We start from the raw sequence: 143638 nt of genomic DNA on the forward strand, positions 1-143638 counted from the left end.
ATTCAGGGAGACCTTAAAGCACCTTCCAGTGTCTAAAGGGGCACCAAGAGAGCTAGAGAAGTACTTATAGGAGAGGCATGGAATCACGGAGTGAGGGGAAACAGCTTCCCACTGCCAGAGGGCAGAGTTAGATGGGATATTGGGAAGAAATTCTTCCCTGTGAGGGTGCTGAGGCCCTGGCACTGGTTGCCCTGAGCAGCTGTGGCTGCCCAGTCTCTGGAAGTGTTCCAGGCCAGGTTGGATGGGGCTTGGAGCTACCTGGGATAATGGAAGGTGTCCCTGCCTGTGGGAGGGGGTGGAACTGTATGAGCTCTAAGGTTCCTTCCAACCCAAACCCTTTAGTGATTCTATGGAAAGAGATGCAGAGTGGATTCAACCCCCCTCAAATCCCTCTGCTCACCTTGAGCAGAATGTAGGGATTTTCCCTCCCCTTAATTCAAAGCTCAAGTCAGAAGAGTGGCCCAATTTTCACAGCTGAATTAAGTCTGTTCGATTTAGCCCCAAAGATGATAAAGCAGCAGCATTTTGGACAGACCCCCTGTCAAGAAATCACAGCCAGGTCTGACTAAGGACTTGGTACCCCAGGGGAGAGGCAGAAACCCTGGCAAGGTTGGGGTGTGGGCCATGATCCCCACAGGTAATTTCAGACTTTAGCCATGCTGGTCCCCAACTTCTATCTCACCCTACTCATAGGCAAGAAAAGTCATGGAGTATTATTCTATCATGTAAAAAAACACACAGGCAAGATAAAAAAAGGTATTTTCTTATTTCTTTAGTAGGGGACCCTAATAAGAACATCCCCCTGGCACCTGGGATGTGTGGCACACCAACACAGAACTCTACATTTGCTGGACTCCTCTCCTCTCCTCTCCTCTCCTCTCCTCTCCTCTCCTCTCCTCTCCTCTCCTCTCCTCTCCTCTCCTCTCCTCTCCTCTCCTCTCCTCTCCTCTCCTCTCCTCTCCTCTCCTCTCCTCTCCTCTCCTCTCCTCTCCTCTCCTCTCCTCTCCTCTCCTCTCCTCTCCTCTCCTCTCCTCTCCTCTCCTCTCCTCTCCTCTCCTCTCCTCTCCTCTCCTCTCCTCTCCTCTCCTCTCCTCTCCTCTCCTCTCCTCTCCCCTCCCTTTTGCCATAACACACAATGTTTTCTTTTCAGCACTGAGGCACAATGACCACAGGTTTCCAAGGAGCTGCCAACAGCAAACCCCCAGGTCTATTTTCCCCCTCTGCATCTTCCCAAATAACACAACACTCATTCATGGGTATGAATAATTCCTTACAATTCCTCTTTGAGTACGAATAATTCCCTATAATTCCTCTTCAGCTCATCTACCGTTACATCATTCAGTCCGTGTGGGCAGTGAGTATTTCTGGCCTCAGTTTTTCTGACTCCAGCTCTTTTCAAGCCGCCTCACCTCTCTCCCTGTAATTAGTAACAGGCTTTTCCATCACAGAAGTTGGAAGTTTCATTGAACTGTTGAAATCCAGCTCATTTCAAACAGTTTTTTGTGCAGCACAAGTTGCCACAGGACATTGAGGCCAAGACTTGGAAAGATTTTTCATCCCCTTGTGCAAGGTATCACCTAGAAGGCTCTAAAACGAGGAAACAGGAGTAACCCAAAGCAAAGGCTGGCAAGGTCTGTGTTGACCAAAACATGTAATACTCCCTGAGTTATCTTTTATTCTGAAGAAGAGCTGAGTTATCTTTCCTAGAAGACAAGAATCACAGTTCACATTCATGTTTACTGACCTACTGACTGTGCATTGTGTTAGAGGGGAAAATATCCAAATTATTTACATTCTTGAGCATAGTTTGTTCACTGTAATCACAGAAGCTGAAATCCCTTCTAGCAGACAGACTTTTTGCAGGATGTGGTTGGTTAGAGCTCCAAGTTTCGCCTTTTAAATTATGGTCTCTTTTGCAGGCCATGGATTAAGTATGTGTACATACACTCAGATAATGTGCACAGCCTGGTGTGGGCTTGTTTTTGTTGCTGAGATTTTTTATGAGAGTGAAAAAAAAATCATAGAATCATAAAATCACCGAATGGTTTAAGTTGGGAAGGACATCAAAGTTCATCTGCTTCCAACTATCTGCCATGGACAGGGACACTTTCCACTAGATCAGGTTGCTCCAAGGTCCATCTCACCCAGCCTTGAACACTTTGAGGGATGGAAGGTGGGAGATTTTGCAGAGATGTTTTAAATTCTTGGCCAGTGCTACAGGATGGGAAGGGCAGAGCCAAATGTCTCTTATCTTTTCTTAATTCCAAGTCTGACCTGCCCATCTAGAGATGCTCTTGCCCCTTTCCCTGACAATTCCAAAGTCATCTGATGAGACAAAACTGCATCAAGAAATATTTGTACAAATGCAGACAGACAAACAAAGTGTAGGAGAAAAGCAGAACCAAGAGAACTTCAGGAAAATATTTCCTGGACCACTCCTAACCAGGGTGCTGAGGAGGCGTTGGGATAAAAGCAATAGCAAATTCTTTGGAACTAATGAGAACCATCTATTGCAAGCAAAATTAAATTTCAATCTGCAGCCCTGCCCTGTCTCAGCAGAGCTGCTCTTTGCCTTGATTTCCATGCAAGAAAAAGTGATTTTTTCTTTAAAATAGGGCTGTGAGGGATGGGACCCTGCATCCCTAATCCACTGTGCAGATTCTCAGCTGATCATGGGCAAATAATGGAGCAACCCTTGGTTTTGGTGGTACTCCCTAACTGCAGAGCAAGAAGCATCTCTGTCTTACAGAAGCAGCTTTTATTTGAGGGGAAAAAGATGACTTTGGGTTGGGCAGATGCCCATGGAGTCCCTGGAGGAAAAGCCACCAGATGGTGCTCAAGGATGGAGCCAAGGCAGGATGCTCCTGGGTGTCACCATGTGCCAGGGACCCGCAGCCACCCTGTGAAATCCACAGAAGTTTCCTAATGCAGGGTAGAAATTTCCCAGTTGAGGCACATCAGAAAAGAATTGTAAAATTTAACCACTCTCTGCCAGTTTCACTGGAATTTTTTTAAGCTGGGACCCTTATTCTGGTGGTGGGAGGATGTCAAAGTCACCTTTGCATCCTGGAAATCATGTAGCACACAGGGCTTTTAACATTTTCTCATGGGTAGAAGGAGAATTCCTCAAAACCCTCTTCCTGACTCATAGCATTAATCACGTCTCGTTATTAATGCACCAGGGAGGAAATATTGCTAAACTTAGTCCCAGCTGCCTCTAGAAATTACCAGCATGATGTGATCCAGTCTTTTAGTAATTATCAGAGGGTTTGTTTGGTGTCTGGGGGTGGAAAGTATTCTGTCCCTGCAGATGTCACCTTCTCCCCATGGGGGTCACCCACCCTCAGAATGACACAGCAGCCACAGCTCGGGTTCCCATGATTGATGGGGATTGCTTTGCTGGGAGACACCAACACAGAGAGGGAACTGCTAAGGGAAGGGTTGTAAAGGGTTGTGAGTGAAAGGGGGGGGGGGGGGGGGGAAATAACCCCCCCAAAATGCCCTGAGCATCCTGTCTGGTTGCTCCCCCACTATGTGTCAGTGATAAAGCCCCTTTTTGGAAAGGAAAATCTTCCAGCTTGGTTATTACAGCCACAAAGGCAGTCAGATGGGAATTGAAGAGCTCTTGCAGCCTCATTTAATTATTTGAGCACTTGGTAGAAGTCACTTCAATATTAAAACCATGTTAAGACAGAAAGAAAAGAAGAAATGCTAACAGCCCAAAAAGAAATCAAACTAACTCCCAAGTTAAACATGTTCTCAATTGAGCTGTGATAGGCACATAACATGGGTCACACACGTTTTACCAGTGTTGTTACATTATTTCTTTGGAATTGTCTGACTTGGCTGTTTTTCACTACTGTTCTGGGGGTGCGTGGAGCTTTCCTGTGGTTTGTTCTTTTGGTTTTTTTGGGGTTTTTCTTTCAGTCAATTAAAAGTGTTTCCCTGCACTCCTTCATTGCCACACAGAAAACTGGTTTTCAAGGCAGACCTGAAGAAAAGGCAACACAGATCCCAGCTACATACTGGTTACCTCTGGTAGTGACAACTTGAAGCACTGGTGGATATAATTCTTCATTACAATAGCAACTACTGTGGCCTCAAATTCTTGCTTTACTGAATCTCAGAATAGCCTGGGTTGGAAGGGACCTTGAAGACCACCTTGCTCTCTCCCCCTGCCATGGGCAGGGACATCTTCCACTAGACCTGGTTGCTCCAAGCCTTGTCCAACCTGGCCTGGAACTCTTCTAGGGATAGGGCATCCCAGCTGAGCTTCTGCCTGACAGCTGAAGTCATCTGGGAAGGCCTTTGATTTGGATGCTTCTTCCCACATAATGCTCCTCCATCATATGTATTTTATCTTTTAGCAGCTGTCCCTCACCCTGGGTGAAAATAAAATGACTTTTTAAAAATATTAAAATAAAGTAAAAAAAGGTCTTTTTCGTGGCTTTGCAGCAGTTTCTGTTTCTGCCATCCTCTGTTCAGTGCTCACTGACACCCAGCAAGGAGCTGCAGCTCCCTTTTGCCAGGCTCATTTATTATTTGGGAACTCCCTGCCTGTAAGCTCCAGCTTGACAGATTTTGGAGGGGTGACATAACACCCTGCTTGCCTTTGGGCACGAGGCTGGGGAGTTTCACTCTGGGTCCCACTGTGTCTTCAGTCTCTGCCAGCACCAAGCCAAGCTCCATTTCTAAAAGGAGTTATTGCCTCAGTCCAAGGCCTCAGCACTTCCCTGAAGCATTCCAGCTATTTCTTTATGTGGCTGGTCTTTCAAAGAGCACAAACCCAAGAACAAACATCATAAATCCCCCTTTGAAAAGAAAAGAACTTGACTGATTCCTGGGACACCATCTCCACTCCAGCCTTATATGGAACCAAGCAAGAGATAAGAGTTGAAGTTTCTGTACCTGTGTTTATTGCAAAACACAACCCAGTGCAGCCTGAAATGTTTAGCTTTGGCCAGTGATCTGCTGTCGCACAAGGCACAGGAATAAAATTAACCCCAAATTTATTAGGCTCTGACTAATGAAAGGTTAGATTATTCTTTCACTTCACATACGTTTAAAACATTTTTAAAATCACCAGTCAGGAACTTGCAGACTGGGTTTGTTGCCTTTTAAACTTTTTCTTTAAACCTATATATCTTTTAAAACATTTATCCTTATGCTAAAGTATTAACTTTTGTTCATAAGTTATGTATAACATAAATCCCCCACTTCTGCTTCCCCACCTGGGTAGGTATAAAAACCTGGTGTTACATTTCGGGAAGGTGCACAGAGGAGAGACTCTCTCCCGCTGTGCTGATGTTGTAAGGAAGCTCAGCCTCGAACATCTCCGAGCGGTGCTGCTGCGGAGCCCTGCGGAACTTGGTATGGTCCTTGGCACATCCCGACTCCTGCAAACACCCAAGACCAAAAGACATAGTTTTGTCATTCCACAGGGCTTAATATTTTCTCTTTCTCTCTCTCTTTTTTAAAATATTATTTATTTTTATTTTTTATTTTTAGTATCTATTTCTCACCAGCAAGGGAGCAGCGCTCTGGACGCGCAGGGCCAGCGCGGAGAGGGGAAGCCACACAGCGCGGAGGCGGAGGGGGGGGGGGGGGGGGGACGGGACTGTGTGTGATGAGCAGCTCTGACCTCAGCCCCGGGAACGCCAGCCCCAACCATCTGGATCCCATTTGCGACGCCGGCTCGCCCGGCCCCCCGGCATTCCCGAGCCCGCTGCCTCCTCCGGGCTCGCTCAGACCCACGGCAGCCGCCGCGCAGGGACCAGCGTCCCTCCAGTCCCCTCATCCCAGCGCTGCCCCGCCATTCCCTCATCCCAGCAGTGCCTGCACCCCACTGAGCACGGCGAGAGGGGACTGGGAAGGCTGAGCAGCACCGCACGCCATGAAGCAAGGGTGAAAGGCGCTCCGTAGAGGAAAATCCTGGAATAAGCAACTCTTCTGGGGGTTCACTCAGGGGTAAGTGTTGCTTTCCGCGTGGGAGACCTCAGCCTAACCTCAGCAGCTGCTAAGCCATGGTTCCCCTACTTGGGGTGGTAGTATTTTCAGGGTTTTTTTTTTTTCAGGGGATTTTGGACAAAACCCATCCCCAGGTTTGCATCAGTCTCAGAGAAGCGGAGCGATGCTGCCGGCTTGCTCAGACCGTGAGCTCCTCCCGGAGCTGATGCACCGCAGATGTGTGGGAACACTCCTGTCCCCACCACTGCAGGGGAACTACATCCATCCAAAAGCACCGACCAGTGTGTTTCATCAGCATTGTTTTTGGGTTTGATGCCTCGGAATTGCTGCAGCAGCAATGTGATGGGATGGGAGCAGGATGCCATGAAAAGCAGTGCCCCAAGGAGGTCGTGTGATGGTTTGGAAGATGTATCCTCACAAGGAGGTGGGGGCGTCAATGGCACCTTGCAAGGAAATGTGCTGAGGGGGTGTCTCAGTGTCCCCTTCCTGCTCCCATGGCTGGGAGGGGGTGTTCAATAGCTGCCCTCACCCCTCCTACCCCAAGGTGAGGTAGGATAAACCCGGCAGAGGTGTTCAGCCGTGCCACTCAGGTCCTGCTGCCAGGCATGTCCCCTCTGCTCCGGGGTGGGCCAGCATGTGGCTCCAGGGATAATTCTCATCCTCTTGTGGTCATCCACAGAGAGGGAAATTAGCCAAACAGCAGCTTTTCCCCTAAGGGAAAGGGCTCTCCGTGGCATGGAGCCGTTCCTCTCCACAGCTCCCATCTGCTCTCCCTCCTGCCTTCCCCAGCCCTTTCCCCACACAGCCCCAGTTGCCCTCAGCCTCCTGGGACTTGCTGAGGGGGTGGCTATGACTAATCTGGAGACACCCTGCCACCATCCCACTGGGCTCAGCAAAGCCTTCCCCTTTCCAAGCAGAGCTGGGGCGAGAAATGGTTGTGGCCAAACTGGTTTCCTGACCAAGCAAAAGGGCCAAAAGTGGCTGCAATGAGGGTAGCCAAAGCCCCTTTGGTTCCAGTGCGTGCAGTGGGAAACTCTCAGCTTGTTTCTGGTCGCTGTGATGATTCATGTGTGCTCTTGGGGGAGGAATCCTGCTTTTTTTCAAAATTCTAGCTTTACCCCATTTCTTGCTGGTTTAAGGAAAAATAAATCAGTAGTTGTGGTTGGATAATTACGGTGGTTATATAGTGATGCTTCTGGGGTACAAATACCCAATTTAGTAGGTTTGTAGAGAGATGGCTCCAGACTAAAGCTGTTGCAGGGAGCTGGAGAATTTTCCTCCAAGGTCATGCAAGAATGCAGAGGAGAGACTCAACTCCACATCTCCCGGGCACCATCTCTTCAGTCATCCCTCTTCAGTCAGGGAAACAGGCTTTTCATCCCCAAACTTACTCTGTCTTTGCAGAGAGGTTGACCATAACCAGGGCTGTGACTGTGTTTAAGAAAGGAGTGCAGGACTGTCACCACACCATCGTTCATTCATTCACTTTCCAGTTTCCAGCACCCTCCCCAGTCTCCTTTCTGGTTTTTCAAACATCTCTATGATTTTCCATTCAAACTCAGCAACTTTCCCCGATTTCATGGTGAGCTAAACCAGCCCCTGCTTTATTCCCAGATGTGAAGGAGGGGGAAAAAAAAATCCTAAAAAATAATGTTCCTCTTCTGCTTTTGCTACGTGCCTGTCCAGGAACAGGAGGGAAGGGAACATCTTATTCCTTCCATCAGTACAAACTGTGGTAACTGCACAGCCTTGCCAGCCTTGGATTGTGTTCTCATTGGATTTCCAGCAAAGGGGTGAGCCTGCCCTGTGCTGGGCGTGCACGGCGCCGGGTGGCATTGCGTGCTCACTCCCCACCGTGAATCACAGCCAGCCTTACCCCCTCCACATGCCCATCACTTTTTCCACCTTTTTAAGTGATCTGTGTTCCACATTAAGGAGTCGATTTGTTTGGGTGGAGAAGCTCCGGGAGGCTCCGGTTACTATACATAAAGAGTCATTGATCTTTGAGGGAGTTTCAGATTTTTTTTCCCCTCTTTTTTAGCAAATACTCCCTTTCCTCTTATTAACAACTCTATTTTGGTCTCAGTCTTTGGATGGAGAAAACAACTAGATTTAAGCCAACAGCATGCTTAGAAGGACAGAAATGAATATATGATTCACAAGAAATTCTATCACCCAGGGAACTTGCCTGGATAGGATATGGAAGCACGATAACTATATTGCTTTGCTGAACACTGGTTTTCAAAAATCAGAGCTCCAGTGGCTTGCAAAAGCAAGCAGAATTTTTTCCCACCCTTTCAGGATTTTTTTAAATTTTTTTTTTTTTTTTATGTAGAGGTCTGCCTTTGTAGGAATAAATGTTTTAAGGGCCAGCCCTCAACCCCACAAACCTCACCTTCCCAGTAGCACTTAGCAGGAACATTTACGCTTCAAAAGAGCTGAGACAAATCTTAATGTCCCCACCTGCAGCCATGAATAAATCCAGGATCTGTCTTACTCAGCTCATCCTGAGTCTCTAGAACTAGTTTTGCTTCTAAAGGCCTGTGGAACCAGGTGGAATTCAGTGTTCTGTGATTAAGAGGTGGCCAGGCATGGGACACTTATGTCCCTTGAAAAGGTGACCAAGCTTTTTTCACATGGAAAAATCATGGCATTCAGCCTCAAAATCACACCGGGAGTAGCTTTTGGCTAACATTTTCCCCAGCTCAGGGAAGTTTAAGGGGGAATTAATCCTGGAGAGAGGGAAACACGCCTCTCCTCCAGAGGGCAATCTGCAGCTCCCTGGCTCCACATTAGGATTTTGGGAGCTAGCTCTCCCAGTTGCTCACTGCACAGCCATGACTGCAATCATATCCCACTGCTGGGGATGCAAATTGCTGTTCTGGGTACCTGGTGTCCACTTCCAAGCCACTGACAGGGCTTACAAATGTTGCCCTTCACGGCTGTGGATACAGCAAAGAACAGCCAGGTCAAGGGAATTTGAGGCTGAGCAGTTTGGTTGGGAAGCAGGGTGATGGTGGACAAGGGAAAATCCCCAGAAAGCAAATGCAGGTGAAGGCAGAAGCCTCTTTGTTTTGACTCTGACATCCCTATAAGACAGACTTCTACAGGGACCTAGAGGATGCTCACAGCATCCTGCACAAGCTATGGGATGATGCTTTGCTCTCCCTCTCCCCCTTTCAGAAAAGCCATTGGGACCCAGCTGCAAATCCACCTCTTTTTCACATGGGAAAAGCAGGATCCACCCCACATGCACAAGGGAATTTAAGGGCTGCAATTGTTTCTCAGGTTTTTAGTCAATATATTTTTTTTTTTTGTGGATGCTGCATGGCTGAGCAGGAAAACTGGATCAGATAACCTGTGGGCAGTGAGGCATCCCAAAGGTCCCTGGGTGTGCCAGCTGGGAAAGCTGCACAAGGCCAAGCCCAAATCCAGACCATTTATCCCCAGAAAATGTGCCAGTCTCTCTGCCTACCGTGGTTGCCGTGTTCTGCTCCTTCCCAGAGGCTGCTCAGCTTTCCAGCAGATTATGGGAACAAATGTCAGAAATGCAATCACAAAATGTTTTGGGTTGGATGGGACATTAAAAACCATTTTGTTCCAGCCCTCTTCAACACTTCCAGAGATCCAGGGGCAGCTAGAGCTTCTCTGGGCACCCTGTGCCAGGGCTTCCCCACCCTCACAGGGAAGAATTACTTCCCATTATCCAATCTATTTTATTTTCACTACACTCTAGTGAAAAAAAAACACCTCAACACACACAAGCAAACAACTGCTTAGAAAGTGAATTTGAAACACTCAAGGAAAAAAATATGTAAAATGTCATATTTTATGTGCAGAGAAGTATGCAATATATGCAAAAAATAGCTGCTGGGGAAAATATTTAAGGAAATCACTTCATTGTGTCAGGGGTAGAAATGATTGCTTTTTGAGAACAGTATTAGGAACAGATGTATTTCTTCTGATGAAATACTGTAATATTAAGAGGTCGGCACACACTGTATAAACTCTAGACAGACATAAAACTTCCAGATTATTGAAGGCTACAGGAGTTAATCTTTTAGCACATGAATCATAGAGAAATTGGCTCCCCAGATTTTGGTGCTAACTTAACAGTTCAGGAAAACTCTTTTTCTTCCTAAAGGCACTCAGCAGTCAGGTTTTTCAGCCTGAAGTGGATATAGCAAAAGCTTCACCAGAGCTTTCACCCCACAGGATTGTAAGGAAATTGTCATTTAAAAAAATGAAATAAATCCACAATTAAATTGCCTTGTTGAAAATACATTATTGAAAACCCAACAATGCCAGAGAATAAAGTTGCAAAACAAATACTTACCATAACCAAGTATTAAAATGATTTCACATCTCTGGTTTTATCATCCATCCCCTGCAAACTGTTGCCACCTCCAGCTTCTGTAACCAGTGGTAATTTGGGACACAAAGCAAGAACACATTGAGCAACGGAAATTACTTGTTGTGCCTCACTGAGGGCAAGCCAAGCAATAAAAATCACATTATTCACTGTCTTAAACCCACTTTTCTCGCTGAGCCACAGACTCTGCTGAGTTAAAACAGAGCTGAGTAGATTTTTGGTTGAACTCCCCCAACCAAGGAAAGAAAAAAAATTACCTCCACCCACCCAACCCCTGCTATGTTACCTTTAATAAAAAGTTGCTGTCCTTGCTGAATCATCTTCTCAAGGGCCATCCCCTATAGGAGAATCATCTCCTTGTCCACCCCTTTCTGCAAGCACCAAACTCTTCCTCATTAGCTAATGAGTACCATGGAGAGGGGGCTATAAAAGAAAATCTTGCTTAGGAACAGCTCTTCTAAAAGAATCTTCTTTTCCTTAAGTTGTCAATCTCTAAGAAACCTCCATCACCTCTTCCTGCAAGATGGTGTTGCCTTTTTCCTTCTGATGACTAATCCTGGCTCCTATGACTTTAGGATGGTTTTGTGTGATGCTAAAACTCATCTCCTGTGCATGGAAAAGTCCCTCTGCTTGCACAGAACTATAAATACCATGATGGAGGTCACAGAGAAAGCTGAAAATAGATCTGGAGGCCTCCTAAAATATGAAATAAAGAATGAGGTGAAATGGACTGCCCAGGGACTGGTGGAGTCTCCATCCCTGGAGGTGTCCACGGAACACCTGGATGTGGCACTCAGTGCTTTGGGCTGGGTGACAAGGTAGGAGTCAGTCCCCATGTTTGACTCGATCTTGGAGGTCTTCTCTAACCTAAGAAATTCTGTAACTCTGGAAAATCTCAACTTCCCACTATTATGGGAGATCATGGGTGATCCTGCGGGCAGGGGAGATCAGAGCCTTGGGGAGTTTCACTTTTCCCTTCAGCTACATTTTGTGGCTGTAAACAGGCTCAGAGCAGCTGCTTGATGTTAAAACCAAAAAAAGCCCCCAAATGTTTGCTCCAGTCCTGTTGCTTTTTAGCCAGCAAGACATCAGTTTTCACTGGTTTATCTTGATGCTCTTGCTCTTCCCCAGTTGTTGTGTCTGAAGAGGGATTGGCTGCCAGCAGCTAATAAACAGGATGATAACATAAATTCCTGCATTTTGGGAAAGAAATATGAGCACTTTTACAGCACACATTATTATAATGGGCTGTTTTCCTCAGCATGTATTTTATTTCATGTTTTTCATTCATTGCTAGCAATGTGACATCCCACCTTTAAGGGGAAGGGGACTCCAAAGGTTTGTAGATGCTTATGGTTGAAAGAAAAAAGGGAAAGGGCCTGCAAAAGCTTACGAAGTTTTATTAACAAATTACACACTTGGCGTGGAATTTGGTGTGTTAGTTGTTGATCTCCCTGATCTCAGTGTAAGCACATGGCAGTGGCTTTTGGATACAGGACAGAATGAAAGGGAAGAGGGAGAGGGTGATAGATTAAAGAGGGAGAGAGAAAGAAAGGGAGAATGAGAGATCAGCATTCCTGACTCCAGCATTGATCCAGCTGATGGGATATCCAGGGGCACAGATGGACCTGGGCTTCATGGCTGTACCTTTTATAGCTACATTTTCCCTGCCCTGGTGAAAAATTTCTCACTTTCTATGGAAATTAGTTAACATGCTTTCCCTAGACCTTTCTTGAAAGGTGTCAGAGACTCCAGAGGTCTTCCTGCTTCTCAATATCATCCCTGTGCTGTGCTTATCTCCCCTTGCCAGAATAAGGATGTTTTTCCCATAAAATGCTGTCCTACCTCCATGTGGCCTCTTCTCCATCCACATCCTGTTCTTTCCCAGAGTGGGTTACTGCCAACAATCCTTGGTTGTTATTACCAGCAATCCTTGGTTGGCTCCACAGCTCTGAGGATTTGAGACACATCTTGAATCAGAGAACATCCTGAGCTGGAAAGAAGACACAAGGATCATCAAAATCCAACTCCTGGCCCTGCACAGGACACCCCAACAATTCCACCCTATGCCTGAGAGTGTTGTCCAGTATTTCAAGCTCTTCTAGGCTTCTATACAATCCCAAGGGACACTGCAAGTGAATCCCACTCAAAAACTTAAAGCTCTTCCATAAATTTCTTCCCAGAGGGAATACTCTCCCATGAGTTTGGGTGGGTGGTTGTCATTAGCTTGGTGCTTTTTGCAGAACTCAGCTCTGGGACCTACAGACCTTTTTGTATTTATGTGCTCAGGGGAAAAGCCCTCTCCATGTGTCCTTTGGGTGAAACTATTTTTTCTGGGACCAAGATGTCCATCAAGGACACGGTCCAACTGGGCAGGTTTGCTCCTGCTGGAGGTACTGAGAGGTCTGGAACAGCCAGGGGGATGGATGGGTGCCAGCTCACAAAGGTGATGATTTAGTCTCTTTAGGAATGACAATGATACCCCTGGGCTGCAGCAGTTGACCCTGTAAACTGAGAGGTTGCCAATAAAAGGGAAGACTTTGCCATATCTTGATTAACATTGCATGCTAGCTTCTGGCTCTGGGGGCCTGTTCAATGTCTCTCCACATGGTATTATTATTATTATTATTATTATTATTACTACTACTACTACAATACGTTGGGGGAAAGGCAGAGGAGAGATTTTGCCAGACTCATGCTATAGGACATTCACAAATTCCATCTGGAGCACAGGAAAAACCAAATGCTGCAAATATCCCAAGAAAGACCAGACCCCAGCCCAGCTTTGATGTGCACGGAGCCAGAGGAATTGTCAGGATCTCAATGGGTTTCAGGGAACCAGGTGGAAGTTGTCCCCTCCTTTCCACAGAAATGCCCTCGGATATCCCTGAAGAGTGTCTCTTCAACAAAAGTGGGATTAGCTCCTTATGTCCAGATTTTCCCATATTCCCAGTTCTTGTTTCTGTTTCCAGCCATGCCAGCCATGACCATCGGTGTAATTACCACAGTTTTCCTCAAAAATAAGAGTTACTCTTCCCCTAAGCCCTCTTAGGCTTTTGTATTGGTCATAACTATCTGGATCGATGGAATTGGCAAGGATGGTAATAAGAAAATGGAATCACATTTTTTTTTCCTTTTATGCTGACCTGGGTAACAGTTTGATGTATTGGAGTCACTTTGGCTGATTTGAGCAATTGAACTCCTCTGAGGGAATAAAAGGTATTAAATCACTGTGTTCCCTTTTGGGAGGATATTTTCCCAGTTAAGACAGCCTTGCTGGTTTCTGCTCTGTAGGCTTGGAAATGAAGATTAAATAATAATTTGGTCATCTCCATGACAACAGGAACACAGCCTTCATGGTGGAGACGTTGTTTCAGAAGGCTTGCCAGGTGGATCACAGATAAGAAACTTGCTTAAATTATATTTTTTGGCTCCAGCAGATAAAATATTATTCTTGGTGCCTTTCCAAAATATGATCAGCCAGCACAGGCTATTCCACAACCAGGGCTCTGAGCCTGGGGTAGTCCAAGGCCTTTTTGCTGTGCAGCCAGATCATGTGGCTTACTTGGGTCTGGAGTGCTTAAATTTCCATCTGTATATTTGGGACAGCTGAAAAGGTGAGCTGAGGCAAAGGGGGATGTTCGGGTCAATTATTGTGGTGTTTGGAAGAAATAAAGTGAGAAAAGGCAACAGCAAGAGGAAGTATGTTGGCAAAAATGTATCAGCTGGTCATCCATGGGTGGGGAAGGCAGGTGGAGACGTCTGTGTATTTTGGTAGTAGAAATCTAAGCATTTTCCTATATATTATGTATTTCCTGGGACAGAAAAGGCAAAAAAAAAAATCATCTAATTCCACAGAGGTGGTTGAAGGTCAATTGTGTGAATTGTCACTCTGTCCAGCAGCAAAGAATTCTTTTTTCCTGCCAAAGTGCCACAAAAGCCCTGTAAACCCACATGATTTGGCTTTTCTACCTCATGCCTCATCTGTGCCTGACCAACACTGCGCTATTTTTCACTCTCCCTGTTTTCCTCCCTTAGGTCTCACGTCAGGTGCTTTGAAACAAAGAGAATAAAAGAAAAACTCATAGAAAAGCAAAATGAGGAAACATCGACATTTTCCCCTCGTGGCAATGTTTTGCCTCCTGCTCTCAGGCTTTGGCTCGGTTGGTGCTCAGCAGCAAGCAGGTAAGCCCGGACTGCTTCACCTGACTTTGGCCCTGTACAACCACTCATTGGCACTGTTTGGTGTTTAATGTGCATGTCCATGGAATGTTGTGGATGGATTCTAGATGTTCTGCTCCTCAGCTCCCACCTTGCTGAGGGTCCTTGGGACCCAGGCCTTGGCCAACACTCACTGTGCCTCCCCAAGCATGACACTGGCTGGTGCCATGCAGTGGAGGATGCTTTGCAGGGCACCAGGGTGTGGGACCTGCACTCAGGGTGGTCCTGAGAGGGTCTTCTCCTGGTCAGAGCTGTTCTACCCTCCCTGCATGTGTAGGAGGGCTTCTAGCAGTGAGAAGAGCACCGCCACTAACCTGCAGAAAGGCTGTTTAAAGAGGTGGTGCTGGTGCCTTTGGGACCAGAGCTGGTGTCACCAAGTGGGTGTTAACAACAGGAAAAATACGGATAACTCATGCCAACACCCAGGCTGCTTAAACCAAGCTGTCCTTCCTTCCTTGAGCACCACCATGGAGCCAGCAAAAACCATGCAAGAGACACGGGCAGCTAGAAACCAAATGAGCCTAAATTCCCAGGTGAAGCTGCCAGTGTCTCTGTCTGGCTCAGGGCTGGTGTCCAAACCCATGGGCGAGGGTGCAGGAGGACAGAGACACCTTGGCTCCCCCTCTCTGGGCCGGGCAGGTCGCATGCTCTCCCTGAGCACCTGCGGTGCCGGGGCTCTGGTGGCTGTGTGGTTGTTCTTCAGTGCTTCTCATTTATCTGCGGGCAATAAGGGGAAGCTGAGCTTCACTTTCACCATGCCAAGGAGGCTGTTGGTTGTTTGGGTGAGGAGGAGGAGGAGGCATGCCTGTGCTGACCAATACAAAATCCTAAACCCCCATCTGTTTTTTTAAAGCTGTCAAAACCGTTGCTGTGGCTGATATAATATTTCTAGTGGATTCCTCCTGGAGCGTTGGGAAGGAACACTTCCAACTCATTCGAGAGTTTCTGTATGATGTTGTAAAAGCTTTAGATGTGGGAGGAAATGATTTTCGCTTTGCCCTGGTCCAGTTCAGCGGAGACCCCCACACAGAGTTCCAGTTAAACACCTACCCCTCCATCCAGGACGTCCTGTCCCATATTGCCAACATGACTTACGTGGGGGGAGGCACCGAGCCTGGAAAAGGATTAGAGTACTTAATGGAGAAGCACCTCACTAAAGCTGCTGGAAGCAGAGCCAGTGAAGGCGTGCCCCAGGTTATTGTAGTGCTGGCAGACGGACAGCCCCGCGATGATGTGGCTCTGCCCTCATCTGTCCTTAACTCGGCCCGTGTAAAGCTGTTTGCGGTCGGCGTTCAGGACACAGTGGAAGGGGAATTGCAGGAAGTAGCAAGCGCACCCCTCGATACGCACCGCTTCAACCTAGAGAATTTTACTGCTCTCCACGGCATAGTTGGAGACTTAGTGGCGAGTGTCCGCTCCTCCATGACTCCAGAAAAGGCTGGAGCCAAAGGACTGGTAAAAGACATCACAGGTAATGGCTGACTGGTGGTATCTGCTGGCGCTGTGCTGTTTGGCGTTGCCACTCCGTAGGGGCAAGACTGAGATGGACGTTCAGAGGCTTAAAAACAAAGGTTTGAAGCGTGTGACCCCTTGTTTGCAGCTGCTGAGATGCTGTTGTTTGCAGACTGCAGGGCTGCCAGGAGTCAGGGCAGGTATTCTTGAACAGGCAGTGGCACCTTGTGGCCATCCTTTGGCACATATGGTGTGGAAATTCAAGCACAGGGAGCTCAGCAGGTTTAGTAAATTGCCCTGTCCTGTTCACTCCCACGGTGGGGAAACAGGGGATGAGCACACCAGACCTGACAGTGACCCTGACTGAAAATCCTCCGGGGATCAAGAAGGTCACTGCTGGTTGTGGGGAACCAGGTGGGGAGACAGGGAGATATGCAGTGCACCATTCCAGAAAGTCACATTCTTAGCTGAAGACAGCAAAAGAAGCTGGGTGGGGAATTTCTCTGCTGAAAGCCCACCCATGAGCTGTCCCTCATCCTCTTGCCTCATGCACCTGGAGAAGGTGTGTGGTTGGAGAGTCTTCTCTGCAAGCCCATGGCTTCCACCTGCTGGAGCACTGGACCTTTCCTGTAACTGAAACCTCCCTGCAAACCTCGTTGGCTTCAATGGACCTGCACTGACTGCAAAGCAGGGCCCAATTTCCCTGGAAAAAAGAAACAAACCAGTCTTCCTCCATCCCTTCTCTGTTTATGAAATTCCAGCATGGCAAGAACCTTCTGAGCAGCTATGTTGTTTTTCAAAACAGAAGTCCTGGGGATCAAACCTTTCTTTTTATTCCTGAGACTCCATCTGAAGGTCGAGAGCTTGTGGGGCGACGTAAGGCCACGGCAGTGTGATGAGGCAGTGTGACATTAATCCCCCTGTGTTGTCTTGCCTGATTAACCCTCATGCCAGACTCCATCACTGCATGACACCGAGCAACACCAAAAGGCTGTGCTCATGTGTGTTTTTTGTCGTGCAAAGCGCTTGACAGGGCAAATATCCAGGTCACAGAAAAGCCACAGGGGAGTAGTTGCCCCACAAATATAACAAAAGTCTCGCCATTGCTGAGGAAATTACACCAATATATGTGGAAAATGAATGTTGTACCCAACTTGATGACAGCTCTCCGATGGCTGTTGGGCATCTTAGCCATGAAAGAGCCCAGTGCTTCCCTGTTGAAATCGATTGGGGAGCTGGTCTTTGGAAGCTGGCTGTCCTCCTCTGGGCCATGCCAGCAGGTAACCCCACTGAATAGAAATATCTGGAATCACAGGCATTCCTTTCAAAGCTTTAAAGCAAAATTTATACTTCATGTATACCATGCATTTCCAAGTTAGTTTCTGCTTAAAGGTATTTTTCACAAGCATTTCCTTCCCATCCTTCTAACACAAATTTAAGTTAATCCTACTGTTGTAGTGTTGCCCCTGTATGACTTGCATGGGTGATATGCAGAGTATTGAACATGGGAAAAGATGTTACAGGTCCTAAACTTTGGACAATAACAGTGTGCAAAACATGGTACAAATATCTGCCTAAGAGTTTAAGAAGTCATTTATTCAGCTGATTACAACATATGGCATTAAAATGTATAAAAGTGCTATGGATGCTATGGTAGAAACGAGCCCTAGTATGAAATAGAAGTGTAAAAAAGCCCCAGCCCTGTAGTGGTTTTAGTAAAGAGAACCAAAACTGTTGGTCTGTGGCAGTCCCTGGAGCTGACTCATGTAAGTACAACAGTCAGCCCCAAGTTTGCCCTGAAGTATTTATTAAATTTGAGCTGCCTGTCTCATCTGACCCTCTTTGCTTAGTTGTGTAACCAGCATGCTTTTATTTGTTCTCCACACCAGCTTGTTCCATAAATGTGCACTGAAGTACAAGGTTATTTTACAGTGATGACAAATTATCCAACACATCTGTTTCTTATCTATTTTCTCTTTGGTGGGAGCAACCCATTAGTGTCTGGAATCTTGCTCCTCCAAAAAGTTATCCAGGATATCTAAAGCATCCCTGGGTAAAACCACTGTGATAGTTCCCTTTCATTTTTAAGATGAAGTGGAACGTGTACATCCCAACTGAAAATGGCTGAGTAAAACCAAGCCTAAGCACCCCTAAATTTTCTTCAATGGAGAAATAAATCCTGGAGCTCCTTGAAATTCTGAACCCTGGTAATTTCCTCTGAGCCAACACTGGTCATTGAGTTGGTCCAGGAGAGTGGTAGTGACTTGGAGACCTTCTCCTTTGTCGCTGGAATTGCAGCATTATTTGGATTTCCTGGTTTATGAAAACATGTACCAGTAACACAGCTAAAACAGCAATAAATAAACAATTTACTGTCAGTGCTGGTTAATAAGACCTTGGATTTATTCCTGGCCTTGCTAAACCACATGCCAGCTTTTCTTCTGGTTTCACCCTTGGCTTTCAAAAGTTGAGAGCTGACTGGGAGAGATTTCCAAATGTCACTTGTCAGTCATCTGCAAATAGTCTGAAATTTGAGTTCTTAATGTTAGTGGAGAGTAATAGCATGGAAACATCCGAGTATCCTTTGGGGTCCTTTCCCCCCTCTTTTTTGCATGCAACACGCTGGTGATGTTGATGGTAAAATTAGTTGAGCAAAAGGAATAAGAGCAGACACCAGGGCATTTTGGGTCTGCTTTGGTAAGTCTCACAGCAAAAATACTCCCCCTCAACACCACGTTCATACTATGTGCAAGCTTTGTTTGGTGTGTGTATATCCTCAGCAAATGCTTGTTACCATCTAGGTATGGTCACAACAACTAGAGTTGGATAATTGTGTCATGACTGATTTCATCACCCTTTTTTAACCTGATTCTGCATTCCTTGATTGAATATCCAGAATCCATATGAAGAATACAGACCAGACCCCTCTGGCAATAACCAACCCATCTTTGTGCAAAATATTTGAAGTGACAATTTCTGTGTGGCCTTGGTTGAGAACTGTGTGGGTCAGCCTGCTAGACACATAAATTTAGGTGGATGCTGGCAGCTGGTCAAAGAAAAATAACTAAAACCTTTTCAATTGTTTCTAACAAATGCATTTTAAATAATAGTTATTCATGGTGGAGAAGCCCATATATTCAGCCTCTGTGTTTAACCAGCAAAAGAGCAGAATCATGTCAGAGAAGCTGAAGCTTTCCCTGCACCCAGTAAATGTTGGATTTTTTCCTCCCAAAAAATAGAAGACAGCAGTGATAAACACCTCCTCACCATCTACCTTCGGCATGAATTGCCACCAAAGTCCACCTTTCTCTTTTGGCTCTGTCTAAATATTGGACAGTACTGGCCACTGATGGAATGTATCTAGATTTCCAAAACCTGTATTTTAACAAGGTTTCTCCTTGCATGCCAGTAATGCCAACCCCCATGTTACTACAGCCACAGGCTTGTGTTGTGTCCACTCAAGCCCTCCCTTGATGGGCTGTGGATGCTACTGGGAAGACCCTTAGAACTCATATTCAATCAGAATGCAGAACTAAGAGGCAAAAGTCACCTCCTCAGTGATCACATTATTTTGTTTTCTCATTTTCGTGTTTCTCACTGGTTTTCCAAGAATCATGTCAGAACACTGTTACAACTGCATGTAATCACCCATTTTAATGCTTTCACCTTTTGCATTTCTTTTTTTTAAAGCTCAAGAGTCCGCTGACCTTATTTTCCTTATTGACGGATCAAACAACATCGGAGGTGTCAATTTTCCAGCCATACGCGATTTCCTTGTAAATTTGATTGAAATCCTCAGAGTTGGAGCTCAGCAGATACACATTGGGGTGGTGCAGTATAGTGATCAACCCAGAACCGAGTTCGCTTTGAACAGCTACTCCACAAAAGCGGATGTCCTGGATGCCGTGAAGGCACTCGGCTTCCGCGGGGGCGAGGAAGCGAACACCGGTGCGGCACTGGAGTTTGTGGTGGAGAACCTCTTCACCCAGGCGGGAGGCAGCAGGATAGAGGAAGCGGTGCCTCAGATTTTAGTGCTGATAAGTGGTGGAGAGTCTAGTGATGATATCCGAGAGGGCTTGTTAGCGGTGAAGCAAGCTGGTATATTTTCATTTAGCATTGGGGTCCTGAATGCTGACAGTGCAGAGCTGCAGCAGATTGCTACTGATGGAAGCTTCGCCTATACTGCCCTGGATATCCGTAACCTTGATGCTCTTCAAGAATTAATACTGCCCAACATTGTTGGAGTGGCCCAAAGACTCATTTTGTTAGCGGCCCCAACCATTGTGACTGAAGGTACGTATGCCTTTCTAGACCCTTGCATTTTGGTGAATCGATGAATGATTGAGCTTTTGCACGCTTTACGAGCATATTTAAAGATTAAAGTATTTTTAATTTTTTTTTTTTTTCAATTAATCTCTCTGGTCTGGTTATGGGGAAACAATGTTTCCATGCAGAAACTCATTGGCCCAGTGGGTTATCTCTCAAAAACCACCAGGCCTTGTTGCAATAACTGGCATGACATGGAGTGTTTTAAAAGACAGGAACAGCATATTAAAAAAAAATGGGTCTAATAAAAAAAAAATCTCATATAATCCTTATTGAGATATCTAAGCACCCTGGGAGTAAACACTGCAGCACTGCCAGTTGCCAAAATATTTATGCCATGTTAGCTTACATTATATGTCATTTGGAAGTGTCATGGCCCTAAAATGTTGCTAAGAAAGGTAACAGGAATGCTAAATGGATCCCTATGTACCACAGTTGAAATTATCTACTTGCTAAAACAGTAAAATTCCACAACTCACTGAAGCTCTGGGCTTCCCTTGGTAAAATTCCTATGTTGTTGAACTTAAAAACTGAACAGCCCTTAGCTCTTTCGTAGTGAAATTGCTACCTTTGATCTATCAGCTGAGAAAGTTTACAGCTTTCCACGAGGCCATGGGGATCAAAAATGCAGGTGTTAATATTCCACTTAGGTCACTTTGTCACCCATAAGTCCCATTGATATTATTTCTGGGCTAGCATCAGCTCATATTCATCAGTGGTAGAATAATGAATATCTGGATTTATGGGGCAAATAGGTGATTTATGAAAGACATAGTATGTCCTGTTGCAGAGGAGCTGCTGCACTTAATTAACAGGATGCTTAATGCAAACAGCACTTTTGGGATCCTGTTGTCAGTCTGGAGTTCTGTACACAGTGTTCCTTATGGTGTATGTTGACATATAAAGCTGCATTCCAGATGTCTTTGCTGATCCATGCCTAAACATGATTACTATCCTGTGGCTCAAATCAAAGGGAGGAATTTGCATTAAAGATCATTTTATGACCTTGCCTTTATTATTCCAGGAAAGAACATTAAGAACTTTTTCTTGTAGCACCCTACAAGAACCAAATTTAGCCAAATAATGTGAAGTCAGCATGTGTAGCTAAAATGTGTATGCTGGGATCTGTGCAACTCAGTGGAAAACCTCTCTTTCCTCCTGTCTGATTTTTAACAGTTTGAATGGCAAGATTAAAAAAAAAAAAAGTGGTACATTTTATTTAATCTGCACTTGTATATTTCTCACTTAAAGTGCCAGCTCATTTGTGGAAGGAGCTTCATCAGCCTGTACAGTCACATACAGATGGATGTGCTAAATGGGGAAGTAGATTATTTTCAAAGGATCTTAGGGAATTCCCTACCCCTGGCACCCATGGAAATAAATTTTGACTGGTTTGCTTGAATTATATTAATAACTTGGAAGGCCACGCTGTAAAGCAGTTTGGGACACTGCAGCCCAAAAGGGATGCCTAACCCTTGGAGGTGCCAAGTGCTCCTATGAAATACTGAAGTCATCTCGCTTCACTTCAGCTTGCCTGCTGCTCATCCTGGGATGAAGGGGTGTTAGAAAGTGGTTTTCTGCTCCTTCACCTGCTGGGAGAACCTGGATCATGAAGTTAGATGAGGTGCTTCACCAGACAGCTGACATGGCAACAAGGATGGAACTACACAGGGCTGGGTTCAGTGCTGACACCCTCCAACACTCCCAACTTTGAGAGTCAAAGATACAATGCTTTGATCCCAAATACTTTGAAATTCTTGGGAGACTTGCCATCAGCTTTACAGAGCTCTAGATTAAACCCTATGAGATGTGCACAGCCCTCCTTAAAGGCTTTTGCATTAATTGTGTCCATGCAAACCATAACCGTGGGTTGTTTCTTCCTGTGTGTTTTGGGTTTGGTTCTTGCATTCCTCTGAGGAAAAATACTGAGAAAAATACTGATTTGAGAGCTGCAACACGTATGAGAAGCGAAGGGAATTTTTCCTTCCCAGCCTCCCTCATCTTTCCAAAGCCCCTTTGATGTTTCCCCCAAAAGATAAAAGTTTCCAGGCTCTCCACTTTCGGGTTTCTAGCTGCTAACAAGCTAAGGATGTGCTTTGGACATTTCTCCTGGGTCATACAAAGTAGCAATGTCAGCCCTTGCTATCCATTTGGAAGCTTTCTTGTTTCCAGCTCTCTCCTCCTTGGAATAACTGAAGAGGGAAAGAAAATCTGGCTGGAGGGATGAATGCTGGAAATAATGGCTTTGGGAAAGGGATCATTTAAACAAATGCTTGTTGCTTTGTCCGGAGCTCTGTTCTCACAGCCTGGGCAGCCAGTTGCAGACCACTGGCAGCTCAGTTGAGGTTGTGGCTTGAGAAGGGCACCACCACTTTTGCTTTGTTCATGTCGTCATTATTTTATGCCTGATAGTATCATGGCAGGCAATTTTAAACTTCCATTTTTTACAACTGGTCCTTAATGACACTATTTCTAGCACGACTTAATGAGAGGCATTTGCAAAGGTTCACACTTGCTGATGCAGGCAAGTCTTTCAGGGTCTGAGGGCAGAGGGACAGCCAAGTCACAGATGTCATTCCCAGCTCCAATTCACCCCTTGGGGCAGCCCAGTTTTGTGGCACTCACTCATAGTGAGAAACCTGACGGCACCCAGTCTTTGGGAGCGTTGCTATCCATGGCCAGCTGGTGTCTGGCCAAGGAGGACTGCGGCCAAAGTTTTGTTCTTTGTTGAAATCCAAAGTAAACAGCCTCCATGCAGAGGAGCTCTGACGGGCTGGGGGCTGCTCTTCTCCATCCAGGCAGGGCAAGGCAATGTTTGCTACTGATTGCCCTGAGGGGTGTGAGACCCCCAGAGGACCGGGGGTCCTCTCCCCCCAGGCTGTTCACTGGGTGTGGCAGTAAGCTTGGGAGGTGATGGACCTGCCTCCTTGAATCCTGAACCCGTCTCAGGAGCTCATAGGTGAGTGGCTGATTTAAGGATACCCCAAGTCAAACACAGCACAATCATCCACAGTGCTCCAGCGTGACTTGGAAGCAACAGAAAGTTTCCTTTCTTACGTCAGTGGCATGAAATCAGGGAGGTGATGATGTGAGAGGATTTGTCTAAAAGATGGTTTCAAGATTAGGCACCATGATAATCATGTATAATGCTGTTAACACAAACATATTTGTCTTGTTAATATCTACCTTAAAATATATATTTGCTGTATTAAATATCATGATACTTTGGTTCCAGTGCCACACAACAAGGTTTTTTTCCTCCCTAACTATCTTTCTTCAGACTTAGCCAAGGCACTGGAAATCTATTTGTGTCCTTTCTGTGTCCTGTGCCATCATCAATAATAAAGTTTCAGAAGTTACAAGCCAGGGAACCTGTTTGTTAAAGACAAGGCCACCAGAACATAATCCAGCTCATCCATGACTGGGCCAGCTGTGCTGAGAAAAACCATAACTTGTTTTTGTTAGATAAGGAATAGGATTTAAGATGTGAAGACTCAAAAGTCAGGTGTGTTGAGTAGGTGGAGACTGTTCTTTCCTTGTTTCATTGCTCTCAGGAGCCTAATACTTTTTATACCAAACCACCACCATTCAAGTGGTTCCTAAGCAGATAGAAGGAGCACCACCTGCTTATTTTACCTCACATGCCCTCTGAATACCAAGATTTCTCCTTACTGCCTTTCAATCTTGCTTTGACATGTACATGTATTTTAATATTCAAGTGTGTAAAAAAAAATCACAGTTTTTGCAACTCTTCAACTCTTCGTTGTTTTAGAGAGGGGAAACAGTCAGATTTAATATTAGCCTCCTGCTAGAGCCTAAAAAAAAAGAGTACTGTTTGGAAAGCAAGACCTTTTTAAAGGTGTTGAGAGTAGCAGTACTCCAAGCAAACAAGAGGTCCTGAACGTGTCTGAGCTGTTGACAGAGAATTGATGCAGTGTGTTTCGAAGGCTAACATGATGTTCATATTTAACTTGCAGTTATTGAAGTGAACAAGAAGGATATAGTCTTCCTGATAGATGGCTCAACTGCTTTGGGGACTGCCCCCTTTAACGCAATTCGTGATTTCGTTGCCAAAATTGTCCAAAGGCTGGAGGTTGGACCCGACCTGATCCAAGTGGCGGTGGCACAGTATGCAGACACCGTGAAGCCAGAGTTTTATTTTAACACCCACCAGACCAGAAAGGATGTGATGGCCAATGTGAGGAAGATGAAGCTCATGGGTGGCACGACACTCAACACTGGCTCGGCACTGGACTTTGTGAGGAACAACTTCTTCACCAATGCTGCCGGGTGCAGGATGGAGGAAGGGGTGCTGCCCATGCTGGTGCTCATCACTGGGGGTAAGTCCAGGGATGCTGTTGACCAAGCCGCGGAGGAGATGAAAAGGAACCGGATAGTGACCCTTGCCGTTGGGTCCAGAAATGCTGACCTGGCAGAGCTCCAACAAATTGCTCACGAGCGAGATTTTGTGTTCAACCCAAATGACTTCCGCCTTCAGTTCATGCAAGCCATCCTTCCTGAAGTGCTGTCACCTATCCGGACACTCTCTGGAGGAGTGATTGTTCCAGAGCCACCGGCAGGTAATTAATGGCCTTTTTCTAATTAAGGAGGTGTGGTATATAAGCTTGCCAATTCTTATTCAATAACATGTAGAGATAATGGGGAAAACCACATCAAACGCATGTTCCAGCCTGGTTAAATGTGAGTGCATGAGCAGGTTAGTGAACTTGGTAGCATGGTTGTTACATCTTTATCCTTTGTTACGGCTTTATTCCTTCCTGGAGATTTTTATCCTGTTCTGATTTTGTCACCAACATTTAAAGGCCTGGATGTGGAAGATGTGCTTTACTAGTTAGGTACCCAAATTGCTCAGTGGAGGCTTTTGCTCTTCTTAGGGTCTGTGTAGCCTATGAATGGGACATCTGTGAATGTTAAAGTCTCTTCCTCAGTTTGGGAATCATCCATAGAGGGTGTTTGCTCAGCAAAGCAGAAGTTTCTTAGGAGTTTAAAGAACATAAGCCAGCTTATTTGTGGAGATGTTCAGAGCTGACATTGTTGGACTGAAACTGACCCTTTAAGAATGTATTTTGTTTTCTTATTATTTACTCAGCTCAAGCCCTAAGAGGCATGCAAGTATATTTCAGTGTTGATTTTCATTTAATCTATTTGGAAGATGATCCAAAGCTCCATAAAACCATTTTTAATTGTCCTTGCCATTGACATCAGTAGACTTTGGAAGAAACCAACTGATAGGCTCGTGTCTTTTGAGGAAGTTCTCCCTGCATTTCAAGAGATGTTCCAGCTGCATAGGGATTTTATGCCAAATTTCTCAGGATTTCTTCACAATCAAGATGCTTAAGATGAAATCCATGTTGTACTAGATCATATTTGAACCTTTCTGTCTCATGGCATATGAACATTAGGAAAACCAGGATTTCCTCCAGCTCCCAGTAAGATCAATAATGAGGCTCCCTTGGCTTAAGTAGCCATTGAGTTGTGTCCTTGTTTTTTCTAGTTTCTCATGTAATTTAAAATTATAAACCACAGTGGAAAAGAAACAGAATGTTTGGAAAGAATCCTGCAAGAATTAAAGCATGTGTCTGATTTACATGAGAAGATGACATTTTGAAATCAGTTTGCCAATATTTGTCCTTAATGAAGATGAATATCACAGTATTTATCATTTAATAAGCTTTGTTTCAGAGTGTGTTTCCAGCTAATACAGTTTTGCATGGCTATACACCAAACCTGACGTGTTTATTTTTCAATGTAAATAAAAATGTTCCTGTGTTTTCTTGTACTTTAAAGGTTATTCATGCAGCTTTTCTCTTTTTCCAGTCTTTTTTGTTTTTGTGCTCACAGCTATTCACATACATAATAAGCAAGGGATCATATCCTACTCCTACAAATTATTATTGATAGAAAACCTGACTTTGACAGTGGGCAGTTGCATTTTAACTGCCTATTGTCTTACCCTGGGCCTTGAACAGCCTTTCTCTGGGAAAAACTAAAAAATACAGAAAGCCAAGACAATCTGTAAAATCGGAGAGCCATCACTGTATTCTAAAGAGCCCTTTATTTCCTTTTTGTTCTGAATAACTCAGTATTTATATATATTGTATAGAGGACAGCAAGCTTACAAGGACAAGGCAAGCTAGAGAATGGATGAATTTAGCCAGAAATGCTTTAAGCACAAATATAATGGGCAGAATTAGCAATGGACATAAATAAATCTTTGAATAACTCATTTGGAGGAAGGCATCTAGGGGGATGCCTTGGACGACATCAGTTCTCTGAGATTTTATTTAAAAGCTTGGCATTATTGTCTGTGATCTGGACATGTTTAGAGCCAAAAAAGAGCACAGGGTGATGACCCTGTGGTGTCTTTGGGGTGTAGACCTGTATCCTGGAGCTCAGATGCTTGGAGATAGCCCAGGAAGGATTTAACCTTAAAAAAAGTAACCAAGAGCTAGTTGCTTACTGCCAAAAGTGGGGAATTTCTCCCCATTCAACAGCCCACAAAATGGATGTCTATAGCAACAGACAGTAAAGTGCAGAGCTCAAGAAGGCAGGTATCCTCAGGTAGCTGTTGGGCCTGATATTTAAAAGTGTTGCTAATCCTTCCCTGCTCAATTCAGTCATTTCCAGCAAGGTCCTTGTTACTTCTATGCTGATCACACCCTTGCTTCTTTCTCTCTCTCCCCTGCCTAACACGGTTCACATGCGTGTACGGCGTATGCTGCATGCACACATGATAAAAAATTCCCCATTTTTGTTTTCTGTGATGTCTCATGTTGTTTTCTGTGCTCTACTGCAGTTCAAGTAACCAAAAGGGATATCATCTTTCTTTTGGATGGATCACTCAACGTTGGAAATGCCAACTTCCCCTATGTGCGGGACTTTGTTGCCACCCTAGTTAACTACCTTGATGTCGGCAGTGACAAAATACGAGTTGGCTTAGTGCAATTTAGCGACACTCCCAAAACCGAGTTCTCCCTGTACTCCTACCAAACCAAATCTGACATAATCCAGCGCTTGGGCCAGCTGAGGCCCAAGGGGGGCTCTGTGCTGAACACTGGCTCTGCGCTGAACTTTGTGCTCTTGAATCACTTCACGGAGGCCGGTGGGAGCAGAATAAATGAACAAGTGCCCCAGGTCCTAGTCCTGGTGACAGCAGGGAGCTCTGCTGACCCCTTCCTCCAAGTTTCCAATGAATTAGCTCGGGCTGGAGTGCTGACTTTTGCTGTTGGCGTTAGGAATGCGGATAAGGCAGAGCTTGAAAAGATTGCCTTTAATCCAAGAATGGTGTATTTTATGGATGATTTCAGTGCTCTGGCAGCTTTACCCCAGGAGTTAAATAAGCCCATAACAACATATGTTAGTGGAGGTGTGGAAGAGGTTCCACTCGCCCCAACAGGTAATACCTACCTTCCTGCATGCCGACTGCATGAAGTTAAACTTGTTTAAGTGAATTTCTTGTTTCCGTTGTACACCTTGACATGTGTCCAAGCCCCGAGTCGTCAAAGTGGTTATGGCTGTGCTTAACTTGATGATCTTTAAGGTCCCTTCCAAACCAAACCAAACCAAACCAAACCAAACCAAACCAAACTGTTGTATGATTCTATGAATACATGGCTTGACACTGGCAGCTTTTAATTCTGTACAAGTCATGGCTACCACACCTCAAAAAGCACAGTTTTAAGTCTTTTTGTAGGTCAGAACCAAAGGAAGACCTGAGTGAGTCTGTGTCCACCAGTCACTGACTCTGGTGTTCCCTTGCTGTTCCCATAATAGGGCCACAACCTGTAAATGTATCATGTGCACTAAATCAGGCAATGGAAGTGTGAGATTTTTGACCACAAGAAGTGGTGTGGAAAGGTTAAATTCATGCTAAAGAACACAGAGGAGCAGAGGTCTAGTGAGGAACAGGTGGATAAATCCATCCCCAGAACCACTTCTGGTCAAAGTGATGTCATCAGGCTGTCACAGAGGCTAGATTTTACTCCAGAAATTCAAAGTTATCCTCCAATATTAAACCCAAAGGCTTTTGGCAAGTATAACCCTCTTAAAACAGGTATTTATTGTGGCTACGTGCCCATGAAGACATAAGAACAACTGATATGTGTTAGTATGGAAAAGAGACCATTAAGATTAATATGGAAGTACAAGAAGCTTGGGTTTGCCTTGGGTATTCAGTGAGATCGAAAGTGCATAAAATTGATACAGGTGAAAGGCTGTTATGGCTTTAGGTGCTCCTTGTGATGCAAGTGGGAGAAGATGCAGAGAATGCCTTGTGAACATGGGCATGTACTGTTTATTTGTTGTCTACTGAGCCTTCAAATAGGAAAAAAAAAAAACAAAAAAGAACAGCCTTCCACTGCTTCTTTACTTTGTGTCTGTATTGTCAACATTTTGCCAAAACATCACCAAAATCAGCCAGTTCATGATGTGATCTGATGTCGTACAATATATGATATTTCTGTCTGCTGCCTGAATTTGTTGAGTCTTAGAATAGACATGTCCTTACTTCCCCTTCTTCCTCAGGTGCTGTGTAGTTCTGCAGACTTTGAAAACTTTGGTAAATGAGAATATTGAAAGACTGAAACCCATCTAACTTGTAGACAATTTTCTAGGATGACATATAAGAAGAAAAATGCTTTCATTTCTTTCCCTCCCCCCTTTTTCATTTGTGAATTTATTCTAGAAAGCAAGAAAGATGTTTTATTCCTGATTGATGGCTCAACCAACCTCTTGGGCAGCTTTCCTCCCGTCCGGGATTTTGTACACAAAGTAATTTCTGACCTGAACGTGGGTTCCGATGCCACGCGAGTCGCTGTAGCTCAGTTCAGTGACACCGTCCAAGTTGAATTTGACTTTGCTGAATACTCATCCAAGCAAGATATGCTTATCAAAGTGAAAAGGATGAAGCTTAAAAGTGGGAAGCAACTGAACATTGGAGCTGCACTTGACGAAGCTATAAGAAGGCTGTTTGTGAGGGAAGCTGGAAGCAGGATCGAAGAAGGGGTTCCTCAGTTTTTGATCCTTCTTGTTGCTGGGAAATCAGCTGATGATGTGGAGGAGCCATCAGATGTTCTGAAGCATGCTGGAGTTGTAACCTTTGGTATCAAAGCCAAAAATGCTGACCCCACAGAGCTGCAAAGGATTGTTTACGCCCCACAATTCCTTCTGAACGTTGAATCCCTCCAACGGATTTCAGAGCTTCAGCCAAACATAGTGAACCTGTTGAGAACAGTCCAGCTTCAGCCAACAGGTACAGGGAGCCTCAGGGTTTCCAAGAGGCTGAAAGACATGACTTATATGCCCCAATTAATTGGTAACTGGAACATTTGGGTCTGGTGATGTTTAAAATGATTGTGTAGAAACTGCTGTTGTACTTGGAGTTTCCTTTGCTCACACTCTGATACAGCAAATCATGAACTGCCAAACCAAATTTTAATGATAAGTGGGGAAAATGCCTTTGTTCAGCTTCAAGAGCTGCAGCTGGTGCTGTTTCCAGTGTGTAGAACATGGGACAAACCTGAAATAACAGGTTGCAGTTGTCCCAGAGGTGTTGCATTAATTGATGTGCAATACTGGGCAAGGGCTAAAAGAAGCAAATACTGGCTTGTCTCAAATTCTCTTGCCATCTTCCCTTTTCTGGAGCAGTGGAATCCAGCACACTGGATTCACTCTTGCTCTGTTATCTCTTCCAGGGTATGATGGCAGTTTCTACATTTTCTACATACACACCAATAAATCAGATGCTCTTGACTCAGTTACCACTCAAGCTCAGTAGATGAGATGGATTAATTGAAGGATAATTTTTAGAAAGTCTTCAAAAGAATCACTTGGCCACAACAATAAATTTACACCGCAGTACTGGAAATTATACATGTCCAGCTGTGTGAGTTCCTGAGTCAACCCTAACTGGAGCATTAGCTCATCTCCCAACAGGAGGTGGAAACAAGGAAAAGTGTAATAGCACCCATATCTTCTCTCTGTAAAGCGGCAGATGGACTTAGAATCATAGAAACATAAAAGACAAATAGGGCTGGAAGGAATCTCAGGGTGCCATCTGCTACACACCCTTGTCCCCAGCAGGATCTTTTTGCCCAGAACTAGATGACATTGATCTAATCTGTTCTGGAAACCCATTGGGGTAGACTTCCCAGATCCCATAATGACTTACTTCAATTGCTTTTATCAGACACCACTTTCCCTTTGTGTCATACTTCTGTCTCCCTAGACACAGTTCAAGACTTCCACATCTCCTTCAACCTGAGGAATCAGATGCCAGCTCACTCCTGAATTTTGTGTGGCAGCCTTTTCATCTACATTAGGCTTGACATGTAGATCTTGTCTTGGTCCTTGTGTTACCAGCTGTGTACCCAGCTCATTCAATCATTCCTTGTAGGTTTTATTCTACATTTTCACCCTTGTCTCCCCAACATCAGCCTGCTCCAAATGACCAGAGTGTGGCAATGGCACCCCCTGGTCATCTCCTACCCCATCCTTTCCATGCGGATTCATGACCCTTCCCATATTTGTGCAGTTTCTGTCTCAATCAAGACTTGTGCAATCAGTGCTCTTGAATTCCATCTTCACTTTTAAAATATTTTTTGTCTTGTCTAGACTATTTGGAATCCCTTTGACCACCAAGGACTATTAATAATTGTGCTATTTGCTCAGGGACAGCTGCATCCACCCAGTTTTCCTATTAATCTTTGCTGAAAGACATCCATTCCATAGGAGAAACCATATATTTTTCTTCTTTATCTGCTACACAGGGAATTTTAATAGGACTTTTCCATTGTTCCTGAAGTTAAAAGGAAGTATATGAAACTGGGATACACCAGGCAATGTCTGCTCCATCTTCCCACCTACATTAATATTCCTGTCCTCTGCATTAACCCACCAGGCTTCCAACGATCCTCCTAAGAAATAAATTTGATCTGAAGTCTGCATTAAAAATTTAACTGCCCTTGTTAACTCTTTATATGGCTAAGCATTCATAACTAGATAATTAATATTTTCTTCAGAGGGGCAGATCATGCTTCTGCTTGTCCCACTGGACCTTGCTCTAAACAAGTCAACAGTTCTTTTTGGGATGTCCTCCAGCAGTTGCTGTGTTTGAGAGGCAGTGATGTTTTCTGCTTGGCCAAGATAAAACTTTGCAATTCTGTTGGTCAGCAGCATAACAGGTCAAAGTTCTCTCATCTTTGAAACTTCATGGTCTTGATTTTGAGATTTTTTATTTGTTTCTTTGTGGTTTTTTGTTTGATTTTTTTTTTAAGAAAAATAGTTTGGTCACAATTAGCATGTTTTTTCATGCCTGAAGATAGGAAAGAAAAAAATCCCCAAAGATCAGTATCTAGCATTTTAGAAGAACATTTCAGCATTTTCAGCTGGATGTCCTCTCCAGCAGTTTCTTAATTTTTTTGGAAGTATTTATTTCTAAGTTCAGTTCATCAGAAAATCTCTTCTCTCTCTCTCCTCACCATCTCCCTGTGAGCACTCTCCGTATACCATTTCATCCAGAAACTCATTGTTTCTTGGGAACAAAAGATCCAAGGCTCCTGGTGCATATTTTAACATATCACCTTCCCATGCCCCCTCTGGGAACTGTTGGCTTCTCCCATGCTCGAGTAGGAGATGGCACCCAGAAGTCCTTTGGCACCCTATTTCCTGTGGGTCTATGATTCTATGACTCGGTGGGTAACACATGGAATGTTGGTTTCCACCGACTTCCACCCATCTGCTTCCTCACCAGGAATTGCATCCGATGGCAAAGGAATCAAATCACCTTTCCTGACACCTCGCCTTCCCCTTCCTGAGCTTTGTACTCCTTCCATTCAATGTATGAGGCGAATATTAACAACTCCAACAGAGAATCTCATTTTCCCTCCCCCTTTCCTTACTTGTCTCAAACAGTAGTTGAGAGAGGTGAGAAGAAGGATGTGGTGTTTCTAATTGATGGCTCGGATGGTGTCAGAAGAGGTTTCCCTCTACTGAAGACGTTTGTCCAAAGAGTTGTCGAGAGCCTGGACGTTGGTCGTGACAAGGTGCGCGTGGCCGTGGCACAGTACAGCAACACCATCCAGCCCGAGTTCTTGCTTGACACCTACGAGGACAAAGCAGATCTTATCAGCGCCATCCAACAGCTGAAGCTCATGGGAGGGTCTCCTCTGAACACTGGGGCAGCCCTCGACTATCTCATCAAGAATGTGTTCACGGTGTCAAGTGGCAGCAGAATAGCGGAGGGCGTCCCGCAGTTCCTGATCCTGCTGACTGCTGACCGGTCCCAGGACGATGTCAGGAGGCCCTCAGTGGTCCTGAAGACAAGTGGCACGGTGCCCTTTGGCATTGGGATTGGAAATGCCGACCTCACAGAGCTGCAGACCATTTCCTTCCTCCCAGATTTTGCTATCTCTGTGCCTGATTTCAGCCAGCTGGATTCAGTGCAGCAGGTCGTCTCCAACAGAGTCATCCGGCTGACCAAGCAAGAAATAGAATCTATTGCCCCTGACCTGGTTTTTACATCACCCAGCCCAGGTGAGAAGATGTTTGTGTCTGCACTGAGAGCCAGTGGCAAAATATGATGCTTAGTAACATCATGGCTGCAACACAAACTGAGAAAAGCAAAGATGGTCACGGCTAAGACTCCAAGTCTGTCGTGGTCTCCCTGTTGGTGCACTCAGGGTTAGTAGGAGCTGTGCAATTAAACTGAGCCATCTTAAAGCCCAGCCCCTCGAGGTGGTCCGTGAGGTATACACATGGAAGACCCACAAAGTAAATGCTATTGCCTTAATTTTATTTTAAGTGGATGGATTTTAAGTCCATGCTGTTCCTTCTGGAATGGAAATTGTGTGATTTAGTGTGGCATTAGGTGTGTGCCACACCTTCACGCCACTATAAATGAAGGTCAGCTTTCTGCTAAAAGTAAGACATGCTGATTTTTCCTACTTTTACCTCCTTCATTCACTGGGGAAAGGGAAATTGGAAGCAGGCATCAGGAGAAAGATCAGATCTTATATTTCTGGTCTCCCTTGGAATGAAATCCAGCCAGCCTACGTCTGTTATGAAGAGTATCCACCCTGGATCAGTCCCTTAGAAATTCACTGTTCTACTCTGTTCGTTCATTCCCCTTTAAACCAGACCACTCTCCTCCACCCCCATTTATCAGTGTGATATTCTGCAATAATTTAGGCTCTGAATTACCTGAACTACCACTGCAGAAAACACTTCATTAGGACTCAAAAAGCCTGAAAAGGGAGAAGTTGAGAGAATAATAGGATAGAATATTTCCTAGAGGGAAAAGCCAAAGAAAGAGGGGTGGTTCTGAATGTAAAGCAACCTGTCATGAATAAGGACTACCACCAGGCTACATTTTCTTGGGTGGAGATCTCACAAGGAATTATTTTTCCAGGTGTCCCATTGCTCCCTCTTGCTTCATTTGCTCTGGAAGTTGCTGTTCTTGCCCCCCCTGTGATGTGCCTAGCAGACTGGTTGTGTCTCTGGGTTGAGCCCAGAGCTTCCTGCTGGGGCTCCCAGGAGTTATCCCAGGCAGGGAGAAAAGGAGTACCATCCCCGTGGCCAGAGGCATGGGTCAGTGGTATAGATGATGAGCTTAGATGCTCTCCATAAGCAATTCCTGGTGCTTCTTCTGACCAATGCTTCTGTTCTGCAGCGGGTGTGAAGAGGGACGTGGTGTTCCTGGTTGACGGCTCCCGCTACGCCGCCCAGGAGTTCTACCTTGTCCGCGACCTCATCGGGAGGATCGTGAGCAACCTGGACGTGGGCATCGACACCACCAGGATTTCGGTGGTCCAGTTCAGCGAGCATCCCCATGTGGAGTTCCTGCTCAACACCCACTCCACCAAGGATGAGGTGCAGAGCGCCGTGAGGCAGCTGCGGTCCAAAGGTGGCCAGCTGGTGAACGTGGGGGAGGCCCTGGAGTTTGTGGCCAAGACCATCTTCACCCGGCCCTCCGGGAGCCGCATAGAGGAAGGCGTCCCACAGTTCTTGGTCATCCTCTCCTCCCGCAAGTCTGATGATGACTTTGAGTATCCATCCCTCCAAGTCAAGCAAGTGGGGGTGGCACCTATGATGATAGCAAAGAACGTGGATACTGAAGAGATGATACAGATTTCCCTTAGTCCTGAATATGTGTTCCAAGTCTCCAGCTTCCAGGAACTGCCCAGCCTCGAGCAGAAGCTGCTGACTCCAATTGAAACCCTGACTGTGGACCAAATCAGGCGGCTGCTGGGAGATGTGCAACCCCCCATAGGTAAGGCACTGTCCCTCTCCGGGTTGCTACTCAAACAAATGTTGCCCAACCTCTTAAAATCAAGATTTTCCTTAAAACCAAAGTTAAAACCAAAGTTGTAGCACATGTACAATTTTGAGAGGAAAGCTTCAGATAGATGGCAATTCTACCCAAGTACTTAAATACATTATAACCTATGATTTTCAACTCAAGTACTTAAACATGACACCAATTTGGGTCAATTTCAATTCAAATACACAATGTGTACAATTTCCTATTCCCACTTAGCAGCTCTCTAGGAAACAGGCATAAATCTGGGGCAAAATATTGCTGGAAACATTGACAAATCCAGAGAAGAGTATTAATGAATGAAACAGGCTCTGAGGAATTAATGCCTGCTTCAAATACTAGGCAGACACACATTCTCACTTGTACACAGGCCCTTTTGGAGAGGCTCCCAGAAACACCATGCCTAAAGTTGGCCAAAATATGCCACGTGGTTTTACCTCACAGGACAGCAGATCGCACAGAAATCCTCCAGCAAAGCTTAAACAAAAGCTTGGCACACCAATAATTTCCTCTCTTCTCGCTTCCCCACAGATGTTTCTGGAGATGAAAAGGACATAGTCTTCCTCATTGACAGCTCTGACAGCGTTCGACCAGATGGGCTTGCTCATATTCGGGATTTCGTCAGCAGAATTGTCCAGCAGCTGGAAGTGGGGCCAAACAAAGTGCGGATTGGGGTGGTGCAGTTCAGCAATGGTGTCTTCCCTGAGTTCTACCTGAAGACCCACAAGTCCAAAAATGCTGTCCTGGAAGCCATCCGCCGCTTGAGGCTTAGAGGTGGGTCTCCCCTGAATGCTGGCAAAGCTCTGGACTTCGTGGTGAAGAACTACTTCATCAAGTCTGCGGGGAGCAGGATAGAAGATGGAGTGCCCCAGCACCTGGTGGTCATCCTTGGAGACCGGTCCCAGGATGACGTGGACAGACCTGCCAGAGTGATCACTTCCACAAACATCAAACCTCTGGGTGTCGGAGCCAGGAATGTGGACAGGGACCAGCTGCAGGTCATTACCAATGATCCTGGGCGTGTGCTTGTTGTACAGGACTTCACGGGGCTCTCAACCTTAGAAAAGAGAGTGCAGAATATTCTTGACGAACTCCCAATACCTACAACAGACTCACCTGGACCATTCCTACCTGGTAAGGCTGCTCTTCATCCTGAAGACTTTTCTGAACAGAGTATGGATAGTATCTGTATAAAGTGAAAATGATTCTGCAATAGCACCGTTTGATTCCCAGACCTTTAGTTGCATTGATTAAAAGAACTCTTTGAAGTTGTTGAGTTAGGAAAGGATATAATTAAATTTGAAAGGAGATGAGGGTGCCTCAAGTAATGTGTTATACAAAAATTTTCTTGTATGGATGTAAAATCCTGCCAAGGATCAATGAAACTGAAATGGTAGAAAGGAGAGAGAAATTTCATTTGCAAGGTGCTCCTTCACAAAGTTCTGAGCAGCTTAAATGTTAAAGATGCTGTAAACAATTACTAACAATCGTGTTTTCTTTGTAATCTTTTCAGGAGGCAAAAAGCAGGCTGATATTGTGTTTTTGCTGGATGGCTCCATCAATCTGGGGAGAGATAACTTCCAAGAAGTTCTCCAGTTTGTCTACTCTGTGGTGGATGCCATTTACAGGGATGGCGACTCTATCCAGGTAGGACTGGCCCAGTACAACTCGGATGTCACTGATGAGTTTTTCCTCAAGGACCACTCCACCAAAGCTCAAATTTTAGATGCTATCAACAAAGTCATCTACAAAGGCGGGCGAGTGGCCAACACCGGCGCGGCCATCAAGCACATCCAGGAGAGACACTTTGTGAAGGAGGCCGGCAGCCGGATTGACCAGAGGGTGCCCCAGATTGCCTTCATCGTCACGGGTGGGAAATCTACAGATGATGGGCCAAGGGCCTCCTTGGAAATCACGCAGAAAGGTGTCAAGGTGTTCGCCGTCGGTGTGAAGAACATTGACCTGAAGGAAGTCAGCCTGTTGGCCAGCGAGAGTGCCATGAGTTTCAGAGCATCCACAGCCCAGGAGCTGTCAGAGCTGAATGAACAGGTCCTGGTCACACTGGAAGCTGCCATGGAGGAGAGATTGTGCCCAGGAGCAACAGATGTGACAAGAGGTAAGCGCAATCCCTTCATAATGTTCTCAGGTCATTCTTGAGGTGACTTTTAATATCCAGTGTGTTTTGATGGACTTGTCTGTCCTAATGCTGTTCTTTGCCTATGGCTTGAGGTGAAGAATGGGCTCATTCCTCTTCCAGGAGTCTGATGTAGGCTGCAAACTTTTGGTATATGAGCTGCCTTTCCATGGTCTTCAGCTTGCAAATGACTGGAGTAACATGAGCACAGAGGTGCCACCGTGGTGGAATTCATTTCAGATGTGACAGCCAGGCACTAAATCGCTGGTCTCCTACCACCACATTCAGCCTTTGGACTAAATCCCACTTTAGACTTTCTCACAGGGACATGTTACCAGTATCATCTCAACAGACCAACTTGTTTCTTGACAAAATGAAAAGTGATGGCCCTTGTTGCCCCTCCCTGTGTCTATTACAATATAATTGGAATTTCTGGCCATTCAGGCATGCATGGTATGTTGGAAATCACAGAATCATAGAATTTTAGTATAGTTTGAATAGGAGGGGACTCCAAATACCATCTCATTCTAACTTCCTTGCCAAGAAACATCTTCTACTATCCCAGGTTGCTCCAAACCCTGTCCAGCCTGGCCTGGAACACTTCTGGGGGTGTGGCAGTCACAGTTGCTCAGGGCAAGCTGTGCCAGGGCCTCACCACCCTCACAAGGAAGAATTTCTCCCCAGTATTCCATCTAACCCTGCCCTCTGGCAGTGGGAAGCCATTTCCCCTGACGTCACTCCAAGATCTTGTCCAAATCCTATGTCCAGCTCTCTTATAACCCCTTTAGACAATGGAGGAGAAAACCAGAATTTCCCTTGCCAGATCATCCAGGATGCCCACTGATTTCATGACAAGTACATGAGGAAATACCAGGGCACCTGTGGTTGCAGCTTAAGGTAAAATTGTCTTAAGAAGGAATCCCATGATTTGGCTACTTCAGAAGTCAAGCAGGGGAATTGTAGTGAGTAAGTGAGCTGGTATTGCTGTCAGATCAGACTCCCAGCAGCTGGTTTTACTTACTACATTGCAGCCAGTCCTACTCCCAGCTTGACTAACCATGGCTCAGACCTCTGACTTTGAGCAGAGGCGTCTCCTAAACCTCTGGAGAAGCAGGAGAGGCACAACAGCCCTGAACTGAGTAGCAGCTCCAGCTGAGGAGAAAAACTGAGTGCTGGGAAAAGCAAACCACTGCTGATGGTATTGACTTATCCCAAGTGTGGTTAAGATATTAACCAGGCAGTGTGGCTAATATCAGAGAGAATTCTAACATCTCTCTGTGATTCTCTGAGCTTCACTTTGAGCACAGGCAGAAGATGAACACTGCACAAATCCTGACAGGTTTCCATGTGCTGGAGAGAGAGAAGCAGTCTTAGCTGCCTGATGAAAATGCAAAATTCTCTCGGACTTGGTTTAGGCAGCTCCTCCTGTTGCTAAAATTAAAAATAGAAAGTTATTAAAATATAAGTTTTCCCAGGTAATCACTGCTATGGTGAAAGGAAACAGAAGGCACTTGTGCAGCAAGTGGTGTCAGTTCTTGATGCAGTGTCTTCATTAACAGCTAAAAGAGTAATTAGAAAATCCATTGCTTAAAAACCGATCATCACACTGCTCTTCTCTTTCTTCATTCCCCTCTCAGATTGTGACTTAGACGTGATAATTGGCTTTGATGTCAGTGATGTTGGGCCCGGTCAAAACATCTTCAGCTCCCAGCGAGGTCTGGAGTCGAGAGTGGAGTCTGTGCTGAACAGGATTACGCAGATGCAGAAGATCAGCTGCACTGGCAACCAGGCACCCAACGTCAGGGTGGCCATCATGGCCCAGGCCCAGGGGGGACCTGTGGAGGGCCTGGACTTCTCTGAGTACCGGCCTGAGCTCTTGGAGAAGTTCCTGGACATGCGGACCCGCGGGGCCTATTACCTCAGGGCAGATACACTGAGGTCCTACCTGAGCAAATTCCGGTCCTCACCTGCTGGCAGCACCAAGGTGAGTCAAGGCCAAACCCTCTGGGATGGTATTGGCCAGCAAAGCTGATTTCTGATGTCCTTAACTGGTAAAGAAACTGTAAATTCATAGTAATTAAAAAAATAAATTAATTGAATTTACTCACCTTAAATTTAGTCACTTAAGCCCTACTAGTTTGCTGCATTCTCTCTGCATTGTCAAAGTTCTGTCCTGACAATTGATGAGCATCACTGCAGTCAGTTCCCACAATCACTGCTTAGCTGCAAATTACTGCTCTTCAGATATTTCCTGTGCTCTGCTCTAGTAACACTTGCATGATGTACAGGAACAGGAATGTACAGGAACCTGGCACAGGAATGCAGAGCTTCACAGCCTGGAAAAAGCGTACAAGTTCCCTCACCTTCTCTCAGATGAAGCATTGGAAATAAGCCCTTCAGGTTACACACTGATTGTGTTCCACACCTGAAATATTTTGGGTCCTGACAGAAATTTGTTTCTCTTTCAGGTCATAATCCATTTTACTGATGGTGCAGATGAGCCGATAGATCAGCTGGAGGCTGCTTCATCTACTTTACACTCAGAAGGTAATTTTTTTTTTTTTTGCTCTTCCAGGCAGTGATTATAGTCCATATTAGCATGTAGCCCATTTTACCACCATTTCTCCTAAATCTATCTGCTTTTGATAGTAAGGGCTGAGGATTCTGTGAGTTCTACATGCACTTGCTGTTTTTTACTGCCTTCCAGTGATGTTTAGCTGCCTGCTGCCACCTAAGTGTGTGAGCAACTTATGCTGGATGTGTCTAAAGATGCTTGTTTTCTATTGAAAAGGCTCTGTTTGCAATCAAAGATGTGGATAATGATGTGTTATCACGGAGAGGCCCTGCAGAGCACCTCTCCCCGTCACAAAGCCCCTTCTGCTTCTCCCTGCCAGGAGTCAATGCTCTCATCTTTGTCGGGCTGGACCGAGTGACCAACTTTGACAGACTGATGCAGCTGGAGTTTGGCCGTGGCTTCACCTACAACAGACCACTCAGAGTTAATCTGCTGGACTTGGATTTTGAGCTGGCAGAGCAGCTTGTAAGTAACTTGGCACAGGCAGTGCTGCCTTGTAATGCTGGAGGAAAGCCCATGGCTGGATCTCCTGCAGGGCTGAGCCATGGCTGGATTACACCCTCTTGGCTCTGCTTCTCTCCCCTCCCTGCCTCATGTCAGCTCTTTTCACAAATGCCACAGAAAATAAAGTTCAGAGCAGATCCCAGTCTCTTCCCACTCTTGAAGAAGCCCTACTCCAGCTGAGGCTTTAGGTCAATGGGATGGGATAAGATGCCATCAAAAGCTGCAGTGCCAAAAACCCGCCTTCTCCCTGTGTTTACACTGTTGGTTTTTTTAACCTTACAGTAATGCCCTGTCATGCCTGGTTAATGCTAAAGCTCTTATAGAAGCATTGCTTTCGAGGTTTCTTTCCTTGATCTCATACACTGCCTGTATTTTAGACGTGCTTGTAACAAATGAAGGAGTTACCCTTTAAAGTCCCTTCCAATCCAACCCAACCCATTCCATGATTCTTTCTTCTTCATAGATTTACTTCTTTCCTAATGTATAGTCCCTCTCGAGTGTTGACATAATTTACTGTAAACCTCAGTATGTCCAGTTCCTCCCAACTTCTCAGCTGCTACCAGCATGACTGAGCACCTTTTCCAGTAGAATTAATAAGATTGGGATTAACCACTGGTCCCTGTGGTAACCTTGCTGGGCCCTTCCCCATAAATCAAAGTACAACTACTTGTGAGTGAGCCTTGGGTTTTGGGATGAGAGTTGGTCCTCAGCCCCTCCCCAGCCTAGGAGAATCCTTCCAAAATGTAACTGTGCAAAGCTGGCAGGAAGCGTTTGCAGCCAGCAATGTACTTGGCAAAGAAAGTGATTTTTCCCCCCTCTTCTTTCTGTTGGATGATGTAAAACCAAGCTGTGGTTTCTCTGAGTCCATATCATCCTTTTTAACATTTTTTTTTTCTCATTTACCATGTGCTTGTGAATCATTCTCAGCCTGTGTGTTGCTGCTGTGCTGAGCTGCTCACTGCAGTGACTTTCTCATGGCCTGCTCCACAGCCTGAATTTTTTTCTTTGGAGATGAGATTTCTCTCTTCAGTGACAGGAATTACTCTGAGGACTGATGTCTTACTAAATGCACTCTACGAATTCTGCCCCATGCAGTTTCTGTTTAAACCCTCCCTCTGATGTCCAAAATCAGGTGTTGGGGCTCTGGCAGGTTTCTAACACTTTCACTTCCCATTTTTCCTGCAGGACAACATCGCAGAGAGGACGTGCTGCAAAGTCCCCTGCAAGTGCTCAGGGCAGAGAGGGGACAGAGGTGTGCCAGGCCCTATAGGACCAAAGGTAAGTTACTTCATCTGGGGATGAAGGGTCCCTGTGCACAGGAACCTGGTGGTGACCTGCAGGGTGTGTAGTTGCAGTGGATGATGTTAATGGGGAGATCAGCTCCACTTACTCCTCCCATTTGAAAACTGACCCTGGGACATGCAGAGCAATTGAGGGCTGCTTTTCTTCCCATTCCCCCACAGCCTCAGTGCTGCAAAACATCCAAGAGGGCAGGGATAAATGTCTGGAAAGACCGGGTGAATTGTCCTGTGAAACAATTTAGGAACATCAAAAGAAGATTATATCTCTCATTAATACATATTACCAAGCAGCTGCTTTGTGCTTATCTAGGGGAACCTTGAGTATCAGTCACAGAACTATGAAGGAATTCACAATTTTCTTTGCTGTCTTCTAGGGTGTCACAGGGGATCTGGGATATGGAGGCTATCCTGGTGATGAAGGAGGACCGGTGAGTGACTGCCCCCGTTCACATGGGGACTTCGCCATAGTCAAGTGTTTGGAGGTGTTTTCACTAAATGAAAAGCCTCCAAATATTTTTCTGCTGGAAATGTGGATGTGGGTTAGAAGAGACAGCAGAACTCTGAGTTTCCCACACCTGACAGGCTGAGTTGCTGGTTCCAACTTCTCCTGAGAGACAGTCAGTAGGGAGCTTCTTTAGAGCTGGAGAAGGATGATGGGGGAGTAACTCCCATTATTTGATGTGACTCATCTCACAGAGATGAGTCTCACTCCTCATCTCATTCCTCAAGGCAAATAAAATCCTCAACTTCATCAAATCTGCAGCCTATGCCAAAGGTATCCATACCACCTGCAGCTGAAAGATTCGAGTTAGTCCAAAAGTGGAACCAAGAGTGATGTTCCTGTCCATCACATGGCAGAGAACGTGAATTCTTATTAACATTCTTCATCCAAACTCTGCATGAATCCCACATCAGCCCTGGAATAAACATCCTTCCATGCATTGCTCCCAAGGGATGAAGCTGAGGCCAAGGGGCTGATGATGCTCATGGCTTTTCCTGCAGTGCAGGCAAGGGCCAAAGGCTGCTGTGAGACATCACATGCCAGGCAATGTTTTCCTGGGGCTTGAAGGTCAGGGTGGGATTAGACATCTGTGCAGAGTTCTGAGGGCTTTGCCTCATAATTTTAATTCTGAAAGAGATGCTTCACAAAGCTCTTTCTCAGCTGAGGGACTGGGAAGGATGTTTCTCTCTCGATGATGAAGACTTGTAGTTGGTCTCTACATGAAGGACAAGAGATGGTGGGGTGGCCAGGCAAAACCTACTGCTCCTGTGCCTCCTAGCCACTACTTGTGGCAGGCAGCCACAGAAATAGGCTTAACAGGCAACTCCTGACTTGTTTTTCCCTCTCTATGCACCAGGGTGAGCGTGGACCACCAGGTGTGAATGGGACACAAGGTTTCCAGGGATGCCCTGGGCACAGAGGAACAAAGGTATGTGTGGAACAAGCCTGCACAGAGCAGACCCACAGTCCAGTGGGTGGGAGTCCCCCATGGGTAACTCCTGCTGCTTTAGGAGGTCACACAGCCTCTGCCATGTGCCCTTGAGTGGCTGTGTCCATCTGGCCAGGCACCAGGGCTTTCAGAGGCTATTGTGACTTTGGTGTTGCTATGAAGAGCCTAAAGGCAGCCCAGAGGCCCAGGCTCAATCCACAGAGAAGGATGATCTATTTGCTGCAGTCTGGCTCTGGGGGAAAGACTTGGGAAGAGATGGATGTGCGTGTCTTGGCACAGGGCTGGGACAGTGAGTGGGTGGAACTGTGCTGTTGGGGAAGAGGGAATCAAGTGAGCCATGGCTGAGGCTTTAAAGAGGAACCTTGAGCTAATGGTCCAGGACAGCAGCTGTACCCCAAGCCAGAAAAGGTGGTGAAACATGTAATATTAATAGGAAATAGTGAAGTTAAGGGGATGTTTCCTACCATTTGTTCTTACCACATGATCCTCTGGCAGGGAGAAGAGGAATGCATGAACCAAGTCCATTAGTTGCAGCTGAGATACTGAGTCTTGTTAAAAATCTGTTCAGCCTTAGACAAAGGCACCAGGACTGGCTCTGGATTAACATAAAAATAGGTGCAGGGAGAAAAATCAGTGAAGGAAGAGTTGTGGCTAAGGAGTGAGATATTTTATTGGATCCACTGGATTAACCCCCATGCCCCACATATTTTATCTTGGCACAAGTGTTGGGGAGGCAGCTGAAGACAAACACTGACGTAAGAGAAATTAGGGAAAGGTCTGTCCTGGTTGTGACTATGGGTCTGCCACCAAGCCCAACCCTCCTTCTCCACTGTCCTATGGCAGTGAGCTGGACAGAAGTGGAGTAACTCCCTTTTCCTTCTCTTTAGGGTTCCCGGGGATTCCCAGGAGAGAAGGTAGGGAACTATTTCCTCATGCCACAGCAGTGAGTGTGAGTATGTGGCACATCAACAACCCCTCCCCATTTCCCCTTCCACTCAGTAAGCATTTGCCTCTTGCCTCCCTTCCACAGGGTGAACTGGGAGAAATGGGTCTGGATGGCATTGATGGAGAAGAGGTCAGTAATTTTAATTGTTTTTCTCTTAATGTTTTGATGCTTCAGTGAAGTATCTAAAAAACACCTTGAAAGTGGCAAATATTCTAAAATATTTTTCTTTTTTTTTTAGGGAGACAAGGGTTTGCCTGGCTCCTCTGGAGAGAAGGGATATTCTGGCAGGAGGGTAGGTTTTAATCACTTTTAGAGCGGGGCTAAATGATGGCATAGAGGTGGATTTGAGCCAGGGGAGGGTGGAAAGCCATCATGCTCCCCTCAGCATTGAGGGCTGGGCAGAGATTATTTCAACAAGCAAGAGCTGCTCTTCCTAACTCTCCACCTCTTCCCACAGGGAGATAAGGGAGTTAAGGGTGAACGAGGAGAACGAGGTGACCGTGGGCTCCGTGGAGATCCGGTAAATACTGCTAAGACATCTTCTTGATTTTCCACTGACATTCCACTGATCCCGGGATCATCAGAGAGGGTGGCTGTGGCTTATTAAATGCTGTTTGACAGTGGCAGGTCCCATGACAGAGCAAGGACTCGGAGGTGACGTGGGCACCACATAATACCAACCCATCAATTGCTGCTTCACCATATTGAAATTCCCCTTCCTTGTCTTCAGTATTATTTCTCAGTTGAAAAACTGTGTCTGTCTGAAAACAGCAGCAATACTTCATCTATTTCAGTCAAAAAAGGAAAAAAAGTAAAGCTGGTTCTCAGCTCTAGCAGAGCAGTTTATGAGATTTGATTTTCATGTCTGACTTACACACATGTTTCTCATTGTTCTGTTGCTTTCAGGGAGATTCAGGAGCTGATAATACTCAACGAGGCCCCAGAGGACAAAAGGGTGAAATTGGACCAATGGTAAAATTTCTTTGTTGTCTTGTGCTGTTTTTTGGTTTTTACAACAGAATGGGCCAGAGAAAGGGAGAAAAGAGGATGATGCCAAAAAGATGCAAGTTTCTTAAAATCATCGTGCCTTGTCAGATGGAATATTTTTTTTCCACTAGAAAATGTTGTTGGTTTGCAAACAAAACTTTCTCTGGGAAGAAGTCAGTTTAGATGTTTTGTGTAAAAAGCACCTTTTAAAAAAAATTATTATTATTTTACAATGCCTTTTTGGGGTATCACCTCTGAAAGTAACTTTGTAGTTGGAACTTGCCTTCGTATAATTCTCATGGGTCATATACAAAAGCAGAGAACTGATTCGATTACACCAAATCTGAACCTCCTGACTCACCTGAAACCTCTGCAATAAAAAATAACAACCCATATGCTCCTTGGAAAATTTCAAAACCCATCTGTTTTCACATCAGCTCACAATAAAAAAATGCATCTTAAATTGTCAGAAGGCATTGCCCAAAGAATAGGAATGTTGACTTCTGCTGGCTCAGAAACTTGATGGAAAGTCTCTGCGAGTTGTTAGAAGAATTCCCACCAAAGCAGGACTATTAACTTGTGTGAAAGGATGAAAGGAGACATTTTTTGAGACTTGAATCTGTTTTCCCCGTGCTTGCTCATCTCAGGGCTCTCACTTGAGTTTTGTTTTTCCCTTAGGGAGATCCTGGACCGGCAGGGCTCGAGGGCCAAGAAGGTGGAGTTGGGAGGAGGGTGAGTTGCCAGACCTCCAGTCAGCAAGGCCCAAGCTTAGATTGACAATAACTGTCCCCCTCCTTCCTTTCCATGTATTTTGCTTCACAAACTTCAGTTATTCAACCTCAAAACCCAACAAGCCACCCCCCCAAAAAAACCAAAAAAATCTCAAAAGGAAAATGCCTCATGGCTTCCTGGCTTGTTGTAGAGACTTTAAAAGTGGAATTTATTCCTGTGCAAATAACTCAGTGCTCAGATCAGTGGAGTTACATGATTTATACATAAGGCCAGACTGGATGGGGCTTGGAACAACCTGGTCAGGTGGAAGGTGTCCTTGCCCATGGCAAGGGGTTGGAATGAGGTGGTCTTGAGGGTCCCTTCCAATCCAAACCAGTCTGTGATACCATGATATGCATATGCATTTGGCTGCTGGTTTTGGAAAGGGAAAAACCAAACTGGGGTTGGGATGTCTGGGATGTCCCTCCCGTCCCCGGAATGGTGACACACTCCTGGCATCATGAGGGAGCAGCTCAAATATGTGGGGGATGTGAGGAGGGAGAAAAAATGCCCTAGTCTGATTTAAGAGAGATGACTGTGTGAATTTCCCTCTCCCTTTCCCCCCATGTAGTTTAAAATATCCAAATGTAATTTTGGGCCGTAAGAAGCATTGATAAGAAGCACTGATCTAAAAGCAATAGGGAAAGGTGTGCTTACATTTTAGATCAACAAGCCTCCTTGTTCCTTCTTTTGCAGGGCATGCCAGGACGAAGGGGACCCATAGGAGTTAAGGTAGGTGGTGATGGGACAGCACATGGGGCTCCTGCCATGCCATGGGCCAGGCAGCCTCAGCACCCAGAGAGACGTGCCAAGAGAAGGGACATGCAGGCTTGGCTTGTTCCTCTCTGCCTCCTCTCTCCTCCAAATTTCCCAACTCCTCCTCCTCCTCAGGCTCATCTCCCTGTGTGCTTCTTGCTGGACTCGGTGCAGAACCAGCTGTCTACATGCCTGCCTGTCTCCTACAGAATTCCTTGGTTGGATGTTTTGTCCCCATGTGCTGCCTGAGCAGTGTAACAGGGCCAAAGCAGGATGGTTGATGCCCATCAATTACAGGAGGCAAATTGCCCCCACCATCGCTGTGCTTATTGTCTGCTATCACCATATCTTGAAAAAAACCAATAAAAACAAAACAACCAACTGAAAAACTGTTCTTCCCTGCTCTTTGTGCAGCTGTGGATACCCTGATGTACCCTTCCCTTCCCATGGTGCTGACCACATCCTCCCATGCTAACCTGCACTGTCCTGTTTTATACTTCCAGGGCACCAAGGGCGCTCCTGGTCAAGCAGGGCCAGCTGGAGAGCAAGGCATGCGAGGGCCACAGGTCAGTGAGTTCCCAGCAGAGGAAAGGCCTTGCCTCATGATGCTGTGGTGTTACCTCATCACAGCCACTTCCCCAGAGAGTCTCATCCACTGACTGTTGGGATTTGGGTATTTTTGGGTGTGCTGTGGCCTGGCTGTCCTGCCTACCACTGCATTTGCACCAGCCAAGGTGTGACGTGTTTGCAAAGCATCCCTCAGACACTGCAGCATCTACTTCCCCTTGGATCTCGGTGTGTTTCTGCCCATGTGTGCTAACAGCCTCTCTCTTCTTCCCACACAGGGTCCCCCTGGCCCGGTTGGCACACCAGGGATCAGAGGAGAGCAAGGTGTCCCTGGACCCAGGGTAATCCTTCTGTTGCTTCCCAGACATTGGCCCAACTCTGCTGTTGTTGAACTAATAAGATTCCAATGTGTCTTCACATTCCCCTCTCCTAGGGCTCCAGCTCTGCTCTGCTCTCTTTTAACACACGCTTCCAGCATGATTCTCCTCTCAACTTACGCTTAAGACTTCTTGATCAAGAGTTACAGAAGAGATAGAGCTAAAAACAACCACAGAAGGCTCAGGACTTCAGTGTTTGGCCCATTATTGCAATGTTGGTTAAAGAGGACCCCTGAGTGACTGGTGGGGCATCTCTGTGATGTTTCATTCTCTAAAGCATGACCATCTCACATGTCTGCAGGGGCCACCCCATGTATTTACTTCTCCCTCCTGCTGCATTCCTCAGCCACACTCAACTACATAAAGCCAGATTGCATTTCCCCACCCCCAGCATGATTTTCCCCCTCCTGTTTTCCCGTGGGTGTTCTCTTAGGCACAATATAAATTGCTGCTGACATTTGCATTGAATTGAGCTGGATCTCCAGCTTTTCCCAAACATGAATCAGACTTCTGAATTTCCTGAGGTGTTTTGAGAGACACCAGCCCTAGTAGTCAATACATGATTTCTGTGGTCATCTAATTCCCTGCTTCCTGGCACTCAAGTTTTCTTGAACGTTGCCAAAATGCCTCTCCCCATTTCCATTCCAGGCTGGGAGTGGGCCACCAGGACCCCCAGGAGAACGTGGCAGGACTGGTCCCCTGGGAAGGAAGGTATGTCTTTAGGAGCACTGGACATCAACAACTAAAGCTGCATTGAAAAGCTGCTGGATTTTCATGGGTTCAAATAAATACATGACATGAACCTTTTGGGCTTGCACAGGGTGGAGAGAAGCAACTCTGTGCTCATTGTCTCGTTAGGCTCCCATTTCAGTGAACAGAAAGACATAAGTCCTTGAGCAACTGAGATTCCCGAGCAACTTTCCTGGGCAGATTCTCAGAAAATGCCCATATAGGAAGGTTTCATCTTTCCTGAAATCACCAAAGGTCCCACTAAAGAGTATGTACTCAGAAGAATTTTGGGCTGTGTAGGTCCAGTCATGCCTTTCTACCACAGCTAGTATTGACGGGGTGGGGAAGGCTCAGAGCTGCCTGGAGTTTCAGCACTGTCTTTAACAAATGCTCCTCTTTTTTAGGGTGAGCCTGGAAACCCTGGACCCAAAGGGCCGGATGGACAGCCAGGCCCAAGAGGAGAGATGGTGAGTGTGGCTGTGCCCTCACACCCCTAAGGATACTTAAGGAACTTTAAAGAACATTTAAGAGTTTCTCAAAGGCCTGTGGCATCAGTGGGTTCTTTCTACTGGTGCTGCTGGACCTGTGGGGTTTAAGTTGTTTGTATATGACGTATCATTTACATATTAATGACTTCGGCTTTCCAATTTTAGGGTGATGATGGACGAGATGGAATTGGTGGCCCGGGTCCTAAAGGCAGGAAGGTAGGTGTATGCTCAGCATTTGTACCTCCTCAACAAGGACAAGGAAGCAGCCAAGACCTCCAGTGCAGATGGATGAGGGCATTTTCTAGAACATATTCAAATGAACCTTTCTGTTGTTTCAGGGAGAACGTGGCTTCGTAGGTTATGCAGGGCCAAAGGTAGGTGCAGACCATGAGCTGTGCATTTATTTTCCAAGCAATTTTCCATAGGCCTGTGCAGGTTTAGAGTTGCTGTTTGTGGTTTTCCCCTCCTAGGGTGGACCTGGTGACCGTGGTGTTGCTGGAGGCCCAGGCCCCAAAGGAAACAGAGGCCGCAGAGTAAGTTGGACCATGGGACAAATTTTCCTTTCTGTGTGAATGCCCTGAAAGATGGGCACATATTTTCCTCCAAGTGCTCCTGGGAGTCCTCCTGTAGATGTTCATGGAGAACACTTCTCTTCTCTGTCTTTATAGGGAAATGCAGGAGTACCTGGGGCACCTGGTCAGAAAGGAGAGATTGGATACCCTGGGCCATCTGTAAGTCTTCATTGCATTGCTGATTGGCTCCTTGTAATTGTCTATGTGGGTGCCTGGGGTTGAAAAATGACTGTCTCCTGTTGATTTCAAGTTGGGGATATCCCTCTTTATTCGTCTTGGATGTGTCTCTATACATTTTTAAGCAGCTGTTCATCACTGACAAATATTTACCCTTCCTCAAAGCAAAGGAAAAAGTCAGGAGACATGCTCTTACCAGGCATTAGGAATTCCCCATGGCAATATGCCCCTTAAAATTCTTTCTAGGAGATTCTCATCTCTCTGCCATTCACCACCCCACACAGGATATGGGCCAGGCCCAAATCTGGCTGGCACAAGGCTCCCTAGAAAGGTCAAGATGTCTGGGCTTGCTTTGGATGTGAACCTGGAGCATCATAACTCATAGAATGGTCTGGGTTGGAAGGGACCTTAAAGATCATCTAGCTCCAACCTCCTTTTTGGGCTTGGCCTCAGCTAGGGTTACTCCTCACACAGAAGAGCCCTGCACTCTGTTGTTGGAAACACAGCTGGAAACAGAGAGATTTTCCCTTGGCTCCTGCATGACTCATGGCTCAGTAGTTATTCTGGCAGGGTTCATGGGGCACCCTGGAGATACACTTTGCACTCAATTTCTTTTCGTTCTTTGAAATAGGGCCTTAAAGGGGAGAAAGGAGAATCCAGAGATGTAAGTGTTGCGTAATTTCTCTCTTGTTTTGAAACACCCTTGGGCTGGCTGTGTGATATATCTTTTCCCCCTTTCTTTATTTCTTAAAGCAATGTGCACTGGTGCGGAACATCAAAGACAAATGCCGTGAGTACCTCGGTGTTGTGCTAAGCCCTTCTCTCTACCTTTATTTGCCCCTCATCTTACCAGAATGGCACTGACTGAACTGTTTTTTTCTCTCCACCTTTTCCACAGCTTGTTGCTATGGTAAGTATCATTCAGCCCTTAAACCCCAGGGTGGCTGCATGTCACGATTGTTTCTCTCCCACATGTGAATGATTTACCCCTGCTGAGGACACTGTCCTTAATCCTGACAGCTTTTTGAGGCATGACTTGTTCTTGATGCACATTCCCGACAGGTCCCAAGGAGTGTCCTGTCTTCCCAACTGAGCTGGCCTTTGCTATTGACACCTCCTCAGGCGTCGTGAGGGACGTTTTCAACAGGATGAAGCAAACTGTGCTCAGAGTGGTCAACAACTTAACCATCGCTGAGAGCAACTGTCCCCGGGGGGCACGGGTGGCTCTGGTTACCTACAATAATGAGGTCACCACCGAGATCCGCTTTGCTGATGCCAGGAAGAAATCCAGCCTCCTCCAGCAGATCCAAAACTTCCAGGCAACCCTGACCACGAAGCCACGCAGTCTGGAGACTGCCATGTCCTTTGTGGCCAGGAATACCTTCAAGCGTGCCCGCAGTGGCTTCCTGATGAGGAAGGTGGCTGTCTTCTTCAGCAATGGGGACACGAGAGCATCCCCCCAGCTCAACGATGCTGTGCTGAAGCTCTACGATGCTGGGGTCGTGCCAGTGTTCCTCACCAGCCGGCAGGATGCAGTTCTTGCCAGAGCTCTGGAGGTTGGGGTCCTTCACCCTTTCTTTGTTTTATTTATTTTCTCCTTGTGCCCTGGTCTGGTTTGATGGTTTTGGATGTGCCAAGGGCAATGCTTGGCTTTCATGGGCCTCTCAAATGTGGAAAAGAGTATTGTTGGCCAAACCCATCCATCCATTAGGAAAGAAACCCTAATTCCATAATCACCACAGCACATGCTGGCAAATGCTAGTGAGGCTCTCAGGAGTCACTCTTTTCCCAGGCTATGGCTCCAGGATGCCAGGTGTGGGATGAAACAGAAGGAAGAGTCTGACAGACAGGAAAAGGGTGGGAAGGTGGGAGTACATTAGCTTTGTTGGCAGAAGGAGAATGGAGAGACAGAGATTGAAAGCCACAAAAAAAGCCCCAGTTAAACTCACTGAGCACTGGTTCAAGTGGTTCCTTTTCTTGGCGTTTATGACTCTAAACTGACATCAGGGACACGAGGTTCCTCCAAAAGGGTTCCCCTGAGAGCATTATGCTGAGCAGAGAATCCCTCAGACTTGTGGATTGCCCTCCCCTCCTCTGAGCTGAGAACAACAGAAGCCATCATTGCTGACTCCGTGTGTTTCTGTTTCCATCCCACCAGATCAACAACACGGCGGTTGGCCACGCCATTGTTCTTCCAACCAGCGGCGGTCAGCTGAATCAAACCATTCAGAGGCTTTTGACTTGTCACATTTGTTTGGGTAAAGCATCCAATTTCTCCTCTAGACAGCTCCAAATCCTTCTGGTCATGCAGCAGTCAACTGTAAGAAGGGAAGCCCAGCTGGGAGTGGGCCCTGTTGTTGATGAATACAAGGGATTCTTGAGTTGAGCAAAAAACATTGGCATTGTGAAAGAGATTTGCTGAGTGTTCTCTATTTTGTTAAGAGAAGCTCCTTTTTTGTCTGGTTGCCACTTTTGCAGCCCAAACACTGATAGCCAAGTGCTCCAAAAGATGGCCTTCTGCCATTTATGACACAGTGCTTCAGGGATCCCCTTGGACAAAGGAGCACATAAAAAAATACCAAACATGTAACTGAATGTGTTGGGGGATGAAATGGTTTTGGTATCAAGCAATGGACCAGTGAATGTCCAGGGCTTGATGGTATTTCATGTGACACAAGAGATGTGTCCAGTCCTGTCCCCTCAGTTTAGGGAGGTCATTGAGACACTTGAGCACATCCAGAGGAGGCAATGAGGCCGGTGAGGGGCTTGGAACACAAACCCTGTGAGGAACAGCTGAGGGAGCTGGGGTTGTTCAGCCTGGAGAAAAGGAGACTCAGGGGTGACCTCATCACTCTCTCCAGCTCCCTGAAAGGTGCCTGTGCTCAGGTGGGGTTGGTCTCTTCTCCAGGCACCACTGACTGAATGACAGGACCTAGTCTTAAGCTGCATCCCGGTAAATATATGTTGGATATCAGGAAAAAGTTTTTCATGGAAAGAGTGAACAAGTACTGGAATTGTCTGCCCAGGGAGGTGGTGGAGTCACCATCCCTGGATGTGTTTAAAAAAATACTGGATGTGGCACTCAGTGCCATGGTTTATTTGAGGTGTTAGGGCATGGGTTGGACTTGATAATCTTGGAGGTGTCTTCAAACCCAGTGATTCTGTGAAAGCTATTAAATGTCTGTGAAAGCTATTCAACATTTACAGTGATGAGGGAGGGCTGTGTTCAGGTCCTGCAGGTGAAATCCACTGTATTTCCTCCCTAGATGTGTGTGACCCTGATCCCAGCTGTGGTGCAAGTGGCCAGAGACCAACGTTCAGAGACAGAAGGGCAGCCCCCACAGACGTGGATACAGACATAGCCTTCATCCTGGACAGCTCCGAGTCCACCACCCCTCTGCAGTTCAGTGAGATGAAGAAGTACATTTCCCATATTGTAACTAACCTGGAAATCAGCTCAGAGCCAAAAATATCCCAGCATCATGCCAGAGTGGCTGTTCTCCAGCAAGCTCCTTATGAACATGAAATCAACTCCAGCTTCCCACCAGTAAAAACTGAGTTCTCACTGACTGATTATGTATCCAAAGAGAAGATCATTAATTACCTCCACAACCAAATGACCCAGCTCCATGGCACGAGTGCCCTAGGAAGTGCAATTGAACACACAATTGCTCATGTTTTTGAAAGTGCGCCGAGCCCTCGGGATCTAAAAGTCATAGTTCTGATGATGACTGGAAAAGTGAACAAAAAAGAACTTGAGCACCTGCAGAGGGTTGTCGTCAATGCAAAATGCAAAGGGTACTTCTTTGTTGTCCTGGGCATTGGCAGGAAGGTGAATGCCAAGAATATCTACAGCCTTGCCAGTGAGCCAAATGATGTGTTCTTCAAGCTGGTTGATAAATCAGGAGAGCTCCATGAAGAGCCCTTGCTGCGTTTTGGGACACTGCTGCCATCTTTTATCAGAAGTAAGTGTAACATCCTGCAGCCCAAGTGTCATGGAAAGGGCAGCACATGGCCTCAGAGGGGTTACTCAGAAAGGTTTGGAGCAGCAGGACCCACTGAAGTTAGTCTCTTTTTTTATGGTTTGTACTGTTTGGTGCAATTTGGGCTGCTCATGCTTTACCTAGTTGAGTATGTCTGGGTTTAGTTCACTTTGGCCTCCCCATGCCCGTCCATGTTGATCCACCAAGCAGAGTTTGCACTTCAGTGTGCTTTCCCTTGGTCTCCATGGGCTCACCTCTGGATTCTGACCTCATCCCATCTGGCTTGCCTCTCACATCTGTCCTGCTGAGGCCCTTTGCAGCACTTCCTTGGAGCTCCATGAACACCCAGCAGACCTTTCTTCCCAGCTTCAGCATAAATGTCACATCCAGCAGTCCCTTGGCTGGCTCAGGCTGAGATCTGGAGTTGCTGTATGCAGATTTAAGGACCAGATGTACAAGAGTTTTTGCTCAGGGATACATAAAGCTGCTGTATTTGGGGTGTGCTGACTGTGCCTCGAAAATTGACATCTCAGCTTAGCTAGAGACCCCAGGCTGGATCTCCAGCTGCCACAGATCCTAAACACACCCATCCAGCAAGGATAAGAAGTAGACCTCTTTTAGGAATTCTATTTTTTTGCAAAAAGTCCCGAAAATCATATTAGTGGCCTGATATATCACAGACTCAGGAATGTCTTGCATTAAACAGGAAGCAAATATCTGGGAACAAATGTTTAGTTTATCTCAGTTTGCTTTTTTCATTTACTGCTTACAGCAGTTCTGGAAACTTCTAACTCTTGAAAAAATAACATTACCTGTGTGGTTGAAAGTGCCTTGTTACAAGAAATGTATTTATAAGTGACAGACTCAGCCAAACAGCTCTCTTGTAGTTAAGGCCCTCATGTTTGTAAACTGGAATAACAAATCTCCCAGCCCAGGATGTTGCAGTAATCAAACATGAAGCAAGAAAAGAAACATTATTTTGCTGAGTTTTTTTTGTGTTTTTTTTTTTTTTAATTAAGAAGAAATAAATGTTATGTGTTGGTGCTGTGTATCTACCATCTTCAAGTCCAGTATTTAATGTTTCTCTCTGTCTCCAGGTGAATTTCCTTTCTACCTGTCTCCAGAGATAAGGACACAATGTGAATGGCTCCAGAATGGTCAGCAAATCCAGAGCCAGCACCCTGTGCTCACTGGGCAGAAAGCAGTGTGAGTAATGCTTTGGTGGAAAGGAAAGAAAAATCAACTTCACTATAAAAAACCAGGATTATCTTTTAATTAATATAATTCTAATAATATTTCAATTAATTTTGCTGGTTCCCCCAGTGCTGTGTCAAAAGAGCAACATAGATATCTCATAAAGAAGGGTCATGTATAATTTTAAATTTGGGGTAAACTTTATATCTATAAATGTATAAAAATATGAAGGAGGTAAATGCTGACTTTGATTGTGTAGGCCAGGACTTCCAGAAATTACTATTAATTTGGGGCTTTCTACTGCAAATATTAGAGGCTGATATTCTGTATATCTGATATACAGAATCCATCAGAGCATCCATGCTAATATTTTCTGAAAAGAAGTGAAAGCTTGTGTCACCCAGACTCACTGGTGGCACAGAGCTGTCCTGGCTTTAGAAGGCCAAGCCCCTTGAAGTCTGGCATGCTACAGATCTATCTACTGAATTCACCTTTACCAAGGAATCACAGAACAATTTGGGTTGGAAGGAGCCTTAAAGAACATTTTCTTCTGACCCCTTGGCTTGGGCAGGGACACCTTCCACTAGACCAAGTTGCCTCAAGCACTTTTCACTGCTTGGATTTAAGCCCTTTTCACTCTTCACTGGGCAAATCTAAAGCTGGCAAAGCTTTAGACCTAAGGTTCTTGACCTCAGGTGGGTCCTTGACAGTGGTTTCTACCTCAACTCTTCTCCACTTCCAAAATTCTGCTCAGGTTCATGGCTCCCAACGCCACCGTCAGCCGGACCTTCACTGCCAGCACCACGGTCAGCGCAACAATCGATCCAGCGGCGAGTGCCCAGGCCAGAAGCACTCCTGCCAGCACCACGGCCCAGGGCACAGCCACAGAGACCACCCCGGCCAGCTCCGTGGTCCAGGGGAATGCCACAGCTGAGGGAGCAGCCAGTGCCACCACCCACACCAAAGCCAGCGGCCGGGCCACCACCAATGCCAACGCCACAACCACCGTGGCCGGTGGCAGGAGGAGACACAGTGGTATGTGAACAGCTCTCCCCATGTGGGCAGTGCCTCCCTATAGGCTGAACCACAGTGGGTTGGGGGTCTTCTTGCCCCCTGAGAGTGTTATTCCTGCAGGAAGTGTCACCCAGAGGACAAATTTCCATTTTAGCTGTAAATCTGGAAATCTGTGCTGGGGCATTTTCATCTTGCATTAAGAATTTTGTGCAAAAATGGGTGGGGGACAGGCTTCCCCAAGGCAAAACACAAGCAGGAACAATCCATCCAGCTACAAAGAACTTCTCTTTCTAGTGTGGCTCATTTGTTTCCATGATTTCCTCGTAGCATTGCACCTTGGCAAAGTTTTGCTATGTATGGTGGTACATATAATGGCATTGCTTGAACTCTCAGCTAATATGAATGGTTAGTTCACCAATGGGTCAGCGTGGAGACCTATTTGGGAATGCCAAACCTTTTCCATGTGAGCACAGTTCATACAAAGGAGGTTTCCCAATTTGCAAGTGAGTGCAGGCATATCTGCACTAGCTGAGCAAGGATCAAAGAATGTGTCCAAGTAAAGGGAAGCTCATCCAGTCACTGAATGCAAGTCCCTGCATAAATAATAAATAAAAGGCAATAAATAAAAGCAATCACCTTTCGCAAGGCCAATGCTTTTATCAGCTTGAAGAGAATAAACTTTTCTGGGTGTTTCTTGCTCCACCAGTGCTTTAAGCAGTGTTTACAAAGGTCCCATCCAGTGATCTGCCAGAGCAGGAATACCTTTCAATAATAACTTCTTTGACCTGTTAAGGTTATCATCCCTGGAAGTGGTCAAGACCAGGCTGGATGAGAAATCTGGTCTAGGGGAAGGTGTCCTGCCCATGGCAGGGCATTGTAATTAGATGGTATTGAAGGTCCCTTCCAACCCAAACCAGTCTGTGAATTCTATGTTAACTCTTAGGCAGGTTTGGCTTGAAGGTTTTAACTCAGTGAATCCATTGCACCCTAGAGAAGGAAGGATCTGACTGGGCACATTTACAGTTGTAGGGAAAGTGCTGGAAAGAAAAGCGGTGAGAATCTTAAAAAAAAAAAAAGGCTTTGCTTTGCTAGATTGCAACAGATTATTAAAGATAACTACACTGCTTGGTGTCCCTTCTGATTCTGCCCTGCAGCAAAGACCCACGACATCCAGATCACAGACGTCACCGAGAGCAGTGCCAGGCTGCGTTGGGCCAGCCCTGAGCCACACAACACCTTTGATGTCACTGTCACCTTGGCCCACGACCACTCCCTCGTGCAGAGGCAAAACCTGACTGGCACTGAGCACGTGATCCGAGGGCTCAGGAGTGGGCAAAAATACGTCGTCGTCATCACTGGCTTCCAAAAATCCCAGCCCAAAGTAACCTACACAGGGTCATTCAGCACGAGTAAGTGACTCTTAAAAACATGTGGACAATTTTTGTTTCATTAACTGGATAAAAAAAGTGGGAGAGAAAAAAAAAAAGGGATTGGGAATCGGTACCAACAATCCCAGCCCTGGCTGTGCTAAGTTGTGTCACCTCATGTCTTCCATCCTCTGCATCATCAGCAGCAAATGAGACAAATGTGCCAAATGTGTTTCTTTGAAAAATGGGAGTTAATACTTCAGTGGGGTTAAATCTGCACAGAATGTGGGATAATTAAAGGCAGTCCCAGAGTGGGTTTGTTACGTGCTGGAGGGTTTGTACATCAGTGCAAAAGGTCTTGGTGGGGGTCCAGCCTGCACTACTGCAGTTAATAATGAGTCTAACTGGTAAACTCAGTCCAGCCCGATTTCAAAATAAGCAAGAAAATCTGCTTCCCTGATAGCCATTTCCATAGCTACTGATCTGCTTCCCACACTATCCAGAAAAGCCCACAAAGAAGAGATGAAATGGAAGGTTTAGTCCCTTGGGGATCCAAACTCCATGTGTGCAGATCCAGTGTGAACCTCACTAAAAATCTCTGGCATGGCCAAAAGTTGCCGTCTGAGACACAGCCAATTTTTTTAAATACAGTTGGCACAGAAGTGACTTGGCTTGGTAGTGTGGTTGGTCCTGCCAGTGCCGTGTCTGGCTTCCTCTGGAACTTCCAAGACAATTCCAGTGCCCATGGAGAGCCTTTCCTCTGGCTTCAGTGGGTTTGGACCAGTCCCTTACCCTTCACAAGCAATAAACATGCCCACAAAAATGTTGAGAAAAAGCATCAGTGGGTAGAAGTAATATTTGTATGTCCTGAATTGAAGCTCCCAATACCCAGGGAAGCTGCCTTTCCCATAGAACAAATCTTGAATGGGAATAAACCGAGTAGGCAGTGGTGGCAAGATGTGACCTGTACACTGAGTAGGACTGTTCCCCTTCCCCACACCCAAACCATACACTAAAGAAAAGCAAATCCACCCCTTCCTGTGTCTGCAGACCCCTCTTTCTCTCCAGCTCCATGGATTTTTTGCACCTGTGAAATTCCTCACCATAGCTCCTAGAGGGATGTGAGGCCTGATGGGAGGAGTGTGGTCCTGGAGAGCCCTTGAGGGAGCAAGAGAGTACAGATCCATCACGGATTTGCACCCCTGGGGGATGCCATTTCTAAGGCCAGGAGAACAAAGCTAAACTGGCTCCAGAGAGGCCACATCCAGCTCCTCAACCCCTGCCCTGTTGATGCTGTGGGGTGAGAGGGGCCATCCAAAGTAGTCACATGGGGCCCTGGGGATGCTCCTGTGTGGTGACCCCCAAGGATGAGCCTAAGCAGAGCCACTGGCTGGGAACAGAAGGTTCCTGGTGCAGTTGGGTGGTTGGGGATTACTCATCCCATCAGCTGTCTCCGATAAACATTTCTCATATGTGTGAGCTGAGCTAAACAGATACAGACCTGCACTGGAGCTGGGGCCAGGGAGTGCTATGACTGCAATGAGGGTGCTGCTGCTGATTCCCTCCCCCTTGACTGACTCTCTGCCTCTCCTCCACAGAGACCCCGGCCCAGCCCCAGGTGTCTCTGGCCAACATGATGCTCAACACTGAGCCACTGGAGGGGCCTGAGAGTGGTGAGTGTGGGCCATGGGAGGATTGCTGGGCTGGGGGCTCTCACAGTCCCACTAACACCAAAGGATCTGCAAGTCCTTGGCTTTGCAGAGCCACTAGTCATGGCCTTGGTGGCATCCTTGGCTGAGTTGGGGTCTCTGCCCCATTTCATTGCTTTGGGTGACATCAAGCTCATCACATTGGTGCTGTCACACTCAGTGGTACCATTGGTGTCACAGCCCCTCCTCCAAGGACTGGAAGGGCTCTCAGCCTTCATTAAGCAGCACAGCCACTGCAGGCACACCAACAATGGATCTGTCATCCAAAACTCATCCCTGAATCATCGCTCCCATGTTTTCCTTTCAACAGTTTGCTTACACTGTGGCTCATTTTCTTCACAAAGTGAGAGCATGGGGAAATGCTGCTGCTCAGTGTGTTCAGCCAGGAGCCGTAGAGCTGCTGTTGAGCTCTGGCTGCTGGTATTGAGTGGGATGAGCATGGATCTCTTTCATGCCTGGCTGGTGGCACCACTGGAGCTTTGTGAAGTGGAAGAGCCAAGGGCTTGTGCTGAACCAGCTCATTTCTCCTTCCTGTATGAACCATCATCATTCCCTTTCTGTGTGCTCCCACTCATTTGGCCTCTCTCCCTGGCACTGACATCCCTCTCAGAAGCCTTGTGACAAGCAGCCATAGCTTTGTTTAACCCCTTGTTTAACCCCTTGGCACCAGCCCTAGGGAAAGCAGGCATGTGGGCTTCTCCTGCTCCAGGGAAAATGGATGTGCTGTGTGCTTGCTCTGCATTTCCACACAGACCTCTCCATCTCAGCTCCTCTCACTGACCCACTTGCAGCAATCATCTCTGCCTGAGGATTTATAACAGCCAGCAATCTGGGGGCAGCATTCCCCAAGGACACTAATCCAAAGGTTTCCAACAGGATAAAGACTCTAAAGAGGGCAGGGAATTTGGGATGGGTTTAGCTGAGCCTCCTCTAGTTCATGGAAGACACCCATATGTAAATCTTCTGAAAGACCTTGGAGGAAAGCCCACACTCTGCCCTCGTTTTATAGGTAAAATAGCATGGATGGCCCAGCATAGTGAATAAAAGCTCTGGAATTTGGACCTAAATTATCATTTTTGGGGCAGGAAAGGAACATATGTTTAAATCTTCATTGAGCCTTCACATACACCTGGTGCAACTTGCTTTTAGAGATAAACACACTTAAGGACTGAAAGTTACTGCCAAGGCAAAGAGCTTTGAAAACAGGGAGGGGGGATTTGTGTAAGAGCTCAGTCCTGAGTGCACCAGTGGGGAGTAAGGGGTTCCCACTATGTTGTTAGACGGATTTGGGGTTTGGATCTGTGACAAAACCAAGAGTAAGAAGAGGTAAGCTGGAGGCCGGGGAAGGTTTGCATCCAGCAACGCAGGACAAAACACATGAGAGGGAAATGCCACCAGTCCTGAACCAGGCTTTATTTTCCCTTTTTTCCTCTTTTCAATCTCTTTGCTTTTTCAGCTTTTAACTCCCCCAGAGTCACTTAACCTTTGCACCTTTTGCCATGCAGATTGGCCAGACCCTTGCTTGCTGGACTTTGACATGGGCATGCAGTGCAAGGACTATCAGATTGTGTGGTTCTTTGACTCCAAACACAAGTTCTGCAGCCAGGGTTGGTATGGTGGCTGTGGAGGTAATGCCAATAGATTTGAGACCGAAGCTGAGTGCTATAACAAATGCTTAAAGCCATGTAAGTACTCAACGAGGAATCATCCTTTTGCATTTTGTCCTATTGTCAAATTATGCTTGGATCAGAGAGAAAACACCGTTTAAAATCCAAACCCATGCACTTTTTCCTCCTCCAGCAGCAGATGAGAAAGCCATGCAGCAGCCACCCCTTGAGAAAAGATTATCATCAGGTAACACGCCCCCCCCAAAAAAACAATCATCACAAACAAAGCAAACCCATTCTTTCACTTTGATAATTTCACAGCATGCATCCAAGCCTGCCCAACCCTAGATCAAAAGTAGCACAGACTTCGTTTTTACTAGCTCTTTCACATGACCATGTCCTTCCATCTGCTTTGCATGAACCAGTCACTTTGCATGTGTGTTGTCCCACTAGGATGTGCTATGTGGACACAACCTGAGTTGTGCAAAGCTCACTGGCTTTCATGTGGGACCTGGGGCTGCTGCACTGGAGCATGGCAGAGTCTCAAACCAGTTTGTGTTATCTCTGTGTGACCAATTCTCTTCTGAAATGCAGAGAATTCCCAACATTTTGCTGCCTGTAACCAAAACATCTAATGGAAAGCGACTCCATGGGGCTTGGGTATTGCATGGAGAGGTTTTCATTCATCACCAAAAGATAAAAGTCAAAGTTGAGAGAGGAGCCCATGGGAAAATGGTGATGCCCTCCTCTCCTCAAGAGTTTCTGAGGTTAAGGGGTTAGGTTTGCAAACCTCTGCAGGACCTGGGAAGGGAGAAGAGGCTTGAAATCACCTGTGTTGGTTCAGCAAGGGGATGGGATGGAGCCCAGAAAATCCTTATCAGAGCAGTCCCCCCCTCCCAGAGGTATTTCAGGGCCCTTTGTGGAGCTGGGGGGGAAACCAAGGAGTGAAGGCAGCTCTGGTACCTAAAGGCAGGGCTTTAGTCCTTGTAGTGGCATGACAGAGTTTGAAAAGGCAAATTACAGACCCTTCCACCACCTCATTTGACTTTCTTAGGTTTATTTTAGGATCCTTAAATCGCACGTGGGAATTTTTGTCACTGGCAGCCCTGCAGAGATGTGGAGGCAAAGAGGAGGAGGAGGCCACCACCAGCCACGGAGATGTGTGGGGTGGCAAAAGGGGATTTCAAGGTGCTTTGGGTATGCTAAAGGGTATCACTGATCCTCTGGATGTAGTGTGAGCATTATTCTGCCAGAGAAAGCAGTGCAAAGCTTGTTCAGGAGCCTGGAGCTTCACTGAAGAGCAGGATTCCACTCTCAGAGAGAAGCAAAGCCTCCCTGATGAGGTTTTCTCTGGAGGGTGTGTGTTTCTGCTAGCCCTGTCCCACAGGCCAGCCCCTTCTGATCATTGTCACATGCCTTGATTATGTTTCCAGCAACAGTTTCTGAGGCTAAAGTGATATTTCATCAACTTGGCACCACTCTGACCCGGGCACAGAGTCAAGAAAAGCAGCCGAGGGGCCCTGGAGGGAAATTCAGGTCTCTGCCTGCCATGCTCTGCTTGCTTTATTCCCTTTCTATTTACTGCAAAGCCAGAGTTTGAATCCACATGGAAAATGGACACAGGAGTTCAGTGCAGCTCAGCTTTTAAGGTGCTGGGTGGTGTCTCAGGCTCTGGGTTCAGCTGATAGCAGGCACAACAGTGAGAAATGAGTTGAGCTCCCAAAAAAATCTCAAGGCACTTCGGGTGCAAAAACATGCACCAAACCCACTTCCCTTTTGAAACCTTTTAAATGCCGAGACCCCCTTTAAAAATGGACTTTTCATACAATTTTTCATGTGTGGATGTGGAACTTGAGACATGGTTTAGTGGTGGGCTTGGCAGTGCTGGGTAATGATTGGACTCAAGGGTCTTAGAGGACTTTTCCAACTTTAATGGTTCTATGGTTTTATTTTTTTATTGTTATTAACTTTTTTTACCATGACAAAAGTAACTCTTATATGTAACTGAGGAGCCCAGGCACATTTTCTCCCGTGGGATGATTTAAAACCCTGTCTCTCCCCATCTTTTCAACCTGCTACAGCTCAAAACACATTTTAATTCCCTAGTTCTTTCTCTGCACCAATTCTTGGAAATTTTTAAGCTAAATTTTTTTTTAAAATTTTTAAAATTTAAGCTTTTGTTTAATTTCAGACTTAAATAGGGGGAAATTAGGTTATATATGCCAAAGAAATTCTTCTGTTTTGATTAGTGTTTGGATTTGATTCCTGCGCAGGGTTTGGGGTAGAGTCATTCCTGTGTTCACATATGCTGGAGTTCAGTGTTTTGGAAGGTGGGGGAGAAGGGAGATGGGCTTTGGAAAAAGAAAATTTCAATTTAAAATGGGAAGAAGCCTTTCCTGAGGCATGAGGAAACTTTTGGCTGTAGGACCGCAAAAGCAAAGCCAAACTGGAAGGTCAATACTGAATTCTGACTCCCCCTTATCTGTGATGTTTATGCTGTGCTGAGCAAAGGTGGCACAAGCTCCTTCTGCATCCCTGTGTGAAGGGAGGTGTGTGACTTGATGGCACATCAGTGGCTGGTATCAGATTTTTTTAAATTTTATTTTCCAAAAATTATTTGGCAGTTTCCTTTAGCCACATCCATGTGCTTTGTCGTTTTGTTCCCTGCTCACCCAGCAAGGGATGCAAGATGCCATGGGCAGTGTGTGGTGGACCCAGAAGCTTCTTCACGTGGAAGATTTCTCTTTTCAGAGGAAGTCAGTCATTTTAGTGGTGCCAGTACTTTTTCTCTTGCAGCCTTACAGTTCTGAGACCTGCCAACTCATTTCCTACAGATCCAAGGGATTTGCAGACAACCACTGCCATGCAACACTCTTCCTTCATCGCTGCTGGATGCATGGCAGCAACACAGGAGACAAACTAACTTGTGCACCAGGGTTGGTGACATCCAGGGAAAGAGATTCTCTGCAAATAAGGAGATGGGAATTAGTCACAGGAGATGTGCACACTCTGTGCTGTGGATGCCCCTCCTCAGCTTGCATTCCAGCCCCGGCCTGCAGACACACTCAGAAAAGGCTGTGCTTCACCCAGGAGTGCTACTGACCAAGGCTCCTTCTGCTTTTTTCCACAGTCATGGATATCTGCCGGCTGCAGAAGGATGAGGGCACCTGCAGGAGCTTTGTGCTGAAGTGGTACTACGACCCCGAGACCAAGAGCTGCGCCCGCTTCTGGTACGGTGGCTGCGGTGGCAACGAGAACAGGTTCAACACACAGAAAGAATGTGAAAAACTCTGCATCCCTGGTAAGAGGGACTCAGCCAAATCCCTGGCATAAATCACCTCATTTATCTTCCCTCAGTATCCTGCATCAAAACCTTATTTGTTGCTTCTTTCTCCACCAGGTGCCATCAACCCCGGCGTGGTGACGACAATAGGGACATAGGGCCAGGGGCTGGCCAACACTTACCTCTGAGACAGCATCACCTTTGCCACCTTGCCCCTATAGAAGCTAAGGGTATAGACAACCTTGCACTGTAATATTTCATGCTTTTAACTCCCAAGCAAACCCTGAGGAGAGGGTTTTGCTGCATGACCTATCAATATGGTGCTAAACTGTTTGTGGACTGAGTGCTACATGTGCCCGGATTATAATGTATAGCTTCAACATTGCCAAATATTTACCTAAGTGCAGATTGTTATTGTCTCTCAACACATCTCTAAATTAGCCTTCCCCCCCAGTTCTGGCCATCTGTCTACCTAAGGCACCATAAAAATGAGTAAAAAAAAAATCATAATAATTTCACTGCAACTTGTTACCTGCTTGCTTTTATCCTTCTCATAACTGAGTGTAACTTTACAGGGGAAGCCTTTGTGTAAGAAAGTGGCTGATTCTGATAAACAAGTGGTTCCATTTTCACTCTTCCTCTTTTATTTCCATTTTTTTTCCTCCTTTTGCTGGATTCAATCTCAGACTAAATCTCTTGTAAGCATTTGTACCACATGTGGCCAACCGAACTAGCAAGGAAAAGGAAGAAAAGTTTCCAAATGCAAATGCACTGCTGGGACCAAGGCCTCAGTTAACAAATCTTTAAATTGTGGTGTAAGATGCCTCTGGCATCCTTCTGATGTTGTATGTTTTATGAAATACAAAGCAAAGCAGTCTGGGGAGGGGGGAGCAGTGGGAGGGAGGGGTGTTTTATTTTTATTGTGGATTCTGTGTCAGGAAGTCTATACAAAGAACTTTTAAATAAAGTCTAATGGAGGTTTTGAGAAACTTGTGGGTTTGTCTTCATTAAATGCCGTGTGGGTATCAATAGAATAATTTTCCACAGTCTGGAAAGCAATTTTTTGGGGAGGAGGGAATCCCACTGTGCCTCAAAGGGAGGATAGATGTAATAAGGGTATTCAGGAGGATAGAGCACTGAGAGGCTGCTGGCAACCTGGAAGTTTCCAGCTTGGAAAAAAGGTGGAAACAGAGACGTCTTGGTTGTGAAATCCCCATCCTGAAGGAATTTAGAATCAGCTGGACATGGCATGGAGCAACTTGGCTTCAGCCAGTCCTGGGTGTCCCTTCCAACCTGTGTGACTCAATGACCCTGTAAGTATTTTCATCTGTCTCCTTCGCTTTCCACAGCCATGGTTTTTACCTTCCTGTCTTTCTCGGAGCTCACCCAAGGAAGATAAAATTCCCAGAAACAATGCACATTTCCCTGCCCCTTCAAAAATGCCCCTTGAAAGCACAAAGCAGATGGAAGTGACCACCCCAGGGCACAGGGCAGCTCTGGGCTGCGGGGCTGACGTCCTCAGTTTCCCTGAGCCACTATTATTATCCACAAGCAGGGCTTGATAACGCTTCCCATGGCCTGCTGGAGGCGCCTGGAAGGAAGAATGGAGCCTTGCAGGCACATGCCATAGAGAGAGCAGCTGGAACACCACAAACAGGGCACTGGTGAGGGAGAACTGGGTGAGGGCAGTGACCCATTCCAGAGAACTGGGTCAGAATGGTTAAATCTTGGAAAGGAGACCCTTGCAATTCAGGGTTTATCCAGGTGTTCTTCCACAGGTCAGGAGGAGAAGGACACCTAGTGCTGTCCTGCAGCTTTCTGGAGAACTTCAGGCAGGTCCCCATGGGCCACGATAGGAGATGCTCCTCATGTGCTGCACACACAACAACCGTGGCAGCACCTCCCAGGAGGAGGATGTGCCCTCCACAATTAATTAATTTGTAAGACTAAATTAAGCCAGTCTGACACCTCAGGCTCCCTGTTCAGTGCTGCACATGATCCACAAGGTTCCAAAAGCCTCACCCTGACTTGTCCAGGGCGCAAGAAGAGCTCGCAGGGCTGCTCTGGGCTTTGTCCTCATGGAGATTTACAGTTCAGGCGTCCCATTCTTGGCACGAGGAGAAGCCCAGATCCCAAAACTTCCCGTCAGCACTGAGCCACTTGCGTGGGGACAGGGGGACAGCTTGTCTGGGGATGAGCCCAGCCACGGCAGCTGAGCTGGGGAAGCTGTGCTGTTTATTTGGCACCTTCCCCGAGCACACCACAAGGGCTTCATTAGAAAAAGGGGGGAATGGGTAAATGTTATTTATTTGTTATTGTAACTGGTTCTTGCAGTGGCTCCAAGCGACTCAGGAACCTGCCCTGCAGCTCACCATGCACCGGGCATGGCCAAGCTCCCCTTTTTCTGCTCTCACGGTGTTTTAAAGCTGCCCTGAGGTTAAAGCGATCCTTCCCTCCATCCTCCTGCAGCACGGGAGAGGATTTCCCAAAGCCTGCGCCGGGGAAGCTGCTTTCCATGGCCCGTGCATCCCTCCAGGATGCCAGGGCACAGCCCGGGGGAAGAAGGAAACTCGGGACGGGGTAGGGAAGGGATCCCTCATCCCTCATCCCTCATCCCTCATCCCTCATCCCTCATCCCTCATCCCCCCCTCATCCCCTCCCACCCCGGGGCGTTCCAGGCACTCCCGAGCCTTTAAAGGAAGCGCGTTACACCCCGGGCCCCCGGCCAGGGGCCACGAGGGGCTGCACATGGAAGTCATCCGCAGCTGGGAGCGCCTCTGCCAGCGTGGCTGCGGGACCAGACCCGGAGAAAAAATAGCCCAGCCTGGCCCGAGCCACGCGGTGCACTCCCGGCTGCCGGTGGGGAGCCCCGAGATGCTTTTGGGGTAGCCTCAGACCCGACCCCCTCCTCTCAGCAGAATTTCTTCTGTAGACATCACCTCCTGCAGCACAAATGCGCCTGGCCTTGCTTCAAATGGTACCAGTGCCCACGCCGTAAAAGCCATACTCCAGCCTAGAATTTCCCTTCAAACTGAGGGCAGGTTGTGAGATTAAAGAGTGTCCCTGGAATTGATCCACATCTCTGGAGTTTTCTGGGATTGGGTCAGGGAAAGCTTCACAGGGCTGGCGCAGGTTGAGGTGACCCTGCCTTGGGGACCTGTGCAGAGTCCAAGTGAGCCCTGAATGTAATGCTCTGTCTTCAAATGTGAGGGCTAATTCTGTCCCACAGAGTGGTCTGGGTTGGAAGGAACCTTAAAGCTCATCTTGTCCCACCCCCTGCCAGGGCAGGGACACCTTCCACTATCCCAGCTTGCTCCTAGCTCCATTCATCCTGGCCTTGGACACTTCCAGGGATCCAGGGGCAGCCACAGCTTCTCTGGGCACCCTGTGCCAGGGCCTCCCCACCTTCCCAGGGAAGAGTTTCTTCCTAATACCCAGTCTAAACCTACTCTTTCTGTTTGAATTCATTCCCCTTTGTCCTGTCACTAAATCTTTCTTGTACTGTCCCTTCAGGTCCTGAAGGGTGATGGGTGAGGTACAGTCAGCAGAAGCAGCAGCCTTTATTTTACCATGGAATTTCCTCATGGACCATTTCACAGTCAGGCTGCTCAGAAGGAGCCACAAAATCCTACACTCCCTCCTACACCTACACTTCCTCCTTAAGGAGTGATAGTGTACAGTCCCTGGGATAAACTATTACAAATAGTCACTGTCAAATCTCACTCTCTCCAGTTAAATCCAGAAGGTTTTGAATGACTCTGCTGCCCTTGGAGACCAGAAAACTATGAGCCTGCTGGTGAGAACTCCAGGGTTTAACCATAGAGCACAGACATGACCACTTATGGTACCACTGGTGTCATAAATATGAAGAGCAGGATGTGTCCTAGAGTTCAACATTGAAGCCAGACCCTTAAATTTAGGACAGCATCAGCATTTAATGCTTGGTTAGGTTCCCTCATTGCTGCAGCTTTGCATTTAATCACAGCCTTCTAGGGAGACCTTTACAAGGAGAGGCAAAGTGGCTCTGACACATTTTATTAGCCAGTATTAAATTTATTACTTCAGTAAAAGAAGCCAGTCTAGAAGTCTATAGATGCTCATTTGTACCTGCCCAGATCCTCCCTGGGTTTTCCAGCAATGCCCTACACAGCCAGTGTTGACATTGTAAGGTCAGGAGTTCAAGGAAAATGACATCTTCCATGCCGGGCATTCCTGGAAATTAGGACTGTATCCAAGTGCTTGAGCAGAGATGCAGATAAACTTGGAGCAGCTGAGCCTGCAGCAAAGGATCTTTGGATAACTGGGACAGAAGTGTGGGCATTTCTCTGGCCAGGGGTCTTCTGCTTGTGGGATGGAAATACTGCAACTCCCAACTCCAAAATCACTGGAGTAAGATGGAGATAATAAGGTAGAAGAAGGGGATTTGGAAAATCCTAGATTTTCTAGGTGCTCTGCTGCTTTCTGACAATGTTTTACAGCCCCATAAGTGTTCTGGGGCCAGAATAGTTGCTCCTGGGGAACAGCACCTGGCAGGAAGCTCACTGCAAGCAAGCACCACTCCTGTGAGCTGAGAGCTGAGATGAGCATCCTGGGTGGTTTTAAACCCCAAAATTTTAATCCATGATTACTTTAAACTTCTCAGACCTTGCCCAGAGGCTGGGGATCACTCAAAATGGAAGCGCAGCCTTCCCAAAAGCAAACCCCACGGCTCAGTGGGACGTGGCGGGATAAACAGCCCCGGCGAGAGCCGGGAGTGCGCTCCAGCTGCGGGATGATTCATGGGACAGCAGGAGCACGGATTTTCTTTTTTTTTTTCTTTTTTTTTTTTGGTTAAACAGAGCAGATCTGAACCAGATGTGTAACCTTTATCTCCATTGCTGCAGAGGAAAGAGACGGGGGAGCAGACAGGGGAGAGGGAAAAGACGTTTGAGTTTCCATGAGTGGCTGCTCTGCTGCCTCCCAAAGCCAGCTCATGAAGAAAAATGAGCCCCAGCAGCCAGGAAACTTTGCTGTGCTGAACTCCATGTTTTGTTTCTCCCTGTGTTGCCGAGACAACTGCGCTGAAATAAATGCATGGCTGGCTGTGATGACCTCAGCGTGCTGCTCCATAAAACCTGAAATTATAAAGATATAACCCAGGGTTGGGGATGAGCCTTGTGCTGTGCTCCCCGGGGTTGGGAAGGGCAGGAGGTTCAGACACCCATCTTCTGGGGATTTTCCCACTCAGGCAGTGAGATGCAAGAGGGAGGGATGAGGGAGAGTGATGGGTGCTGCCTGGTGATCCCAGGGCCACCTGGGATGAAAAGCTCTTGGGAAGGGTCTGCTGAGGGAACACCACAAAATGCAGAGTTCTGTGTCTAGCTCTGGGGTCCCCAGGGCAGGAAGGACATGGAGCTATTGGAGCCAGTCCAGAGAAGGGCCATGGAGATGATCAGAGGGATGGAGCAGCTCTGCTGTGAGGAAAGGCTGAAAGAATTGGGATTGTTCAGCCTGGAGAAGGCTTTGAGGTGACCCAGTTGTGGCTGTCCAGTACCTGAAGGGTGACTTCAGGAAACACAGAGAGAAACTTTTTACAAGGGCCTGGCATGACAGGACCAGGGGGAATGGCTTCAAATTGACAGGAATGAATTCAAACTAAGAGATTAGATTTATGTTAGATTTTAGGAAGAAATTCTTCCCTGTGAATGGGGAGGCTCTGGCACAGGGTGCCCAGAGAAGCTGTGGCTGTCCCTGGATCCCTGGGAGTGTCCAAGGCCAGGTTGGACAGGGTTTGGAGCAAGCTGGAATAGTGGAATTTGTCCCTGCCCATGGCAGGGGGTGGAACCAAGATGGTCTTTAAGGTCCCTCCCAACCTGAACCATTCTTTGATTCCATAATTCTCTGATTTCCAAATTCATAGCTCCATGCCTTGCATCCAGGGAAGCACTCTAAGAATAACATACAGCTCTTTCTCACCAAAAATTAGCTTCCAAACCTGGGATGAAAGCACCCCCATATACTGCTGGAGATCTCTGAGATGGAAGCATCTTACTGGGCAAAGGCCAAATAAGCCATTGCTCCTGAAAAAGGCAGAAATTACTTAAGTATGTAAGAGTTAATAAATATATTTTATATTTATGCCTTACAAATGGTCTCTGCAAGAGCATGGTCAATGAACTAAAGTGGAAATGAAAGGCCTGAAGAAGAAAAAAAAGAGGTTGTTAGGGACAGAATCAGTAGTTTGTTATTTCTAAAATACTCTTCTGGCTTTCCATCAGTGATTAATTCGGCAGATGGGGAGGTTGCGTTGGAGGTTAATGAAAAAAAATGAGCATTAGATTGACTGGAATATTGCAGAGGCCATGACACAGCCTTTGGAAATAAATGGAGCACTGCGGCTGCTCCTCTATGGTTTTTTGATTCCAGGATCCCTTGCTGCTTCCCTGCTCCAGCCCTTAGAACATCCTTCCATTTACTGATGGTAAATCTGGGGTGACAGCATCACCACTCACTGTCCAGCAGCTGAAAGCTTAAACCAGTGTCATTTGGAAAGGCAAGTTCAATAAGCTCCCTCACTGCTCACATATTTATCCCTGGAATTCCAGTGATTTTGGGGGCAAGAATGGTTTTCTAGGTAAAAAATGTTAAAACAAGAGTTTTGCAGCGGGAGGGTTACATGCAGTGAGCCTGACCTTCCCCATAGCTTTAAGGTCTTTAAGGTCTTTTTTTATTTTTTTTTAAGCTGCTAGAAATGAGAAAGGATTTTGGAAAAGCCAAAATCCTGCCCTGGCTGCTGGGGTCCCTGCATGGCCCACTGGGTGAAACATCCAGATCCCCGGATTCCCAGTGTTTGGAGTTATGCAGGGATGGGTTTTGGATTAAACACCTGACAGTTTGACTCACAGCAGAACGCTGGAGTTCCAGAAGCTTTTTCCAAATTAATCACTCAAAATCCCCATCTGCATCGTAATTCTCCTTTTCTCCATGCTTTCTCATCTTCCATCCCTTTTCCTAGGGTTTATAAAGCAGCACACCTCTGCAATGGATGCAGGTGGTCCCAGACTGGCAGGGGCATTACATTTCATGCTATTTCTTCCTCAGGATGGATTATGGAATGCTATTTCTCCCCCATGATGGAAACTGCCATGGAAGAATGGCAGAACAGCACCTCCAGAGCAGCCTGGAAGCTTCACCCCCTCTTCCTACCTTTAAAGCCTGCAGGTCGTAGGTGTCAATCTGGAATCAAAAACAGCAAGTTGGGCAATGGGAAACCTATAAATGGAAATGTTACCCTGAAAAACCACAGTGGAGAACAGTCACGGCTCATCACACAGGTGGATGACAGACTAAGCAAGGAATATTTGAATTCTCTGCCCACTGTGGGACTGTTTCTTGAAGTTGGCCAAGTCAGAGCATCCTCCCAGCACAGCCCAAAGAGTCCCTTTTTGCCCCCTTCCCAGCAGGACAGGGCAGGTGAGCTGGGTTTAACACCCAAGTGCAAAGGCCTTGTTAAGTGCTAGAAAAATACTGGTGGTTTGGAAGAGCTCAATGAGACCTGAAGAGTTTGGGATTAAAACCAGCTCCATCCTGGAAGTGGGGGGTGAAAAGGGAAGCCAGGTGTGATGGCTGTGCAGGGCATGGGGTTGATCTCAGATTAAACAGCCTGATGAGGAGACTGAGGTCAGACATCCCCGGGGGCTGCAGCTCCTCCCCTGGGGCAGCTCCCATCGCTGCTCCCTGTGACAGGGACAGGACCCAGGGAAGGGCTGGAACTGTGTCAGGGGAGGGTTAAGCTGGATATCACGGAAAGATTCTTCCCCCAAAGGTTGCTGGGGCACTGAACAGACTCCCTAGGGAATGGGCACAGCCCCAGGCTGACAGAGCTCCAGGATGGGATGTGGATATAGGGAAAGGGATGGGGACCCTTCCCAACCAGGGCTTGCAGCTCCCTGTCTCTTTGGGAACCAGCAACCATCACCTGCACAGCTCCACTTTACACTCCAGGTCTTTTTCCACTTTCCCATGGCTTTTTTAACTCTTCCATTTGACCCCTCTCCATTCAAAGCCCCCACTTTGAGCCCCCAGTCCCTCTCCAGGAGTTTGGACTGGATTAGGAAGACTGAAAACTGCTCGTCCTTTCCACCCCTCCTCTCCTGCCGCTGCAACAGGCAGCAGCTGGAACACTGCCTCCCTTTTATAATCTTATTTTTGGGAATAAAAAGGCAGTTTTGCTTGCAGTCTGGAGCCAAGCTCCTTGCAAAAGAGCAGGCTGTACTCTGGTCAGCCCCATGCAGTGTCCCTACAGCTGTGTCCCATCCCAGGAACATCTGATGCTGGTGGTCACGTAAGGATGGGAAGGAGAACATCCCTCTTGCACATTTCCTTTGACAGCCTGTGGCAGGGAATGCTTTTCCAAGGGGAGTGTGCTGATCCTTGGATGCCCATGAGGCAGAGTGGGCCCAAACATTTTCCCATATGTGTTTCCTTATGCAGGGATTGCTCGTCCTGACTCACAGGATCACAGCAGGTTTGGGTTGGAATGGAGCTTAAAGATCATCTAATTCCATTCTAATTTCCCTTGCTACATGCCCCACAACTGTGCATTCCACCAAAGTCCTCCAGGCATACCAGAAGCGGATGTGATGAGTTTTCCCAGCCTCAGCAGAAGCATGGGAGGAGCCCACTGCCAAAATCCACCACCTCTCCAGGAGTTTTCATCATGGTTTTGCTCCCTTGGTATTTCCAGTAGGCAGGAAGAGCTCCAAGCCACATTTCCAAGCTCTCAGCCTGCCAGAGGCACAAAGTAGCTACAAAAAGCAGTGAATGTTTGAGCCTTCCCTCGGTTCTGGGGTACCACAGGTTGAAAAAACCCTTTGGCAGGTGCAGAGTACAGAAGGTAAGCAGAAAGGATTTACTGCTGTGGAAAATGCTTCTCCTAAATGGCTGTCTCCTCCTTCCCTACATGTCCATCCACACCAGAAATCTCAGGAATTTCCATGGCAGTGCTCTCAGGAAATCTCTGCATTTCTCCCAGATGTGTCTACAATGGGACATCGATTGCACAAGAAGGTCTGAGAGCTGCGGAAGGTTGAGTCTAGAAAAAAAGAGAGACAAAAATCCTGAACAACAACACTGCTTGGAAAAAGCAGTCAGAAATTTGAAGTACATCCAGACCACTGCTCTGGAAATCAGGCTGAAAAGTCTTGTGACATCAGGCTCTCTCAGGAGGTCTCTGCTATTTCCCAGCTGTAAAGTCCTGGGAATGTTGCTAGCAGCCCATGTTTGACTTTGGAAGGGCTGAAAAAGACAATGCTGCAGTGGCCAACCAGCAAATCATAGAATCACTAAGGTTGGAAAAAGTCATGAAAGTCGGAAAAGAACTCCAAGATCGTTGAGCCCAACCTTGATCCCCACCTTGTCACCCAGCCCAGAGCACTGAGTGCCATGTCCAGGCATTCCTCGGACACCTGCAGGGATGTGAGATCCACCACCTCCCTGGGACTCCCTTTCTAATGCCTGACTACCCTTTCCATGAAGAAATTCTTCCTGATGTCCAACCTGAACCTCCCCTGGTACAGCTTGAGGCCATTTCCTCTTGTCCTGTCCCTTGTTCCCTGGGAGAAGAGGCCAATCCTCCCCTGGTTTCACCCTCCTGACAGGGATTTGCAGGCTGGCAATGAGCTTCCCATTGATTGGGAAGCTCAGAACTGGGAAGCACAAACCACAAATACTCTCCACAGGTTATGGATTTTCCCTGAAGGTCCAAGAGGCCCCTGGCACTGCTGTTTCAGGCCCTCTGACCTCAGCAGAGAGCCCCAGAGTGGGAACTTTTGTTCTCAGACACAACTGGCACCTCCGAATTTCAAGCAGGGCATGTTTGAGGAATTAAATATTTGCATTTTTTAATTGGGCACACGCTTATTCTAAGGAGCATCACTGGAAGTTTATAGAGATGTTGGAAAGCCACTTGTAAATGGATTGGCGTGGTTATCCCAAACAAGACAGCAAAATCCCTTTGCTTTTCCCATGCACTCCTCCAGCCAGAAGCTGGGACTGACCCCAAGCTCAAACTGCAGATGGCTTTTGCCATCTCTTCCCAGAGCCACCAGCACAAACAGCACTCTGGTGTCGGCATCAACCCCCACAGGTCCCAGATGTGGCCAGTACTGGACTGAGCAGCATCTCCCTGCCTCCCACGCAGATCCGGGATCCAGCCGGGAGCTGCATGAGCTCATGGCTGGGGTCTCGCCAGCCCAGCCTGGGAGGGAAGAGACAGAGAGACAGAGAGGGAAGGCAGCACGAGAAAAAGGAGGATTGGAGAGGAAAAAAGGAAGAAAAAAACAAAAAGAGAGAGAAAATGAAAATGTATATGTATTTAAATAAGGCATATAAAAGGGAAAGGGGGAAAGGAAAGAGGAAACAAAAAAAAAAGGGGGAATGGGAAATGCATATGGATATGAAAATAAGTAAAAGGGAAAAGAGGGAGGAAGAAGGAAAAGGAGAAAAGGAGAAAATGAGAAAAGGAAAAAAGGAAAAAAAGAAAAAAAAGAAAAGGAAAAGGAAAAAAAGGAAAAGGAAAAGGAAAAGGAAAAGGAAAAGGAAAAGGAAAAGGAAAAGGAAAAGGAAAAGGAAAAGGAAAAGGAAAAGGAAAAGGAAAAGGAAAAGGAAGGAAGAAAGGGAAAAGGAAAAATGAAAAAGAAGGAAAAAAAGAGAACAAAGAAGAATGAAAGAGTAAAGAAAAAGACAACAGGAAAAAGGAGCAAGATAAAATAGAAAAAAATTAAAAGAAGGAAGTAAAAAGAGAAAAAGGAAGAAATGCCTTGAGGCCAAGTCCACACAGATCAACAGCAAGTCCCAGAGGGGACAAGGAGAAGGATGGGGACCACGGCAGGGTTAAAGGAGCCTGTTCTTGGATGAAAACAGTTTCCTTGCCAACCCTACAAATTGGAGGAAAAATCTTCCTAACTTCATGCCTTTTGAATGCTTTGAACGCTGTGTTTATTGAACACATGGATGAGCAGGGAAATCTCTGGAGCCAAGGGACAGAAAGGGGACTTTCTGGATTTCAGGGACCTCTCTGCCCACTGGTGGGGATGCAACCACATCAGACAATGAGGGATGCAAGAAAATAACCCATCAGTGGGGAGCCAAGTGTTTGTAGAGATCCTGCATGGTTGGGCTTCCCTCTGGGCTGCTTAAGACAAGGGGATCATAAATGGCCATGAATCCCTGAGTGAGAGTTGGAAGAGGTCCCTTGTTGAGGTTACAGCTGCTGTCCATGCTCTGGTGGAAAAAAAAGGAGATTTCCATCAACAGTCCCAACAGGTTTAATCCACCTGAGATCACCACTGTGTGCTCTGGTTCCTTCACACTTGGGATGGCATCATGGTGCAGGATCCCACAGGAAAGTCTATGGGGCAGCTCATCCTCTACCTCTCCACATCACAGCCAGGCCATCCAGGGAAAAAAAACCAAACATTACATTGTCCAAAAATTCTACAGATTCAGCAGAAATGTGATTCTTGTAAGCTCAACTACCAAAATCCCACCTACCTTACGTTGGTACTCCAGCAGTCCTCTCCCAACCTCAGGATAAACCTACCCATCACCTGGGAATTGGGAAAACACCTGCAAGACAGGATTTTGTCTGTATACTCCCTGTGGGATCCAACTCAGAGCACACCCATGGAGGGGGATTGTACACCCAGAGCCATCAAACAAAACTGGTGATGCCAACACAGGGGACTGAGAAAAACCCAACCCTTGTGTAACTACAGCCACAGCTGCACTGTGATTTTTCTGGAATGATTTTATGAGCGAGGCAAAGTGGAAAAGGAGACCTTTCTCCCAAAACCCAGCCCTGCTAATATCTTGAAAAATGTGTGAGGAGTGAGGCTCAAGCATGTTTGGAGCCATCTCCCATGAGAGTGGGAATCAAGAGATGTGCTGTGGGGAGCTTTGGGTGGAGCAGGGGGCTGCTTCTCCCTGCATGTCCTGCAGGTTTGTGATCCCACCCTAAAGTGGGAGACTGGTACTGGGATGGGGCTTTTCCATCCTTCTTCCCTTGACTTTGAAGCTTTCTCCCTGTGCCTTTTTAACTCACAGTGTTTCCACATTATCCCAGTCCTTAACCAGGATGCTAAATGAGTTTTGATTCCCTTGCAGCCCTACCAACGTGGCTGATCCTCAGGAAACAAGCCAGTAACTCCTCCAGCACTCCCAGCCCTTGGCTCTGCTGCTTTCCAGAAATGCAGAGGTTGGTACCAGCTGATCCAAGGCAGAAATTTGAGTAATTTCCTCCAATTAGTATCTTTTTCCTTTACTTCACTGACACAGTTTTCTGCAGAGAGCTTTTCTACAGCATGTGGTGTCTCGTGTTTTACAGGGATGGCCAAGCACCTTATTGAAATAGCCCGAGCTGGGCTGAAAGAAACTCAGCACTTTCTAGTAATGCTTAATCTAATGATACCTTAATATGGGAAGAACTCCAAGTTTTAATTTAACTTTACACCCTCTGATTCTCTGGGGCCTTTACCATAGGAGAAATCTGCTTGTCCAAAATTCCTTCTGGAATTTGAGCGGCACGGGGCTGGCTCAAAGCATGTCCTCAAAAGCTTTGCTCCTTGGCTGCTTTCCCTGTCTTTTTGTCAGATGAACCAATATTTTGCAGCAAATCAAAGCCAGGCATGAGAGCCCGACTTTCCTGGCAGCCACTTGGGGTGTGAAGCTGGCAGGTATCTGCACTCTGCTGGGCTGTGCTGGATGAAACACCCCTGCCCCACTTCTGATCCCACCCAGAGCTGAAAACTGGGATCAGCCTTCCCCTAGCAGACAGGAAAAAAACAAGTTTTTCCATGAAACAGCTTTAAAGCAAGTGAAATCAGTGAAAGTCTGACTGCCACGCTTCTCACAGTGGCAGGAAAATTCCCAAACCATGAGGAGAGAGGAGATGCCGAGCTGGCAGCAAGATTTCCAAGTTCCTCCCCCATCATGGCCACAGATAAGAATCAGGCAATCCCCAGGGATGTGTTACCAAGGCCAGACTGATGGGTGAAGGAGCCAAACGTGCTGCACTGGGGGGTGGCATGGCTTGAAAACTTTCACTTTAGGTCTAAATATCACCCTGATACAGAGCCCTCTTCCCACCCATGCAAAAGAACCTGTTTCACACCATTGCAAAACTGAGTTAACATTCTCTGGTGGCTGGAACAGACTGATTCAGCTCAGCTTTAACATTGCCAGGTGTGTAACAGCACAACAGTCCTGCAAAGGTCTTTAAAATTCGTTAATTTAAATTTAATTCATTTAAAATTAATTAAAATTAATTAAAATCCTTCTCCTGAACGGAGCCATGTGGGTGCTGCTCAGTTCCATGTTCACTGGGCACCAACTAAAGCAGGGTTGACAAGTGTTGCTGAAACACACCAGCTTTGCCCCAAAATCCTGTGTCAAAGGGAGCCAAAGTCTCTCTCCTGACTCCTTATCATCCTGCTTTCACATAAACCCTGCAGCTGCCCCTTCACTTCCACTATCATCAAACAGCAGCAAGGATAAGAAGAAATTTATTTCCATGGGAGTCTGATTCTATTCTGGCAATCACCAGGGTAAAAAAGAAAGACCTCAGCAAGGGGTGGTGGTCACTCAGTGACTGAAGGTAGTTGGCTGGAGCCCTCCACCATCCCAGTGCAGAGCAGCAATGCCACATCCTTGCTTTAGAGCACCACTTCCTTCTGTAAAAGTTGCTTTTATAGCACTTGATGGCTCAACTGCTTTCCTCACTTAATTTTCTGCTGAGATTATGTTATTGAGTGGTTTATTTGCCTGGCACAGAATCCTCACACAAAGAAAAAAAAAAAAAGAACAACAAAAACGAACAAACAAACAAAAAACCCCACAACACAAGCCAAAACTAATTTTTCTATTTCTATATTTACTTTTTGGCCACATGCTTCCAAAATGACAGTTTTGGACACCTTGGCTATGGACTGTTTGCTGTTACAGGTTTGTGCAGCCCCGAGTGCACACAGGGACATCCTTCCCTGTGGCTGGCAGGGCCACAGGACCAACAAATCTCTGCCATGGAGAAGGAAAAGATGGCACAGCTTGATGACGTATCCCTCAAATGAAGGGCAGCTGGGTGGATCCCAAAAGGGAAGCCCAAGGGGTAGGAGATGGATGGTGCTGCTGATGGTGCAGTGACCATCTAAGCATGGCAAGAAACCTTCCCCCAGTTCAGCCTTCTCACCTAAGGGATTGGCAGCAGGCAAAAAGCTGTACAGGGAGTGGGGTGACATGGATTTTCTGGGTCCCTATTTGGGACCACATTACTAAGAGGAGGTGATGCTTGACCTTTGTCTGGCTGGTTTTTGCCTTTTCTTTCAGCACATTCCTGAGCTTTCTGCAGTGCATGCTGTGGCCTGAGCTGAGTGCAGCTGGAGCCAAGCCCACTGGAAGATGCAGAGGTGGGACTAGGTTTAACACAGAAGTGCCAGGGTGGTATTTTTAGAAGCCTTCCACTGGCTTTCAGGAGAGCATGGATAAAAGGCAGGTCCTGGGCCAGTGTCAAGGGATACTGGCAGATTCCTCCAGCCACTCCCAAAGGTCTCTGGAAGAGCTCAGGGGAACTCAGCTCCAGGAAGGCCAGCATGTGGTACTTAAAAGCAAGGTCAGGTTTGTCTCAATGTCTTGGCATCACCAGGGAGAAGGGACAGAGGGATATTTCTAGTAAACACTGACTGCAGGTTTTTAGAGCAGGGACTCTCTAGAGTCATTAAGCAATGCAGAAATGAGGTACCTGCTTTGCAATGTCCATGATTTCACTGTTAATGTCAACCTTTTCTTAATTTTTTGTAATTTTCTTATTTTTCAGGTTGCTGCTGAAGTCTCCCAAGCCTGCACTGAGCCAGATGCTGAGCTGGGAGATCTTGGACCAGGCATTTCCATTGGATCCAGCTTTTTTTCCTTTTTCATTTACCCTTTGCTCTTGCTGTTACTTCTGACCAATACTGGGAAGGGCTGGACGGTTTTTGTCCCCCAGATTTTGCCTGAGGTTGCTCGTTTTCATCCCATGTGCAAAACCCCCTCCTATTTCATATGAGAGGCCTCAGAATTTCCTTCAGCCCCTGAACCTCTCACATGATTTCACTGGCACAGAAACCAGAAAAGTTTAGTCATGGCCTCTGTCCATCCTGTGCCAAGGAGGACAGAAATGAAAACAACCCCATTCAAAGCCAGCTGAAGGACTGAATCCCAGCCCAGGGCTAACGAGCTATGGACACAATTAGCCCAGGAATCCCATTAGCCACACAGCCACCTTTTCAGCTAAATAACAGGTGCTGCCAATTCAAAAAAACCTGAAGTTTCAGGCCACTGATCAAATCAGAAAACCCCACAACTTGAGAACTGTTAAAAGAAGTTTGTGTTATTGAGTTTTTCCCAGTTTTCTCAATTTCTGTGAGCTCTACCTCAAGGAAATGGTAATGATTCTCCCTCCCTGCAGCAGTTGATGCTGGAGATCTCATGTCCCTCTGGGCTCTGGCTACAGCCTTGCCACTGCCCCTTGGGAAGCTGTGCTTCCACCTCTGCCTCAGCTCTTACAAAATAAAATAAGTTAAACTTCAGGAAAATCCTGATATTGCCTTAAAAATAGGAGTTTTAAAGAAAAATTGATGTAATCTTTGTTCCACTTATTCCTGTGGCCGTTAGGGGTTTCATACTGAAACTCACCTGTGAATCCTTTCCCAGGAGGACTGGAAATTCTCCAAAAGCTGGGATTTCAGGGCAGATCCCAGAGCTGTGTGTGAAAAGCGAGCAGCTCCACCATCTATGACCACTGCGGCTTTCACTCTCATTTTTTTCTTATTTCTGAAAGAAGAAACAGAGCAAAAGAAAAAGTGATCAAAATTTTCCCTTGGTTTTGAAGCAGAAGTTCCTACTCTGTTGACACCACCTGAACTAGTCACTACTGGAGGGGGGGTGAAATGAAGTCTTGCCAGTGAGCAAGGGCAGGCAAAATTCAGGTTTCCCAACATCTTCCCCACCCCTTCAGCTCCATGCCCATTGTGCTGGAAGGCAAGGCTACAAATATCCACTGCATGAGCAGCTGTGGACTGGAAGTGAATTTCATCAGTTCTGTAAAAAAACCCCCTGCTTTTTGAATACCTTTGAAGGTCTTGAAAAGCTCCAGTGAGCCATGTGGAGGGTGAGACTGCAGGAGATGTAAGAGATGGGTGAGAGCTGGGGAGACTAACATGGAAAAAATGCCAAGCTGAGCTAGACTGCCATCAAACTCCACATGGTGCATCACAAAAGAGAGTTTTGCTCCAACAAGAGGTTCATAGAGACCGTTGAGGATCTTTTGGGTAGGAAATGGGCGAGGGAGAAAATTTTGGAGTGGTTAGTGGGCAAGTCCTGATCAGAGAGAACAAATGAATGTGGGGAGAAGTCCGCTGCAAAATAAGAGCTTGAATTGGTCAAAATGATGGGGAAACTCACATGGAAAGAGAAGCAATGCAAATCCCTATCCCTTAAATGGATAAAAATGCAGAGATACATTGGAAGCAACATCAGGACAGATGCTGTCCACAAGCTCTGGCAAGGCAGAGACTGCAGGATTGATGAGCTGTGGGCAAGACACTCTGCTCCTTCAAGGACATCTGGGAAGAACTGGTGTCCAGAGCTACTGCTAAACAAACATGCCATCTGGCTAAATAACTCCTCTGGAAAAACCTTCAGGATACAATCCAGCTGGGATCATTTAAAGGGAAAAAAAAAAAAGAAAAAAAAAAGAAAAAGGTAAAAATGGTGGGAGCAGAACACAAGCAGTGCGTCAGGTCTCAGGAAGGTCACACTGCCCAAAGCCCTGGGGCAGGACTAAATGGTGAGTGTAGTTAAAACTAAAATCAAAAGAAACCTGCAACCATAGAATCCCAAGCAGAGAAACGTGGGATGTGCTTGCTCCTCTGGATGGAATGATGGACCATTCCCAGGCTGAGGAGTCCCATGGTGTATTTGGGTTTCCTCCATTGGCACCTATCTGTTGTTTTCTCCATGCTGCATGGATGGACCTTGACTGCTCTCTTTTTGCTGCTTAAGTCTTTACTGCTTAACCATGCAAATAAGCCCCAAATATAGGATTTTACAAGTTCCCATTTTAACTTGTGCTAGCGACATGCCTGAAACATTCAAGCCCCAGGGAATCTAACCAGAAGAGGTTGGATCCCAGAAAACCAAAGCTTCTTTCCAAGGAAGATACATTATTTAGGTTTAGAAGTAACATCAGGGGAGTTTATAGGGTGCAGAGTGCCCTGGTACTTGTCAGATCTGTGGCAAACAGTGCTGTTCTTCTTTTGGGGGTTCAAGGGACACTCTGAAATCACTGCCATCCCCCTGCTGCTCTTATCCCCAGTCCTCAGACAGGAACAGCATATTGGGAATATTTCCATGTTAGGAAGTGAGCTGTTGGTTCACTTCTTCTGGCCAGCACTGATTCGTGCAATTTGACACTGGTGAGGGACAGAGCCCTTGCACAAGACACTCCACTGTCTCCAGCACTTCCAATTCACAGATCTCCCTGTTCTCTAGTGCTCAGTGATGGTTGCTCAGAGCACTTAAAAAGGCAAGATGCAAGGATTGATTCCAGTGGAAAGTATACCTGTTCCGGGCTTGGAACTAGAGGATTTTAAGGTCCCTTCCAACCCAAACGACTCTGTGATTCTATAATCTCAGAACCATCCTCTGAAGAAAAATATTGTGGAGATGTAAAATACTGCTTTGAAGCATTTCCTGGCTGGTAAAGGACGTGGCTTTGATCTGGGCTGCATCACAAACCAGCCCTGTGGGCCAACAGAGCTGGCAGAGCCCTCCTAACTGGATTCTTCCAAGTTCCTAACACTGGATGAGCTGGGCTGTCCCTAGGCCACCCACCAGCACTTGCCTCCAAAGAGGCACCCCTGAAGAGTGGCAGCACGGGACATGTGGTGTGGTGGGACCATCAGAGATGTGCTGCTCTTCTTCCCCTCGACCTGGAAGGAAAATTGCTTCCATCACCCAAAATATTCCAGCAGCGGATGTGGCTACCAGGACCACAAAGTTTGGGAAGAACTGTCCATCACTTAACCACCCATAATGAGCTCCAGAGAGTCCCTGCTCAGCCCCAGGCGTATCAGGTGGGAGAGATAAAGGGCTGGAAGCTCTGGGATCAGGCTGTTTGGAGGTAGGACATCCACACTTGGCCCAGGGCAGGCGCTTTGATCTCTCTGTGAAAGCATTAATGTGCAGAGCGGAAATATCTGGTGGTCAGCTGGGACAACATACAGCACAGCTGGGGACCCTGGAGGAATCTCAGGCTTTCTGAACTCCTCTGAACACTTCCTTCTTCCCCCTCCATGCCCAATTTGCTTTTTTTCCTAAAAAGTATTTCTTTTCCCAGGGAGGGATATCAAGTTCATGATGTAATAGCTTGCGGTAAGGGTTGTTCTTTAAGTCAGAAAAGTCAGTCTCTGCAGACAGATAAATATGAAAACCATGCAAAAAGTATCTTTAATAAAATCAGCCTCCTCTCACTCAGCACAAGGAACTGATCTCCAAGTTCAAACTCTGCCTTCAGATACATCAACTCCAAATGTGCATACATCATTTGTATGTGCCCAGATAATTGTGCCCGGCTTAAAACAAGAAGTTTGGCATGTATTACTCTAATTGCTGCATTACTGAAGAAATCCTTTGTGAGGGTGGGCAGGCCCTGGCATTGATTGCCCAGAGAAGCTTTGGCTGCTCCATCCCTGGAAGTGTCCAAGGCCAGGTTGGATGGGGCTTGGAAGAACCTGGGATAGTGGAAGGTGTCCTTGCCCATGGCAGGGGATGGAATAAGATGATCTTTGGGAGCCCTTCCAACCCAAACCATCTACAATTTTGTGGTTCATTTTATGATTCAAGCGCAAGTGAGCTGCCCAGGAGCTTGACTGACTATTACCAACCAAAAAAAGAGAAACTAAGACATTTCAGAATCCTCCAAAGATCCTGGAATTTAAATGCCCATCTAAGCTATACGTGCAGGACTCTGAGACTGATGGAAAGAAAGAAGCAGCCCCACAGGGTGAGTCAGTCTTTCCAAAGATAGGTGGGAGGAAAGCATACTTGAGCCAGCTTTCCATTTCCTTGGGGAGACAAATCCCACTTTACAGTATTTTATGTTTTATGCCAACAATACAGCGATTTCCAGGAACCTTTTGCCCTTTTTTATTGCAACATCTGCAATGTCTTTGGGAGCCTTCTGGAAGAAAGGGCCTCTTATCCATGAGTCATTTGGAGGAAAGGGAAGCCCCTTGTACATGAGGATGTGGCTGATTTACAGGGCTGCTTGGAAATCTGGAAAAGCCATGGGCATGGAAATCTATGCAGGGACTGGGAACAGTGACCGCTTAGGTCCTGAGCCAAACCAGGGCAAGATTTTTGCCCAGTGAGTCTGATGACCATATCTGTGAGCCAAAGGGGCAATTTGACAGGAATGTCACCAGAATGACAGCCAAAGAAATTGCTGGCAAAAGGCACAGAGCCAAAGGAGTGGAAAGAAGGGAGAAAGTCCCCACAGAGTCTATCCCAAGTACTCCCTTCCCATCAGCAAGTGGATATTTAATAGGCTGGGACCAGCTAGGGTTTTCCAACCTACTCCTTTTCAGCCCTTGAAGAATACCACAGGCTGCCCTTAATTCAAGCTTTCCTGACAGAAATCATAAGTTCAGGTTACATGGGAACATTGGTACTGAGTTTTCAGGGCACCCAGAATCTTGCACACAACAGAGATTTTGCCAGGCTGAAGACTCACAGTGCCTGTACCAAGGCATTTCAGTTACATACAAGATCTGGGAGAGAAAACCAGATTTTTTTTGGCCAAAGTTATTGCATTTCTGGAGGCCTGAAAAACCTGCAAATGGCCTCTACAAGGTGACTTCTGGACATTGGGAGAAGGAAGTGGCAGGGAGCAGTGACTGCCCTGAGTTTGCGGCTACGTGAAAATTATACTTTCCAAGAGATGAACACATCTCTCCATCACTGCTGGTGGTCCCCACCCCGACAAGCAGCTCAAGGCCATTGAATGGCAAAAGGTAGAGAGACAAGCCACAGGGCTGGGTGGGATATCTGAAATGAGATTTTTCAGCCATCCTTACCTCTGGTTCCTCATCCTGGGGAAAACAAGGATGTGACAGCATCAGGAAAGGCTTCCCACACCCAGGGACGTGTGTGTGACTCCCATATAAAATGTCTGGGGTATACATTTTTCTGCAAGATGGGGTATTTTGCATGCTAGCAACATCTAAATGAGGTGAAGAGGAGGGTGTAAAGGCAGCTAAATGCACTGGGACATGTGCAAAAGAAAGCAGTAGCATGGCTTTCCCTCTGGGGAATAAAGAAAACCCCAGCAAAATGCAGCAGATCCCAGAAGTTTCTTGGGTAAAGACAGCCCTGGCCAGCTGACATCCTGTGCAAACCCTTACCTCCTCCTCAGATCAAATACTTCTGGCTCCAGTCAGAAATTATGTCTGAGCCTAAGAAACACCAAAAAAAAAAAAAAATCTAGGATTCAGGTCTGGGGTTTAACTCTTTTGATGGAAAAGTATATTTATAAAAATAAAATAGTTGTCCCTGGGTATATCTGGGAGCACTGGAAAGATGTGGATAAGTGTCTTTATGCAATCCACTAGCATGAATTACTTCTTTGTTGCTCAAAGAGCAATCTCCAAAGTTAAAACTGGTGTTTTTGTCAGGACAAATTCCTCTTGGCTTTGAATGGAAGCTCCAAAGAGACGGAGAGGTCTATTTACTCACGTCACTTGACCTCCTGTTTCTCCAGGCTTTTATTAACAGAGCCCTGCTCCCATGGATTTGCTTTGAACAGCACATAAGAAGTGCTCCTAGTGGAGGAGTTAGAACTATATTTGCTTGCAGAGGAAACTCTTTTTCCTAGAAAGCTCAGGGAATGGTGAAAAAAAACAAAACCAAAACTCACCCCAAGCACAAAGAATAGAATGGCTCGGCCCAAATATTTCGTAGGTGACACTTGAAGGAAGCAAGTCTTCTGGCAAGCTGAGTGTTAACATGTAATCTTAAACCACATTATTCTAAGCCTGGGTAGCTGCAATATGGGCAAAAGCTTGAGGATGAACTGCATTTGTCAATACATGGAAAGGGCAAGCCCTTTTCTAAGATCATTCACTTTAGGATCTATTTTACCTGTAGCATCTAATGATCTTGAAAAAGGCAAGACATCACAAAGCACAAAGGCCAGTCTGAGATGTCCCCAGACTCCTCGATTTCCAAGAGATTGGGGAAGCCCCCCGGGGTCTCCTTGAATAAAGGAGTAGCTCTTTAACAGGCAGTTAGAGCACTCTGAAAGCTGCAAACCCAAACAAACGCTGCTGCAGGGTTGTCTGTCTCCAACCCCCCTCTGTAAATCTGTCCTAAAGCACTGAGTAACTCCCTCGAATTCCTTACAGGGGACTGCGGGACTTCTCCAGGGCAGGCAGGGCTTGCAGACTCCTCTCCAAGCCAGATTCCAATGCAACAGATTCCTGCTTGGGTGGTTCCACAGATATTCCAACCCCATCCCTCCTGTTGCAATCTGGCTGCCCAGTCCTTGCCGTTCCATCCAGTTTTACCCAGATGGAGTCAAAACCCTGCTGGCAGTGACATCAGCCTCTCCTCTGATAAACTGGGGTAGAGGCCATATATGTGCTGCAAAGATGCACTTCTTTACCTGAGCAGGACAAAAAAAAACCTCTTTTAAATCCTTTACTACTCCCAAGCTGTGCTTTAAAGTTTGGGCCAATCTTGGTAAACTGCTAACAGTGAACAAATTAAAAAAATACGCATGTACTATCCATCTCTCTCATCTCCAGAAAGTAAGAATTTTGGATGGGGTGAAGCTGTTGAGAAAACAATTTTATGCAGGATCATGTCAATTACTTTCCTGTGATGCTACAGCTGAAGAGAGCACAAGTTTCAAGAGAGGGAGGAGAAATTCTGTTTCCTCGAGGAAAGAGCAGAGTTTTCAACAGGACAGAGTGGATGCTCCTGAAAGAGATTTACAAGGTCTCTCTCTACAGAAGGTTGGGATCTGGGAAAAACATTGGCAAGACAAAATGGAAAACACAGATAGCACCTGCTGGACCTGCTGGAGGTCCTAATGCTGTGCGGGAGTTCTGGGACCAGTGCTCATGGTTTCACCTCCCTTTGATTCCCTGCACCACTTCTGGAAAATAATTACTGTCTCCATCCCCAAATTCCCCAGGTTATAATAGGAGGATTAACAATATCCCTCTGAATCTGTATGGCATCCAGCCTCCGAGTCAGTGAAACCCCCCTGGGTGAAGTCAGGTACATATAATAACAGATATAAAATCAGCAACATGAAATTACTGCAGGTTCTTATTGCCAGACCACTTGGATCGTGAAACAAGTTTATAAAGGGACTCTCTCACCAGTGAAATAAATGCATCCTTATCTCTGCAAAAAGAATGACACTCATGTGGGCTGGGAAGTACAATTTTTGGTTTCTGGAAAGTCCTAGTGTTTTTCTCTAAGCTCCTAGAAAGTCAAATAAAATGAAAACTATGGAAATTATTCAGTAAGTTGCTTAAAAAACCACTGTGAAATATCAGTATAGCTTGCTTTAGTAAAGCTGATTTTTTTTTTTCTGATAGCACAAAAACTCTTCTTCTCAAAGATGTAGAAACAGTTCGGTGTACTAACAGCTAAGCAATAGAGCAGACCATTAATATGCTATAAAAATCACCCAGTCTATAGCATACTGAAGTTAGAGTTTGATAAAGACATCTCCATCAAAAAAAAAAAAAAAGGGAAATGTTTTGACAGTGTTGAAACAAAAACTGTTCTGTCAAAGCCTAAGAAACCCACGCCAGCCTAGAAAAACTCAGCTCCCTTTCCTGGCTGCAAATGAAACATCCAGACATTTTTATCACAATGCCTCCCACTTGAGCCAAATTCCAGATAACTGATCCATGAACACTGATCCTGAGACAGATGTTGATGTGCAGTTGCAAAACTGCACAAGCACATCCCAGCTGTCCTCCAAGCACCCACAGCTCCCTAGGGACCACAAAGGATTTGTGCACAGGTGACAGCAGCACCAAGTGTCCTTGCCCCATGAAAGAGGTTCCTTAAGGTTTCAGGGGTGTTTAGATCCAGGTGCTTCTGGTAGGATTTGCTTCCTACTTGGAGACTCTTCCTAACCTCTGAAACACCCCTCCAAAGGATAGCGTGAGGATCCCAAAGCAGAGTCATTCCACTGGCCATGGCTCAGCTTTGCAGAGAGCAAATGAAATCCAAAGCAAACCCTTGAGCATTTCATGGAAAGATTCCCACTGGCTCCAGCAAGCTTTCATTTGGATTTTTGGGCTACAGCCCAACACACCCAAGTTCTCCAGGTGGGTTTGAGGGTTAAGGTAACACCTGGGAGATCCTTGGCTGCAGGTGGAAGGAGTCCCAGCAAGGAGCTGGAAGGGATCCCTGCTTGGCACACAGAGGAAAAGGTGACTGAGAACACGACATTGTTTTTGCCTTTGTCATGCAAATAGAGCTCATCTCCCTGAGAGCTCAACAGCACAGCTGTGCATCTTCCTAAAGGCAAAAACCGCTGGAAGCCACTCCATTGGAATCTTCCACAAACCCCTACACCCTGCTCTGTGTTCCTGCATATGTGAACATAATATCTGTTTGCCCTACACGTCGTAGGCTGCACAAGTATTTTTTATTTCCTGGCAATCCTGGAAACCATTAATGACCTCAGAGCATCACAGATGGTCTTGCCCTGATTGAGAAAAAAACCCACAAAAGCAGTAAAATTTGCAACACCTGCTTAGAACCCTCGGGCTGGCCCTGCTCGTGAGAGCCCAGCAGTCCAGAGGGACCCAGCTGCTCTGGGGACAGTGTGGGCTGGGACAAAACCCTCAGGGAGCTCCCTCTCCAAGCAGAGACTGTCCTGTGGCTTTTTGTAAATGTGTCTGGCTAATCCATGCTGGGATCCTGGCAATTCAGAGGCAAATTCCAGCTCCTTGTCCCTGGTGCTGTGAGGAAGACATACTTATTCCCTCATTAAAAGGGATATCATGGCAGAAGTTACAGCTGGGAGATGGGACTGCCTCTGCTTTAGACAGCTGACAACCCAAACAGCTAAAGAGAAAAGCACCACCCCGTTTAATTGCTGGAAAATTGAGGCAGAGTTTAAAAGGTAGGCCTAAGGTTGCACAGAAAAACCTCTGTCAGACCATGATCTGAACTCGCTGTCCTGAAAGAAACCCCCATCCCATCCCATCCCATCCCATCCCATCCCATCCCATCCCATCCCATCCCATCCCATCCCATCCCATCCCATCCCATCCCATCCCATCCCATCCCATCCCTCTGACCCCCAGCATGACTCCTGCACCGGATCTGTCCTCTTCAGGGTGCCAGCAATCCTGGGGAAACAGGATTTCTGGCGAAGAATTAAAGGGTGGGGTGAGATGAGACTATGAGGGAATTGGGAATTATTATTATTATTATTATTATTATTATCATCATCATTATTGTGGTGCTTCAGACTTTTTCTTGGTCTCTCTCCATTTTCAGCTTTACAAATGGAGGAAGAACTGTGGCTATCAGTTCTGAAACTTCTCCCTGGCACTTTGACTGCTGGCCTGGCTCTGACCCCTCTTGGAAGCAGAGCTGGGAAGAGAGGAATCAGCAGCTGTGAGCAGCACAGCCCTGCAGCTTCCTGAGCCTCCCTTCCTCTCTACAATTGATACAGGATTTACAAGGATACAGCCATCCTGGGTCCTGACTTCTGGAGCAGATGAGCTCCTTTACACCTCATTAGAACCCTTCTTAGATGGTCAGCTCATCCAAGGAGGCATCTAAAAGCAGCCAGAGGAGACATCAACCTCCACATCTGACCAGCCCTCCTCCTGTTTCTTGATTCAAATTTGCAACAGCCTTAGTTCTGCTCCTCATTTCTCTTGCAAGCAGTTTCTTGGGGGCAACAACCCATCCCTTTGACCTCACCCACATACTCCTGGGGGCAGTGGGTGTTACCACTGCCCAAATAGCTCCAGGAATTTCACAGCAGAGCTCTCCCAGACCCTGTCTTGCCAGTCAGGATTATTGGTTGTTGGGATTTCTGTAACATTTTAAGGCCTCATCACAGAGCTCTTTTACCTTAGGGATGTCACATGGATTCAATCATCTCCCAGTAGCCACCCCCAGTTCTCCCAACAGCTGCACAGAGAGGAAAATACCCACAGCCATGAGTCAAACCATAACAGCTCAAAACTCCCGAAATTCTAATTCTCTTTGTCATTTGGGGCTCTTTCCCAAGTCTGCTGACTGCCTGGGACTCTTCCCACTGATCTAAAAGGTTAGGGATTGGCTAAATACAATTAGGCAGGGACTGCATCCCCACTAGCTGCTGAAAAGCATCTGTCTGCAAGGTGAACATCTTGCTCACCACATGCCACCGGGATTAATTCCTGCTCTCCCTTCTCCTCCCCACCTTTCACGTCACACTGCACAACACAATTCTCCACCACAGCATTAAACTTCTTTGGGAGCTTGGGTTAAAAAGCCCTCAGGGAAGGTTTTAAACCTAGCTTGGGGTTTTTGCTTGGTTTTGTTTTGGGTTTTGTTTGTTCTTTTCTAATTGGAAAAGCCCTCCAAATCAACTCACTGTGATGCTCATGGCCCACTCAAAAAACAGCCTGAGGAGCCAAGGAGCAAAAAAGATAAAAGTGAGAAGCTGGAGCCAAGTGTCAGGTCCTGTGGAGCCTGGGATCTTGCACAGGGAGCCACGGGAAGGTCAGCTCTGCCTCTGGCAGTGATGGTGAAGAGCATCCTCAGGAGAGGTGATTTCAGCTCCTGGCTCCAACACGAGCCTCCTGCCTGACTTGGCCAACCCCATCTTTTCCCTCCTTTATCCAGCATTTCTTTTGCTGTGCCTTGTCACTGCGTACCACAAGTTTTCTGGAGGAAGGGTGAAGTTAGGCATGTGCTTTCTGGGCATTGTTGGACCACAGCTGTGATCCCCAACAGCTGCTGAGTATGAGCCCAAGCTCTACCTTGCTGGGAAACTGCAAATGCCCCTTCAGCCCAAAGGGGATCTTGGCTCTGCTTAGGTTTTTTAAAACCAAATAATAATTAAAGACATGCCTCAGCTATTAATGTATCATTAACCAACAAATCACAAATAAAGAAGCTTTTTTTGCTATTTCTCTCCAAGAAACTATTCTAATTGCTCATGACTACTTGGCCTATATTCTTGTGATGTGCTTTCTTCTGTGTGTTTTTGAATGCAGTTTTCCCCACTCCCCTCATGAAAAATCTTGTTTCATCAGAAAAATAAAATGTGTTTTTACTATAACGGAATTGATCTACATTGAGGAAGAGGTTTTTTTTCAGGTCTGGAATACATTTTCTAGTTAGGGGAAAGGGAATACATCCCAGCACGTGCAGTGCTATCCTGGGGACCAGGATAAATTTTGTTTTATTCATCCAGTGACACTGAGCAGCATTTTAAAGAAGTCCTTCCAAATCCCAAAAAGAGCTGGGGTTGACTCAGATATTGGCTCCAGAGTGCCATTCTCTGCCCCCATTTTCATCTGGGAGAAAAAACAAGCCCTTTCCAGGAATGTTTCCAAGATGACTCCTATTATCATGGTACAGAAAAATCTGTTCTGAAAGCAAGACCCCCATTTGGTGTTGATTAACCTGAATAATAACACTGCAATCAAGGCATGGTGGCCACTGTGGTGAGCCAAATAGTCCACCCAGAGAGCAGCTATCAGCATTCCTTCAATGGGAAAAATGGCCACTGTGCTGGGGATTAGGACTACAGGAGGTGTGGGGATGATTTCAGCTCTGTCTCCTGGGGAAAGGAGGCTCAGGGGAAACCTTGCTCTAAAACAGCAGCCAGGTAGGGATTGGCAATTTTTCCCAAGCAACAGGATGAGAGGAAATGGCCTCAAGCTGTGCCAGGAGGAATTTCTGCATGGAAAGGATTGTCAGGCATTGGAAGGGGCTGCTCAGGGAGGTGGTGGAGTCTCCATCCCTGGAGGTGTCCAAGGAAGGCCTGGACATGGCACTCAGTGCTCTGGGCTGGGTGACAAGGTGGGCACTGGGCACAGGGTGGACTCAGTGATCTTGGAGGTCTTTTCCAATCATATGATTCTGTGATTCCATGATTCTTTAAACTGACAGAAAGCATGTTAAGGTTATGTATTAGGAAGAAATCCTTCCCTGTGAGGCTGGGCAGGCCCTGGCACAGGGTGACCAGAGAAACTGTGGCTGCCCCTGGATCCCTGGAAGTGTCCAAGGTTGGATGGGGCTTGGAGCAAGCTGGGATAGTGGAAGGTGTCCCTGCCCATGACAGGGGGTGGAATGATATGGGTTTAAAGGTCCCTTTCCACAGAAAACATTCTGGGATTAATTCTGAGATTCTCCGTCAGCTGCTTTGGTTTCACAGAATCAACCTGGCCACAGCAGCCTCAGTGGAAACAGTGGAAGGTGTATTTGGGAGGTCTGCTTCACTCACAGCCACCTGCCTAGTGCATCTTCCTTTAATGTTACATTTCAGGTGGGATACCTGGAGTCCTGACTTTCCTTATCCCAGCTGAGGGAAGGAAGGACAAGGATCTTGTAGGTAGTGTGACCTCACACCAAGCAAATCCTTCATCTTCCTTGTTCAAAAGCAACACTGGGCTCACCAGTTTTCAAGAAGTTCCTCTCCCTACTGTTTCATCCTTCCCTTCCACTCCAGTGTCAAATACCTCATGGTTAATTCCAGCTGTGACCTAAAGAAGAAACAGAACTACATTCACTTTTTATGCATTTCTTCCCCTGCTCCTGAGCCAGCAAGCAAAACTTCATGAGCTGGTGTTTTCCCCTCCCATGTCCCTTGTGCCCTGAGTTTGCAAGAAGTATTTTCCTCAGGATTTCACACACTCAGCCCATGAGAGGTTCTTGGTCTCTTAAACTGTGCACATGATGCTGTCCAGGTCTGCACACAGTGATTCCCTAGAAAAGTGGAGCCAGGAATTGCATCTCAGCTGCTGATAGGAAATCAGTTCCCATCAGTTTTCCAGCGCACATCCCCAGGGAGAGATTCAGGGCTTCAAAAGTGAAGCCAAAAACCAACAGACAGGAAGAAGAGTTTCTGTTTAACAAAGAAAATGCTCCTGAGGCAGGCTGGGGTGAAGAGGAGGAGGGAAGGGCCTTTCCAAGGCTCTACCATGGAAAGGGAAGAGCTCTTGGTGTTAACAAAGCAGCCTTTTGTCTCCTTTCCTTATGATTTCTGCAGGTTCTTTGAATAAAGATGAACATAAGTGACAGACACAGAGCTGAAGACTTCCTGCTGCCTTCATATTTCTGTTTCCATCATCACAATCCAAAGAAAATCCAGATTTGCACCTTCTCAGCCATGTATACATTATTAACAGGGCTCTGGGGATGCACAGCTTCTACCATAAAAGCAAATGTCAGCTAAGAACAGTTAATTCTATTGACCAGGAGGGAGTAACAGCACTTATTTTTGTTAGCTGGCAATATCTAACCCTTTAAATGATATCAGATGGGCATGAGTCAACAACCTTGCCTCCAATAACAGGCCACTCAGACTGCCTAAAAATAGATTTTACTTTCCCTCTTTCACATAAAGCTACACACAGGCAAGGGATCTGCTGGGGACAGGCACACACTCTCTCCTTGAACAAGGGGGTATTGAAGTAGCTGTAATTCCCTCTAATCCCTTCCTGCCAGAGGGGCCACTAAAAATACAGGAGCCACCAAGCTGCTTTAGCTTTCAGTGTGGCTGGGTGGTGTAGGAACAGGGAACAGCAGCCAAAAATCTTCCTACCTCCTCAGTCTCAGCTAGGAAATAAAAAAAAAAAAAAAAAAAAAAAAAAAGCTCCAAAGCAGATGATAATTAAGCCCTTAATATTTCCACTAGATTCCAAACAGGGTTATTTTTACCACACTGACGTGCAGGGCCAGGAGCTGCACAGACTGGGAGAGGCAGCTCTGTGCTGCTGCTGACAACAGCTGGAGCCTTCACATCTGGGACACGGAGAACTTCAACAAAAGTTGGCTTCTCACTCAGATTTCCATGGGTTTTTGCCAGGCCAGGTGATATTGATACCTTATTTTAATCAGCTACAGGGAAAAGCTATATCAACTCCTTTGGAGAGGATGCAACATTTTCTAGTTGGGACTCAAAAAGAGGCCCCTGGAAGAGTGGAATTGAAGTTCAGCCTTTCTCCAAGAAATGGGCTCAGTCACACAGTGGCTTGTGGCCCTCTGGGCTAGCCAGCAGCAAAGAAGTGAAACAGCATTCCTCAAACCATGAGAGAGCACAACTTTAGGCAGATGAATCAACCTAGGCTAAATTCTGGTAGGAATGCTAACGCAGTAACCACGTGGAGCCTTATTGTTCAACCAACCACATAATTTTATGCCCCCCTCCCTCAGCACCATCAAGATCTATTTGAATTACAAATATTCCAGACAGGAGACACTCACTTCCTTTATCTGCAAGTCTCAGTCCCACATCATGTCATTGATCAGAGGTTGAAATTCCCAAACTCTTGATTAAAATAAATAAAAGAAATGTAACTTACTAGTTAATTTTTTTTTCATTCTTATAACTCTAAAGCCTAATGACATGGATTTCAGGGCCAGGAAAAGAAGGAATTCTTCCCTGTGAAGGTGGGGAGGCTCTGGCACAGGGTGCCCAGAGAAGCTGTGGCTGTCCCTGGATCCCTGGAAGTGCCCAAGGCCAGGTTGGACACTGGGGCTTGGAGCAGCCTGGGACAGGGGAAGGTGTCCCTGCCCATAGCAGGGGGTGGAATAAGCTTGGCTTTAAGGTCTCTTTCAGTATGATTGTTATTGTGATAACTTTGGGAGAAGTTTGTTGCCTCCAAGACCATTGTCACTATCTGCAGTCTAGAGCAAAGATAATTCACAAAATGTCCTGGTACTTCAAGGCTCATTTAATTCAAGATCACACAAGAATTAATTAGAAAAAGCTCATATTTTGTTCAGATTCCATCTTTTGCACAATAAGCAGAGGCAGGAGTATTCAGGGAAGTTCACAAGAGGTCTCTGCTCCCACACTGTGTCCAGAGACAACATGGGAAAATTTTATGTTCCTTTTGGGTCTCCTGTTGGGGTTTCCCTTCTTGTCCTTAAAGAGAATTCAGGATGGTGAATGCTTAAAACCTGGCTTGATCTGTGGGATTCTACAAAAATCCTGTTGCTGCTCTGACCTAGGTCCCATGGAAATGGAAATTAGAACACTCACCATTTATTTCCACAGAAGGGTAGTTCACAGGGTGAATGCTTTGGAAAAAATCCCACCCTCTGTCTCACAGCTGTTAAAGGGTTATGAAAATCTTGTTCCCTGTTGTAGGCTGTAAGAGATGAGCTCATAAGAGATGAGATGCTGCAAGAAATGTCCCACAGAACCTCAAAATGATGATAAGGAGGAGAAAGAGATGATGGAATTAGGTCAGAAACTTCTTATTCCTCATCATATGCTGAAGGTAATGAAGGTCCAGCTTGTACCACAATACTGCTGGGGGGTCCAGTCCAGCGTTTTGCAACATGCCACAGAAAAATTCCCAGTAAGTGAGTCAAGAAGAATCAATCCTTATGTACTGGGGCAGGGTGACCAACTCAGCTGGGAGTTGAGTCATCCTAACCTGTTGAATGGGATCCAAAGGTTTCCCCAGTTGGGTTGACAGAAATAGACACATTTTTAACAACTCTGATTGCAAAGCAAATTTCCTTCTGTTGCAGCTCAAGGCAGGGTCATATTGCACCACATAATATAAATCAGCCACAGTTTAGGGCCTGTCAGATAAAGTCATATTTCTTTGCATTTGTGTTTGTCTCCTGCTCACAGGGCGAGTTTGAAAAACAACTAAGATTTTCTGCATTTATCAGAGATTTCAGCAAGTGTCTGAGTGACCTGCACCATGAGGAATGGGAAATCCAGCTCTCAGTTGTGCACGCATTGTGCATCCAGAGTAGACCTTCCATGCAAGCAGCAGATTAGTTTCTGCCTGAATGTGCTGGGAAATCCCAGTAGCCACCCCAAGAAGGGGAAGCCCCGCGTTGCTGGAGGTCTTCTGCTCCAGCACAAAGGAATTACAGAGCCAAGAAATCCCCATGGAGGTGTGGCTGGCATGGACTTTCTCACTGCTGTCCGCCCTTAGAGCTGAAATGAATGAGCAGAATCCACTCATGCTATGCTCTAATACAGCACCATGCATGGAATAACAGTGCTCTGGGACACTGTGCTCCCATCTAGAGCAGATCATCCCACCCTGCTGTAGGATACTGTCTCTCCTGGGATTCAGCACTGTCCCCCACACTCAGCCCTGACACTGGGCACTGTTATAAATTCAGAGACTAAGGCCAGAAAGAAGCATTGCATCACCACAAATACTGGTTTTAATTCAGTTACTCTCTATTATGCCTCTCTTTCCATCTTATTCTATAGTCCACAAGGGGTGAGGAATAACACATGGTGAAACATAAAATGTAATGCACAGTCCAAAGTCAAACACAACACAAAAATCAGTAGAAATGTCACCTTGTTTCACTCCCAAATTAAAATATTTTCCCTCCCAGAATATTATAAACACACAATTACTTTGGAAGCTGTGGACTGACTGAGATCCACAGACCATCATTTCCTACATAAAGGAAAGGAAACAAATACCCGAGGAGAAAAGGAAGGAAGGAGCAGGAGATACCCACAGGAGGAGACAGTCAGACCACTTGGGGCACAGCCTGCTCAAGAGATGGAAGGTTTTTGACAAGGAAGCTGTTTGTTTCTTTTGAGGTCATAGCAACAGAACATCACAGACATGGCGTGTGAGTAAACCACAAGTTTTCCAAGGAATACTTCTCTCCAAATAATATAATCAATTTCTCATCTCAATGGGGGGGAAAAAAAAAAAAAAAAAAAAAAAGGCCCAAACCTATACAAACCTGCCAGGCCAGAGAGACAACACTATTTTCCTCCAGCACATCTTCTGTTCTTCCAAAAGCATTTCCTGGCTGTAATTCCAAGGCAGTGAGTCCTCTCATCCTGAGAGTTGAGCAATACAAATTGCAGATAAGGAGGTGACCCAGACAGTTCTCAGAAACAGTAAAAACCCAATGTTTGTTTGCTTTCTGCTGCTTCCTCGGGGCCATCCCCATGGCTGATGCTGGGAACTGATCCAAAAGTTTCCAGCTCAAAGAAAAGCCAGTATCCCACAGCAGCTTTGCAGGTAGCTCTGGTCACCCTTCCTTGTCACAGTCCAGCAAACCCCCAAGGCTGGACTAAGATAAAGGAATTTCAAGGGAATGGGAATACTCCTGCAGTCCTTGGCTGGCTTCAGTTTCACAGAATCCCAGGATAGGTCAGGTTGGAATGGCTCACAGTAGGTCAATGGTCCAACCTCCCTGAATACCTGTTTGCACTCCTTTCTTTTCCAGTTCCTTTTGGCCTGGAAAACAGGAAGAAATAAATGTTACAGCTCTCTTCATGGAATCATTTCAAGTGACTTCTTGAATCGCTTCCGGGACTTATTTTGGAAAAGTTACAGAGGGGTAAATCCCATTACAGACAAAGCTGCTACGTGGGGAAAGTGAAAGCCACATTCATCAGCAGTTTAATTAAATTTTGGGGAGGTAAATGATAATTAGGACAGGTCATTTATATGCTGAATTATTCTGTCTGCTGTGATTTAGCAGCAATAGGGACACACAGAGAAAGAACTGGGGAGAAGTTTTTCATCCTGTGACAACACATTCCAAGTGGTGCCTCAGGTTTCACTCTTTATTTTTACTTTTTATTCCCACTCGGTAATTATGGAACTGATGCCAAATAAGCCAAGCACTGCAGTGTCAGGCCCATGCACACAGTTTACTTCCTTTTCCCCCTGATACTTCAGAAAACAAAAGGTCATGAAACAATGTGGATTCAGCATTGCACATTGAACAGATATTGCTCGGCATCTGATTTATTTGATGCTCATGATGGTTGTGAATCAATGACACATTGGAAAGTGCATACCATTAACACTCACAATTAGGGATATTTCCCTAAAGCTATGCAATCTTAACTGATATTCCACAGTAGCAGTTTGATTCCTGCCTCCTCTTCCATCCAAATCCAACAAACACGTAGTTTAGTGGAGTAAGCTTGCATGATTACATTGAAATGAGACTTCAAGAAGTTTTTGATTGAGGATTTCCATACCGTATCCAGATGCTTCCATGACCTCATAAATGACAGAACTCATCCAGCCTCATCTCTGAATGCCCTGTTCTTAACAGCATTAAAACTATGGAGAAAGCAGCATCTGAATTAAATTCTGGATTGTTCTTGGGATATGAATGGAACCTTTTTCTTAAGTTTCAAAACTTCACATTCTGAAAAAAAAACCAGAATAGACACTTATTGGTAGATAAAGTATTTTGCTAACTAAACATTCTGATAACAATGTGTTCAGAAAAGCCAAACATATGCAGAGGGACTGTTTAATGGCTACAGTTACTATGGGAAACCAATTCCTTTGAGCCCATCTGTTTATCAACACAACAGTTTGTCAAAAACTCTTCATCTTCACTCTTGTACTCCAAAGATTCAGAAAAAAAACCCCTGTGTGCTATCCCTGATAATGTGTCTATTACTGTTTATGTACAAGAGAAAAAAAAAGATAATTTGACGGTGCAAAAATAATTGCTGTAAGCATAAATATTCCAAGACCAGGTTGAAATAACTGACTACATTGCTATCCAAGAAGAAATATTTTAAAAGGGGTAGCCAGGGTTCATTGGTAAAGAACTTCAGAAGTCCAAGATAAAAACTATCTCTGGGTGGGGAAGAGACTGATTAGGAACTCATTTTTTAAAATCTTACCTCAGGCTGACTCCAGTCAGATGCTCAGATTTATGTATGATCTTACTGCCACTGGGGCCAAAATCTCCTCTCTGCCCTGAAGCATGTGCTTAAATGCCTTGTTAAACTCAAAGGAGCTTCCCAATGGGAAGCTGACTGCTCCAGAGCACCCTCAGTTCACTGTGCTGTGTGAAAGCTCAGCATTAACTTTGGACAACACCTACTGACTGCAGGCACTTTTTTTTTTTTTTGGCTCAGGACCCAACCTTATTATTTATCCCACTCTTACTCAGCATTCCCACTGTTTTTCAAGGCCAGGAGAGAGCCTGTTGGCTCTTTCTATAGTGGTATTCAGAGGGTTTTTGGTGCCTGAGTCAGGGCTGGTTTGGGACAACAGTGATTAACCAGTTTAATCCAGTGATTAACCCACTGGAACTTGGAGGGAGAGTCTAATTACATCCTTTCCTCCAGAGAAACGGAGCCAGAGAATCCTTGAGGAGCACAGATGCATTACAAACTCTTTTCAGAACTGCATGAGTGTAGCCAGCAAGGAGACAGACAAATCAGCCCAAAAAAACCCCAAACCAAAACAAAAACAAACAAACAAACAAAAAAAAAAACCCAAAAAAAAAGAAAAAAAGAAAAAAGAGAGATGGAAGCAGGAGGGCTATAGTGCCCTGAGCACCAAAAAACAGTTTTGCTAAAAAAAAAAAAAAAAAAAAAAAAAAAAAAAAAAAAAAAAGGTCTTGTAGCAAACACAACCAATGCCAGAACACTGCTTTCCTCCAGCACTGTCACCAGCTTCTCCCAGCTAATTCCAAGATAAACAGATGAGGATTATTGTCTGTTCACAATCCAGTTCACCCACATGAAAGAGGAGGATAACTGTCTATTATCTATAACTTTTTGCTCCACAGCAGCCATGGAAGACATAGCTATTAATGCTCAGAGATGCCCAGACTGACTCTCAGCCAACAGTTACCACAGTCAAAGAAGGATTTTCAAAGAAATTTATGCTTTTAGTCTAAAAACACAGAGAAAAAAATTGCCATTCTCAGAGACACATCGACGTAGCTTGATGTCACAGAAGAGACATCTCCCAGCAATGAAACTTGTTCAATATTCCAAACAAATTCAAAATGTGTTTAGTCTGGAAGTGATTATTTTGCTTATTCTGATGCATTTGATGCTTAACCACACACTGCAAATATGGTTAGGTGGCCCAGGTCCAATGCAGGAAAAGAGACCACAGCACCCCAACCAAAAGTGCATTACACAGGACTGAATAATACAGATACACCATCATCATCCCACAATTTAAATTCTGAAGCCTATGTTTTATGGTGGCTGAGACAAGCATGATACAAGTTCTCCGTTTTCAAAATCCTGCAGTGTTTTAGGATACGTGGGAAAGCAGATGTTTTTAATAGCCTGAACCCTAAATAAGCTTATTCCTCCAAACCAACTGCACGCAGCCAGGAGTGAGACACTGCTGCACGAATGGGCAAAGTGTTCCATCTGTGTTGGCTCCAGTGGAAAATTCTGTGTATTCTATATTCTGTATAGTGTATTCTGACCAAAACAGACATCTTCACATTAAGACTGATTCTTCCCCACATGGTTCACAGCCAGGCTGGATAGAGCTTGGAGCAACCTGGTCTAGTGGAAGGTGTCCCTGCCCATGGCAGGGGGTGGAATGAGGTGCAATTGAAGGCCCCTTCCAACTCAGATGATTCTGGGATCCTGTGATATTGCTGGCCTTACACAGAGTAAATCCATGGACACTTCCTGGCCATGCACCCACTGTGGTGTCACCTGAGGTGGCAGAATCAGGCCCAGATGCAAGGGGAACCCAGAGACCTTCTGTGGTGCACTGACTTCAAAATATTTGAAGGACGTCAGTCACACTAATGAGCTCGAGCACACCTCAGGCTACCACAGAGGGTGTTCAGAAAGCAGGGGGAGAGAGCAAATCTAGAAGCAAAATAGCAGAGTACCAGCCTCCAAGGAAAGAAACCAGAGAGGACCATCAGGAAGGCTCTCAGGAAGCACAGTTTTACAGGCAGGACCACAACCCCCCCGACACAGGAAAGCTTTCAAAAGAAACGTGGTGTGGGCTTAGACCAGAAACTGCAAAGCACAGTTGCCCTGATCATCTTGAGACTGTTAAGAAAGAAGGGAGAGATGTTTGTTGGGAATTTCCTCCTTCCCACTGCCCAGAGGACGCAGGCTATGTGGATGATCCTCCCCTCCTACTCAGCCCACAACGCAGCAATCTCTCCAGTTAAGCCAACAGAGCCTTCCCAACAGCAAGCAACCAGAAAACCATTACCAAATGCTACTCACATTATGTCAGCTACTCATAGATCTCTCTGTCCACATCTTGCTCTGTGTCAAACCCCTGGTGTGCTTGTCCCCTGCTCCCTGTGCCAGACAAAAGCCTCAAGAAGTAAAGATCATAATGTCATGAACTGGTTTGGGTTGGGAGGGGTCTTAAAGCTCACCTTGTTCTGCTGCAGTTGCATCCAAATCATTTAACACTGCCTAGAAGCATCCCTCAGGCTGCCTCCCAGCTCCTCCAATTGCAGGAGTTATAACAGCATGCAAAGCTCTGTTGCAATAAATCACAATTTTCTTCAAACAAGAAAAGCCAATTCACAATTATACTAATATAATAACTATAATAAATATAATAATATAATAAATATCATAATGATAATGCATTTTTATAGAGTTTTTACAGACCTCATGTTTGACTCCAATTGACTATTAGTTTTCTTACTACTCCATTTATTGGTCAGAAGGTGATTTTGTGTATAGGTGCTAAGGTTCAAGTGTCTACATTTTTCTTTTGTGGGGTCTCATGGGACAGACTTTAATGTTTGCATAAGTGCACTTGTTTGGCACCCAAGAATAGGTTTTTGTGTTAACAAACCTTTCATACCAAGGTTGTTTTCACATGGGAACTTGCAAACTGCACTTGGAAGAAGTGACAGGCTAGCTTTAACTTAGCAGAGCAGGCCTGATTGTGTGAGGCCTTTCTTCTGTAATTTCTTTACATGTCTATGATAGTTCTCCTTCTGAGGTGAGGCAGCTCCTGAACAAATGGAGATCCCAGTTTTGTATTCAGTCAGTGCTGGCTGCTCCTTGGGGAATGCTGTGATCCTGTGAATGCCAACTCCTCCACACTGAGAGATGTGACAGCAAAGGTACAGCTAACACCAAAGAAAGTTCCAAGCATCAGCCTCTTCGTAGTTTATCAACTCTCAAACTTTTCCTCTGTACCTTTTCCATGGGCAGCTTTACACAACATTGACTCTTTTCTTCCTTCCTTCTGCAGGACTGGTTAACTCCTTCCTGCCCCCACCTATCCCTTGTATAACGTCTTACCCTTCTAAACCCTTCACAGCCACCTGACCCTTCCCCCTCACAGTGGTGTTTTGCACTACTTCATTAGTGGCTTGTCTGAAGTCTCTTCTGTCTTCATTCAGAGTCAGGATTAAAAACACAAAGGAGATTAATTTCTCATGTTTGGGCTTGGTTGTTTGTTAGATCTTATCTAAAGTACAGAGAATTCAGCAACACTTCCAGCTACCAGCTAAAAGCAAGCAAAATGGAGAACCTAGCTAGCTACAAGGTCTCTCACAGCTATACAGTCCAACAGAGAATTAACACCTATATCATTTATACTTTTGACCCAATAACCAAACTCCTGTCACCCACAGTGAAGCACTGACTGTCCAACCAGAAATTACAACCTGAAACCATGGAGAAGAAAGAAGAAGAACACAGAAAGGAAACAACACCCAAACCCCTCCATCTTGTCCCATACCTATTAGTGTATCATAAAAACCTCATATTTAAAACCCTTCATCATGTGAAATCACACACTTCTATTTAAATACACACCTGTGACATGAACTCCATCACTCAAATTTGGAAGCCTTCTCCAAGGCCGCAAGTCAAAAGCAGTGTTCTCCAGGGGATCAGTGCCAGAAAGCACAGAAAGCTCAAAAATCCCAGATTTCTGGGATCCAGCAGGCTAGGAGATTCCACCTAACCCACTCTTTTACAGCACCCATCCTCATTGCACATAGCTGTTCCCTATTAAGGGCAAGGCTGTTCCCAGTCTTTGGTAATTAGTACAGCTGTAATATATCAGGGGTGAGATTGCCTTCAGCCCCATCTCTATTCTCTTACAATCTGTCCTCCCACGGAGGAGTATTTTTCTAGGGATTTGTGGGAGCTGCACCTCTGTCCTAGTTTGAAAGACAGGTGTTTGCTAAGGAAAGCAGAAGCTTCCCTTTGGACTGAAAAATGTGATCTTTCCTTCCTTCTGATTATGATGATTTTGAAATTAAGGGAGCTCTCAGGCAAAGATATGGGGGTAGGAATAACAGTTCTTTACTAGTATATCTAACAAGACAAACAAGAACAACAACAGCTATGAAATTACCCACAAACAGAACAGTAACTCAGTCCCAGTGTTTTTTGGCTGCAGGCACCTTTTCCCTGAGCTGCAGTTCCCGGTGCTGGGGGCGGGCAGGTCCTGCAGAGCCGCAGGAGGGCTGGGGGTGATGGCAGAGCTGTCCCAGGGGAGAGAGAGATGGAGAGAGAGCTCTCCGCTCACGGTGTGGGTCCTGGTGCTCAGCAGAGTGCTGGATGGTGGCAGGTTACAGCGAGAAGGCAGCAGGACAGGGTCCCACAGCAGTGAGGATGGCTCCCGATGCTGGATGGTAGCTGATGGAACTGAGGCAGCGATCGTTGTCCTCGTCCGAACTCCGCGGGGGAAATGGGCCGAGACCCAGCCTTCCGCTTCCTCTTCTGGCTGTTTGAATCTCGTGGGGTTCCCTCTTCCCTCCCCTCCCCCTTGTCACCAGGGCCCAGTCAACAGGTATCTTAGCATGACAATGGGGAAAATTCCACAGAGGGAAAAGGGAAAGAATCAACCCCCAACAACCTCTCAGGTGTCACAGCACACTCAGGAGTGCTGAGAGGACTGTGCATTGTTACAGGCTGTAGGGATGGCAGGAAGAGAGTGGTGAGCACTAACAGAAAAAATCCCATTAATTCCCTTTCCCAGGCTCCCACTGAGCTGTCCAGTGCCATGCATGAGATAACTGCTTCATTCATCAGAGCAGCAGCTCAGCTCCTTGATTTCCTTAGGCCAGAGGATTTTAATTGTAGCTGGATTGCAAAGGCTGAGAGCAAGGGGCATGTGGCCCTCCCAGACAATCTACATCAGGTGGAAGCAAGACAGACACCAGCAAGACCTCTGCCTCCCAAACCTCAGGAAAGATACACTTGCATCATGCAATATTCCTTTAAAGACATTCCCAGTTTTTCTTCACAGTGACAGTAAGGAGGGAAGAACTGGCAGAGTCCCCTCTCCCAGCTGCACGCAACTAATCCAGCTGAAATTTTTTTCTGTCCTGATTCATGGAAACATTTGCTGTGGAAGAAGCCAAGCCTTTTACTGCTTCCAACTCCAAAGATGCTTCTTCTGCATCATCCATTTTGTACCAGCTGTCTGAGCTCATGACCCAAGTCAGACCAGAACTGCAGGAGCAAGCCTGGTCCCTTCCAGAGATGGAGTACAAGCTGCCTGCTCCATTCCAGGCACTGTGGCCTTGACCTCCCTCTTCTCCACACTGATCAATCCCTTCCTTTCTCTTGTGGGTACCTCCATCACAAACATCTGCCAAACTGCTTTGAGCTTCCCAGAAAAGCCCAGGTTTCCCTGAAAGGCCTGTACCCAGCTCAGAAATTCACTTTTCTTGCATGAGGGAGCATTAACTCATACCAGCTCTATCATTCTACCCCCTGCCACAGGCAAGGGCAGCTTCCACCAGACCTGGTTGCTCCAAGTCCTGTCCAACCTGAGCACTTGAGCACTTCCAGGGATGGGGCAGCCACAGCTTCTCTGGGCAACCCATGCCAGGCCCTCACAGGGAAGAACTTCTTCCATATATCAATCTTCTCCAGACCAAACAGTCCCAACTTCCTCAGCCTGTCTCTGCAGGGAAGGTGCTCCAGTTCCCTTAGCAACTCCATGGACTCCACTGGACTTGCTGCAACAGTTCCATGTCCTTTGTACACTGAAAGCACCAGAACTGGACGCTGTATTCCAGGTGGGTCTCAGGAGTGCAGAGCAGGAGAATCCCCTCCCTGTGCCTGCTGGGGATGCAGACATCAAGTGAGTTAGAAGAGCTGTGCTCCCACCTCTTTCCAAGGAAAGGCAGCACAGGAGAGAGAACATCTGTTCTTCAGGCACTGATATATCCAGCCTAGCCTATGGATAGCCTGCTCTGGCACAGCCCAGGTGTTCCCAACCTGCTGATGTTACACTCACCAGGAAACAGCACTACTTACTTTGGAGTAGGAGCTGGAGCTGGGACTGCTGGGGAGGGACTCAATGCCAGGAATCAGTGACCTCCCAGCAGCAAAGAAAAGCAAGTAACCTCTGCTGTCACCATGTCAGGTCAGTGCCCAGTACAGCAACACCTTAACACCTAGCATAACATGACAGAAAAACTCTTACCTACCTATGATCCAGAACCCAGGAAAACATGCCAGGTCTCTTGATTCCTAGCTCTTCACCCCGTTTGCCACAGAAATCTTAAGTGCCAAGTCATACTTTCCAACCCTACAACAATTTTCCCTTAACTAAAATCAAGTAATAACAGTATGAATTATTTTTCTTTTCCCTCCTCCTCCCCCTCCCAAATTCCCACTCACAGCTCCTCATTAGACCTGGTGTTACTTAGAACAGGCTGTGAAGTTCACTACATCTGTGCAAAAGAGCAGGGGTGGACAGACATATGACATGAGCTCTTGCAAAACCAGGTCCCAAAAAAATGACCCATAGGATGGTGATAGCTTCTTCAATCATTTCTTTTGGTATTTAGCTTCCCAAGAAGCTTAGTAACAAAAAAATAAAAATAAAGAGGAGGCTACAAAAAAATAACCTCAGGCATTTGGAGGGAGAGGAAGTTATTTTGCTCGAAAGCCTTTCATTAATAATCCCCTTAATAACAACTTTTATTAGTTTGTAAATGTTCCCTTTCACTCAGCCATCTGATGGCATCCTTGGCAGTGACAGCCTGTAATTCTTCATTGCATGTGTGTCTGTCTGCTGTTTAAAATTTAAATTAAAGCAAGGCTTGTGGTTGAGGCTATAGAGCACAAAAAGGAGAGGAAGGCATCAGCCTTTAAAGTAACAGTGTTGCTATAAGCATGCCAGCCTAAGACACAGAAAAATCCTGTCAAATTTTATCACCCTCCTGAGAACTGGATTCAGACTCTGGCCCAGTCCAACCTGGCCGTGGACACTACCACGATGGGGCAGTCACACTTCTCTGGGCAACCTGTGCCAGGGCCTCACCTCCCTCACAGGGAAGGATTTTCCCTCCAATATCTGATCTAAGCCCAGTCTTTTTCAGTTTGATGCACTGAAACTCATTAACTACATCTTACACACTGCTCAGTTTGGCGGTGTGACTCTCCCTGGTCTTCCAAAGCCACTGAGCAAACTTCACGGTGCAGACAAGGATGGAAGCTGTAGGACTTTGAACCATCTCCCATTGTCCCTCCTGCTCTCTCTTGGCTTGGTTTTACGGAGGTTTCTGGAGAAGAACCCTGAATTAATATTCTCAGGATCAAAATGAGTAGGAGGCCTGGCAAGCAAGTTTTCCTTCTCCCCATGATTCATGAGGAAGTCAGACAAGGAATGTCTCCACCAGGAGACAAATGGGCTAGGTTTAATGGCATCTTTCATGGTGACATATTTCTTTAGGAACTGCCAGTTAGTTACTGGAACAGCCTCAGTACAGAACAACAGTGACTTCTAGTGCAGTCCAGGGATATGGCAAGAGTTAGTGCTTGGCATTATCCCTGCATGTGTTTGAGCTCATCAGTCTGTGCTGCCTGATGCAAATTAGACTTGGTCTAAGCTGCAAAGTGCCTGTAAAAGTGACAGGGATGTGTCTGCCCTGGTGGAAGCAAGAGCCTTGTCACGCTCTATCTTATGGACATGGAAAGCCAGGGCATCCAAGGTGAATTCATAAGGTTTCCCCAACTCAAGGGATCACTCAGCTTCTGCAGAATTTTCAGTTCCAGTGATAGACACAGTTACTTCACTGACCAGTGTAAGAGCTGGAGAAGTCAGACAGCTGTCAGCAGCCTGGTTGATCTAAAACATCAAGAACCACAGTCCCACTATTCCCATCACTCACTTTCAGAGTTTCTTTCTCTCTGCCTTCATTTTCATAGCTTTACACACCATCCTCAACCTATGACAAGTAAAAACAAGCCCCCTTCCCAATTCTACTCCAAGTGTTTTAGATAAAATAGTAGACAGGACAGAAAAGGATAAAACAGGAGTACCAGAGGAGGGTAAAAAACTAAATGGTTAATACAGTTCATTCTTGGTGCAACCTTCATGCAAACATGTCAGCTGGAAAGTGCTGGCAAGCAAAACCAAGAGGGATGCATGTCAGCTGAGCAGCATACATTCCCTGGGAAAGGGAACATGGAACTGTCTATAACTGCACGTGGCTGTGCTGTTTGTACAGGATCAAATTCTTCCCTGTGCACGTAGCAGCCATCCAGTAATCACAGCCCACAGGAGGCACAGTGTCAAACATCCCCCCCTGCGCCTGTGCTTCCAACAGACAGAGACACTAAACAACTACATGGATGCAAAATGTCATGTGCAGCCACTGCAGGTGAAGCCCTGGGTGCACAGGTGTCACAGAATCCCAGAATGGTTTGGGTTGGAAGTGACCTCAAAGCCCATCATATTCCACTCCCTGCCATGGGCAGGGACACCTTCCACTGTCCCAGGCTGCCACAGGTCTGGTCCAACCTGGACTTGGACACTTCCAGGGATGGGGCATCCATCCCAGCTTCTCTGGGCAACCTGTGCCAGGGTCTTCCCACCCTCACAGGGAAGAATTTCTTTCCAATATCTGATCAAAACTTTCTCTCTTTGAGTTTTAAACCATTGCCTCTTTTCCTATCATCCTATGCCTTTCAAAAATTCTCTCTCCATCTTCCAGCACCAGACAGATGATCAGAATGTCTGAATGTATCTTTGAACTTCAGGTTCTCCCTATTGCAAATACACCTTGACACATCTTCTCCCTTCATAGAAAAAGTTCTTTGAACAACAGTTGGTTTGAATGTAGGGAAGAGACACTTTTCTAGGGGCATACATTATTTAGGAGTATTTCACTAGAGCACTGGACAAATAGAGACCTCGTTGAAAATGAAAATACTCATAGGAAAGAGTGACTCCATATGAGTTTTAAGTTTCAAATTTTACAAAATGTTTTGCTGTAACATTTTTCAAGGGAAAAGTTCCAAGTTTAGAACTTGAAGTGGTTTTATTTAAAACAATGTTTCTTTCTTCTACAAATTTTCTTTTCCAAGCTCAGCTGTTGAAGCTGAACTGAAATATAAGACATTTTTTGTGTCCTCAACATGTCCAATAAAATGATTCTTTTTTTTTTTTTTGAGGTGTGATTTTTACCCCCTCAGATTCCAAACAGAAAAAGTTACAGCTCATCTTTTCTTTCATTCTTGTTAAAAAAACTCTTCCCCACCCTAACATAGTGAAGAGGAAAAAAAAGTAAAATTTGTGGCTTTCTCCCAGATATAAAATACCAAAGAACAACAGAGTGCTTCAAGCTTTCTAATTCAAGTGCATGACTTTTCCTGGAGCAGTGGAGCAGGTTCAGCTTGGGGAGCAGAGTTTGAAGGCTAAAAGGCAGCTGGTTTGGTTTACAGAAATGCTGCAGCATTCCCCCATGGCACCTATTCCCCATTTCCTGGGAAAACTCCAACAATCACTGAAGACAGTCTCAAAGATTTCCCTGCAATGGCCATAAGAAGAGGCTTTAATCCCACACCCAACCTAAGAACTTGGTGTATGTTCCAGCCTGCTGCCAAAGCACTGACTCTTTCTCCTGCATATTTAGTTCCTGGGCAAAGCTACATTGCTAATCTGTACATAATGTTCAGCTTCATCTCTTGCAGTTTATGGACTTGAACACAAAGGCAATTCTCACTGACACTGGAAGGAGTGAATCCCTTCCCCTCATTCCCTGGAAAAGGAAAAACAGTGTCTGCCAAGGCAGACACTCGAGCCTAATCTTCTTTTCATATAACACAAAGAAAAAGCACCTCTAACTCCCTTGAAGTGACGAGATCAAGTCTTTGGAGACATGGGGTTTGTTTCTTGCTCTGACACAGATACCTGGTGTGAACCTGCAGATGCTTGAAGACCTACCTCTAGCTGAAACAACTCTTTGAAATCTTATCACATAGACAAAGCTGTGAGGAAAGCAAACTGCTTAAGAAAAAGTCAGAACCACATCCTGAAATATTCTGCAGCTCAGTTGTGAAAAAGATAAGTATCTTGACTCTTTGTTGGCTAATGCTAAATTTCTTTCCAAAACAAATATTCCCAGTCCTTAGTGCCAGCCTAACTGGAGAGTGGTTTATCACTGAGCTGATGCCTCCCACCATGGTCAAGATTCAGTCCAGCTGATGGCAAGCCCTGAGCTCCACTCCCAGTCTGCCCAAGGTCCTTAGGTGGTTAATGAAGACAGACAATGTTGTAAGGCAGCTCAGACGTTGATAGAGCTGAGTCACCCCTCTCTGTAACCTGAAAACCCCAGACATGACTATAAAGACAGTAATCATCACCATTTTGGGGGACAAGGCCAACTTTTCATCCATTAGTCGCTACCCAGACTGTGACCTCACTGGGGGTTTAGTCCCTGCTGTGTTTTTTTAAAGACCTGAGCAGTAAAAATTAAAGCTGCCTCAATGCCTGGAGCCTCAACCAGAGCCAATGGCTGCTAAATTTTCCATGGAAAGCTTTAGCAGGAGGATGGGTAGCAGGGTGGAGCTAAGAATATCACTTACACAGTGACAAACTCCTGCCTGGCATTTCCTCCTCAAACCCTGAGCCAGCTGCAGCCACTCCTGCCAACCTTCAGCATCCTCAGCTGGCTCAAGGGGCTTTGCTCATATTGAAATACTTATTTTGTGGAGCAGATCCAGCCCCTGGGAATCTCTTTGAAGACAAGATGAGCCTAGTGGGATTTGGCCTCTTAATGACTATCCATTTCACTGGGTATCCAAACACCAACTCAAAGAGTATGGGATAAATGTATTACATCTAGAAAGATAAACAGACAATAGATAAACAGGAAACCCATACCTTATGGATATGGGAAAAGAAAGAGGAAGAGAAGAACACTACTCTTACCACCCCAAGATATGGTAGAAATGGCAGTCAATGCCTGTACCTTCATGATTAATGCTCCTTTCATTTCCAGGCACTGCTACTATCCCAAGAGCACAAAAGCTTTGGGTGTTTCCTGATACTCCCTCCCAAACCAAGGTGGGAGTCCTTGGTCCCCCAAACCAAGCCATTTTAGAGCATCCTACACCAGTCAGCACATGCTTTTAGGCACTTAAAACAATCCACACTGCAGGAAACCCCTGCCACTAGCTAAAGACCCAGACGAAATATCCTCCCTAGCCTACTATCAAATGTACATCCCATGAAAAATGACCAGAGTCCCTCTGGAAGCTCTCAGAGCTGAGAAAGCTTCCCAAGGCACCCACTTAGAAATTGAGGCTGCTTCTTGTCCAGCTGCAAGATATTCCTACCGTAGATGGACTGGTAAATCCATCCTCTTCCTGCTGTCACCTGTGCTGATGATGGCAGTGGCAGCAGGAACAGGGGAGAACAGGGGCCTGTGGATGCAGGCACACACATTTGTTGCTTCAAGTCAGCTCTTTGTCTTTTCAGAGAAGCCCTGGATTCTCTCATCTCCCTTTTGCACAGCAGCCTGCAGGACAGATGGAAAATATTCTGGAGTAAAGGTGGGATGTGGTGTGAATAAGGGTGGAAGTATTTTGGCTGGGAATTCGTGGGTATGCATAGGCATGGGAGTTGTGATTCATGACATGCTTCCCTCCCCCAACAGTTCCTCACCTTGCAAGGAGCCAGTTGTTGGTGCTGGGAAGCAGGGACTCAATGGCCAAGCATTTGGCAGGAATGTTTCTGGATCAGGCTCCAAGGCTGGAGCTGCGTGTCAGCCAGAGCATCTCCTCAGAGCAGCTCTGATGGAGCATCACCAAGAACAAAACATTTCTTGAAACTACTGCAGGAGAAGATAGAAAATTCATCCAGCCTTTGATCCAAGAGGGCATAAAATGCACTAGGATTCTGTTTTCTCTCTAGTTCCAAATAAAATCCCCAATATGGATATGCTGAATGGTCCCAAGGAGCAAATTCAGCAGTAGCTGTGTCTGACAGATCACAACCAAAAAAACTGGAGTGCAAACTGAGCTGCAGCAGCACAGGATTTCTCCCTACGTGACATCAGGGGCTCTTGTGTCTGTATATGCCCTCAGTCCAGCACTGGGAATGATCTTTTCCAACCACACTAGTGCTTCTCCTGACCTCAGTTCCTCTGCTAGGGAATGCAAGGAAGATGCTCCATGTGCTCCACACAGAGCCTAGATTTTAATCCATCTGCCTCAAATCCAGCCCAGGTACTTCTTCTTGCACAGACAACCTGAGGATGAGCACATCAAAACTTTAATCAGACTCTCAGCAATATCAAACACCACTGAAATGTTTAAAATCAGCACAGGGAACAAGCCAATAATGCTCTGCAAAATCAGTGCTGTCAAATCTCAGATTACCCAATAACTTGTTCAAAATGCTGGTCTGGGAGTAATTTTGTGAGAAAAAGCACTTCAGCAACTACAGTTCAGGAAGTCCTGGGGAACAGGAACTAACAAGCCTTAAAAGATTTAGAAACAGAAGATGTGGAAAAAAGCAATTTTGATTTTATTTTTCAGTCTTTGAGGTTATTACTTACTGTTTCTAAACCACTAAGGATCAGCAATAGTTACTTAAGACCTTGTTAGAAAAGTATCAAAGGCACTGTCAAAAGTATGATGGAGTTAGCTTGAATTGTTCCTAAGGGGAAACTTCAAGACTAGGAAGAAAAAAAATCAGTTTCCTTATTAATGAAGGGAGTTAACCCATTAAGCATCAATAACTTTGCAGAGCAGAACATGAAGCAGTGAAACCAGTTTGGATTGTGACTATGATTTACTGAGCATGACCTGGGATGTAATCAGATCTCTAAGTCTATGAAAACATAGGCAAATACTGAGTGAAAAGGTCTTGCATGCCTTTGGAAGGAAATATGTATCTGCTGCTATATAAAGAAACAAGATCCCTGCAAAACCAGAGTTCACATCCATGCACAAACACCAGTTCTGCATTCTCCTGAGCCACTGGCAAAGGGATGAACCTTCCATGCTGAAATTAATATTTCCACTCTCCCAGCCCAGCACGCAAGCAGGAAGGCTGTGGACTCATGGTCAAAACCAGAACCAACTACTGTGGAAATTACAGCTCCTGCCACCATGAAGTTATCTGGGAACCAACTGATCTTTGGCATTCCATTCCCCACTCTCTCCTGAGCTATGCAGAGCTGCTGTGGAGGCAATCTTCCTTCCTAGTACTCTGGGAAAGCAAGTGCAAGAGCAACCCCAGCTGTCCTGAGCACAGAGAACTGCTCTCAGCCAAATTATTATTAATGCAAATGTGCTGATCAACCACAGGGCTTCGTGGGGATGGATTCATGGGTGGGCAGATGCCGAAGGAAACATTCATCTCTGTGGGGTGGGAAGAGCAACAAAAATGTCCTAAGGAGTAAAAGTACTCATTCACTGCTTCTCTGGGTTTTTTTTGCCTCCATTTCTAGTTGAGCTGCTAAATTAAAGGGATGTCAGAAAAAGAACCTTTTCTTTCCTCCCAACCACTAATGAAAGGATTTGCTGAATAATGAAGTATTAAATGGAGTTAAAATACCATTATGACAATTGGTGGCACAAATGCAGGAGATGGAAATTAAGGCCAGCTGAGAGATGAGAGAGAGAGTTGAGGTGGAGCCCTCCCAGCTCTTCCCCTAGTGATGAGGAAGTCTGTGTGACATGGGAGATCTCCAAAAAGAAAACTTCTCCTCAACCTGACAGAAAATGAAACCTCAGGTTGTATCTTGTGTGCCCTAGAAGGGCTGCTCACACTTCTGAGATGCTGCTCTGGCCTCTTTCTACAGCTTTTGGTTGCAGACAATAGAAAAAGCTAAAAATAGCCACCAAAACAAGATTTTGAAGCTCCCTGAATTATATTTTAAAAACAGGATAAAGAAAACAGTGTTTTACTGAACCATGGGCTTTGTTTTTAGCTGAATATGCTCCCAAAATCGCTAAGTGATCCATTTTAGCTGTGATGGGAAGAATTTAGTTCAGTTCAGTCAACACACCAAACCTCACCAGTCACCACTACCTGCTCCTCATGACTGTGAGCAAACCTCCTGGTCAAAAGCCAGTCTACAGTTTGTTGGTCCAGAACAGGAACAGAAATAGAAACATTAAATAAATGTCTTTGCCCTGCCCTGTTCCCTCTGCTGTTGTTGCAGCCCAGAAAGGCTCCAAGAAGCTTGGCAGTGAATTCATCACAGTATCCATGACATTGCTAGGACCTGGCAGCACTCCTTGGCAATCAGCCAGGAGGGGATAGAAGTTATCTCTCCTCTCTCCTCCGAAGCCACTGGGTAGATGACTGGCAGTAGTTGTGAAGGGTTGCAAGGTTCCCAGTTTCTCTTCAAATGGAGGGGTGGAGCTTCTCACTGCTCCAGAATCAAAGCAGCCCGAGCCAAACACCACACACTAATGGCTTTTTCCATATGCTGAGACCCAAGAGCCTGAAGGAGCTCCTAGAAATAGAAAGATCCCTTACCTGCCTTGGAAAACTTTGCTTGGTACTCTACAGCACAATCCTGCCCATGTTTGTGAGGCCACCTGAGGTCGTGAGTAAAAAACATCGCTGCCTGTTTCAGCTCAATTCTGTGAGGAAGGAAACAGTGTTTAAAGCAGATTTGTAACCAGAGTATCCCATGATTCCTGTGACAATCCACGGGAGAGACCCTTCCCAAGGAGTAAAGGTGGGCAGAGCACATTCAGAATATGAAGAACCTCACCAAAGGATTGCCACACTCAGGGGCTGCAGAAATCTCTCTCTTCAAATTAGTGCCTCATGTTGTACTTTTAAGTGGTAGCAGATGTTGGCAGTGAGCTCCAGACCTTTGTTTCCCAGATTCCCAGATAACTGCTGCTTTTGTGCTTTCTCTAGCAATAACAATAATTAAGTGCTATTTATATAAGGTCTTTAATTCAGCAGTCCCAAAGCGCTCAATAAATTTAACAAGCCATTAATACTCAACAGATGAATTGTTTGCAATCTTAGAAAGGCTGCATTGTTGTCCAGGATCCTCCACATTTCCACAAATGGCAGGTACCCTAATTACCATAATAACCATAATCATCTATCAGTTTTCAGAGAAGAAGAATTAGGGGATGCCAAAGGCCACAGTACTTTCTGTTAATAACAAAAGGATTTAAGCAGAGCTCCTGGCCTTTGTTCCCACTGTGAGTAGGAAACCACCCTGCCTCCAGAAATTTACACGCACTGATAACTTCATCTAGCCAAAGCACTGAACTGAAAGGCAGGGATGTATTTCCAGAGCACACAAAAAAGAAAGCCAAGTTCAATCCAAGCAACAAGAATTTTTTCACTAGGACGCCTTAAGCTCACGAAAATTTAATTTAGTGGCCCAAACAGGACATTGAGAGAGATGCAGTAGTCACCAAGTAACTGTAATCTTGCTTATACATCCCTCTGGATTCCCCCTAATAAATAAATCATAGAAGGTATTGCTTGAGAGGACAAGTCTTGCCACAACAACAGTGCCATCTCTTTACACCACCTGGATCAGACACTCAATTAGACACACAATTGTGGCCTTACAGTACCTGAAGAAACCTGCAGGAAAGATGGAGAGAGACTATTTCCAAGAGCCTGGGGTGACAGAAAGAAGAGGAATGGATTCAGCCTGGCAGAAGTCAGGTTGCATTCTCCCAACAACTGACCTTCCTCCCCAACCCACCCCCAGCAAAGCCACAGGAGCTGAGCATCCAAGCCTGGGGTGCACAAAAAATGAGGAACAGGTTTTGGCTGAGGCACAACTCACACAGTTATCAACTCTGAGGGTGTGGACAAGCAGCAGTGATTCCTTGAGCTCCAGTGCAAAGCAAAGTACTTCTTTTTCTTTCTTAATCATAGAATATCTTGAGTTGGAAGGGACCCACAAGGATCCAACTCCAGACTTGACAGAGTCTGTTTAACTTCTAATTTATTATGCTGCTGCTATCAAAGGCAGTTCAAGATCTGTCACTCAATTTGAATTATATTGCATTTGTTCCTATTTTAGGCAATAAAAAGAAGCATTTGCAGAAATCCCAGATAGTTTGAGACCATGGCTCAATAGTCACAGTAATACAAACTGCAACTTAGCTGTGTGTCTCATTGCATACTTGCAATAATTAGAGGCTCAAGGGCGTTTTTGCCTAAACTTTATCTGCTTAAAAAGAAGAATGCACAAAGTCTAACACCACATAACAATCACTTTGTAATACACCAAGCAATAAAATTCAGTGTTTAACTGTTGCACCTCATGCTGGAGACTGCGAGAATATTCCCACCCTCTCCAAAGCTTCCTTGCCTCTGATTATCTGATGTACTTCTCCTGCTGGTCTCTCACACTGCGCTTGAAACAGGAATTAGAAGTGGGAACCACGGCTATGGGAAGGGCTTCTTTCCCTATTTTCTACCAAGCATACCTTGGATAGCTGATCAGCAGCCAGCTGACAGCAGAACCCAAGGGAGACATGGACAAAGTCTTCTCAGCTGAATTAAAATAACAGCAAATAAATAATCTGGATTGTATTTAGAAAGTCACAAGATCAGTGCTTGGCACTGGCTAGGAGTGAGGAGAAGGCCTATCCAAGGTGACACCCAATTCTTTTCAGCTGAAATAAATTTAATTCCTACCAAGGGAGGGCAGGTTTCAAAAGCTCTAACAGGGAAAGCGTTCACTGGACAGGGACTGTGTGAATGCAGAAGAGGGACTAGACTGGGGCCCGTTTTTTCATCATGCAGAAATGTAATGGCTTTTTATTCTGTTTTATGAGTCAGTGTTCCCAATGGTAAGAGCACACACACCGTGGCTTTGGCACTGCACACTTCTGCATTTCCTACCAGCGCCATCCCGCAATGAATCCAAATGCATTTGGTTAACCTCTTCAAGGAGGGGTTTGTGCCAGCTGTGCTCTCCAGGAGCAGGAGGGGGGCAAGGCAGGGATGTGTCACAGGAAGGATGAATGCACTCTCCTTGCAGTCTCTGCAGCACAAACCACCCTGTAAGGAAAACAAATGAGCCCAGAAGGCAGTCTGGGAAACTGCTGAGAGAAAGGTCCCCTCCTGGCATGAGTCAAGCGCCAAAACAGTTCAAGGAGCTGTTCTGGCATGCCATGGGGACAAATTGTCCAGCAGAACCTCTGACAATTTTTCTCCCTGCTGATTCACTCCTCAGTATGCCACTGGGCTGACAGACACAAGGATGCCACAGGTGACCCTGCAAGACACAGGGGTTTCAACAGGACGTTGCCTGTCTTGGTCCTTCAGCATCACAAACATGGCAAAGTGTTTGAGAGGGCCCCTGAAAGTGTTTGAGAGATCCCTGGGCTGCCAGACTCTGAGGGTTTCTGTTTTGGCCACAGAAACCCTCTGGATTTCTCTGGGAGGGCTGCAACACTGCCAAGGTGCTCAAGACCTAATTAAAAATTAAAAAAAAAAAAAAACCCAAACAAACAAAAAAACAAAACCAAAAAACCAAAAACAACGCCAGAATCAAAGGATACAGCTTTAAACCCTGTCTCAAACTTAAGACAAGCCTTTGGTGAGTTAATGAACTTGCCAAGAGATCTCTGAGTCCACAGTGTCTTATCTTACTTCTAATTCTAAGCTACTTTCCCAGGATCTTTGGGCTAAATCCATCTCCCCAGTCATCTCAGAGGGTCCAGAGTGCTTAGGCACACAAAAATATCACATATTACATGTGGGGGAACTGCTCCAAATTATGGGAATTGTTATAATTTCCTTTTCTGACTCTGTCCCCCATATTCACGTTGTGAATACATTACTAAATATCATAGTTCATCCTCAAAGTCCCAATCTCTTTGCCTTTGTCTGCAACTATTATTACATCTTATGAGTTTTAGTTAATTTGGACTGCCTGAATAAGCAATTTGCTAGGTCAAAACATTAAAATTAAAATGCTTTCAATGCAATAACTTGGATTTCCCCAGATTATTTCTCCTGCTGACTGGTTTTGCTGCTGTAGAGCTGACCACTCACATGTGCCAAAACACACACCATGTAGGCAAGGGCTGATACCAGATCCACCAACAAACACAAACAGCTATGGAATACCAAATTCTGTAATAAATTCTACAGGGACAAGAAGCTAAGAGTAATTTTGAGTTTTCCAGATGAGCTGCGTCTGTGATATACAAGAAAAGTCCTCCAGTCATTCTGAATAAGACATCTTCTGGAGTCAAAACTTTAGGTTTTGCATCTATCCTCCCACTGCATGACTTCTTTGTGTGGGATACAACACAACCAGAAGAAAGAGCTCCTGTGGTGTGCTGTTAAGTTGATCAGACCAAATATGCTGGTATTTCTGGAATTCAGCCTCCCCCATAATAATTAATTGTAATTTTTATTCTTTAGTAATTTTGGTGCCCTCAGTGGTAAATTTACTAATTTTATAGAATCTAAGTTCTGTATTACATGCCTAGAGACAACATGAAGCTTAGAGGTAGAGGCAAAAGCAGCACTGTCTTCTCCCTCATGTAAAAGACACCAAAAAGCAGTGTCTTAAATTCAAATAAGATTGAATTTAAGGTTAAACAGGTCCATTTTTGTTTATCTTTCCTTCACCTTCTGCTATTTCCTATGCTTTAGGTAGTCTTTTTCTTATTGGCTTCCTAACAGAGCCTGCACAATTCCTTATCACAGTTGTCCTCTTCCCACTGGCCAGATGAGTTTTCTAGAGCTTGTGTGAGATCTAAGATGGGATCCTTGTCCTCTTTGAAGTCGCTGGAAGGTCTTCCATGGGCTTCTGTGGGAGCAGCACTGCAACAATATGACTTAAATCCTGCCTACAAGGAATAGGATTTGGTTTATATCCATACTTAAATCAGGACATGGTCTCTTATATTTACCTTGACTGATGTATTTATTTATTTAATGAATTAATTAATTTAATTTTAAAAGGCTTTTAGCTAAGGTTTCCTGACTTCTATTTATGATAGCTTAGATCCCTGTTAAAAAGTCTGGAATAAATCCATGCTTCCAACAGGACACATCCTACAAAAGTTTGGGAACTCTTAACCACAGGAAAAATGACCAGGCTTCAGCATGATTCATTGTTGTTATTTTGCAAAGATGTTGGAAGAAACTGGGAGGCAAGGACTAATTAATGTACTTCCCACCCCTTTGCAGATTCCCATCTGCTCTGCCTCACTTTCTGAAGGCCTCAGCACACACAGAAGCATTGCTCTGCCTGCAGATATATGGCAAGGACTGGGGCCACCCTCAGGCCTCTTCTTGAGGCTGTTTACAAAACCATGGAGTGACAGAACACAGGGAATGGCTTCCCACTGACAGAGAGCAGGGTTAGATGGGATATTGGGAAGAAATCCTTCCCTGTGAGGGTGGTGAAGCCTGGCTGCTGCCCAGAGAAGCTGGGATGGATGCTCCATCCCTGGAAGTGTTCCAGGTCAGGTTGGATATTGGGGCTTGGAGCAACGTTAGATAGTGGAAGGGGTCCCTGCCCATGGCAGGAAGTGGAATGGGATGAGCTTTGGGGTCCCTTCCAACCCAAAGCATTCCGAGATTCCTGTGAAATTCTTTCTAAATGGCTTTTTCTTGAGAGTCTAAGAACATTTTTGCAAATGCCGGAAAGATTCATGTTCTAGTGAAGAATACTTCATTAAAAGTTCTTCAGATACCAAGAAAGACCTGAAAATTGGATAAGTGCAAATTACAGTAAGAATTTTCTAAAAGGAGAGAACTCTCTCAACTTGACCAGAGCCCCACATCCTTCCCAGCAGAGTCTCATGGGGAGAACATCCCACATCTATGAAAAAAAACCAACCCTCATCTGTCATGTCTCATGACAAAAACAATGCCAACATTTAAACTTACAGCTTCAGAGTCAATATTCCTGCTCATATTTGGAGGTGATGGAGGAAAAAAAAAAATCTATGTTATTTGCCACTGGGCCTTGTTTGGAGGTGTTAGCCATTTCTCCTAACCTCCTCCACACTGTTAAAATCATGGATCTTGACCCAAATCAACTTGCTGTGAAGTCAAAAACTTGTGACTGACATGAGTGGGAAGTGGATGGGACTCAGAAGAGATAAACTGAATGGGAAATGGGTTTTGAAGAGAGACTTCTTGCCCCCCAAGGCAAGACAATCCTAAGAAACTACACAAACACATTATTCTTGTTCAGCTTTTTGCTAAGGCCAAAAGATTTAAAACAAACATGGTTCTAAAACAGCAAAGAAAAAGACTTCCATTCCCCCCCCCAGAGAGTTACAATATCCTACTGACATTTTGCTATCACTACAGAGTATTTCCAGTTTCAGCTGACAGCCCAGAAGAAATGAAAACTTGCATTTTGCAGCTTGTCTGGAAATTAAATCACTGATGTTCTATGTGAATCAGTTATTCACAAGAAAAAAAAAAGTTCAGACCTCTCAAACATCCTCTTGGCTCTTCAGAAAAATGGAAAGACTTATAAGTTCATGAGAACAAAAAACGGAGGGTTTCCACTATCACAGGGACAGTAAAATCTCCAAGTAAATATTAAGGGCTCTCTGAAAACAGAAGTGAAAGCTATGCAGATTTGACAGCACAAATATTTCCCACGTCTCAAGAAAAACAAATGTTCAACACACTAACTTCTGGACTAGACAAGCTGTGAAGCTGCTCTCCAAAGAAGTCCAGAAATAGTGAATATTCATTCTGCTAACATGAATCTCACAGAACATAATAAAAAATTTACAAAGGACCCTGCCTTCCTATCTGCATAGGAACAGGGTGAATCTGAGCAAATGACATTTTCCTATGCTGGGAAACCAAACCCAGGTCTTGTTTCTGAAAATTAATTGCATTCCCAGAGCCACACTATAATCTCCTATTTTTCCTGTTTGGTCTTTTTGTACTCCACAGCGTATTTTCATTTCTCATTCGAGCCCAGTTGTCCCTCTGCTTCCCCAAGCTGGGCATGGTTTTCTTTTAAATCCACATCTCTTCTTGTGGTGGGAATGCCCAGGCTGAAGGACAAATGAGGACTCAAAGACCTGCCTGCCCTTAAGATTTTTCACAAGAAAAAAAGGAGGAAGTCAGGTCCTTGTTGCAAACTCATCTCCAGACGAATACCCTGTTCTCCACTGAGCTAAACCTAAGTGCTCCAAAAAAGGGCTACTTGAGGGAGCAGGCAGGATTTTGAACAGGACAGATGAAATTCTCTCCTTCCCTAGGAGCACACAGGCTCTCATGTTTTTCCTTTTCAGGTTCACAAGCTGCACTGTGACTTTTGTCCTTCAGCAGCATCCAGATGGAAACTATTAACTCTCTACCACCATTAAATTTCTTCTTCTGATTCTAATCTTGCTATCTTGGCTTTTTTAAATGATCACTCAGCATGTTCACAGGAAAGGAGTCCAAGAAAGAAGAGCAGTAATCCCTGACAACTTGTCTACAGAGATATTTAGCAAGAGAGACTGCTAAGAAGCCTCTCAGTCCATACAAAAATCACTGCTTGTGGGACAAAGAGCCACCACAAAACCTTTTCCTACTTGTATATTAAACAGACCAAAACCAGAGTCTTACTATAAAACTACTGACTACAACAATCAAAAAACTTTTAATCATTACCAGGAAGGGGAAATTGAGTAGGGAATGTACATTCTCACTTCCACAAGCATATGGGTAAACATCTGCTGAAACTACACTTGGAAGCGTCCAGTACAAGTGAGTACTTGAGGAAATCAAAATTTTAGAGTGGATCTTATGAACAGTAATTTTAGAGATACAGGGATGTGTTCACATTATCACCCAAAGATACTTCTCTTGATGCTGGAACAACATTCAGTTTCATTAGATCTCTGGCCTGCTTCCACTGATTAAATCTGGTTGTCCACTTGGCTACTTGGCAAAGTCAAACAAGAATTCACTGATCTCCTCTTCAGATAAATACTTGAACCCCATAGTCTGGGGTTTTGTTTTAAAAATCAACTTGGTCATTAATCACTGAACTACACCAAACTTAGGGAGGCTGCAAATCTCACATCTTCAGGTTACCAGAAGCCTTCCAACAGAAATAGTGCTGTTCTCTAAGCTTCTCTTCCTTTTTTCTGTTGCTTGCCAGAAAGAACATATAACAGCAATCTCTGTGATGCTCAGATCTCTGCCCTATCACGAGGATCTGCAGTTCATAAACTCCAGAGAAACAAAACTTACTCCACTTCTCCTCTCCACCCTTCACCTCTTATTGTTTTGTCAAGGAAAGAGGTGGTAATAAATAAACTTTACAAGAGCAGTTTTTCCTTTCCTCACATTTTGTGGTCACAGGCATCATCTCTCCAACAAGACAATTTGAAGGACACCTTTTATTTATACTTGTCAGTCAAGAAAAACTTCAGCATCTTCAGTCGTTTGCAAAAAGTTCTGAAGATCATCCATCTTTCAGATTCATAAATTCAGACTCGTTTGAATTTTTATACTGACCATATATTGACAGGACAAGGGAGAATGACGTTAAAGAGTAGGTTTATATTGGATATTAGGAAGAAAATCTTCCCTGTGAGGTTGATGGGGCCCTAATACACATGGGCCAGAAAATCTGTGGCTGCCCCATCCCTGGAAGTTCAACACCAGATTGGAAGTAAAGTTATCTAGTGGAAGGCATTGCTGCCCATGGTAGGTAGTGGAAGCAGATGGTACTTAAGGTCCCATTGAAAACAACCAATTCCTTGATTCTAGGATGATTCAATCTCCACAGCTATAGGAGGATGCCAAACCTGCTCCTCACAGCCTTCTCCCTTCCCTTGCCCCTCTGCCAAGGGCAGTGAGCCTCAAGAACTGAAAGGATCACAGACAGCCAAAGGGGGACACTTGAACCTACCTCACTGGGATCTCCCTGCAAAGCACTTTCCTTGAGAAGCAAGCCCCTTTCCTCCAAAGGCATTTCCCCAAATGTGTAGCTTTCCTTGGGAACACCAACACACTCTTAAGAAGCCCTGGCAAGTCTGAATTATTTCTCAGCCTTTCAGAACAGGCACTTCAGCTCTAGCTCGTGTTCCCTCAAGTGTGTTTCCAGGTGCAGGTTCAGATGTGCAGCCCCAGGACCTCTACAAACACAGGTTGCCCACTGCCTTTTCACCTGCCTCAACTCCTGCCTGCAGTCACGGCAGCAAATCCAGGTTGTTCCCAGACAGAGACCTGAGCCCTGCTCCTGTGGGATGCTCTTGCCAGCACCTGCCAGGACTCCGTGCTGTGCACGCAGCACTTCTCATGCCCGCTCTCAACAGACTTTGGCACACAGAGCACAGTCTGGCTGGCTCTGCCATCAGCACACCTCAAGCACAGGCAGAGGAAGAAGAAGCAGGGGCTGTTTTGCAGCCATGCCCAAGAGACACGGGAAGAGTGCCCTCCCTCTGGTCCCACTTGCTTGGCTTTCAGACTGGCTCTGAGGCAGGGGCTGCGATCCCTCACTTGTGGGGACCAGAAGCGCACCCAGGATCCTGGCACTGCCTTACAGCGCTCCGGACACTGGTGTGGTCACACGTCCGGGTCTCAGGCACTGCGCTGCTGCTTCATCTGCTCTATGGCACACCCAAAGCTCCCTGTTAAGCCCTGACTCTCTCTGGTTCTTCCCTCTTGCTGAGCCTTTGCAAGGATGGAGCACTCTGTGCTTTCAGGAAGGTATCCTTGAAACCTTGCAGCATTCCAGGCTCCTTTGCCCTCTGTGGATGCTTGCCATGGAATCCCTCCCAGCTGGGTTCAGAGCATACTCAGGTGCAGTGGCTCTTCTAAAACCCAGGGGCTTCAGGGTGCTCAGCAAGACCTTTAACTCCACAGTGTTGTGGAACTTGTCCTTCAGCAGAGAGACCTTTCCAGCCCGATCTGCCCTCATTCCTCTGCACCTCTGCACAAAACACGGCACGGAAGAGAAACGGCTGGAGGGGCCTGTGTGTCCTAGGGCTCCAAATTGGTGCTGCTTCAGCTCCACAGAGATAAAGGTAAGGGGGAGAAACCAAACTTTTATTGATGGAAGGGGAAGGGAAGTGATGAGATCGGGACAAAAAAAGTGGGGATGGGCAGGTTCTGAGGGTAGGAGGAAGGGAGCTGTCAACAGGGAGGGAGAAGGCAGGAACTAGTGGAACTTCCCACAGGCTCCGCTATGCCCAGCATCAGCTGTATCTGGAGCTCCATTGACATTGAGTGGTGGTCTCTTCACTGTGTCCTGGTACTGTTCTTGGGACAGTAGTTCACTGAATCCAGCAGATGACCTTAGTTCTGCAGATCTTGTTCCAAAAATTGCTTGAATTTCCAGGTTAGTGGATGATGGGCTGTCATCTTTGCTCATGGCTTGAAGGGCTGGAAGTCAAAACTACCATAGTCAGAGCCCAGACCAGCGACTACACCAGGCAGTTGTACTGCTAAGGCCATCCCTCCCAGCTCTTGCCATGGGCACAAGAGAGGAAGGGCCAAGGGGATCAGATAGAAGGTGCTGACTATGAATCCCCCCACCCACATCCCTGAAATCTATGTGCTCTGCCCATGCCACCCCTGTCTGCACAGGGAGCAGAGCCCTCCGCAGCCAGGGCAGGGATTGCAGCTCCTCCTGCCAGCCCCCGCTGACAGCGCGCTGCCCTCACTCACCCTCATTGAGAACGAGAAGCTCTCCTGGCTGCCCCCTCAGGTACCGCCCAGCCATCCCTGGGAACACAGAGCCTGTCAAGGGCTGCCCCCTGCAGCACAGCTCCCTGCCAGCGGCACTGCCAGCCCTGTGGCCACTCGCCCTCCTGGCCCGGCAGGGCTCAGCACGGGCCCTCGCAGCATCCTGATGCCCAAGGGCACGGCTGCGAGAGGGCGGCAGAAGCACCGAAGGCAACCGGGACTCTGCGGCGCCGGGCCCGGATGGCGCTGCCGGGGCAGCAGCCGGGGCTGGGGCCAAGCTGGGCTGGGCGGGGAGGGACCGTGGGCTGGTGGCTCACCGATGAACCTGATGGCCGCCTCTCGCAGGGGTTCCTGGGGGCTCTGCAGATAGGGCAGCGCCTGGCGCAGGTGCTCGGTCACTCGGCTGCTGTCGTCTGCCAGCTGGAGAGAGCGGTGGGAGGGAAGGGAAGGAAGGGCTGGGACCCCGGGCTCTGCCCCTTTGGCAGGCACTGCCCTGAGGTGCCGGCAGCAGCCGCTGGCACTGGGCTCTGCAGGTGGCTGCAGGCCGGGTGCTGCCCGGGGAGCCACGGGGCCACCCTTCCCCACAGCCCCGCTGGGCCGGGGCTGCGTTGGCACCCGGCTCGGGGCCGCAGGAGCCTGGAGAAGAGCCCGTGCGGCCCCTGGCTGCAGCACTGGGCACGGCCACAGCTGCCAGCCCCACACAGTGAGCACTGCGCTCAGGGGGCTTCTCCAGCCTGAGCCTCGTGCTTCCAGACCATCCTTACCAGGCGTTTGCTGAACTTTAACAGCTTATCCTTCTTAACCACCTGCTTCAGACTCCTCTTCTTCAGGAACCTGGCTGCATGAAGCAGTGTTTCCATAGAGGCCTGGAGAGCAGCAGAGATGTGGAGATGGCACTGCAGTTCAGGGCACAGGACCCATGTCCTCCAGGGGTACACCAGCAGCCTATGAATCCTCACCTCTTCCAAGCGCTGGTTCTCCTCATGGCAGTGCAAGAAGAGTGGAAGCAGGCTCTGGCTCACAATTCTCTTCAGGGGCTTTTTTCCTGCATCCACTACCAAGTCCATCACCTTTTGAAAAAGTTGAATGGAGAGCACTCGCACATGGCTGTTGTCCTGGAGGAAAGGAAGTGGAAAAGACCTAATTACCAACTTTTCCATGCCCTCCTGAGCTAAAGCCTAAAAATCCACAGGGCATGAACTTCTTGGGCAGCAGCCAGTGCCCGTGGCTGAGGACACAGAGCCTTACATGATCAAAGAGTGGTAGGAGCGCCTCAGCCAGCCTTGGGGCAGTTATACTGGATACCATGACAAACTTGTACTGGAGAACATTCATGAAGACAGAGAGGGACATCCTGATCACCTCTCCATCTCCATCACCCAGCACATCCACAAGCCGTTGAGATAGGATGCCTATTCTTCTGGCCTGTATGGAAGACAAGGCTGTGCTGGGAAGCTGTGAACAGCTGCAGCATCAACGCTGCCCTGGCATGGTAACAACACCCTGCTGCTGCAGGGTTTAGAGGCCAAAGGCCTGTCCCAAAGAACTCAGGGAGGTGAGGCAGGAGAGCTGGGAGCATCTGCCTCAGCTCCTGAAGCCCAGCCAGCCCCTGCTTTCCAGAATGCAGCTCCAGCCACTGCCCCCTTCTCACCATCAAGGGATCCTTGATGAGCACCAGAAGGCCTCTGAGTGCCAGGCGAAGCCTCTCCCTGCACTTGCTCTGCAGGTACCTTGACATCATCTCCAGAACACTGTCACTACATTCACTCAAGTCCAGGCAATCCAGGACCTGAAAGGAACAGGGCATTGACAGGGGACCGGGCCGGCAGGAGCCCGGAACCACACAGGGCCGGGCCCTGGCAGCAGCACAGGACACGGGCACCGTCCCAGGCAGCTGTGGCTGCAAGAGGGCAGAGAGCTGGGAGGCAGCTCAGGGAGGAAGCGCTGGCCATCAGGCTCACCTCCACAAGGAATGCCAGCGCAGGCAGATCCCAGCGATGCTGCGCTGTGCTAAGCAGCCCAAGCAGGTGGCATGCAATGCGGGAGCACAAGGGGATCAAGTCACGGCGCATCTCCCTGGCAGGAAGAAAAGGGCACCATGACACTGAGGCAGGGGTGCCAAACCACTCCCAAGACTGACTCCCATATATCCAGTGTTTCCCCAGCATCCCTGGAGGCAATGTGGGCACTTTGGGAGGCTTCCCTTTCTGGGCATCTCCTCTCCCAGCCTTTTCCAGTGTGCTTGGCCATCCCTCGGTGACAAGGCCCTGTGGCCCACGAGCACAGGGACAGTGTGGGGCACCCCAGGCACAGAGCACAAATGCCGGGGGCAGTGGGGAGCAGGGGATCTCACCTGGCCAGCAGACCCACGGCATAGTGGTGGGTGTCAGCACACAGCAGTGTGTGCCAGCCACGCTTGCGTTCCATTTCTATCACCACATTCTCACACCGCAGTCGGCAGAGAAGGGACTTCATGGCCTGCACTGCAAACCTGCATGCAGAGCAAACCCAGGTCATGCTGTGAGCCCTGGCTTCTGCCATGGGGGCATAAGAGAGACAGGAAGACTGGGATGGAGAACCTGCTGGGGTTTGTTTGAAGGTGGTGTTCTTCCTGGCATTGTGTCCAAAAGGCATCAACCTTCTCAGTTCCATGCACTGTACTGTCGAAAATTTGAACTAACAGAGCTACGAGGAGGTGGGGGGCATAAATGTGCATTGCCTCGTGGCACTTGGGCACCTTGATCATCACCCAGAGCACCACAGTTGCCTGCAAAAGAAGCAGCCCAAGACAGTGCTCAGTGCGGAGGTGTCCATGGGGCAGGGCCCAAGGGGAGACACTGGAGGAGCACCAGGTCTGGTGCCCTCTGAGCCTGTCCCTAGCCCAGGTTTCAGCACAGCGCCTGAGGCACAGAGAGGATGGAAAGGTGCTGGAGACACGACGGGAGTGAGCAGAGGCCAGTTCCAGAAACTCACAGCCAGGGCAAAAACATTTGTGTCATCCCCATCAGAGGTGAACATGCTGTGCAGGGGCCAATCCTCCATCACACACAGCAGTGTTGGCAGCACCTTCTCCACTGTTGATTTTGATGAGCCTATGGTTCTCCACATCATTACAGCAGCTCTGTGGGATTGAAACTCTGTGTCAGGGGGGGGGTCTCAGTCACAGTACCATGCCCTGTGCAGCTGTGGGGCCCAGGTGACAGAGCCACGGTGCCCTGAGGGGCAGGGAGAGAGCATGGCAATGGCAGCAAGCTCAGGAAACAGAGGGGCCTGAGGGTCCTGGAGCTCTGTGCCTGTCTGGCAGACCCCATTGGACAGGCTGTACAGGGCAATGGGCCCTAAAGGCTGGGGAGCCCTGAGGTCTCAAGGCACGTGGGCCCCGTACCTGTCACACGTTGGAGCACAGCGCAGGAGGGTCAGCACCACACCAGCAGGGTGTTCTTCAGCCATCCTCAGAATGTTCATGAATAGCCTGACATCGGCAGTCACAGGGGACGCAAGTCTCTGGTGCATGATCCTCACCATGGCTGGCACCTGCAACAGGAGTGGGGAAAACTCGGAGTGCTCCTGGAGGAAGGAGATTGCCCAGCTTCCCTGAAGAAGTGCTTCCCTTCCTGCCACATTGTGCTGGCCTTAAAGGTTGAGGTGGGCAAGCAGATGTGGCTTGATGGGCTGCATAATCCTGGGAAGTCTCCAGCCACAGGGACTGGCTGCTTATTACTTCTGACGAGAAACATGATTACCCATGAATAATTGTGAGCAATGACAGGTAAAGTGGGAGTAAAAAGTTAAACTGCCGGTGTTTCTTATGACCGCAGTCATTCAGGTGTCTGAATTGGCCTCATTTGTTACCTGGTCAGCCTTCACTACGTAATTAGTCATCTCTGTGCATTCAATTGATGCTGTGCTAGCATCAGTTGTCCTGGAGACAAATTTGTCTTGACCCTCCATATCTGTGGTGGTCTTTCCATGCCAAAAACTCTTGAACTTTGGAAATATCTGCAAAAGAGCAGAGAAGAGAGGTATGTTCCAAGGAGTGCTCCAAGCATGGTGCACAGCTGAGTAGTGACAGCAGACCCAGCACAGGTGGGCATAGCTGCAAGTACCTGCGCTGTTCCGCGGAAGCGGCCTTGGCCTGGGTCCTGCTCTTGTGTCTGCTTCTCCCCTGAATCTGGCAGAGTGAGCACAGGCAGAGCTGAGGGGCTGCAGGTGAGGCTGGAGAACACAGCCCAGCCCAGCACTGTCCTGCCAGCCCAGGGATGCCCCAAGGGATGGAGCACGGCCGCTGCGGGGTGTCTGCCTGGCCCGTCTTTTGTCTGGTCCCTGAGCATGTCGCCAGGGGATGGGATGGGATGGGATGGGATGGGATGGGATGGGATGGGATGGGATGGGATGGGATGGGATGGGATGGGATGGGGCCAAGCTGGAAGCAGGCATCAGCCCTGTTGCCCAGCTCTGCCACTCACCATTCTGCACTAGCTGGAATGGCTGGGGCTCTTCAGGCTCTTGAGCTGGGACAGCTTCAGAGTCTTTCTTTTTTTTTTTTCTGAAGACTTTGAAGAGGTTGAAGAATCTGCTTGCCATGGCACAGTCTGGCCTGAAGGGAACCTTCAGAGAGATGCTTCAGCAAAGCTCCGAGTCAACAAATCCTCAAGCGGACCTGCAACAGAGAAGCCTCAGGTAGACCACCGGTCACCAAACCTGTGGTCTGGTCTCAAGTTCACCTGCGGGAATAGCACTTAGGAAAAGCTCTGGGTCAGAGACGAACGAGCGGGCTGTGCGGGGTCTCCTCACAGCACCGCTCTGGCGCGTCCTGTCCCGTCGCGTGCTCCGAGCACTGTGGCGTGGCCTTGTCACTGCCGGCTCCTATGTCACCACATGTCACAAAGGGTCCTTTGACACCCTGTCCTGTTCCATGCCATGGTGACCATGCTGCACCGTGTCACAAAGGGCCCTTGCACTCACTGCCACTTGCCCTGGGGCTGCCCCCAGCCCTCCTAAAGTGGTCCACTTGGAAGGAATCCCTCACCACAAGTGTCTAAGTCACCCGACAGAAATGTTTAGGAGTGTGTGGAATCTTAAGCAAACGCTGCCCTGCTCTGGGGACTCAGGCCATTTAAGAGTCCTCAATTCAGGAAAGCTTTCCTTCCCAGTTGCTCAACTCAAGTACTTGCAAAAAGCTACAAACTTCCCAAATTCACTGGCATGGCTTGAGAATGGCATTTGACATTTGGAACTTTGCTTGCCATCTCAAAGCAGCAACTCACTTGCCTTAACGTCATCCCTTGAGAGTCGTTTTAAAAAACAACACTACACAGAAGCAAAAAAAAAAAAAAATAAAAGGCCACTGATTGGTTTGCAAATGGTTTTCAATAACGAGATGATAACATTATAGTTCTATGAAGGAATAAAAACTCACAAGGCATGAAAAACCACTCAGTGGTCCAAGGTTAGCCTAAACGAAGGACTAGATTGCAAATCGGCTAATCCTTCTCCTGGTACAGATAGCAAAGGGGCCCATAAAGTACAGCTGTCCCCTCTTCTTCCCTGCGGGACAACCAGGTCCACAAAGAGGAAAAATCACAGCTCTTCCTTCTGCCCTCCATAGCCAAAGCTGTGCCAAACCACAGATGCTGCCTTCAAACACACTCAAATTGCAGCCTAGACCTCTCACCTTCCAGACAACTCCTTCCCCAAGATGACCACCAACACCAGCCCCCCTAAAGAGCCACACAGAAGCTCTCAACAGCCCGCCAGGACCCCCAGCTGTCCCCATCCCTCCGCAGAGCTTTCCCACCCTCCACGAGACCCCCTGGTTCCCTGCACGGGCCGTGGGTTAGAGTGCCAGAGCCTGGGAGCGGCACGCTAACTGGAATTTGCACTGGGAGCTGCTTTAAACCTTTTATTAAGGCTGGTATCATAGTGTGGGTGTGAGCCTGTGTTAAGTCTTTCTCTGCAACATTGTTTATTCCTTGCCTATGTTCAAGTAAGGAAGGGAGTGTGCTCAAGCCTGTGTTCCCTTTTCCTCTGCCAGCACTTGCTGCTCTTGTTTCAAACGTTTCAGGAGCCTAGACATTCACTCTAGGTCAACAAATCACCGCGTTTATCTCACATTCAGTGGCAGCAATTCTTGAGCAAAAGGGTGGCCATTGGCTTTCAGCCTCAGGATTCCATAAATAGCTTGCACATTTGGTAGAACTACATGGTATTCCAAAACGAATCTCTTCTCTAGTTAATCCAGCAGCCATTCCTGGTGACTCACCAGAGAGACAAGGAAGCTTTGTAACATGCCTGTATCCAAACCATGAAGGCCACTTTATTGCAGCCAGCCAGATCTTAAAGAAACCCCAATTGCAGGAGCAGAATCTCAGTACACAGGTGGGAGCGGCTTTGAAAGAGCCAATCAACAAAAATCAGGATTTCCAATTAGCACGGAGGAATAGGCGATAGAAGCCCTAGCTCTACGAGTCAGCTCAGAAGGCAGAGAGAATCACTTGAACCCATGCCCTCTGACCAGCCTGAGGAAAAAGGTTCAAGAGATGAACAGATTCCAAGTACGCCTTCAGAGTAATACACACCCACGAAGCAGCTTGGAAAGAGAAAAGACTACTTCCAGCTCAAGGAAAACAGATAAGGCATTCTGAGGCAATCTTGAAGTTGCTGGAGGCAGTACTACTACCTCAAGAGGTTGCCATTAGGCAGTGCCAAGGACATCAGAAAGGAGAAACAGAGCCCAAGAGAGGTGACGGGTTGGCTGACCAGGCTGCAAAAAGAGGAGCAGAACAAAGCCGTGCTGAGATTCAGGCAGTGATTCGGGAAGGTAAGGAACAATATGACAATGATATGTACTGTATACTCAGAGAGATCTAGAATTAGCAAAGAATCTGTGCACAGAACAAAACCATCATGTTTTTGTCACTCCTCAGGGAGAGGCGCTTATGCCTGAAAGAGCATTATGAAAATGAATTAAGGATGGACATAATCCAGTATACACTGGGAAGGGGATGCCTTACTTAATTACTTGATAAGGACAACAGTAAGATGCAACGTGTACTCTGGTGTGAAGCAGGCAACCCAAGGCTGTGAAATAACATGTCAGAAAGCAATCCGCAAACTAGGGCTAGCGCTGAGCTTGGCACAATAGCCAAGGGACAAGACCCTCCCTGGACTACACTGGCAAAATGACTTTTCTGAGTTGCCCAGAAAAGGGGGGGGTGTAAAGACCTCTTAGTATTAACTGATACCTTCTCAGCGTGACCTGAGGCATTCCCAGCTCAAACAAATAAAGCCAAAGAATTCAGCAACATTTTGTTAAATGACATAACACCCCGGTCCAGAGCGCTTTTAGACATCTCCTCCGATCGAGTAGCGCATTTCCAAGCAGATATTGCACAGCAGTTTTGCAGCAATCTCCCGAATCAAGTGGCCCCTACACATGCTGTGTTTGCCTCAGGCCAGTGGCCAGGTGGAAAAGATGAATTATCTGATACAGCAGCAGATAGTCAAAACTGGATTAGAGGCCAGCACACCTTGGCCCCTAGCTTTGGCTTCACTGCAGATTTGAGTAAGATCAAGAACAAAAGCAAAGCTGAACGCCTTTGAAAGACTGTCTGGAACACCAGATCAGCGTAAGTATCAGGGGGAAGATACTGTCCGGGTTGCAGAGGGGCATCTCCAGGACTATGTTGTCCAGCTAACACAACAGCTGCAGCAAAGTGATCAACACATCTCGAGCACATGAGCAAGAGGATGCTCCTCACCCCAAATCCAGCCTGGGGACCAGATATACATAAAATCCCCCGAGGGAAACTGTCTTATGGCAAAATGGAAGGAACTCTATTTGATACTTTGAATCACTTCTACAGCCTTTAAAGCTGAAAGCGTTAACCTCTTGCATACCTTATTCCAGAATCAAAAGACATCTGCAAAAGGCAAGTGGAGTCCAAAACCAGACCTGAGAAAGAACAGCAGAAACCAAGATGTGTTTCACATGATTGCCGTCTTCCTGGTACTCCTAAGCAGAATGCAAGCCACAGTCACAGGTGACTGTCACTACCATCAAGATCTCCTTGGCCTGCAAGATCCTGGTGGATGGAACACTCCAAGATATTCAGGACCTAAGGAGCTAAACGGGATTGAAAAGGTGAAAACACTTTGTGCCGTTTTAAGGATTAATGACGAGCTGCTGAAGATTGAGGAAGACCTGACTCCGTGCCCGCCTTGCTTGTCCCACCTGGAAGTAACATCTCGATGGCTTGTAAATTTGAAACTCACAGACCTCTTGTAGATGAGATTACTGCAGTGACCGCGCGCATCTGTGACCTTTCTAACAAGGAGGGTACGAATTCCTTTTCATGTGATTCCTGCCAGGATTTTGGCACTATGTAAATTCATGTGGGAGGCTCTAACCTAGTGCACCAGAGTCCCCTTCTTCTGTGAGGCGCAGGTGAGAAGACCATCATCACGTGCCAACTCCTGGGCAACTAGAATAATGAATCGCACTGGTCGTGCGTTTGGTACATGGAACAGGTCTCATAGAGGATGTGCTTTTGAGAATTGAATTTCGTTCTTGGGCTATTGCAGGCCATCAGGAACTGCACCTGGGCAGTGTCCCCACCCTGCCGCTGAGGCTTCTGTCACAGGCCTGGGAGAGGCTTTGGGAGAGCGCCAGAGCAGCCGCGTGTCAGGAAGGAGGCTGCTGGCCAGGGGCTGCTCATGGCCTCTGACACCCAGTTCCTCAGGGCTTCCCAGCACAGCACCTCAGCTGCCTCCTGCCCCCTTGTAGCCTCCTGGCACCCACTCCCTCCGGCATCCCCCTCGTGCCTTCCCACTGCCTTGGCCCATCAGGGCCTCCACAGCCCCTCATCCCTTCACGGCCTGCCAGCGCCCCGGCCGCTCAGGGTCTCCCCCAGCCCCGCCAACCTGCCCGGCAGCAGTGCTGCAGCCCCACAGGAGCTCCAGAGGAGCCAGAGCAAGAGGAACCACGGAGCTCTCAGCAATGCAGACAGCAACACCCGGGCAGGGGGACACCGATGGTGGTTGCTGGCTGGGACAGGGTTCATGGCCATCTCCAGGCAGTGGTCTCGCAGGGATCCCCGCAGCTCCGGCCCCTGCCCACCCTCTCTGTCGCCAGCACAGAGGCTTCAGCGGAAGCACCGAAGGCCAAGGGGTCTCAGGCCCTTTTCCCTGCAACGCTGCACGCCTGGGCCGCTTGCTGAGCACAAGCACCCTTCTCCCCATCTTCCCTGCTGCCCTGCAAAGCCTGGGCAGCAAAAGAAAACTTCTGGCAGTCTGTCTATTCTAACACATCCTATCTCTCTTTACTAAAGTGAAACAAAAAGAAGAAAAGGCCAGTCTTGAAGGAAAAGACAATCCCTGCTGGCTCAGGTGGCCCCAGCAGGCAGAGCCTCCCAGATCATCTCTGTGCAGAGCTCCAGCAGTGCAGCCAGATGAGGCCCGACCTACGAGGCCGTGCCTTCCATGCCCAGCGGAGCTGATCTTGCAGCCTCTGGAAGGTGGAATCTTGCCCACTCTGTAGTGCCCGGAGGACATACAATGTCTGAAGAGCGAGGTCTGACACGGAGCCACTTATGTCATCTGTCATGTGTTCAAGGGCTGGAAGAGAGAGGAACGCAGCCACGGTCAGATCCTGGATCTGAGGGGACCTGGGGTGACCCCTAGGCCAGGGCCATCCTGGCTCACTCCAGCCATGGCCAAGGATTAACGGGATCAAGCGGAAACTGCTGGCCGCAAATCCCCCGGGTACCTCTGAAATCTCGGAGTGCTCTGCCCACGCCACCCCCGTCTGCACAGGGAGCAGAGCCCTCTGCAGCCGGGGCAGGGATTGCAGCTCCTCCTGCCAGCCCCCGCTGACAGCGCGCTGCCCTCACTCACCCTCACAGATGAGCTGGAGCTCTTCCTCCTGCCCCCTCAGGTACTGTCCGGCCATCCCTGGGAACACAGAGCCTGTCAAGGGCTGCGCCCTGCAGCACAGCTCCCTGCCAGCGGCGCTACCAGCTCTGTAGCCACTCGCCCTCCTGGCCCGGCAGGGCTCAGCCCGGGCCCTCGCAGCATCCTGATGCCCAAGGGCACGGCTGCGAGAGGGCGGCAGAAGCACCGAAGGCAACCGGGGATCCGAGGCGCCGGGCCTGGATGGCGCTGCCGGGGCAGCAGCTGGGGCTGGGGACAAGGTGGGCTGGGCGGGGTGGGACCCTGGGCTGGTGGCTCACCGATGAACCTGATGGCCGCCTCTCGCAGGGGTTCCTGGGGGCTCTGCAGATAGGGCAGCGCCTGGCGCAGGTGCTGGGCCACTCGACTCCTGTCCTGTGCTAGCTGCAGAGAGCGGTAGGAGGGAAGGGAAGGAAGGGCTGGGACCCCGGGCTCTGCCCCTTTGGCAGGCACTGCCCTGAGGTGCCGGCAGCAGCCGCTGGCACTGGGCTCTGCAGGTGGCTGCAGGCCGGGTGCTGCACGGGGAGCCACGGGGCCACCCTTCCCCACGGCCCCGCTGGGCCGGGGCTGCGTTGGCACCCGGCTCGGGGCCGCAGGAGCCTGGAGAAGAGCCCGTGCGGCCCCTGGCTGCAGCACTGGGCACGGCCACAGCTGCCAGCCCCACACAGTGAGCACCGCGCTCAGGGGGCTTCTCCAGCCTGAGCCTGGAGCTTCCAGGCCGTCCTTACCAGGCATTCAGCGAACTTCCAGAGTTGCTCTTCCGTCACCAACTTTTTGAGTTTCGTCTTCTTCAGGAATTGGGCTGCACAAGCCAGTGTTTCCCGAGAGGCCTGGAGAGCAGCAGAGATGTGGGGGTGGCACCGCAGTTCACGCCAGAGGGCCCATGTCCCTGTGCCAAGGCCTGGGGGAGGAGGCTGCAGCCCAGGAGGTGCCAGGGCAGGAGGCAGCCAAACTCCTGCCCGTGGGACACCAGGAGCCCACGAGTCCTCACCTCTGCCACCCTCCGATTCTCATCATGGCAATGGAAGAACAGTGGGAGGATGCTCTGGCACACAGGTATCTCCAAATCGGTTTTCCTCTCTTCCACTAAACAATCCATGGTATCTCGGAAGAGATTTATGGAGAGCTGCTGCACCTGGCTGTCATCCTGTATGAAAGGAAGGAAAAAAAGTGCTCAGCATTGGCTGATTCAGGCCCATCCCAGCACCCGCCTTAAAATGCACAGGGCACAAAGTTTCCTGGCAGCACCCGGTGGTCATGGCCTTGGGCACAGAGCCTTACATTGTCAAAGAGAGGCAAGAGTGCCTCAGCCAGCTGCGCGGCGAGGGGCTTGGGTAGCAGGACGTGTTTGAACAAGAATATAATGCTGAGTGTGATGAGTGTCATCCCAACTATCTTTGCATCCTGGTCCCACAGCAGGTCCACAAGACTTTCAGTCAGGCTGGAAACTGTTTCCACCTGTGCGGAACACAAGGCTGTGAAAGGCCACCCTGCTGCCTCAGGCTCGGAGGCCAAAGGCCTGTCCTGAAGCACTCGGGCAGCTGAAGCGGGAGGCAGGAGAGCTGGGAGCAGCTGCTCCAGCACGGGAAGCCCAGACAAGGCCAAAGGGCTGCTTTCCCCACTGTGGTTTCAGCCACTGCCCCCTTCTCACCAGTGAGGGATTGTCAATGAGCTCGAGAAGGGCCCTGAGCGCCAGGCGACGCAGCTCTCTGCACTCGCTCCGCAGGTACCTTGATGAGAGCATCACGACACTGCCACCATATTCACTCCTGTCCAGACACTCCAGGAGCTGAAAGGCACAGGGCATTGACAGGGGACCGGGCCGGCAGGAGCCCGGAACCACACAGGGCCGGGCCCTGGCAGCAGCACAGGGCACGGGCACCGTCCCCGGCAGCTGTGGCTGCAAGAGGGCAGAGAGCTGGGAGGCAGCTCAGGGAGGAAGCGCTGGCCATCAGGCTCACCTCCACAAGGAATGCCAGCGCAGGCAGATCCCAGCGTGACTCCTGCGTGCTGAGAAGCCGGAGCAGGTAGCCAAAGATGCGGGAACACAAGGGTAGGGAGGCAAAGGACAATTCCCTGGCACAAGGAAAAACAACCAAGACTGTGAGCCAGGGGGACAAACCTCTCCCAGGACTCACTTACACAGTTCTCGTCCCTCGGTGACAAGGCCCTGTGGCCCACGAGCACAGGGACAGTGTGGGGCACCCCGGGCACAGAGCACAAATGCCGGGGGCAGTGGGGAGCAGGGGATCTCACCTGGCCAGCAGACCCACGGCATAGTGGTGGGTGTCAGCACACAGCAGTGTGTGCCAGCCACGCTTGCGTTCCATTTCTATCACCACATTCTCACACTGGAGAAAGCAGAGCAGGGACTTGAGGGTTCGCACTGCAAACCTGTGTGCAGAGCAAAACTCAGGTCATGCTGGGAGTACTGGCTTCTGCCCTGGGGACACGGTGGGGCCAGAAGAACTGGGATGGAGAACCTGTTGGGGCTGGTGGCAAGGCCGTGTTCTTCCTGGCATGCCTTCCAGAAGTCATTGATCTCCTCTGGTGTATCCAGAGTGCTGAAGAACACTTGGAAGAGCACATGCACAAAAAGGCGGGGCAAATACTTTGTCACTATATGTGGGACACAGGGTTCCTGGAGGATCTTCCACATCACCAGAGTGGCCTGCAAAGGACAAAGCACCCCAAGACAGCGCTCAGTGCCCAGGTGGGCGTGCGGCAGGGCCCGAGCGTGGCAGGGAGAGGCCAGGGGAGACGCAGGGGGAGCATGGGGCCTGGTGGTCCTGAAGCTGCCCCTAGGCCAGGATTCAGCCCAGCACCCCTGGCAGGGAGATGCAGTGGGAGAAAGAGGGCGGAGAGCTGCTGGAGAGGCGGCCTTGGCATGAGCAAAGGCCAGTTCCAGAAACTCACAGTGAGGGCAAAGACACGCGTTCTGTCCCCGTCAGAGGTGCACGTGCTGTGCTCTGGCCAGTTGCCCAGCACTTCCAGGAGTCTCTGCTGTACCAACTCTTCAGTCCTGGCTGAGCACAAGATTGTCTTACACATGGTCATAGCGGGTCTACGGGATCAGAGCTCTGTCTCAGGGTGGTCTCAGACACAGCACCATGGCCTGGGCAGCAGCAGGGAGCTGAGCTGGCTGCCAGCTCTGCCTCTGCCCACTGCCCCTCAGTGGCAGCAGCCAGGCAGACCCGCCCCGTGGGGACAGGACCCTGAGGGGCAGGGAGGGAGCATGGCAGCAGGCTCGGGGGCTGACATGCCAGGGCTGGAAAGGGGAGCAGCCGGAGCTCCCCGGAACTCTCCTTTGGTCAGACAGCTGGAACAGGCTGTACAGGGTGAGGGGCTGGTGAGCCCTGGGCCCTCTGGGCCGGTGCGCCCCATACCTGTCACACGATGGGGCCACACGCAGGAGAGTCATCACCACATCAGTGGGATGTGCCTCGGCGAGATGCAGCAGGGTCTTGTCCAGCCTGTGCTCAGCAAGCTGATTTGTCAGGAGCCACTGGTGGATGTATGTCACCATGGCAGGCACCTGAAGAAGGCACGGGAAGACTTGGAAAGGTGCCAGAGGGAGAAATGTGCCAGAGGGAGAAATGTCCCTCTGTAAACTAAAGTTCTTCCCTTCCTACCACACTGTGATGGCCTCAAAGGCTTCCAGGGACCAGCAGGCCTCAGTGGCTTGGGAGGCCAAGCACTTCCTGGGAAGATCAAACCCTGGCCACAGGCTGCTTACGTGGTTTGCACTGGGAAAACCCTCTTCTTCAAGCATATCCAGCATGGCAGCACTGGTGTTGGTGGTGCAGACATCACAGTTTTCCATGGGCCCAGTGGCCATGGTGCTGGTCTCTTCCTGCCAAATGCATTTGATGAATTTGTTAATGCGGGACGCGAGTGAAGGGCAGGAAGAGACAGATATTCCATGGACTGCTCCAAAGAGCTGCGCTGGGCGGAGTAGTGACAGCAGGCCCAGCCCAGGTGGGGATGGCTGCAGGTACCTGCACAGTTCCGTGGAATCCACAGGTGGGTTCCTGCTCTTTTGTCTGGTCCATGGCTGCACCTGGCAAAGAGCGAGCACAGGCAGAGCTGAGGGGCTGCAGGAGAGGCTGGAGAACACAGCCCAGCCCAGCACTGTCCTGCCAGCCCAGGGATGCCCCAAGGGATGGAGCACGGCCGCTGCGGGGTGTCTGCCTGGCCCGTCTTTTGTCCTGTCCCTGGGCATGTTGCCAGGGGATGGGATGGGATGGGATGGGATGGGATGGGATGGGATGGGATGGGATGGGATGGGATGGGATGGGATGGGATGGGATGGGATGGGATGGGGCCAAGCTGGAAGCAGGCATCAGCCCTGTTGCCCAGCTCTGTCACTCACCATCCTGCATTGGCTTGAATGGCTGTGACTCTTCAGGCTCTTGAGCTGGGGCAACTCTCGAGCCTCTCCTTTTTATTGCCCTGAACACTTTGAACAGGTTGAGAAATCTGCCCGCCATGCCAGAGTCTGGCCTTGGGGGCAGCTTCTAGGGAGATGCCTCAGGAAAGCTGAGAGGCAAGAAGTCCTGCAGTGCGGCCTCCAGGTCACCTGGGGCTGCCCCCAGCCCTCCTAAAGTGTCCCAGTTTGGATGGAATCCCTCACCCCATGTGTCTGAGACAGCCCAACAGGAGCTTTAGGAATGGCTCAAGCCATCAGCAAACGCTGCCGTGCTCTGCGGGCTCAGGGCAGCAGAAGGATCCCCCAGGGCTGCCAACGTAGCTGCAGTGGGAAGGGCATGGGGCCTTCTAGAGGAGTTGGTTTGGCCTCCTGGGACACGTTCTGCCTGGTGGCCATATGAAAGTCGTTGTCTGCTAGAGAAGGAGTGCTTCCCTTGGAATGAGGATGTAAACTGCCTCCTTCCATTTTAGTATAATTTTCAGATTAAGAGGCTCTCAGGGAGAGAGATGAGGATAGAAACAGCAGTTCTTTCCTTGTATGCACCAACAAAGCAAACAAACAATAACAGGTGTGGAATTAATAAGAAACAGAACCAGGGACCCAGTAACAGCCTTCTTGGCTGAGATGGGAAAGAATGGAGGAGAGTTTTACTCTCCTGGAGTCCACTCAGGTGTTGGGGGTTGATTCTTTCCCTTTTCCCTCTGTAGAATTTTCCCCATTGTCATGCTAAGATACCTGTTGACTGGGCCCTGGTGGCAAGGGGGAGGGGAGGGAAGAGGGAAACCCCGCGAGATTCAAACAGCCAGAAGAGGAAACGGAAGGCTCTGGCTTGGCCCATTTCCCCTGCGGAGTTCAGATGAGAAGGACGATCGCCGCCTCAGTCCAAAATCTGCCATCCCATCGCTGGGAACTATCCTCACTGCTGTTGGACCCTGTCCTGCTGCCTTCTCGCTGTAACCTGCCACCATCCAGCACTCTACTGAGCATCGGAACCGACACCGTGAGCGGAGGGCTCTCTCTCCATCTCTCTCTCCCCTGGGACAGCGCTGCCATCACCCCCAGCCCTCCTGCGGCTCTGCGGGACCTGCCCGCCCCCAGCACCGGGAACTGCAGCTCAGGGAAAAGGTGCCTGCTGCCAAAAAACACTGGGACTGAGTTACTGTTCTGTTTGTGGGTAATTTCATAGCTGTTGTTCTTGTTTGTCTTGTTAGATATACTAGTAAAGAACTGTTATTCCTACCCCCATATCTTTGCCTGAGAGCTCCCTTAATTTCAAAATCATAATAACAGGAAGGAAGGAAGGATCACATTTTTCAGTCCAAAGTGAAGCTTCTGCTTTCCTTGGCAAACACCTGTCTTTCAAACCAGGACATCAGGGCAGTGAGAGGTAGACTCAGGATTCCCAGGCACACAAGCAGATGCTGATGGTTCCCTCTTTAAGTGTGTTAGGGTGATAATAAGTTCCTCAGTCTGTGGCTGGTCTCACAAGCAGAGGCTCCCCACACAGGAGGAGGAGAAGGAGAACAAGAAGAAAGAATAACAAGAAGAACAAGAAGAAAGAAGAACAAGAAGAACAAGAAGAAAAAGAAGAAGGAAAAGCCAAATGAATTCTGACATTCCCACGATACAAATTATGACTAAAGACACCAAGCAAGGATTGCAAACAAGGCCTTTGGAAACACTCTCTAGATTAATTCGTGTTTCTCGCATGCAGGGCTGTAATAGCTGAACTTCTGCATTGCTGCACAGTTCCAGGTAGAGTGGGAAGAAGTCCACAGTATTCCTGTACATTCTGAAATAGGGATGCAGGCTTGGACCAAAGTCTTTCCTGGGTGGGATGATGCTGAAACCCACTGCATTCTGACGCCCAAAGGCAAGAAAACAGAACTCCATAGTATAAGCCTTATGGAGCAGGTAATTTGTTTATTTGATACCTGGAGTGAGGGGTATTGCTCCACCAGAAACTCACTGGTGCATTCTTTGCACACTACTAATTTGTATAGGTTTTTTACTTGATGTGCACATCATTCTTTCTTAAACTTCATACTGCAACATATTTTCTAATGACATGATTATGTGAGCCCTTGTACCACATCCGTGTTTTCTGCACCAGGTGGTCATCAGCCTCCTGCTGGTCGTTTTAGATTTTAGGCTCATAAGTCTTCCTTGGGCTTGAACTTTCCACCTGTGCTTCCTGGGCATGCTCTATAGGATTGTCTGCTCAAATAGCCAGTGGTTACCTTTTGCAGTTAGCCTGTTCTGCTACATTTGCTGATTTTTAAAAAGTGCGTCAGTCACACACCCTGTTACAACGTAATTACTTCCTTTTGCACAGCTACAGTTGGGTAGCTCAAGCATTATCTCATTGTCTAGGCATCAAGTCTGCCCTTTCTTTTACCCTTTGCAATTGCTTTTGCAACTATGGTCTTGTTGTGGTCTCAAAATACCTGTTTCAATCCTGTATCTCATTTTATTTTGCTCCCATTTGTGATACGTGGTGGCAATTTGTTTACGGTACCATACGGAACACTGGCTTGTCATGCAGGCTCCTAAGATTGGTATTCCAATTCCTAAAATTCCTACAAAAAGTTCAGATTGGGTAGCCAGGATGTTAGAATTTCCCACAAATGTTTACTGCAAGATGTAATGCTTTGGGTTACTTCAGGGAGTACCTTGGCATGTTGCCAATGGTATGGATGGGTATCCTCTGCTATTTGCCCTGACTAATCTATAGAAGTGCAACAGCTGGTATAAATTAAAATACAAACTCCTCCCATTCAGCTGCTACCTTATCTAACACCATGCGGTTTTGAAAGAGTACTTCTTTTAGTGAGTTTATTTCGGTTTGCTGTCTTCTTAAGGCATCTGCTGTTCAAATCAACTCTTTTTTGGTTGAGATCTTGAAATGGCCTTTTCCAGTTGTGCAATTCCTAAATTTGGGAGCAAAGCCCTAACAAAACTGTGAAAGCTGGTGCTTTATCACACTGGTGGGTTATTGGGTGTTGTCTCAGTGAGTCTTTTCTTCCATAGTCCTTGAATACTCCCTGTCATTTCATTAGTTTGATTTGTAACTTGTAACTGAGGGATAAGGCATCCCATGGTACATTGGCCAGTCCAGTTACCTGGTAATTGTTTTCATGCTATTCCATTCCCACAAAGCCACCAAGACGCATCAGGAAGGTCACAGCTGGTGTTAACTCTTATGGCCTCCATTCTGGTATGTCTATCAAGAAGACAGTTTTCCCACATTGGCTGAGTGACATTGACCCACCCAGCTGTGTTACCGGAAAAGTTGCTGAGATTTGCTCCAGAGTTGTTCAGCCCTATGTATGTGACTGATTCATTGATAGGTAGTAATTGGAAAAGGGGCTTTCCCAAGGAAGATCCTGCCTGGCTGCATTGAGCACTAGTATTCTGTAAGCTAGAGGGGTTCAAATCTGACCAATTGCTTGATGGTCAAATTTAAGGGAAGGTTCCAATGTTCTCTCTTCAAAGCCAGCAATCCCCGAGTCTGGTATAATTAGCTGTGGTTCCTATTAGTGTTACATGGGTGATAACATCGATGGCAGTGACAGTGTAATCAGTGAAAAAGACACTGAAATACAATATTAATTTAATGGTTTACGACTGAATTTCAATTTTAGTCCATGATCCCAAACAGGTTTGGTCATCCAGGGCTTAGCTGGTGATTTCCTCACTGGGGTGCAGTGAATCCAGCTAGATGTTTCCTTTACTGAAATGGATGCTATAAATTTACTCACCACAATTGGGTAGGTCAATCAATAAGGCAATTTATTTATTCGTTGATAAGGAACGGGCAAGCAGCACTGGGGATGCAGGACTCTGCACTCCACCAACACGTCCATCTTACCCCCAGTCGCTGTCCCTTTTACAGGCAGTTTGTGGTGGGGCCGTGCCATGCCTACTGTGCTGGGGTGCAAGTCTGAGCAAGCCCCAGCATGCTGGCTACCACTCAAGCAGTCATAGCTACAAGCCCCCACCAGGTCTGGACAAAGCTCAAACATGTCAGGTTGCACTCCTAGCAAGAAGGTAACAGCAGTAACAAGTCTGTTCATGGTTGCACAAGCCTGTACTTTCCTTATACATAAAAAGTGGATCCAATTCATAATTATAGTAGCAAAATAAGTAATAAAAATACATGAAAACCAAAAAAACCCAACAATTCACAGCAAAGTGATTTAAATAAATGAAATAGTTATATTTTCCTGTGTCTCATGTCCATGCTTTACTTTGAGTTCAGTATTCTTGTTTATATTGATCCCATGGTGTATTTCCATAATGACACAAATCACTACGTAACATCTCACATGGATGTAAAGGTAGGTAGTCAGGAGTACTTGGATGGATCCATCCCATTTTCCTTGCAGAGGATCACCAGTAAAATTCTTCACATACACCCAGTCACCAGGATCAGTTGTGTGCAATTTATGATCTGGCTGCTTAGGGTGATTCTCAAACAACTCAAACTTCTGCTGCAATTGTCTGTTTATAGCCATTAAATATTCATAGACATACTGATTAACAACTTGAGCCAAATTTTCCTCATAAGTAACATTTAATCCATAAGGTCTACTGCAAAGCATTTCAAATGGGCTAACTTTTTCTTTAGGACTATGTGTTCTTCTGAGTCTGATAAGGGCAATAGGTAAAGATTGATACCTATATAAATTCATTTCTTGACCAATTTTAGCTATGTGTTGTTTGATCATATGATTCAGCTTTCCTACTTGACCACCAGCTTGTGGTCTGTAGGGCGTGTGAAGCTGCCCTTGGATTCCTAATGCTTTGCTAACAACTTGCACAATTTGTTCACAGAAATGTGATCTTCTGTCACGGGATATTTCTCTAGGTACACCAAACCTAGATATGATCTCATTCAACAACACTTTTATCACTTCCCTAGCTTTATTTTTCCTACACAGGAATGCTTCTGGACACACAGAGAAAGTATCAGTAAGTACCAGCAAATATCAAAAATCTTCCTTTCTTGGGAGTTGAGAAAAGTCTCTCTACCATAAGTCTCCAGGAAAAGCTCCTCTGCTAATGACTCCATGTTCTAACATGACTGTAGGATTTGGATTATTCTTCAAGCAGGTCACACATTGTAATGTTACTCCTTTAACAATATCCTGCACGCTGGGGCCTGCCATTCTTTTCAGTATTGGTGTAAGGATTCTGCTCCCCTTACAAGTCTTACCACGTTCAGATTTCACATTATGTCTCATTAACTTTTCTGATATTATTAATTGACCTGTTGTCTAATTGTCCCCAACCATTTTCCAGAAATTTCCCTTTATTTTCATTAATCCATTTATAATCAGAAGGTTGGTATTTTACAGGCTACTTAACTGATACTGCAGTGGGTATTAGTGCTGCCACAAGTGGTTCATTTCTTATGGCAGTGATTCCTGCTTCATAATCTGCAAATTTCCTACCTGCTTCCGTAAGGGTGTTACATTTAGAGTGCTCTCAGCAATGTACAATTGCCACTTGCAATGGGAGTTCCACTGCCCCATGTAGCAGGAGGATTTCAGTTGCATATTTAATGATGATTTGATTCTTTTGTGCAGTCAGGAGTCCTCTTTCCCTCCATATGGCTCTGTGGACATCAACAATTCCCATAAGCATATTTCCCATCAGTCCAAACATTAACTTTCCTTCCTTTTACCAGTTGTAATGCTTGAGTGAGGGCTCTCAGGTCAGCCTTTTGTGCTCAGGTTCCTGCTGGTAATGGGCTTGACTTGGCCACTTCCAAGACTGTAGTCACAGGGTACCCCACCCTTAGCACTCCCTGTCTCACAAACCGCTGCCATCAGTGAACTAGTTCATGTAATCTGGGAGCAGCTGTTCCTTTAGATCTGTGTGGCTGGAATACACAGCTTCCATGCTCTCTAGGCAGTCGTGTACTACAGGTTCAGCTTCGGACTTCCCTTGCAGAAAAGAGGCTGGGTTAACAATACTGCTCACTTGAATATCAATACCATCAGATTTGGCCAGGAATGCTTGGTATTTTAGGAACCTCAGGGGAGACAGCCAATGGGTCCCTTTCTGTCTAAAACAGGTGACACCGTGTGTGACACTAAGACAGTCATCTTTTGTCCTAGTGTGAAGTTCCTTGCTTTTTCAATGTTCATGATCACTGCTGCTACTGCCCTAAGGCAGGCGGGCCAGCCCTTGCTTGGTATTTTTAAAGATTTTCATCAATTCATATAAAGGTTTCACAATCAATCCATAGCTCTATATCCACAGCTGGCACCAACCTGTCCTTCCAAGGAAAGCACAGACTTCTCTTACGCTTTGTGGTCGAGGTGTCTGGCAAATTCTGGCTTCTTTCCAGGCACTTTGCAAGGACCCGTTGTCCTCTGGAGACCCCATATCCAAGGCCGGCCACTTGTTGTTCTTCTAGCTGGGCTTTCAGTTGAGATTCTCAATAACCATTCAGGCCAAGGAAATCCAAAAAGCTCACTGCCCATTCAAAACATTCTTTGGGAGATGGAGTGGCAATTATCAAATCATCTACATAGTGTAGGAGTGTTCCTTCCCCAAGCAGAGATTGCTGTTGCTCTCATTCTTTAGCCAGTTGATTCCCAGAAACTGAGAATTTTTTCAGCCCTTGAGGTAATATTGTCCAGGTAAGTTGGTTTTTCCTGCCTGTGCTAGGGTTCTCCCATTCAAAAGCAAATCTATTTTGACTTTCTTCTGCAAGTGGCAGACAGAAGAAAGCATCTTTAAGATCTGTCACTGAAAACCAAATAAAATCATCTGTAAGTTTAGCTAGTGAGGGATTTATAACTACTGGGTGAATACTTTTAGCAATTCCATTAAATTGCCCATAAATCTTGCACTAGTGTCTATGTTCCATTAGGTTTCTTTATAGGTAATGTAGGGGTATTAAACTTTGACTCCTATTCCTCCAACAATCTTAATGTCAGGCATTTACTGATGGTTGGCGCTACTCTTTTCTATCTTCTAATATTAAAGGGTATTGCTTTCTGACTACTGGCCTCTTGTCTGTAGCTCCATTTTAATAGGGTCTGCTCATCTTGGTTTTCCTGGGGTATCACTATCCCATTCTCTTGGGTACAACTGGTTCAATATTTGCTCTAAATAGTTATTATTGTTGGTTGGTCTTGTGTCTATTGTCAGTCCTAATGCTAAAATCAATTTGTCTTTGGGT

General features: G+C 46.9%; 1 protein-coding gene across 1 annotated transcript; it reads left to right on the forward strand.

The window, feature by feature from the left end:
- The first annotated feature begins 14436 nt into the window (after window positions 1-14436).
- COL6A3 (collagen type VI alpha 3 chain) lies at window positions 14437-63323 on the forward strand. The gene is made up of 44 exons (XM_062506662.1): window positions 14437-14524; window positions 15414-16031; window positions 19703-20305; window positions 24316-24918; window positions 27156-27755; window positions 29043-29609; window positions 32270-32890; window positions 34026-34625; window positions 35205-35807; window positions 35980-35988; window positions 36190-36789; window positions 38445-38791; window positions 39276-39354; window positions 39702-39847; window positions 41072-41164; window positions 41562-41615; window positions 42546-42617; window positions 43526-43552; window positions 43669-43713; window positions 43823-43876; window positions 44042-44104; window positions 44491-44556; window positions 45250-45303; window positions 46039-46074; window positions 46602-46664; window positions 46944-47006; window positions 47691-47753; window positions 48176-48238; window positions 48425-48475; window positions 48598-48633; window positions 48730-48792; window positions 48928-48990; window positions 49640-49672; window positions 49762-49798; window positions 49907-49918; window positions 50071-50564; window positions 51167-51266; window positions 52275-52973; window positions 54089-54197; window positions 54940-55220; window positions 56354-56608; window positions 58165-58239; window positions 63013-63183; window positions 63283-63323. Exons 1-44 carry the CDS (start codon window positions 14437-14439, stop codon window positions 63321-63323), a joined length of 9420 nt encoding a protein of 3139 aa, XP_062362646.1.
- Window positions 63324-143638: the final 80315 nt, after the last annotated feature.

The sequence above is a fragment of the Cinclus cinclus genome, chromosome 21, assembly GCF_963662255.1.
Source record: "Cinclus cinclus chromosome 21, bCinCin1.1, whole genome shotgun sequence".
Lineage (NCBI taxonomy): Eukaryota > Metazoa > Chordata > Aves > Passeriformes > Cinclidae > Cinclus > Cinclus cinclus.

What these genes read in the sequence shown, in the direction of transcription:
- COL6A3 (XM_062506662.1), top strand. Translation starts at nt 14,437, where the DNA reads ATGAGGAAACATCGACATTTTCCCCTCGTGGCAATGTTTTGCCTCCTG. An exon ending in TGTTCCAGAGCCACCGGCAG is followed by an intron (nt 24,919 to 27,155) that starts GTAATTAATGGC and finishes GCTCTACTGCAG; the next exon opens with TTCAAGTAACCAAAAGGGAT. An exon ending in TTGAGCTGGCAGAGCAGCTT is followed by an intron (nt 39,848 to 41,071) that starts GTAAGTAACTTG and finishes TTTTTCCTGCAG; the next exon opens with GACAACATCGCAGAGAGGAC.